The sequence below is a fragment of the Phycodurus eques genome, chromosome 17 (assembly GCF_024500275.1).
Source record: "Phycodurus eques isolate BA_2022a chromosome 17, UOR_Pequ_1.1, whole genome shotgun sequence".
Lineage (NCBI taxonomy): Eukaryota > Metazoa > Chordata > Actinopteri > Syngnathiformes > Syngnathidae > Phycodurus > Phycodurus eques.
Window position 1 is genome coordinate 20,054,609 of NC_084541.1, and position 107,716 is coordinate 20,162,324.

At 45.6% G+C, this 107,716-nt stretch overlaps 8 protein-coding genes across 12 annotated transcripts; 2 read left to right on the forward strand and 6 right to left on the reverse strand.

Moving 5' to 3' along the window:
• Window positions 1-1,484: 1,484 nt before the first annotated feature.
• On the forward strand, window positions 1,485-3,972 carry gltpd2b (glycolipid transfer protein domain containing 2b). Its single transcript, XM_061703270.1, has 4 exons — window positions 1,485-1,650; window positions 2,431-2,489; window positions 2,596-2,777; window positions 2,861-3,972. Exons 1-4 carry the CDS (start codon window positions 1,581-1,583, stop codon window positions 3,474-3,476), a joined length of 927 nt encoding a protein of 308 aa, XP_061559254.1. The 5' UTR covers window positions 1,485-1,580; the 3' UTR covers window positions 3,477-3,972.
• An 859-nt stretch (window positions 3,973-4,831) lies between these two features.
• On the reverse strand, window positions 4,832-13,851 carry atp1b2b (ATPase Na+/K+ transporting subunit beta 2b). Of its 2 annotated transcripts, XM_061703271.1 has the most exons (8): window positions 13,476-13,851; window positions 10,219-10,347; window positions 10,024-10,131; window positions 9,706-9,911; window positions 9,481-9,540; window positions 9,362-9,388; window positions 8,279-8,374; window positions 4,832-8,205 (listed from the first exon to the last, which is right to left on the reverse strand). In XM_061703271.1, the coding sequence occupies exons 1-8, from the start codon at window positions 13,564-13,566 to the stop codon at window positions 8,038-8,040; spliced, it is 885 nt and encodes a 294-aa protein (XP_061559255.1). In that variant the 5' UTR covers window positions 13,567-13,851; the 3' UTR covers window positions 4,832-8,037. The 2 variants fall into 2 exon arrangements, with proteins under 2 accessions (XP_061559255.1, XP_061559256.1); XM_061703272.1 differs by lacking the exon at window positions 9,362-9,388.
• A 2,514-nt stretch (window positions 13,852-16,365) lies between these two features.
• On the reverse strand, window positions 16,366-43,611 carry LOC133416407 (neuronal tyrosine-phosphorylated phosphoinositide-3-kinase adapter 1). Its single transcript, XM_061703262.1, has 7 exons — window positions 43,282-43,611; window positions 28,795-29,044; window positions 23,654-24,021; window positions 21,792-23,579; window positions 20,192-20,434; window positions 19,261-19,367; window positions 16,366-18,452 (listed from the first exon to the last, which is right to left on the reverse strand). Exons 2-7 carry the CDS (start codon window positions 28,980-28,982, stop codon window positions 18,015-18,017), a joined length of 3,132 nt encoding a protein of 1,043 aa, XP_061559246.1. The 5' UTR covers window positions 28,983-29,044; window positions 43,282-43,611; the 3' UTR covers window positions 16,366-18,014.
• On the forward strand, window positions 43,152-52,135 carry mogat3b (monoacylglycerol O-acyltransferase 3b). Its single transcript, XM_061703238.1, has 10 exons — window positions 43,152-43,270; window positions 43,453-43,611; window positions 45,114-45,230; window positions 46,723-46,826; window positions 46,915-47,022; window positions 49,652-49,722; window positions 50,015-50,219; window positions 51,124-51,298; window positions 51,365-51,549; window positions 51,625-52,135. The coding sequence occupies exons 1-10, from the start codon at window positions 43,152-43,154 to the stop codon at window positions 51,777-51,779; spliced, it is 1,398 nt and encodes a 465-aa protein (XP_061559222.1). The 3' UTR covers window positions 51,780-52,135.
• Window positions 52,136-52,230: 95 nt separating this feature from the next.
• On the reverse strand, window positions 52,231-61,190 carry srrt (serrate RNA effector molecule homolog (Arabidopsis)). Of its 4 annotated transcripts, XM_061702992.1 has the most exons (20): window positions 61,084-61,189; window positions 60,522-60,640; window positions 60,213-60,341; window positions 59,996-60,139; window positions 59,244-59,432; window positions 57,811-57,980; window positions 57,539-57,717; window positions 56,817-56,924; window positions 56,569-56,719; window positions 56,313-56,479; window positions 56,133-56,194; window positions 55,651-55,729; window positions 55,322-55,513; window positions 55,055-55,222; window positions 54,830-54,983; window positions 54,038-54,231; window positions 53,256-53,412; window positions 53,047-53,139; window positions 52,871-52,970; window positions 52,231-52,780 (listed from the first exon to the last, which is right to left on the reverse strand). In XM_061702992.1, the coding sequence occupies exons 2-20, from the start codon at window positions 60,638-60,640 to the stop codon at window positions 52,705-52,707; spliced, it is 2,631 nt and encodes an 876-aa protein (XP_061558976.1). In that variant the 5' UTR covers window positions 61,084-61,189; the 3' UTR covers window positions 52,231-52,704. The 4 variants fall into 4 exon arrangements, with proteins under 4 accessions (XP_061558976.1, XP_061558975.1, XP_061558973.1 ...); XM_061702991.1 differs by having other exon boundaries at window positions 52,871-53,139; window positions 56,575-56,719; window positions 61,084-61,190; XM_061702989.1 differs by having other exon boundaries at window positions 52,871-53,139; window positions 61,084-61,190.
• Window positions 61,191-61,648: 458 nt separating this feature from the next.
• Window positions 61,649-66,989, reverse strand: rnf167 (ring finger protein 167). Its single transcript, XM_061703122.1, has 10 exons — window positions 66,585-66,989; window positions 65,850-65,970; window positions 65,657-65,734; window positions 65,317-65,454; window positions 65,150-65,237; window positions 64,978-65,068; window positions 64,739-64,844; window positions 64,355-64,448; window positions 64,193-64,273; window positions 61,649-63,711 (listed from the first exon to the last, which is right to left on the reverse strand). Exons 2-10 carry the CDS (start codon window positions 65,949-65,951, stop codon window positions 63,281-63,283), a joined length of 1,209 nt encoding a protein of 402 aa, XP_061559106.1. The 5' UTR covers window positions 65,952-65,970; window positions 66,585-66,989; the 3' UTR covers window positions 61,649-63,280.
• Window positions 66,990-69,516: 2,527 nt separating this feature from the next.
• LOC133415772 (connector enhancer of kinase suppressor of ras 2-like) lies at window positions 69,517-94,730 on the reverse strand. The gene is given in 23 exon segments (XM_061702147.1): window positions 69,517-70,975; window positions 71,054-71,253; window positions 72,373-72,823; window positions 73,583-73,683; window positions 75,253-75,317; window positions 75,406-75,477; window positions 75,978-76,051; window positions 76,140-76,318; window positions 76,389-76,437; window positions 76,510-76,700; window positions 77,621-77,701; window positions 77,779-77,984; window positions 79,401-79,489; window positions 79,491-79,535; window positions 80,321-80,467; window positions 83,933-84,001; window positions 84,099-84,158; window positions 85,985-86,104; window positions 86,190-86,231; window positions 86,706-86,793; window positions 86,876-87,078; window positions 88,809-88,972; window positions 93,134-94,730. Coding segments are annotated over 23 exon segments (2,808 nt in total). The 5' UTR covers window positions 93,198-94,730; the 3' UTR covers window positions 69,517-70,927.
• A 4,843-nt stretch (window positions 94,731-99,573) lies between these two features.
• LOC133415776 (E3 ubiquitin ligase RNF121-like) lies at window positions 99,574-106,685 on the reverse strand. The gene is given in 10 exon segments (XM_061702151.1): window positions 99,574-100,127; window positions 100,365-100,435; window positions 100,437-100,467; window positions 102,113-102,246; window positions 102,335-102,455; window positions 103,284-103,391; window positions 103,472-103,626; window positions 105,201-105,342; window positions 105,475-105,512; window positions 106,471-106,685. Coding segments are annotated over 10 exon segments (999 nt in total). The 5' UTR covers window positions 106,549-106,685; the 3' UTR covers window positions 99,574-100,006.
• Window positions 106,686-107,716: the final 1,031 nt, after the last annotated feature.

Below are 107,716 nucleotides of genomic sequence, written 5' to 3' on the forward strand. Positions count from 1 at the left end.
GGAGGCGGAGGTTCTCACCACTCCGTCAACATGCCGCCCGCCCAGGATAGAAAGGATTTGAGCAAACGTTCCTCTCTTTTGTCGTGTGTCATTTCCGGCCAGTTGACAGCTTTTTCCGTCCCAAATGGATTGCGCCTCCGGTCGGACATCGGTCACCTCTGACCTCACAGGCGTTCTTCTGGATCCGCGGACGTAAATTCCCACAGACACGCTCGAACATCTTGCGGCGGGTTTTCCCAGAACGGCGCAGAGGAGACCGACTCCGTATCTACTATCACTTTCATATCTAGATTGTAAATAATTATACAGAAACACAACCGTAAGCACTCAACAGGTGACTTCTGCTGCACTGCGGTTAAATGTTTTCCCTCAGCGGAGTAATGGCTGCTGTCAAGTCTGCCGTTGGCCATACGGCGTCTGACTGAACCTCCAGACGTAAACCTATCCCCACATTGTAGCGCTTTTTTTTTAAACCTAGCAGTTATGGCAGACTTCTTTTTAGCCTTGGAATAACGTCCGTTTATTGCTTCTACAGAACGTAAGTCACATCCGTTGCTCTTCTTAGCGGGTCACGCGCCTCCCGCTGGGATTCGGGCTCCCCTCGTCCATTACTGCCAGTTTCAGACGGGGATCGCCGTCCACGGCTCGCATGGGACGAAAGCCGCACGACCGGCCCGTCCCGGCCGTAGAACGAATGCTCTCGCTTCTTTCCCGCCTTTGCCACTCGTGGCTCTGCTTGTTCGATGGATGTCCGCATTCAAAGCCGGTCATAAAGAGAATTTCCTGCCGTTATCACACAGAGGTGATAGCTGTAGGAAAACAAATCATCCCTCCAAATCCACCGTTCGAGGATGACGCAGGTGTTTCAAATGCGACTGGCTTGAGTGGATTTGTTTGGTCTTTTTGCCGTATCCACACGGAGCACATCGATTGACACGCGGACCTGACTTTGATCGACGCATGTGCTCCTCATGGTTCGTGTGTGAATGAGTGAGCGAGGGGGCGAGAGAAAGAGAAGAGCGTTAGAATAAGGAGGCCGTTGGTGGGAGGAGAGCGAGCAAGCGTTGACGCGAGCTGACCAGGAATATAGCACCTACATATTTGAGGAGATGCATGTGGCGGAAGAAGAAGAAGAAGAAGAAGAAGAAGAAGAACGGGGTTACTGGCGGACACGCTGCGTCGGCTCTGCTTTATCAGCCGACCGCTGCTGATCTCTGGACTCTGTCATGTTGTTGAGCAACAGCAGCATGAGGGATCATTTAGACAAAGACACGTGAATGAGAGAAAAAGCAACTGCGGGTGTGATTGGTGCGGCCGCGGAGGGGCGGACGACAAAAGCGCCAGCGGCAATTTCCAGTTCGGTTGTAGAGAGAAGCTCTCTGTGAGGCACAGTGCTGGAAACAACTTTTGATTTCAGGCTTTGGGGAGGAGTATGAAAGGTTTGAGGGCAAAGGGTGGGGCGGTGGGCTTCAGAGGCGAAAGGGGTCATTGTGGTGACTGGCAGCGCAAGGGACGAGGACTCATGTGAGACGGCGAGGAATTCGGCAAGAAAAGCAAAGAAAGCGGACTCGGGCTTCAGCATGGGAGTGAAGAGCAAGGCCGCCTTGGCGATCGGCGTCCTGCTGCTGTTCCTCGGCAGCCTCTGGCTCCGTGAGTCATTTGCTCGCCGTGTGTGCGTCCTACAATCAATCCGTACGATGCTCCCTTGTGGGGCCCGGAACGCGCACCGCATTCCATTCTTCATTAAAAAGACGGATTTGATTGATTGATTTGCCATGCGAATGTTTTTTTTTTGGGGGGGGGGGGTGTTTGTATCAAGCGACCGCTGACTTCTCCCTTTATGGGGCAAGGAACATTTTGGGGAACTTAAGTCAGAATAGACGCCACAAGTCTCAAAATACGTGATTTTCTCCCAGCTGAACTGTGAAGAAACATTTATACTAAATAACAAATGAATTCGTTACATCGTAGTGATAACCTATTATGACACACGGTGTTCATAATGACAATTATTTGTTGAAGTTAATAATGTAACTGTAATGTACTTCAATCAGTCATCTTGGGTGGTTTTCAAACCGCACGACTATTTGATTGTGACATTCTAGCATCAAGGTGAAAATGGCAGATCACGTGAGTTTTTGTTGTTGTTTGTTTCGTTTTAATCGTCTGCTGCGGAGATCGGCCGCAGAATTGCGACTTAATGGCAGCTTTCGTCTTTTTGTGGCTGTGCGTGTGCACCAAAAAAAAAAAGACACACATCACATCGAGCAAACGTAACTCTCCTCGCCTGGACCCTTGGTTCTACATAACTGTGTGTAAACTACTACTGCAGTGTTTTGTTATTTCATCATCAGAATAAAAGTGACTGTTTTTCCTGCCCACCCCCCCCCCAAAAAATAAAACGTCGTTGTTTTACGGTCGCTAATGCAGATGGCGGTTTGGATTCCCACTGGGATGCTTGTGGAAAAGGTTACAATCAAGTCAATGAGGTAAAGTGAAGCAACGAACAGAGCGAACCTTGATTATTTCGGCTCGTAATGTTTCTTGATTTGAATGACTTCTTTGTCCGGAACGTACTTCGCACGCCCACGTCAGCCACCGCGCCAGCGGGCCAACGGCAGCGGCTCCGGAGGCTCCGCCGGCCGCCGGCACCTGGAGGAGTGCCCCGGGCAGACCTTCCAGGTGTCGCTGCTGCTCAGCCACCTGCTGGCGTCACCGGCCGTCACCTCTGACGTGCTGCTCCGGCCTTATCTGTCCAGCTGGGACGAGCTCGTCAAGTAAGAGCGGCGGATAAAGACTCGTCCCGGCGGTGTCGTGAGAGAATGATGGCGATGATTCGGGATTATTTCGTGTCCTCCAGGTTTATGGAGGCTCTGGGCCCCATGGTCGGCCTGATATCTAAAGAAATACAAAGCAAGACCTCAATTATCCGGGAATTGGCCCTTCTAGCTGAGGCCAACCCCGAAGCAGAGGTCGATCCAGATGTCAATCCCGAAAACACCGCGAGCCCGGAGGCCGGAGCGGAAACCCTGCACCCCTCGCGGCGTTCCGGCGCTTACCGCTCGGTGCGTTCCATGATCCGGGCGGAGCTGAGACGAGGCTCGGTGGACTTCGACCGCCAGACGGACTCCGGATGCCGGACTCTTCTCCGATTGCACCGAGCTCTGCTTTGGCTCGAGCTCTTTCTGGACAAGCTGGGCGAGATCCCGGCGGCGGGCCTGCTCAGGAGCCCGTCGGAGCTGTGCCGGGAGGCCTACCGGACCACGCTGGCCAACCACCACACCTGGTTTGTGCGCAGGGCTGCCGAGCTGGCCTTCATCGCCATGCCCGAGAGGGGCTTCTTCTTCAGGCTGCTGTGCGTGCAGAACCAGGAGGAGCTGAGCACAGTTCTGGGGCGGGTGGTCCGGGCCATCGGGGCGGTCTGTGACAGGACGCAGAAAGCGCTGGAGGAGAATGGCATGCTAGATTTGCCATAAAATTTGTTTTTTTGAAAAAGACCTTCAGACAGAAGCCTTCATTGTCACCACGTGGAACACAGCGGATTCGTGGACGTCAATGTGGTGAAAATGGGAATGCGCATACAATATAACCACGGGAACTGCCCTATTTTTTTAGACCAAACACAGGGCGCGTCATTTATTTGCGCTATTACATTCCCGAAATAGAACGCCTCCAAATGTGCCCTTAAGCTTTTTAAGGCAGCTAATGATGCAATTGACCTTTACGGTTGCAAAGAGAAGCCAATGCAGAAGTGCCTTAAATATTGCATTCCTTCGAACGGCCACCAGGTGGCAAACTTCGCTGCCAGCCTTTGAGAAACCTTTTTTTTCCCTCAGCCAGGGCACCGGTTTTTACGTGAGAAAAATCACCAAAGAAACATTTTGCAAAAACTGAATGATGATCTGATCTCAATTGACTCACAAATGTCATCGCTCAATGTGGAATCCGTGCCCATTTAATTGAACACATACGTAGGTGAACAAACATATTTGTAATTCATATCTTTCACATCTATTGAGTTGAATTGGTTAATTTCTCTGGTTGGAATCACTGACTTCACCAATTACTTTTGTTAACATTTTCCTCATGAGTTTAAGGTCCACGTTGTCCGCTTGAAGTTCACGATGATATGTAACTTATTGTCGCTAATAATAAAGGTGCCCATTTCTCAGCGCTCTGCTTTTGTGTGACAAAATGTGATCATAATCTCATACGGATCCTCATTCAGATCTCCTATTGATTCTAAAATAGAAATGATTGAATAGCCGCTGTAACCCGAACGCCGCACTGGTCTCGATGAGACTACCTTCGAGCCGCAAATACCGCTAATGCCAGGTAATCCCGCCCGCCTCCCTTTTCTAAGAAGACGCTGACGACGAGACAAAGGCGATGAGAGATCGCAGGAGAGCTACACTGGGACTCGGAGCCAGAGGACATCTGGGATGTTCTCCGTCGCACATATTTGCTGGCCGTACTCAACCCATAAAATGAAATACAACCGACATATGTCGGTTCTATTGGGGGTCAACCCAAAATCCTTCTGTGAACAAATACGTTGTGTCAAATCTGTTTCCAAAAAAACCAACTAAACTTCCGGCCTTTGACCTGTTTGTTGCTCAGGACGCGTCACCGATCCCTCACTTAACAGCCGGCGCTTATAAGACGTAACCGCTATCGAGTTACCGCAGCGGTTACTCACCGCTATGATCCGAAGGATTATCGTCAGCGAGATGACGTCGGAACGAAGTTTGGCCTTTAGGGATCCGTCTCGCCCGCGGTTACGCTTTGCAACTTGCAAAGGAGATCAGAGGCAGAGGCCACGCTGTTGACGTTTGGTTCCCTTTAAATGACATTTATTCATTCTCTATCTTGTTTTGCAGTAAACATGAGCAAAAATATACATACAGTCAGAGCAAGAAAATAAAACAACGACTCAAAATGCAGAATAGAATTATCATCCATTTGGGCAACAATACTGAGCGGATTCTTCTCTTTGCACCACATTCCTGGATATGATTTCATATGAGGGTTGGAGAAGGAAGGGAAATAAAAAAAAATAAAAATACAAATACATCTTTAGTATACGTCTATCGATAGTTTGGGCTGGAACGCGTTGTGTCTTTCGGTGAAAGGTTTACCCACAACGTTCCTTTTCATTCATTGCAAACCTGAAACCCTTATTCGATGGGTGGGACAAGGGCGGAAATATCATACACACACGCGCGCACACGCACACGCACACACACACACACAAATACAAAAACAAACGAGAGCCTTGCCAGGCAAATAGTTTTTACCATTTGATGAATTCCTGTTGCAATCGCAGCCGATACATTCTCCAAAATTGACAACAAAACCGCAATAAATAAATAAAAAAATAAAAAGAGTGTGTCACAAACAATACTTTGGGATATATTTTCTCGCTTGCTGCCTTTCGACGCTTTTGCTTTTTCGTTACATCCGTTCTCCGCGAATCCATCGGGTGGCCGAGAGAGAAAGAAATATATTGCTTTCTGAGGACATCTCCAAATTGGAGATGGACAATAAACTGGACGCTGGCAGCAACATGTTCTGTCCACCAGGAGGCACTGTTATGTCTTTGAGAACACATTTTGTGCGTATGACTATTATGTGAGAGGAGGTCTTTTTGGAACACACTCTCATGAATCCTGCAGGATCTCTGCAGCGCATATTTGCTCTGATCTTTGCTCCCCGACACCGTGTTGCTAAAATAAAAGCCGAACGTGGAATGAGAATCTTTGGTCGAAGAACTCACGTTCACATGCTGAAGAAACAACGTTTTAGTTTGTGTTGTGTCATTTAAAGGCTGTTAGGTGGATTATGGAGTAATATTCAGGGCCGAACGCAGGCATAAATTGAGGACGTTACTGAATGATCCTTGTCGATTTTGGAGGCGATGACAAGGAGGAGGCGCAACAAAGTAGGGCAAAGAAGTTCAGCATGCAGGCTCTGGATTAGGCCGCCAGATTAAGAGATTAGAGTGAAATTAAGTGTCGCGGCCACGGCAGAGACGCGTGCGTGCGACTGGACTGGAAAAAGAAGGACGCGGGGAAAAAGAGAAAAGAAAAGCCTTCACATTCAATCTAATGTGAAATAAAAGGCTTTCGTTGCGTTTGCCGCATTAAAATGGCCGGATCATATTTGCCGTGACGATAAAAGACTGAGATGATTTCAGATTTTTTTTTTTTTTCGCACCAAACAATTCTGAAATGTTGTGTCTTCAACTTAGTGCAATGACGAAAGCAGAAAACGAAACCCCCCAATTTAAATTTGGCCTGACCAAAACAAAAAACAAAAAAAAGGGCCGCCCTCTACGTCGTAGTGTGTGGCCATTTTGTTTATTTGAAGCCTTTCCAACAGAACTCTAACAAGTCACATATTCGAGACACGAGAAATTGTCAAAAGAAGACGCAAACCGGGATGATTTCCGACGACAAAGGGAACAAACACAAACTGTCGCTATTCTAACCTCCTCCTTCAAAACTGTACACATGAATTCCAGTCAGTGCCACCAAAAAGCAGAGCAATGCAAATAAATACAAAATGCGCATCATCGATTTCAGCGCTCTGACAAATCGGGGGGGGGGGGGAGAAAGAAAAACCTCTGAATATCAATGTGGATATTTCTATAAACAGCGATGTCAATAAACGTGACGGGGCGTGGGCCGCGGCGGCCTTTTCTCTTCACTTGATCGTTTGAACTCATTCTCAACTCCAGCGGGACAAAATATCAGCACTTGACCCAATTTCAAGGATTCCCACGCACTAAAGCTAACACAAGTTCGGCGGAGTGGAGACGGCGTGAGGCTTGCGTTCTTGATATCGACCCATGAAAGCGAAATCGTGGAAGGAAGACCTCGCAAGATGCGCTAAGCCGAGGGACGCTCGCGATACATCCGACTGCCACGCGGAACTACTCGTCCGCTCCAAACGATTGCTCGTAAAAGTATGGATTTCATGACTATCGCACCACGCATGCAATTTCCCGACCCATGTTATGAACGAAGTCAACGCACACGCAAGCAGCATTCACGCCACAAACACACACTTAAAGGTTTGAAACGCTCCGTCGTCAGCTGCTCCGGATGCCAATGTCTGTGTTTACCTTTTCATTCGGTCGGCGGTCTCATCACAGAACCTTAGCAAATAGTGGCGACATTTTGGGCTCTCCGACCCTCATAGTAGACTAAAGACAATACACGCATGCAACATGGCTTCATCTCAGCGTCCGTCCATCAAGATATACATGTGGTCGCGTTCTTCTTTCAATTGCAACAAGTTTGGCTTAGGGATGGGCATAGCGATCGCTGGATACACACGCGGAAGCTATTGGCCGCAAAATAGACCGCACTACTCGGCTGCAACCAGCAGAGGTGCTGTTGAGTCGCTCTTTGGAAGTCGGCGGCCTGAGCGACAACTTGAGGCCGATTTTGGGAGTGCACAGATGCTTTTCGTTCCAAAAGAAGAAGAATAAGGTGTCGGCAATAACAGATTCAATTCATCGAGGGCTATTTTCAATCAAGGAAATGTCGACGTACGCCCATCCCTAGTCCGGCTCGGAGTTGACGTTATTCTAGAAATTGCACATTTTGTACTGGTGTGTCCGACGTACGGAGGAACGCTGGACGCGGAGGCAGCAAGACAGGAGCCGCCTTACACGCATCCTAGCGGTTCCTCGCGAACGTTTCAAAACACGAGTTCGGTGCAGCCTTCACATCCCCTTTTCGTTTGTCATGCAGTATAAATAGAATTTACAGAAGAAATTTGTCCCCAAGCTCACAGACAGAAATAATTACAGGATTACCACCCTTTATTCTCGCACATTGTCATCACACGCCTGGACAAACAATGTCCACCCCTTCTTTTTGTGTTTTTGTTTTGGTTTTGGTTTAGAGGGGGGTTGTCAATAAAACCCGCAATGGGTGGCAATGCTGCAATTGTTTTCGGTGCAGTGCACGTGCAATGTCGCAGCGCGTGGAGATTTGACATTTCAGAGGAGGAAAAAGGCTCGGAAACCTAGTTGACGGTGTTGATCCTCAGCTTGAAAGACACTCGACCGGCAAACTTGTCTCTTTCGCTCCCGCCGGGAATGTTGTTGGAGTTGATCTTGCACTCGATGTTGACGTCTTCGTTGACCGTGATGTTGAGGAACTTGACGGCAACCAAAGGCTGGGAGTAGTTCACCTGGAGCAAAAAACAAGACGAGTCAAAGCGGAGGCGTATTCCGTCGGGTACGTTTGCAACAAAGTTTGATCACCTGAGCTTTCTTGCCGTAGTACGGGTAGTACATAAGGTTGAACGTGCCATTGGAAGGAAAGTACTTCAACTCTCCAATTTTGTCAGTGTCTTCTCTCTGTGGGCGGACAATTTCTTGAGTTATGGCCTCAAAATTCCTCTTTTGCCGCATGCGGGCGAGGGGGAAGGTGAGCCGACTTTTCTTCAAATCTCATTACCCGACACGCCCGCTGTCTCTTTCGGTGCTCGATTCATGTACAGTCTATCTAAAAGAATATACATACTATATATAAATATATATATATATGTAAATAAATAAATGGTATATATTTCTGTTGTTATCTACACTGCAAAAAGGCAAAATCTTACCTGGTGAAGGTCTTATTTGTAGCGAAGACATCTTACTGTATTTATTTCAAGTCTGTTTTGACTCCCCCCCCCCCCCCAAATTTTCAAAGCAAGACAAAATGACTTGTTTTAAAATACAACATTTCATTTTCAGAATCTTATCAAGCCAATTCAAACTAGTTCCATGAGCAGATTCCGCACACACACTTATTTTAGGGACAAAATGTCTTGTTGTAAGTTTGTTTTAGTTTTTCGTGGTTTGTTTTGAATTGTTTTTTTGTCTAAGTAAAATCCCTGAAAGAAGTCAAAACTGTCCTAAAGATGGTATTTTGACCGATTATATTCATTGACACGTATCAAAAGAAGAATGTATTTACATAGCCAACATCACGGCGAGCGATTGTGCAGTAAGATGTTTTGACTCCAAATAAGATTTTGCCGTTTTTCGCAGTTTTGCGTCAGAGCTGTTAGTCAAACTTGCGCTTTTATTCTTACTTGAAGTGCATCGCAGCGACTGTAACGATTTTCTCTACCACTCACTGGTCACGTCATTAGGTACGCCTGCACAGTATGGAACCGACCTCGATTTCAACAATATGCTTCTTATCTTAGAGCGTGACAGCCGGGATGTTTCGCCTGGTGTACCTAATGAAGTATCAGTTTGCTACTAGCGAGGTTTCAATCGCACAACAAGAGAAATCGGCAGCTACGGTCTACGCTATGTGGAAATGGAGTCTCCGCTCTAAAACGTTCTTACCCATTCATTTTTGCCAACTTTGTACCTCTGCGCATTGAGCAGAAAGAGCAAGGCATGTTTGTTTGCGCCGAAACAGAGCAACGTGCAAACGTGCGTGATTTTCAGCTCTTCTCGGTTACCTTGGCGCCACAGGTGATGAACGGAGCCTGTCCGTCCTTTCCTGGCAGCAACCCGATCACCTGCAGGGAAACAAATCCATGCCAGAGCTTTGGATAACCTCGATAGTGATCTGCTTCTGTTCTTGTTTTTGCAACAGGGTGTTTTCTTCCCCTCGTTCCCGACTATCGCAGGCACTCCGTGTCTCCTAGCAACAGCATCCCTTCCCTTCCCCTCCTCTTTCATACCCGATTCATCTTGATAATGATGCACGGCTTGCCCTCCTGGTATCCATAGTAACGGTCAGCGAGTCCCGAGCAGTCCTGCAGAAGGTGCCGACTGAACTGGCAGGAGCGCTTGGGGTTGTTCTTCACGTCGCCGCTGTCCTCCTGCAGGAAGTACTGGTCCGGTGTGCATTCGTCGTTTTTCTGGGCCTGGACGGTGCTGTTGTAAGCTGCGGAGGAAAGCCACCGCGCGGCTTTAAATGGGTTTTGCCGGCAGTCGATAACGCAAACGTGCCTAATTAGGTTAAGGATCGAAGATTGCGGGATAATCCGGAAACGTACGTTCCAGGAACTTGTCCAGGGCCTGAGCGTACAGGTCCCAGCTCTCGGTTTTCTGGATGTTATAGATAATCTCAAAAGTCTCGTCGGATTTGGGTCTAATCACCATGCCTGCGGGCGCCGGAAGAAAAGCAAGAGCAATCACGACGCTGCAATCGCAAACCGTGACCCGCGCTCGTCGCGCCTCTGAAACCGCACCTGGCGTGGTGAGCCGGTCTTGCCAGGTCGGCTTGTGGTCGTCCAAAGTCTGCAGCAAGACGTACATGGTGAGCGCAAACAGGCCGGCCAGGAAGATGTAGAAAACCAAATAGAAGAGGAGGACGAGACCTGCCGGCAGAGAGAGGACAGGGTCCTTTGACCGTGGGCGCACACCTCATGCCGCAAAAAAAATCGAAAAATTGGTTCAATGTGTTGTCGCTTTCACGTGACAGGAGTACAATAAATCGAATGAGAACAATCCCAGAAATAACAATCTGTCGTCGTCGGGCCTCGAATTTCATATACAACAAACCACCGTCCCTGAGGATGAACAGCCACTCAGGGACAGAAGGCGCAGCTGCTGAGGTCTCATTCGTGGAAGGGAAGGGAAGGGAAGGGAAGGGAAGGGACCCACCCCCTGCCCCCCCCCCCCTTTCCCTTATCGGCCCGTTGGAGGTCCGCTCGCAGTCACGTATGAACGTACTTTGCACGCTTCGTCCTCGCGGACTCCAGCAAATCGTTTTTTTTCTTTTGTTGTCTGCGCTCCGCCATGTGGACACTGTCAGCGCGCCGCGTTTAAAGGGAACGGGAGGAGCCGCTTTGATTGGCAGTCGCGCAGACCTCCCTCTTTTAGGTGCGCCGGTCCACGGAATGACCAACGCCGGTCTAACCCGCCTCCGGCGCACAATTGCGCAACGCGCTGCACGGGATTTACACCGTTCACGGAAACCGGGCCCTTCGTGTTCTCGGAAGGCTCCATTACGTACGCCGCTTTACTGGAGTCACAAGGTCACGGGGTCAGTGCGAAGCCGCATGGGGGTTGCAACAAATTATTGACACCTCTTAAGTCACACCTTCTGCTGTCTCTGATTGGTTGTTTTTCCCCAGGCACGATGGTTTCTTGGATATCACATTCGAGGCAGACACGACTGATTGTTTTTGGTTTTTTTCTCCACCAATCATATTGCTCGTGTACTAATGACTGTTTTACCAAGTATGACAAAAAAATGTTTGTTTTTTTTTGTTTAAATGGCAAACTCCCCTTTTAAGTGAGTTAGAAAAAAAAAAAAACATTTCAACTGTCGTATCGCTGTCACGTACCGAATATACGGCAGCTACAGTTTGTGCGAATAACCTTTGACTTGACCGAGCACTGAAGATCGATGCACCCCCGCCCGGACATGAAACTCTTTCTACCTCACTCAGATGAACTGCAGCTGCTTATCATTCCATTGATGTCCTTCAAAAGTTCAATTGGCCAAAAAGCGCCGTTGCTCCCCGACCACTAAAGAGCGCTCATTAAACACGGATGGCGCGGTCGCACGCCGAGCAATTTCATTAGCGCTCCGGCGGCGCACGCCGCCGGCCGAGGGAGGGGCCGTGATTCGCCGGCGATTTTCATCGATTGAACGCCGCAAGCGAGACGCTAGTGATGCTAAAAACAAACAAAACAAAAGTTACCATATAAATATTACCTTCGTAGCACTCGAGCGTGTATATCTGCGTATGCAAGTCATATTTGCAATGTGCATTGTTGTGCTTGTCAACATTTCACTTTGGGTGCAGCGCATTGGAAGCAGCCGCCGGTACGCCGCAGCGCTCGAGCAGAACGAGCGACCCGTCCGTCGTCTTTTCAAGCATCTGCCCGTCACGTTCCTGTGGCCGTTTTCTGCAGTACGACACATGCCCCGGTTTTGGGCGCCCGCGCATGGCGGCGCGCTGCGGCCTTGACCCCGCATCGGCGACGGGTCGACGATTCTTGCTCGTGTGGCTGAGTAAAGGCGCCGGCTGACTCATTAAACAGACATTAAAAACGGAGCAAATATGAACCATTTTGAAGGCTAACGACGGCGCATGTCAGAAAAGACTCGAGTTTTCAAGTGATTCTAGTGAACGATGAGGGCCCCCCCCCCTCCCCCCACGTCCGGGGGATGTCGTCGGCTTTACGGCCGACCCTCTACGACGATGCCAGACGAGGAAGTGTCTACGTTTCAGCCGGCGCTTGAAAGCAAAAGAACAGACGGCCCGCCCCGCGTCCAGCCGAGAAGGCCGCGCTTTCAATGAGCTGAGCAGACCGACGAGATGTGACGCTTTTCATCTTTTCGTTCCGAACAGCTGCGCGATTTTGCTGCTACAAAAGCCGATGTCGCAGCAATGGAATCTTCAAAGATCTGCGACGGTCGATTGAGGGCGATCCCTTGCGAAGTTTCTCCAAATCTCCGAACACTCGAGGTTTTTTTTTTTTTTTTTTGCTCTCGCACGATCAGAAGGATGACCGAGCACATCGTCCTGCAAACGGCAGACGAGAAGCGTCCAATGAAATGTGTGCGTGGTTGGGAAACGGCGGACGGCTAATTGCAGGCGTCCCTGGCGCCTGGTAGTAGCTAAATCCAGAAATAGCCCAATTAGGCGGCCTTAAGCGAGCGCAGCTTAAAAAGGCCGCCGGACCTCGAGGCACCTGGGACACGCTGAGCTGGATTAAGTGTGGCACAGCGCCGGAAGAAGATGCACGTACACTCAATGATGAGTCGCGAATCCTTTGGAGTCCCATTTGTTGATCAGGAAAGATCCTCTTATTCAACCACTTCTAAATTTCGCTGGCATTCTTCTACCCCCCCCCCCCCCCCCCCCCCAAAAAAAAGGACTCCATTCTGAGGTGAGGCCAATGCAGTCATTAGATGAGGCTTAAATCTCTCACGCTGGGCTGGCTCAGAGTGGAGGTGCTACAAATAGCATTTTGTTCTTGGCTTTACGCAGATTAGAATGTGCAAATGGCGCCTTATGCGCCACGCATAATTGCTGAAAGTTCCACGCAGGCTCCTCCAATGCTTTGGTTTTCATCTAGTTTGGACTTCGGTTCAGTGTTCGCGCCGTGAGCATTTTATTTTTATTTTGTATTTTTTGCTGCTAATGACGTCATGTCTCCACGCAAGCCCGCTTTTGATCCAGACGACAAGTGCGGGTCCCCACCCACCCCCGAACGGACGATGACGTGCACTCGCCGCAACATGCCCGAAACCTGTTCCCACATTCGAACATTGTCACCGCGCGCAACCCTACGCCGCCACCTTTATTATGATGCTCGGCGCATTGCGCAATGGAAAGCGGCGCACGCCATCGATTCGGAAAGAAAGAAGCGCCGCATTTTGACGATCGGAGTGAGGTGACGAGCCGCTTGCCACTTTCGCGCATTGCAAGGCGAACAATGGGATCCGGTTCTCCGCGTTTGCAGCATCGCCGGACGGAGCAGGACTCACCCCAGCTGCTGGCTGTCCTGCCCAGAAACTCCCTCGTCCTCGGGTTCCAGATGTACTCCTTCCACTCGCCTTTTTCTCCATCCTTTGCCATTGCGCTACACAAGAAAGATCAGACTCCCTAAAAACAACGACAGCAAAGCAAACCTGCGATCAATGCGTCCGAATGCCACAGGAATCCAATGCGCCAATGAGGAGGGAGTGCGAATCGGTGGGAAATCAAAGCGAAGCCTGTGCAAGGATGGAGCAGGGGACACTCAGAGTGAGAGGTTGCCCGGTCCGAGTGAGTGCCCTCCCCCCAGCTCTCGTCTTCATGCCGCAGAGTTTTGACGAGCGCTGCACAAATCGAGCGATACTGCGGTAAAGCGCGCCCCCGCCCTCCCGCTCGGCCTCCATCGGGCTCCCGCCGAGCCCCGCCCCCCCCCCCCCCCTCCGCTCAACCGCCACGCCGATTGGCCGCGAGGTCTCGTCATCCGTCGTCGGAGGACGACGAGTGCGCGACGGCGCTGCCCTTGAGAAGCGAGATGAATGCGCTCGCAACTCGAAACCCCGCTGATACGAATGGAGACGCCGTTCGTCTGCTCGAGTCTCCCCGCGAACAACTTGTCTCGCGAATGTTAAAAAGGTCATTTCCAAATCGCAAAGTCGTTTGGTTTTTGGAGCGCAACTCCTTCCCGGTGGCAGTCGTGCAGTACCCCACCCGACCGCTCGGTGCCGCTTTTCAATATGCACGCACTTTGGAAATGAAAAGCCCCCAAATTTCTTGAGCTGGAATGGTGACAATGCACTTTTCCCTTTTCAATGCGTCTTGCACATTCGACACAGCGCATCACGAAACTTCCAAAAGACGATTAACCCCGTCTCGTATTTATCATCGTTAATAGTGACTGTATCAGTATAAAATTGCATTTGTATATCCAGCAGTTTTTCATTCTTTCTAATATTGTATATTCGATAGTCCATCAGACAACATCCATCCTCATTGTGCAGATTCTGTGTCAATTTGAAATGCAATTAGCTCCTATTTTGGAATAAAGCTCATTAATTGCCATAAGCATGAAGTGTAAGTCTTTTTTTTTTTTAAATATTATTTCCAATTGATAATCACTGAGGATTATTCAAGGCTGTTGAGGAGGAGGAGCCGAACGAGAGCCCCACATTTGGGGATGAGCCCATGGGATTGGATGACCTTTAACCTCAACATGCTGGTGGAAACAAATAGGCCAATAGTGTTGTTGTTTTTTCCCTCTCATGCGGTGTGGACGTTGTGCCCTCACTCGGAAGATTTGGGTGTTACAACACAATATCCGGAGATGGAGAGGTGGTGGGGGTAAAAAAATAAAAATAATAATAATAAAATCCAGTTTGTTGTGTAAAGTTCATTATATAAAATTTATTTGAATGACAATATCAATGCAAATATAGCACTACAGTGATTTCCAAGGTACACCGTATCTTACCAGATCAATATAGCATGGCACTCGTATAATGGCCACTGTTTAGTAGACACACAAAACCAACAACTTCTGTAAACTAGTTCTGGAAACGGTCCCTAGGTTTGTTAATTAGTCAGTGGAAAAAGCAACCATAGTAAGCTGATTTGTTGGGATTAGAAATCAAATCGGGCACAATATTGACGATCATATCAACATCTTTTGTGTGTGTAAAGAGTCTCTGCATGCATTGCACTTGCCCATTTCCTTTAACCTGGCTTGTGTTTGTTTAAAAATGGATGCCAATTGTCCCCCCCCCCCGCCCCCCCCAAAAAAATAAAAATAATAACATGCGCAGGTGAAACAAAAACAAAAGGCCAAGCAGTGACTCTCCGACACTTAGGTAGGTCTTCTTCTCACGGGGTTACATGTTGGTGCTAACTATCATAAACAACAACCATCAAGACACATTCAAACGCCTTTATACTTTTACACGAGGGCTCGCTTTTCAGAAGTCCAGTTCACGTGGCTTTCCGAGATATAAAAAAAAAAAAAACAACAACTAACAAACAAACAAAACAAAAAACGTGCGACAATAAGCACGCGAATATTAACCGTGTTTTCTGATGGCGACAGCGTGAGCATCGGAATGGACGACATCCGTAGTTGGAGATAGCAGCAAGGAGACGACGAGCTGTTGAGCTCTGTCCACGAGTAAAGACTGGATTTAAAATGAATAAATAAATAAAATCCAAATAAAAAATGAAACTGATCTTAAAGGGAATCTTGCATAAAGAAAGGGTTGGACTGCGCCTTCATTTCCGGGGCGTTTACTGTTTATTACAACTCTAAGTAATGCAAGGCCTGGCTGCAGCAGATAAAAAAAACAAGTCAGCAAAGTTTATACAGTTTATGCTACATAATATGTATTGATTACAAGTATGAAAATGGAAAGAATTGCTACATTTTCAATACACTTGTACATATCTATTTACAGTACGTTAGGGTTCGTTGTGCAGATTGTTCCAGCATTCTGTTTGAGGTGATCGACACTCACAGTCGTGTTCGTTGTATCGTTTGGACAGCGGTCTCATTCAATGAGCCTCAGGGATCATCAACTTTTCGCACCCTTTCTTTTTGTACCGAAAAGAAAAAGAAAAAAACACAACCAAAAACATCTTTACACAAGCACGTGCTCTCAATCGTGACGTTCTGCTGTATGTAAAATTCACACATGATCATCTCTACACAATATTTGTACAGGACCGCATGTCTATTGTGACATGCAGAGGATGACACAGTAAATACGACTCATTCAAGTCTTAAGATATGTACGTTTATAGGCTAGAAGTCAACGCGAGTTATGTCGCCCCCCCCCCCCCCCGCACCGGGAGCATATTGCTATAAAATTGAGGGGGAACCCCCCCCCCCCCAAAAAAAAAACAACATAATGTAGCGAAAGTAACTTGATTTACAAATATTATGCAAACACATAAGAGTAGGTAGCTTTTACACCTCGGCGATCACTTGCATCCACGACGACAATCTACCGATACCAAGACGTATCGTACTCATTGACAATTTTCAAGAAACACTTGAAGGACTTGGCAAAGGAGTCCTACCTGTACTCACCACACAGCATGTGGGACTCATGTTGCTCTTTTATGACTGCTGCCTTCATTTAATTCCTCTCTGTGCATTGGAGGGGGGGGAAGAAAAAAAAAAAAAAAAAAAAAGAAATCTATGCGTCAAGTAGTCAGGAGGAAATTTGGCAATTCGGATCTCGGGCTTTCCTATCGAACCGTCGTCCTCAGCAGTGAGAATAATGGCAGAATCGTTGGCAATTAGAACCGGAGGGATAGTTTAGTACGTAGAAATGAACCGGGCAAGACATTTCCCTTGTTCGATTCGCGTCCCCGTTTGACCTGGTGACGGACAGATTGACAGATGAGCTCGGGCGGGATCTGCGGCGAGAGTAGGGAGCAGGTGGAGGAGAACCTGGAGAGACGAGGAATGAAGGTCAGCTGCGGCAAGATTGAGCGAGTGTGCGAATGAAAGGCGGGCTGGCGGAAGGTGAGCTTCCAAGGAGCGCGAGTGGAGATGGCGCAGGAGCTCAAGGAGTGCGGATCACGGGCTCCGTTTTCGCAGACAGCGCATCCTGCGAACGCTGGAAGATTCTGATCTTTGTGCAAGCCAAAGGCTCGCCGCATGTTTGCCAATCTGGCGCCAAGATGAGCATTCCGCCGCGGCAGATGGACTGCCCTGAGAGTGACAATTTGGTGGCAGAAAGTGCATCTTAACTTGCACCTGCTCAGACCACATCTAAATCCTGGCCTAGGGTAGACCGCCGGTCTAACGGCAATTCGGTGAATTTGATCGGACCGCAGGCGGGCAAATACCGAGGTCCGTGGACATTTTTAGGTCGCCGGCAGTTATCGGCAGCTCGCTTTCTATTTCAAATGGGTACCCGCTCACATTGTCCGTGGCACACTGGCCAGAGGCGCGTACGTCGCGTTACGCATCGTCCTCTTCCGCGCAGGAACGTCGCATGAAGTCAGCTGTAAACACACCCACGGCGGCGCACCCCGCCCGCTCTCGGATCCGCCGTCAGTGAAATGACCGACAGCGGTATAACCCGCCTCGAGCGGGTCGGAAAATGAGGGCCCCGACTGTCGAGAGCAATTTGAAGTGTGAAAGACGGACGAGGACGAGAGTAAGTGGAGGAAAGTGTGAGTGGGTATATCGGTGGAGGGACACGCCAAACGGTAGGGAGGCGACGAGGAAGACCAAAGAGGAGATTTTCGGGCGTGGCGAGGAAGACTTGCAAATATCCGGAGACGTAGCAGACGACGCGGACGACAGGCAAAGATAGGAGAGGAGGATTCGCAGAAGGGGAAGGAGAAGAAGATCGGAACGCCTGCTTATCTTTCATTTCCATTTCGAAACAAGCAGCTCCACCTCGGCATCACCGCTGCTCTCACCTTTGACCTCTATCCGACACCGCCCCGCGGAAGTGGTGCGACCGCAACCGCCGGCGTCAGACAAAAGGCTGACTCCCGTCTCAGTGATACGAGCCCCCTCGCTCATGCGTGTCCTCGCCGGCCTCCTGTCAGATCGCCGTGTCCCACACGACGGCCTGCGGCCTTTGGCAAGGCGGCGTGCCCGTCTTGCGCGGTTCGGGTGTCCGTCTCCAGCTAGGGAGGATGGGCATGCTGTCCTGCTTGCAGAGGCTTTTATCGGGGCGCCTGTGGGCCTTGATCTCCTTGCAGAGGCAGCGTTTGCGCTCGATGACTTCCAGCAACTTGCCGTCTCTCTGGGTCTGCATCGCGGACGAGGCGGCGCCGGAGCCCGCGGCGGGCTGACCCTGCGCCAGCCGAGCGAGCTGCTGGAACTGCAGCTGCAGGTGGTGCTGTTGCTGAAGCTGCTGGAGCTGCTGCTTCAACTGCAACTGCAACTGCTGCTGGTGGAGCTGCAGATGCTGCTGCTGCCGAGACACGCCGGGACTGCCGGGACCGCAGGACGCTCGAGGCTGCGCCGGACCCTGCGGCTAACGACACAATCAGAAGAAAAGAAGTCAGTCGACGTAGTTTTTAAGCATCGAATAGGGACGGACGTTCCCGCTTTTTCCTGAGGGTCACATACAGACAAACAGAAGGAAGAGCTGGGCAACTTCACCCCGTGTTGATGAGACGCGCCAAATCAAATGTTACACACATTCAAAAGAAATCGTCTGTTCCGGAGTGCCGCTTTTATCAAAAGTCGGAGAACAGTGCAAGCTGTTACAGTTGCAGAAGGGTAACAATATATTTTCTTCTGCGGCACTTCCTGTAACGGCCAGGAGTCCCAATACTTTTGTCCTTGCAGCGTGGCAAGCATCCCTTGAGAACATCCTTAAAAAGACTCCGACCGATTGGAAGCTGGCACAGCTGCGGTTCCTACCAAGAACCACCAGGATGTAGCAGCACTTCATCTGCTCGTGCCGAGGGCGAGCCAAGCAGACGCATGCAGACCGTCTCCGCAGCACTGCCCGAGTGCGTCAGCACTTGCTATGCGGCCGGAATCCGGCTAAATGTGCCGCAAGAAAACTGCAGCTCAGCGCATCGAAACAGCGTGTTGTGTCCACCGCGAGTTTCACACATTTGCGTCATCGCATACCTGCTCTTATTGTTTTGTGCCAGGCCAGAACATTATTCTGCTCAGTGGGCATATGTGAGAGCTAAAAATAGACCTGCAGGAGCACTGTCTCCAAAAGGAGGGGAGCCAATAATGAGGACGATATTAATGTGCACTCTGAAATGAGCCCTGAATGAAGTTCATCGAGTCCAGAGTTATAAAGCCGGCCCGCGCATATTCACCTGATTGAGGGCCTCTCGTGCTGGTAGACTGCTCTGGCGCTGGACGTCTCCTCCGCCCACCTGTCTCGCCCCAGCAGCGGAGGAGGAACGGCCCAGCCGCCCCACTTCTGCAAAGACAGCCACGTTACACGCCGCACCTGCTCATGAATCGCTCCTGTTTGTTTGCGTGAACGCGTAAAGTTGTGAATGTTTGGCTCCACTCGTGCGGGCTGTGCAGCATTGTGTTCCCCTCGTATACACTGTGCAGTATGCATCGACGAGAAGAAGGCACGGTTGCGACGTACAAACCCACCCTAACCCTAAACTACAGCGGAACCAATATTTTAGTGTCGGGCCAAAAATCTACGCCTATAAAGTTGCACAACGCTGGAGTTCAAACTGCTTTCTCAACTGTGTTTTTTGTTGTTGTTGTTGTTTCTTTTTTTTTTTTTTTTTTTTTTTTTTTAAATCAGCAGCCTCAACAAGGGTTATCTCCAGTATTATGTACATCCGGTGACTCACAGTGGAAGCCGTATGAAAGTGTTTGACATTAGAGGTTCCACTCGTATTTGGTTTTTTTTCCCTCTTTAGTGTAAAAGCAGGAAAATCCGAGCGGTATGCGAACGTAGGATTGTGAATGGAAACTTTCCCAGTTCCGCGTCAATGAAAGCGTTGCTCTGATTCTCAAGGTAAGCAACATGTCAGTTTGGGGGGGGGGGGGGGGGGAAGCTTTCCTTAAAGATTCCGTGAATTTGGCATTCGCACACTCAAGAGGCTTCAGAGCTGTTCAGACTTTTATGACAGATCAAAGGTTCGCTGCTTGTTCAATTCTCCACGAAGTTACGGCGGTGTCACGTTTCACGTGGGGGCAAATAAAAGCAGAGGAAACAAACAAATCTTCCGTCATTCATGATTAGGTTCCTCCATCTGACGGTTGGAAAACATGACCCACCTCCGTTGCGACAGGCGGGAAACGTCTGGCAGGGAAGCGGCATCCCGATTCTGGGCAGGGCTCTGAATCCCGGGCCGCTGTCCGCACCCACCAGCGACTCACAGTGGCCGAGGGTCCGGCTCGCGCCGCCGCTGTAGTGCACCGGGATGCTCGACGGGCCCCCTCGAAGTCCCGTTCCCAACTCTTCCTTATCCATCCTCAATAAGGCATCGGCACTGCCGTTCCACGTTCGGCCTTCTTCTTCTGACACGGGGAGAGAAAGGGAATATTTAAACAGCGTTTGACTGTTACTCGGCCTGTCGTTCGATACCGCATCTGGCGTGCGGTAGTACCTCGACTTAGCGTATATCAAATAAAGTTCCCATATTAAAGTCCATTTAAATGCCGTCAAACGTCCCAAAAACACACACACGAGGTTTTTGCTACGTGTCGGAAAGAAGACTGGAAACGTAGTCCGGTCACAATTCCAAGTTTCCCTGTTGAAAATGTAATAGTAGTGTAACTATTTCAATGAATTTCTCAAAGTAATCAAACAAATGAGATTGGATTCAACTTTGATGACTTTTCTTAAATTTGAAATGAATGCATCGACAGGAACCTCGGATGTTTCCTCTGAAAAAGTGGATTAAAACCACAGATCATTATTTTGCAATTCGCCACACATTTGTTCTTGACACTAATTCAAAAAAAACATGATCTACATCATATAAAAAAATCATCATATAAAAAAAACCTGTTGCATTATTTGTGTAAAGCATGTGGAAAACCACCGTACCATAGCACGTTGACCTAATTGCAAACGTGCACAATTTAGACAATATCGCTTCATATGACAACCCAGGTAAGTGAATGTTCCATAAAAAAGATAAGATAAGTGAATGTTCCATAAAAAAAAGTAAAAATGATAAAGTTGTCCAAAAGTCAAATGTTCTTTTATGTGTTCAACCTTGTGTTTAACCTTTTCAGAATCTTGGACAAACTAATAGATTGCACCACAAGCTAGCGCGTCGAAGTCATATTTGGAAAAATATATCATGTTTGAGACGACGGCAGAATGGCACACGGCCAGAGAGAGCCAATCACAAGCGTCGCTTTGAGAAGGAGGAAGACATATGCAAAAAATCGGAGCTTTTGCGGCTATTTTTCAAATGTATCTAAAATTGCAATCGTGGAAATTTCCAACAGCAACTGTTGTGTGTTAATTACACCTTCTCCCCCCCCCCCACACTATTGTAATGGCTGACAATTACATAAATGTCGCTTTTAAGTGGTGCGGCTAGTGAGTGTGACATCGGGAGCTCCCGTCAAGTTGTTCTGCCACACGCTCGGTTTGCATTTGTGCGTTTGATTGTTTGTCCGGCTCAATAAAGCGCGAGGCCGAAAGTGCGCTGCCGAGCGTGGCCCTCCTCGCCGGGGCATTGCCGTACCTTAATTGCTCCATTTTACTTTCGCTTCACTCGACACGCTGGTTGTCCGAAGCTCGCTTATAACGCTTATTTTGTCTCGCGACGCAAAGCAACAGAACCACAAAGCGGCGGCTTGTAACTTAAACAGATCCTAAGTTAAGCGCTTGTAATTAACGGTACCTCCTCTGACTTACTTTCGGTTTCTCTGCTCCCATGGCTGAAGGACAATTTCCTCTGCAGGGGCCAAGAGAAGCCTTCGTCGGCTGCAAAGCTAGAGCTGCTGTCCCATGGCACGAAGCCAGCTTTGGACTGGAGCGACGAAAAGCCTTCGCCGCTCTTGGATCCAACCTCGCCGACACCGGTGAGGCTGGAGGGCTGTTGCGAGGACGGCGTCTGGGAGCTTCCTCTCAAGCTCTCGTAAGCCGGCGGTCTGCGGAAGCCTCCGGAGGGGTAAGTCCACAGCAGCGGGCTGTCAGAGGACGGCGGCCTGTAAGCTGGCAGGCCGTGGGGCGTGTGAGAGCGCAAATGAGGACGAGAATGAGGGCGATGGGATGAAGACAGAGGCGTCGGCGTGGAGCTGGTGCTGCCTTGAGATGTTTGACTGTTTGTGGCAGGAAGAAGATCCAGTTGCAAAGAGTGCGGACCGCTATCCCGGTCCCGGTCCCGGTCTCTGTCCTTGTCTCTACCCCTATCCCTATCCCTATCCCTGTCCCTGTCCCTGTCCCGATCCCTGTCTCGATCTCGGTCCCTATCCCTATCCCTATCCCTGTCCCTGTCCCTATCCCTGTCCCTGTCCCGATCCCTATCCTTATCCTTCTCTCCTTTGTCCGTCTTCAAGAGGAAGCTAACAGACTTCCCTTCCTTGCCCGTACCCGAAGTCTGGGTCTGCACGGTGGTCTGGGTGGAAGTCTGAGAGCTGCTCTTGAGCGGAACGGGAGAGTCACCCCTCTCCGGCTTGCGATAGTGATGGTAGTGGGAGGGCCGATGGTGAGGGTGGTGGTGGTGGTGGTGGTGGGAGAAAGGTGAGGTCGATTTCGAGGACGGCGGCAGCGGCGTCGAGTGACTCCTGGCTCTGAGTCCGGGAGCGGGCCCCGACTGGGAATCTCTGCTGTGTTTCTCTTGCGGCGTTACACTTCCTCCCGACGGCTCTTTGGAGCCTGATGACGGAACGTTGGAGCAAGATGAGGAGGAGGAGGTTCCGGCTTGAGTGGTCACGCTGGGCGTTTGAGTCCCCATTTTGGAGGAGGCCGAACCCTTGCTCTGCACCCCCACGCCGCTGGAGGCCGCTGCAGGTTGAGGGAAAGCCAGCAGCGGGGGCCGGTGCTGGAGGAGATTTGGGAAAGGCGCGGGGATCTTTGTGTTGGAGTCTGGTTCACATTTACTCCCTTGCAGCAGGTAGGGAGTAGGCGCTCGTGGAGTGTGAGGGCTGGCGGATAGGACCTGGGGGACGGGGGTGGAGGATGCGGAGGAAGGGAGTGGGGACGAATGAGAGATGGAGACGGTAGCTTTGGGTTTAGAGTAGGAGGGAGAGGAAGAGGAGGGTCGCGGCAGTGACGAGGAGCCGCCGGAGGGCGAGGGGGTGACGTGGTAATGTTTCGAACTTTTCATCTTCTCGTGTTTGGTCGGCAGGTGTCTCTGAGATTCTCGGTTCTCTTGCAGCGGGTATTTCATTTCTTCGTAGATGGCCTCACTCTGGTCCGAGTCCGAATCGGGCGTGGTGGCTACGGGAGTGACGGGATGAGGGGTCGCGGTCTGGCTCTCTCTGGTAAACACTTGACCCACCATCTCGATGTAGACCGGCTCATCATCCCCGTCTCCGGTCTGGACTTGCGAGTCGGCTCCCTGGAAAGGGAGGGATGCGGCAGAATGAGGCACACGTGGAGGAAGTGGGTCAAAGGAGAGCTGGGTGCTGGGACTTCTCTTGGGTTTTAAAGGAGGCAGCTTTTTTGAGCCGAGGTCTCCCGAGTCGGACTTCTTCATGGCTGCAGGGAAACACAACATGTTGAGAAAAGATCACGCTCAGAGAATAGCATGCACTAGGAAGCCCGCTTCTAACCATTCTTCTTGTCGGAGTGCTTGGCCTGCGAGTGGGAGGGCGGCGGAGGCGGCGGCGTCTCCGGAGGTCCTCTGCCGTCGGCAGAGGAGGAGCTGAGGCGAGTGCTCGGGTGGCGCTTGGGTTTGACCGGCGGGCATCGGCCGCCGTGTTGGGATTGGCTGTCGGAGTAATCTCCGTTCTCGAGACTCGCGTCCCCGGCACCGACCGCGTGGCAGGACTGCGAGCGCGGCGCCATGGCTGAGGCACACGAGTGAGGGGAAAGGTCCTGGGAGGCCGGCATGGTCATGAAGCCCATGCGGAAGTGGCGACGGAACGAGGCCAAGTCTCTGACTTTGCCGACGGTCGCCGAGGGGTCATTTTGAGAGGAGCTGCGGTTTAGACAGAAGGGGGGGAAAGCGTGAGAGAATCATAGAAACGTTCATTTACTCCACTTTATTTGATGGACTCCCCCTCTTTGTGCTCCTCAAACGACAGCTTTGCCTGCAGGGCTTTGCAGTCCAAAAAGGAACACCCTAGAGTCACCTCCATCTTTCGCACGTCTTTTTCCATCTCCTCCTCTCCACATTTACTCCGCTCTCAAATGCACTTCATTAGGAAATCAATTCCCCTGTCAAAACAGAGTACTCTTAGTGAATACCGGACCGGTGGAATTCACGCGCTCTTTCTACTCTCAACCCACATCTGTTTTCTGCTCGCAGCTGTTGCTATGGAAACCATTGTTGCGCGTTTGATGGTTTCTCTCTGAAATCGTGGAATCATTACTGCCACAAGCTCCCAAAACAATAAATAAAAGTGAGGGAGATCAGACAAAGTGTGCAATGGCTGCTGTGTTTTGGGTTTTGGACTGACAGCGCTCTCTCGCTTGAACATCAACTTGCACTGTGAATTAGGCCGAGACTACTGCATGCTGTTTTATTCAGTTATGCAAATACATAAAGTGTATGGCTGCGAAGCCTCCAAACTCACCTGAATCCTTCAGCAGAGCTGGAACATGTTTACATTAAGGACTGAAACCTTAGCCCAAGAATCATGAAAAGAATCCGCTCTTTAATCCAGCATGTTACAATTTGCGTCGATCGCATTTCAGCGACGGCAAAGGAGGAACATGTCCACCTCCTGCCGTCGCCGCGTGGCTACAGCGCTGCATGTTTCCCCGGATTCGTGCGCACTTCCACATGCTTGTGGCTCCTTAGATCGGACGCAGATACCACACGGACACATTTTCACCAGAACGGCGGCTGATCCATTCCTTCAGGCACCGTCAAGTACAGCTTTTTTATTTTTTATTTATTTATTTTTTAAACCAGAAGTTTCATTTTGGAACCAAAACTCTCGTTTTTTTCTAGCATTTCATTCTGCACTACTCTAGGCTAATTTACTATATAGTAACAAGAATTCATTACATATATATATATATACATATATATATATATATATATATATATATAAAAAGAAAATCTCCCCCTTCCTCCCAATGAACAGAAAACATACCTGTTAGGGAAATTGAAGACTCCAAATAGTGTCACGAGTTGTGCCCTGCAATTGGCCGGTGACCAGTGGAGGGTGTGCCTCGCCTCTCGCCCAAAGTCAAACGGGATTGGCTCCAGTTAGCCGCGACCGTAACGAGGACAAGCGGACCACAAAATCGATGGGAGGATGAGAATTTTTGGTATTTAATACACGGGACGAGGTTTTCGAAATGGGTTAGGGTGAGTCCATAATAAGCCTTAGAAAGATATTTACCTCTGCCGCTAGATCGTGAGGTAAAGCTTGTTCATTCAGAACACATTTATCACTCAGGAGCTATTTAACAAGCAAGAAATAGCTCACATGATCTCACCGGTGGGCAAATTATATGACGTGTGCTCTTTTTATCACAAAGAGCTCTTCATCCGTAGCCATGAATCATAAACATTTAATGGGCAAATGCTCCATCTGAAGTCTAAATGAATATTTCCCCATAAACGTCCCATTAGACTCAGTGTGCAAATAAAACGCTGAAATGAAATACGGTGGTGTTGTAACCTTTGACCCCAAGCATGTGCGCAGTCAAAACATTATGAGGTCACCAGCCGCTTTATTGAAGCTGTTCGTTAGGACTGCGCTGACGGAGATGTTGCTGGGGAAACATGGCGCCCCTCGCAGCCGGCGGCCTATTTCTCAGCCGCCTTTCCGGGCCACTGTTCACGAGCGCGTGTGCGTTCAAACGAACGTTCTCTTGGAGAGGAGGCGTCAGAGCCATCCGTCGACGTCTTTGCGGAAACTTTTGGGTTAAGGTCGGTCGCCGACATTGAGTGCGCGAGTGTCCTCAGTGCGACAGACCTCGCCGACACGTCTGACACAACACGTGACGCGTTCGTTGACGGTCAGAAGTTATGGCTCGTCTCGAGCGCGGCTGTCCACTTGAGATTTATCTTCTGTCGCCGGGACTGAAACTGCATCACGCTTCTGCTCGAAGTCATATGACGTCTATTTCTTCTTAATGTCGGTGACAACGTCGTTAGTCGTGATTATTGCCAGCACAGCAGCAGCAGCATTTCAGCTGCATTTCACACACACACACACACAAAATAATATCCTGGATTAGTAGGTTAAATTAAATTGGGCTTATTGCTTTTTGACTGCCCCACGTAGATGAATGAAGGCACAGTGACGCCGGCTCGCGATCGGTACTTGTGGAACTTAGCTCGGAAGGTGAAGTAACCGTCCAACGTAAGGTAGAGAGGATTGTCATATTATCGCTGAGTCAAGAACTCAATAAGATAGCAAAGGGGAAAGCAATCATACGCGATAGTAGTAAGTTTGCGTACGACTATTTGCTAAAGCTAGAGTTGACGTTACACATTGCATGTTGCGCAACAAATTCTGCCTCGGGAGTAAAAAAAAATCAATAAATAAATAAAAAAAATCGGAAGGAACTAACACATTTCCATTATACTGCGCAGTATTGATGGAGACTGACGGACACCGGGAATTGTATTTTATACATTGGCTTCCCTTTACAGCGCATGCGTCAATTTATTTGAGGAAGAATGGCGACACTTTGTCCTTGGCTGACATCCTTGAACATGTTTCCGTGGCCCTTTTTCATTTTCTTTATTTCTTATGTTCAAATTCCCTTGAAGATGTTCAATGTACGATCAACGAATTCGTCCGCCCGTCGCGTAGCTGCTTTTTCGACGCAGGGTCATGAGCGAGATTACATAATAAGGCTTTTATGACGTTCGGTAACGACACTCACTCGAGTGTGAGATAAATACTTCTTGGATGTTATGCAATCATTCTAATTCAACATATTACATATGTACACACACATACATACTATATACCCTATTGTATTATTATCATCCATTTGCTCTCCTTGTTCGAATACGACGATTATCACATTTCATTATTTTAAGCGCCATTGAGTTTTGATGTCTAATACAAGTAACATGCATATCAACTGATTCTTAATGCATTATTATACCCCCTATTTACAATATATCAATATGTAATTATACCTTATAGCACTGCCAATATTATACTTTCCACATTGCACTAATTACACAAATATGACCGAAGCATAATTAGCTCATAACACTTTTCATATATTAAGATGCAACATTTTCCTCTTTTGTTTGTTCTTGTTTAGATTGAAATTGATTTGAAGTCGTCCTCAATGCTGCGCTTTGGTTTTGTTTGTACTTTGTTGATTACACTCAATTATTATTTGTCCGTCTGTATCTAAATGCGGTTTCGGACAAATCGCCACTCAGTCACGAGGGCTAAATAGAGAAAAAAATAAAAAGACTCATTGACTTTATGATTTGTCCAAATGGATTTGACGGTTTTGTGAGGATCTACTGCATTGTCCTCAAATCTCAGCAAATCAAGCCTGCTCTCTCAAGAGTGAAAATAAACACTGCCGTCGTCTGTCTGCCACAGGAGAACAAAAAAAAAAAAAAAAAAAAAAAAACATAAACGTTGTTCTAGCTCACCCATTTTCAATTCTTTATCTTCACAGCCGTCTCCGCCTCCTAAATGGGATTCCTCTCCCGAGGCGTTCCAGATCTCAAACCGTCTCCCTTCGCCCTCTTCATATCGCCTCTTTTGTCCAATGTTTCGCTCCCCCCCCGCGCGACTTCATCCCTGACCCGGTCCTGTTCGGACTCATCGGCGGTCGTGACCTCTCCTCGCCGCGCGTGGCTCCGCTTTCGTCTCGCGTCGACGACGCCGGTCGACCGGCTGAATTATGGTTCCGGCGCGCCGCACAAAGTCTCCCGCAGTGAACAGAAAACCCTTGCAAGCAACGTGATCTTCTGCGGTTCTGGGTTCGAATCTCGGCTGCGTGACCTTTGCATGTTCTGTGCGCGTTCCCGTGGGTTTTCCCCAGGTGCTCCGGCTTGATAACTGAAAACTTAAATTGTCTATATGTGCCCAAAGTCAGCTCGGGTGGGCACCAGCCTAATGAGGCAAGCGCTGTAGAAAATGAATAGATATATTTTTTTTTTTTTTTTTTTTTTATCACCATCTTGTTTGACTTTTTGTTGTCCAAAGAGGAGTTGGGGAAAAACACCCTAAATCCCGTGAGGGTCACGGGTGAGCTTCCGCCGGCCAATCACAGGCCACATGTAGGCGGAGAACCCACAGAAAACCCACGCAAGCACGGGAAGAACATTCAAAGTCCACACAGGAAGGCCGGAGCTGTGATTTGAAACTCGGAACCTCGGCCGTGTGAGGCGGACGTGATCGCCACTGGTCCACCGCGCTTGGAATTGTATTTCTCTCGGAATATAACTACGTAAACTCCACTTGGTGTTTTTGAGGCGCGACGGGTGTCGCGATACAGTGGCGGTGACGAGGATTCCAAAGTGGGTGCCGACTGTGACACACAGCATTTTTCTTTTTTTTTTTGAAATTCAGCGCAAATCCACTCTCGTGTCGTTGATATTTGGCTGGCATTATAGAAGTTGATATCATCTTAGCAAAAGAAGTGCCGCTATGCGTTTCCCGCTCAGCAGGCTAACTTCATGAGCTGTGCTCACAATAAAGATGTGGGAATCAGACTGACGGAAGCTGACCAAGAGGCTTACATCCCCCACTGAAGCCAACCCCGATGTAATCCTCCATATTCCGCATATATATGCCGCTCCGCTCACCTTTTCTTGCTTCCATCTTGGTCCCTCTGCCTCCAATCCAAACGGCTCTTGCGATAGAGCAGGTTCATGTCGCTGCGGGGTCGCTCCGCCTCGCAGCCAATCACAGCGCAGTGTAGCCGCTGACTCCGCCTCTCTATGTCACGCAGGAAATGCTCGACTGCCACATCCTGGGCAGAGCCGGAGCTCATGGTACACGAGGAGGACCGAGACGATGGGACGTGTTGTCACGAGGCCACCGAGCTGGGCGCACCTCCAGACAAACAAAACAAACTGTCGGTTAAGCGGCTCGCGCCGAGAACAACATCAACATTCTGTCACATTTCGCTTCAAATAATGGTTAAAAGACGACTGTGAATTTTTTTTCAAGGGGATGTCAAGAAATGTTAAATGAAACGTGGCGAGTGGGCGGGTTAGACCGGATGGTCGTAATATCGCAGACGCGCGCAGATGGTGTATTTGGCAAAAAAACAATCATCATGCGTTCAATCAACTACTTTCTACAACGATTCAGAGGGTTCGATGTGCGACGTGTTGATGAAGGAGGCGGGCTAGACCGGGTTTTGATACTTTGGTGGACCGGTGAACCCTCAGCGCATTTAAAAGGGGACTTCTGCGCTGGTGCGGGCGGCCCCACATCTGGCTTCAATCCTGTCTAATAGAAGCGGGTCACATTGCATCCCCTTCAAAAGCGGTTTGAAAAACCGTTTTGACGGCGCGAGCCGCTTTACAAACGGCACCCTGACAAAATGGCAATACGTGTATTTGATGAGCGTTAGAAATGAAGAGACAGCAATGGGTTTGAAATGTGGCGACACAGTTTAAAAGCCCACACCAAAAGTGCTGCAGTGGAGCCAATACAGACAAAAACGATGCCGCGAAAGTCGCAGAAAACATCAATTTAACTCCCATTATTTCCTCCGGGAAAATCGAACAAATCAAACAGCATCCTGGCTTAAACTGTGTTCAACCTTCGAGGTTCCACTCTGTCACGGTGGGCGAAAAAAAGAGCAACGAGCCATTACGACAACTGGCAGCCCTCAAAAGTCGAGCCACTGGAAAGGAAGAGAAAAGTCGTTGCCGTTTTGTTTACCTCTGCCCGTAGTGTATCACATTGAAAACTCTCTCTACTTTCATTATCCAGTTATGAATATTTGAGTAAGCACGGCAACTCAGCTGCTGCGCGTCTCTGGCTGCGGGCCCTGGGATGGCCTAGCTGAGGCTGTCGGCCAAGCAGACAGTAATGCGGATTGTCACATGTAGCGCATGCACAGCTTCCTCCTCACGCTCGCCCTATGAGTCGCCGGCCTTGTTGTGGGGCAGAAAACGGGAGGGCCCGGAAGTGTTTCCGCGCTGCTGTACGGGAACGCATCATGCAAGTGGCTAAGAAAAGCACAGCTGTCAGCCGACGCGTGTTTGTTTTGTGCTCTCAAATGGAAACGTGAACATTTTCAGTGCCTCGGGATTTGTTTTAGAGCTGCAGCAGACCACTTTGTTCAGAGATTCATCCCATCACTTTCTGTGAGATGGATTGTCGGGAAAATAGATGTTATTCTTTTTTTGGGGGGGGGGGACTTTTGTTTTCCTTTCAGCATCACTGGTTTGCAATTCTTTTGGGGGGGAAAAAAAAACAATAATGAAAGACAATTGGTTCGTAAATCACTTGTGAGCCTTCACAATGTGGCAAGGCTCTCTTGCGTGTGACTGAATGCAAGTTGCATGAAATAAAGCATCAAACATTCATCATCTTTACATTCTGCTGTGTGAAGGATCCATTTGCAAGCAACTTTGTAAGAATTTCTATCTTGGGAAAAGTGAGCTCATGAGGATTTCATAGAAAATTTGACCAAAAATAAAAGGGGGCCATTGGTAATGAAGTGCTTCACAAGCCAACTAGAATCGGGTACAAGAGGGGCATTCAAAGTAAAGTGAATTCGGAGCATTTTGGGGGAAATACATTATATGTGTTAGAAGATAATTACGGAAAAGGTGCAAAAACGGAGCTATAGCGTTAAATAGTTTTGAGCATTTCAATTTTCCTGATTTTTTGGGGGGACGTGGCTGAGGTCCAAAGTGCGAGCAACGCGCTACCTGGGCCAGGAAGCCCACTGACCTTCGTTGCGACGTGTAATTCTTGATGCCAGTGTGTCATGCAGCGGGCCAGCACGACGTCTGCTATTCCTGACCCCCGACCCCCGCCGCCACGCTTGCTGACTCGATGTTAATTAGGTTAGAAAACTGCAAGTGTAGGCTTGGTCTTTTGTTAAAAGGGACTTTTGAGATTCTGGGATCTCGGCAGCCGAGCAGGCGGCCCGGCAATTGTGCCCGTTAAATGCGGCGAGTTGGCGTGCGATTAGCCCGACTAAAGAACCGGGCGAACATCTCCTTAAATGAAATAAAGGGCGTTTGTCTCATCAAAGCATTACAGTGCAGTACGTACGCGAATCCGTACAATAGCTTTGATCGGGACTTTCGGCGGGGCATCTGGAGATGCTTGAATTCCTCTGATTAGAACCACAAGGCAGATGGCACCGTGACTCATGGAAGTGGAGCTTGCCTGCAAGTCTGCAGGCGACTCATTCGTGCACGTAAGCAATCAGATCACACGCGCGCGCAAATCCCAAATATTTGCGGCGCGCAGGCGATGATAACGCTGCCTTGAAAGGGATGGAAGTGCAATCACGGAAGCAAAAAAAGAAAATGCTTTTCACAGTTGCATTGATCAAATATTGGCAACATAACACCGGAAATGGCAAATATTCCAAAAGTCTGGACCACGTAGGCCGAGAAAGCCAATCAGCATGCTCAGACCGGATCCAGCAAGCGCTTTGTTACCTATTGGCCCGGATCGTTACATTGATTGGAAGATTATAAAACAAACTCCAATTGATGCAACTATACAAATATCAACCGACAGTGTATTTATTGTCCCGCACATAATGTCTTTATTGTGATTTACGCCACCGTAGCTGTGAAATAATAAAAGTCATGTGGTTGCTTCAAGCTTCTCACGGCCAATGGAGTGATGGTTACAACCCTGGCAGAGAAACATAAAATTCATGAGGGAAGAATATTTGGAAATGTAAAACATTTACAATGTTATGTCAAACGACGTCAATGAAATCGTTCCTGGTTTGGATTGCTCTCATCATCCCTCCGCCCAGCTTCCATAGCGCTAGTACTCATTAGGGTTGCTGGAGCAATTCCGAGCTGACTTTGGGCAAGGTGCGGAGGGTCCCACCGTGGACTTTACATGGGCCGCAAATGGCCCTCGGGCTGGAGCTTTCACGACTGCGCTTGAGCGCTATATTGTCTTGTTGCTCAAATTCTTTCGTACCCTTGACACTTGATTTCTACAGCATCTCCCTTGCACAGCCCACGAGATGGCGCAAACGATAGTCTCGCCTGCCAATAATTATACAGTACATTATTGAAGTACCTTGAAGGAACAACAACAACGACAACAAAATACTCATACTGTACTTTACTATTTCTGTCAGGCTTCACAGCAGCCTGCACTTTCTCGCTAATGTCTGGAATTGGACACAACGGCAGACGGGAGGCAGCGGCGGTCAGGAGAACTCAGCGGCTTCAAACCCACAGCCAAAATTGAGGAGGCCAGCGAGGAAGGGATGGGACGGGTTGGAAAATGACGGGAAACCAATAAACACCGGGGCTCCGAAACACTAAACGGGCTCGGCAACGCAGATGAGCTTCAAGTTCGGAATATTGAGAGGGGAGGAATAAGCAAATGAGAGGAAAGGATGGAGAATATAGCGAGAGGCGACCAGCCTACGAGAATGGGGGAGGGAGGTGCAATCAAGCCGCTCACACTCGTCGCTGTGTGTGGTCTCTTAGCAACACTGTCAGCCATGCATCTCCTTCCCAGCTACTGAATATGCACAAAGCCGCCCTCGTCATACATTAGGATGCCGGCGTCAAAACTTCACCGCTACCTCATTTGCATCGGCTCATCCTGAGGAAGAAAAAAAGGGGGTGGGGGGGGGGGGGGACACTGCAAGGGAAAACCGAGATACATTTTAATCCGGAGATAGCATCTGTAACCCATAGCAACCACTACCTCACTGTTAGCGACTACTCAGCTGCGCAGTCGACGCGCCACCTGTACATGAGCCATACATTGCAAAGTGACAGCAGAACGTGCTTCTCGTCATTGCCATTGTGCCGATGCAAAACATTTCTGCCGAAAATGTTGGCAGCGTAGTAACATCGGATCACCTTCTTCAGATATATTCTTTTGATGTGAGCAGCGGCTGCGTTATGTCCCCCTGAGCTGGCTCCTCTCAAGAAAAAGGTCTTTTCAAGCGATCTGGCCACAAATATTAAAAGCCCGCATTGCCACGTAAAAAAAGCAATCACAGACAGCCTGTTGTGTTGGAATAAAAAGCGTACAGACGAGACATAAAAGCAGCTGCAAAATATGAATGGGCAGATTTTTCTCCCACTATCGGCGAGCAGGAGCACTGAGAAACACAAAACATGCACGAACATTTACTCACATGGGGAAAAGACCGTCCTGTCCGCGGCAACGCACTCATAAAATCGCACAGCAAGAACCTTACAGGCCACATCATTAGGTACACCTGGACAGTTAAATGACATTCAATTTACAAAAAGCCGCATCAAGAATTCCGCCCTTACGACACTCCGTTTGTATTGCGGTCTTAACTCCACAATAGAGCGTGTTGTTGTTATTGCACTTGCGGTGGTGTCGAACTGCGCTGAATTCAACTGTGCTGGTCGGACAATTTGCAATACTTTATTAGCAGTTTGGAAAAGCAGGATTTTTTTGTTTTTTGTTTCCTCGTTTGTGACAAAAATAAAAGGAGGCTACGAGAATGACTTGCTTCGCAGAAGACACATTTGCACTTGATTTTCTTTTTTCTTCATAGTAGAGTCAGTCTTTGATGATGAAAACATGAACGGCGATACGTCGAGAGACGACCGTATAAACAAAGGGACGTGAAATACCTCAATCAGCACGGAAACCAATTTACAAATGGCAAATCTAACAGGAAGGGGAAGCGCCGGGAAGTGATTGTCAATCGAGCTTCTTAAACTTGGCAAGGGTGAGCGGATCCATGAGCTTCAAGGGTGGGAGAAAACATTTTGCACTTTTGGGAGAAAACATCGATGTCAGCCAACCTGCTTTTGTCCGTACTGTGCTAAAGTCCTGGAAGTTTCGTTGCAGACACGTGGATATGATGAATACTAGCGCGCGGTCACTGTCTGGTGAAAAGCGTGTCACTTTTTTTTCAGAACCAATAAACTGTTTTACAGCAATGTTTTCTTTGAAAATGCATCCCATTGTTACCACACAGGGTATGTTAAGCTTCAATCACAAATCTCTTCTCGTCACAGTCACATAATTTAAGTGTCATTGTAAAAAACTGATAACGAAGCCCTTTAGGTTCCTTTGAGCTTTTAAGCGAGGTTGCCACAAAACTCACATTGGATTGAATTCGTTATTTAAAGCATAGTTCAGCCACCTGATTTTGAACTTCACGCGTCAATCAGACTCGGACTGGTGAAAGTATACTTTAGCGTCAGTCGTGTACAAAACTTTACATTCATAACCCAAGGCTGGAGACACTTCAGCACATTATTGCAAAGTTTCAGAAGAATGTTTCAAAATCCACCGCGACCACACATAGGATTCGGTTTCCAACTTTTCGTCGAGTTGAGTTCAGCTGCATAAAGAATGTCCTAAAATCTCTGCAATTGGGTGGCAACCTGTCCAAAGCGTTCTTCGACTCGCTCGCAAAGTCATCTGAGACCCCAATAAGTACAATCGGTATAGAAAATACAATTTCAAAATCCCCCACAATGTTAAACTTTCCTCAGATCTCGTTATTTCGATGACCGTTGTTCGCTACGCTAATTAAACAAATACGCATTTAGTTCTGTCTGGGGATTCTGCTCATGAAATTGTGCGATCCATCTGTTCAACGTGAGGCGACGCGAACAAAACACTGACGGTATTCTGTCTCCTTTTATCATAACAACTTGGATTCTCCTCCTCGTAATCATACAAACCAAATTGGCAAATATTGTCAATATTTCATGGGCTGCGACAACAAAAGAAGCTTGTTTTCTGCCATAGCCAAAGCCCCCACACGTACCCCTCCCTCGCTTATGCCAGGGCCACTGACGTAAACTTCAAAAAGCGTCCTTATGATTGTATCAACTCGAGCCACGTGAGTGTGATATGAATCAATGGAGTGTTTTAATCTAAACACATACACATTGTTGACAGGAAGTCAGCTGTTCATATGAAGTACAAAATCCTATTCAGAGAGGTGGAAAAAGTAGTCACACTCTCCTACTGAAGTACAAGTACACATGCTTGTGAAAAAATAAGACTGGGAAAAGTAAAGGTGCTGATTCAACTCCTATAAAAAAAAAAAACTGTAAAGAAAATAGTTTTCCTCTTTTAACTTGCATGTTGCTCATATGGAGAAGAAGAAGAAAAGAAAAGAAATCATGTTACGTGTCGCATGCTGTTGTTTAGTGTTGGCTCAACTATGGTAGTAAAAAAAAGCTCTGCTCGTGTTGCGAACTGACGGACAAAAAAAATGCTAAATACACCTGTGATACCTTCAGATTAGTCCAATGACAAAATCAACTTAACCATATCATTGCCATGTTGCTGCTACTGGTTTTCGGCATCTTCTGGCGTAACCAAGGTGACCGCGCTGCACTTAGCGTACAGTATATGACGCCAATCGCAAGCTCTTATACAACACGGGCCGCGTTGTCATGCGCTCCGTGTCGTTTACGTTCTGCATCGCACGCACAAATGTTGTTAAAGTGTCACATCGGCTCACGGAGAGGACAGACCTTGCCATGAGGGGGGGGCTACGTGAAGAAAGCAGGACAATGAATTTCGAAGAAAAGACATTTTTCGGGTCTCCGAAAATGCGGCTGCGGCCTGTGTTGAATTTTGCTGTCAAGCTTTCCCAAATTGACCGCACATTTGTGCGTGTACTGCGAGGAAGAACATAAACAAGAAAAGTCGCACGGCAAGGTCGTGCTGCTGGGGGGAGAGCCAAAAAGCAAGAGGTGCACTCTGCAGCCTCACACATGCTCCACAGATCCAACATCCCTCCCTCCGTTTACTGTATTGTCGCATGTGGGGATTAGCCGGCAACATTACCTGCATTCCCGATGCTTTGCTCACTCTTATTTTCTTATGGGGCCGGACATTCCCATTTTCATCTCGATACTCACAGCTCTCTGAATTTGAGCGTTCTGCCATATGATTTGACTATTTCCTCACACCACCTCGGAACACGCTAGCGAGCGAAAACTCTTGAGCCGCCGTCGAACCTCATCTACTATTCAGACACAATGAAGAAAATCCCAACGGCCCAAAGCAAAACAACGATCAGCTGAGCATCTCCGCAAACTGGTTTTTTCGTTCCTTGTGTTTAGCGTCGGGCTGCGATTTGGGCTACATTCAATACATCACAGGGAAGCAACAAACGTGTGTCAATATGTCATGTTTATCTATGTATGTATGTAAAAATGTATACGCTGTGATTTAAGCACTTGACAGAGAAAACGAAATCACAGCTTTTCAGATGAATCAGCTTCAACTGGGGCTTCTCTGAAAACAAACTTGTCGGCATTATATCTTCGTGGCCTTAAAAAACCATCGACGCAACTCTGAACAGCAACATGAGCGCTAACCCTAGTGGTGGCTTCTCACAGAAGAGGAAGTAGCAAGTAAAATCCAAATGATTATCAAGCTGGAGTCATTTTAGTCCTGATTGAAACGAGCAGCAGAAGCGTTGGCGTGATCAGCTCAACGTTTGAATCATCCCACTGCTCCCAATCCGCCAAATACGCGAGTCGGAGGGTCGGTAGCTCGCACAAACGCAATTCCCGCACGCAGCTCTCCCGCTCATTTGTCCGCTTACACACGGTAGACGTCGGGTCTCTTATGACCGAGATCCTGTCCGAGGCCTGCGGACACGCGGTCATCAATTTTCTGCCACGTTTCCTGTTCGGGGTCGCAGATGAGCTGCAGCGAGAGGCGCCGGACACCCGGGACTGGCCGCCGGTCAATCACAGGCCACAAATAGATCCAAATCCTTTCCATTTATAAAGCACTCTAAATACAAACACAGCGGAAAACGGACGAGAATCCAACTTTAAGAAACACATTCATACCTGATGATTTAGTGCTGTCATCGGGCAATGAACTGACCTCGGAACGTCGGAGGAGGTCGGAGAACAAGCATGAGCCGGAGCCGAGATTCACAGCCACAACTTTTCAACTGCGAACTTCTCACTTTAGAGTCATTTCTTGCCATTGTGCTTGCTCGTGAGGGGTTCATTTGGTTTTCGTGAATGTGCAAGGGGCGTGGTTGTAGACCTGCGCCATATGTAAAGTGCCTGGAGGTCGCTCGTTTCGTCAATTGCCGCTCTATAAGTCAAAGAAGACTTGACGTGCTGGCCCGTTCGCCACCTCAACAGCCGCCGCCTCGTTATTACAACTCTGAGCGCACACATACAGCCGACGTTCAAAGTCTACACAATCCTGTCCAAATGCCTTCTCCTGACAAATACAGTCGATCCCTGTGATGCTGTGGAAGCTCTGCGCAAAATATTCCTCGTGCTCTAAGATGCGACTCCATAAATGTCAGGAAACTGTAACATCGGAACTTTATTCAGGGTGAATCACAGCCACTTTAAATGATAGGTGCGTGCCGACATCCCATTTAAACTGAGTTCGATTGTGATTGGTTCATTCTGAACATAGCCGGAGGGTGTGGACACATTTGCAACCAAATTATCGTATTTGTTTACTTTCACGCCTCCCCATTTAAGGATTTTTATTTATTCCCCCCCCAATTGAGTTGTACAGAATATAGGTCACATTAATGGCAGAAAAAGATTTGCGATGATTTATTTGGGGTTTTTGAACAGGGGTGTGTAGACATTGTATATCCACTTTTCTCTCAAGCCATTTTTCAAAGACCATCGTCACTGCATCCCGCCCGAAGGGTTTTGTACCGCAAGCAGAAAAGCATCTGCGCAAAAGAATGCATGTTTGTTGGACTTGCAGGTGTGATTGGCAGCTTTTCAGCTCAGGGTCTCGCTCGGCCAATCCCGGCTGTCCCCCCGCACGGCCCGTTATGAAATCAAAAGCTTCCAACTGTGACAACTGACTGATGACGACAATACCCTTAAGACTTCCGCTACTGCACTGTGCTCTTGCGCTCGACAAGAACACACGAGCGGAGGAGCGGGGAAAGCAGCTCATTGTTCGAATTCTAATGATGATCATAATAATCGTGATTATAATAATAATCCTTGTGTCGCTGAAATTAGGCAAGGTGGACTATTACTGATCACAAGCCAATTGCAGGGAAATAAATAGAGTCACGACGATGATGATGATGGTGATGATGGTAACTACAATAGGGTCAGCACATTAACGTAGTGGTTAGCACATCTGCCTCAAGAGGTTCTGGGTTCAAATCTCCGCTCACGAATTCCTGCGTTTGTCTTCCAAATGTTGAAAATGAAAAGCATAAAAGCTGAATTTGTAAACCTGTATACATTTCTTCATCCAAATTTGCACCTTGTTCTTGATCGCCATGTGCCATCTCTCATTAAAATTTGACCAAAAATAATAAAGAAAAATGGGTCATGAAATCGTTACAATTAAACCAAGAATAAACTACAGCAATTTCTCTTCGGGAGATCAATAACGTGCTCGCAAATATAATCTTCCTACAACATGAGAAATATAAGCTCGCAGCTCAGCGTTGAGGTCATTGAATGGAAATGTCCAAACAAGACAGAGTGAGACCAACATTGCGAATACCTAAAAATAAGGACGTAGGAATTGATTAAATGCGAGAGTCTCGCTAATGTGTCCTTAAAACACTCGAGCCATAAAGCCTTCAATTGTGCTTATCTTCAAACGGTGACACGATCACAGCTTCACATTTCATTAATAGAAAAAGAAAACACTCCACACATAAAGAACGCTAAGCTAGAGGAGGCAGAGCTGTGGCACCTCAATTGATTTTTATGTGCTACATGGAGATAAATCCAGATGGAGTCAAGAGTCTTTTCTCTTTTCTTTTTTTATCCCATTACCCATTTCCACCGGGTACTTTTTCCGGACACTGGAGAATCCTCCAAATGGCTTTCAAGCCTCCACTGTGGAGGTAAAACCTTCCAAGTCTAGAAGATATTTAGTCCATTCACAGGACAGCGTGGCGCAAAAGCTCGAACGGGGCATCGGCCGCACGTGCTCGGCGGGTCACACGAAGGAAGTCACAAGCCGAACTCCCGTTCGACAAAAATGGACGGACTTTTTACCTGGGACATGCAAAGCCAACGACAAACAGGATAGCCAGGATACGTGTATCGTAATGGTAGATGATTTCCCCCCCCCCCCCATCTCTACCCAGTCCAAATGAAGATTGCGGTGACATTTGCAGCACAATATTCCACAACCACATGGGCATTTCTGTTTTGAAGCATGCACAAGTCAGAGTGTACAATCACCTTCTTCACGCATTTTTGTATAAGCCTGAGTTTTTTTTCCTGCGACCTTTTAGGAAGGCCACACGCACACGCACGCACACCCACAAATGAATTATCACAGTGGGGTGATTGTTCGATAGACCAAGATGTTTCACTTCAGGGACACAACACTGCCCACATTTGAACACATACCAAAAATACCCAAGACCTTTGGCGTTTTTGCAACACTTTTTTTTTTTTTTTTTTGCTTCCATATTTCATGAGCTGAACAAAAAGATCCAATTTTGCTATGTTCATAACAGGCCTATGTCTCCCAACTATCGCTCGAAGATAGTTGACTATCGCAAATCTGTGTTGGTGAGCACTTCTCCTTAGCCGAAACAATCCGTCCCGCTCACGGGCGTGGCATTTCGGCGCGTACGACAGCGTGCTCCGCTTCCAGACGATCAACACAGATTTCGACAGATTGTGAACAATATTTGAGAGACAAATAAAAACGCTGCATTTATATATTTGTTGAGTGTCGAGGAAATGGAACTTGATCGGACACTTAGGCTCAAGTACGCCTCTTTTAAATGCAGCTACAGTGCGGCCCTTTGTAACAATCAAGAGCATGACACTTAATATGCTCGAACAAAGCATGTCTCTTGGTGTTTGTTAGGGAAGCGCACCGTTTATATCTTTCATCGTGCTTCAACTGAGACATCACACACGCCGCCAACACGACTGGAAAAAGGCTTTGCGCCACGATGTCGTTCATTTTGCATGGAACCACGCAAGTGAGTTTGAAAGCCATAATGAGCGCAAAAACAGAGGGGAAATGAACAAAGATGAGTTGCCGGAAGGAAACCGTTAGCACACACCGTTACTCTCGACTCCGGAACGACGGACCGAATTGAGACTCGGATGCTGAAAGGTGCGTACAGGGAAGCGGTTCAAAGAAGCCGCTCGCTTCGACTTGCTTAACTCGTCGGTCGGTGTACAAGTACGTACGACCTTATGATGCGCTCAGCAACCTCGGAGCCAACGTTAGCGTCAGTGGTCATGTGATCGGTGCATGTTTTTTTTTTTGTTTTTTTTGTGCTGAAGCTCAATTCAATGTTGCTCACATTTTGGCCAGTGGTTTCATGAGCTCCTCGTGCTTGTGTGGGCTTTCTCTGGCTCCCTCTCACATTCTCATGATTTTACATGTTAGGTCATTGTCATGGAAAAATGTTGCAAACTCTAAAATGTACTCAGGTCTGAACACAAGTGTGAATGAATACGAATGCTTTTTTGGTGAGCAGTAGAAATGGATTGATGGGCGGATTTCTGCCAGTGAGTAAATTCTTCTTCTAATGGCGTTTCTACAAAAGGAGACGCCATATTCCATTTGAAAGCTGTCTATAAATGTGTCTTGTGTGTCACTTTGTGGTCTTTTATGCATTTGATATTACATTAGTGACATTCATAGCGAGGAAAAACTATTGTAAACAAGCCAAGCGGAAGCCATTTCCCAAATCTCAAAGTGCATCAAAGTGCTTTGCATTTGCGTACGAGAAATCGGACTTTGAGGAGGAGAAAACGCAAGCGAACCCATAAATATACTAACTGGATATATCAGCTGTAGATGCACATGTCAATAGATTACTCAATGGAGACCAGTCACAGATTCTCACGGCGTAATTTATCCCACGAGCAAAACAGTCAAGAGTACGTTTTAAGACTGCGGCTTCTCCACGAACCAAAAACAAGCAATTGCGACGCTGGGAGAAGATGGAAAATCAATCAGATCCAATGCACGAGCATTGAGCATTACAAATACAACCATTTGGACTTTGCCGTAGAAGAAGGAAACAACGGCTGTGCTAAGAAATACACGCTGACCAAATATCGGGGCGCGCTGCAACAGTTGACAACAGAGACATTTTTTGCGAGTTGTAAAGAAAGAGCCCACAACAACTGGGAGTGACATCGGCAACGCATTTCAGAGAACGGGAGCGAAGCGATCACAATCTGTTGTTAGCTAAGTCGTATTGAACCAAAGTACAGAAGCTACACCGGAAAAGAGCCTACACTGGAAATCTTCTCCTTTTCCAGGATTGGACGTGGAAGAAACGGCAGTCAAGGAATTTGGATCAGCAATCTTCACATTTGCTCGTTAGTCGCGAAATGTTCGGCGGTCTGTTTGCAGCCAAGCGAACAATCTGGGATTCAACCGATGTATTCGAAAGCTGCACAATTCTTTGGCATTTGACTCATTGCCATGCGTGACGTCACGATGAGACGTTGGCGTACGGCGGATTTCAAAAGTCGACGCACCCCTTTGAGGTTTTGGTGATTTAAAATGCACCAAGACAAATCATTTCTCGCTACTATTAATGTGACCTATAACCTGTACAACTCGATTTTGTGTGCATCTTTTTGACACGGGAAGTACAAATAAAATGAGATAATGTGCTGTGCTCAGATTTAACCAGTCACATTCAAACTCGTGTTAAATGGGAGCCAGCACACACCTGCTACCGTTTCAAGCGCCTCTGATTTACACCAAAGAAAGTTCAGATGTTCTAGTAGGCTTTTCCCTACATTTTTTTGGGGGGGGGTTTGCTTTCAAGCAAAAATCAACAACCGGTCGCACTCACATTCCCACCTACGTGCAATTGAAAGTCTTCAATCAACCTACCATGCATGTTTTCGGGATGTGGGAGGAAAGCGGAGCGCCCGGAGCAAAGCCAGAGTTGTACATGTTCCAGGTCTTATTCATGGTGGGAAATGATTTTTCTTGGTGTCATTTTTCAAATCCAGGACCTCAGAACCGCGACGGCAGACGTGCTAACAGTTCAAAATGTCGACATTTCCATTGAGCACGGCGGCCGCTCGAGGACGAGAGGCCTTCATCGAGGCGGCTACAAACTCGCCGTGATTTCCCTGTGCCTCGGAGCTCCGAAAGCACACGTGCGAACACGGTGACCACTTACGGAAGAGAGAGGGTCTCTCTCTCTCTCTCTCTCTTCCGGGAAGGCGATGGACGGCACCTGCGCGGACACGCGAACACATCCCCGCTTAGCTGGGCCTAATTATAGTTTTAGTTTCACATTCAGCCTCAAGGTCAAAGTGAGAGTAGTCCCCTACTGTCATGTCCCAGTGTGAATTGCTGATGCACACGTGAAATGTCTATTCAGATTAGGTGCAATTGTTTTTTTTTTTGTCCAATCCTAATGTATCCTACGCCTTTCATCAAGAGCTTGTATTTTTCACAAGGGAGGGGAAGGGGACTGTTATCACGCCTATGGTGAGCTGGTCAACTGTCGCGCCGCTGCGCTGCCAGTCTTTCATTTCAAATTCCGTAATCCTCAACCGCAGCAGCGAGCTTCCAACCATTTTCCCCAATTCAACGCGAGGGGAAGCCCGCTGCAGCAGGAAGTGACTGCTTATCAATCAACCGGTGCGTCCGTCGATGTGCTCGTCCGCACGCGCGCACATGTCGTCTCACCTGGCTGCGCGTGCGGAGCGTCACGTGAGCGACTCTCCGTCCGGGAGCATCCGGCCACGCGTAAACATGCAGATGTTTTCCTTCGCGGGCCTTGCGGAATGAGCCGGGAGCGCGCACGCGGTGCCGCGCGCGCGCGCACGTCCAGGCTGCTCGCGCATCGCCGCTCAGCTGACGGAGGGAGCTTGTTTTGGAGTGAAATATTCAGAGGGGGGGTTTTGTCACGACTCGGCGTCTTTAAAGTGCGCGCCGCTTCACCCGTTTGGTCAAAATAGTAGCGACGATAATAAAGGCCGCCGAGGGTGAAGAACGGACTCGTGTGGTGATGAGAAAGCGAAACATGAAAAAAAGAAAAAGAATGACAAGAGCAAAAGAACCCGAAGCGCGTCAGGCCCCGGCAGCGGCCGCGCACATCCCCGTTTCAATTTCGCTCATTTGCGACGACGACATCGCGCAAATAAGATGCCGCGATCGAAGGTGAGCCCTACCTCGGTGCTGAAACGGCGGCGGCGGCGGCGGGCGCGCGAGCAGACTGGCCGCAAGCCAAGCGGCTGTCGGAGGAGACGACAACAAAACCACGCCGGTTGTTGATGACACAGCTGTCCTGCTGAGGCGCCGCTCACGGAGGGCGTGAAAAATCCGATCCGATCCCTCCCCAGATGTGGCAAGCGAGGCTGCCTGGAAAAAGCGGCCGATTTACACGTTTATCTGCCGATTGACGCCTTTCGCTTGCCGTGGGAGTTCTTCCATTCGGTTAGGATAAATAGCGCGGCGCGGCTGATTGGGAAGCATCGTGCAATTCAATGCGACGTCGGAGGGTGAGGTGGGGGGGGGGGGGGGGGGTAGAAGAGATCCTGTGCGGGGAGGGGGGGGGGTAGTGGGGGGGACGGGGACAAAAACAACAACAACAAAAAACACGCGTCCTTCTCTGTTTGAGGGGGAAACATGCTTTGCGAGATGCTGCTGATGAAGATGATGATGAAGATGAAGAGGAAGAAGGGGAGGTGGAGGATGAGGAGGAGCAGGAAAAACGTCAAAAAAAAATGCGTAGAGATGTCAGTGTTGGTTCACACGTTGGGCATCCTCGCTGTGCTCCATATATTCACACCGTCATCATCATCATCATCATCACTCGCCAGTTTGTTGCGGGTCGAGCAGCAAAATAAGAATAATCTTCATTTGGGGTTAGGGCTTCTCAAACAGGAGTATTATTATCGTGCTTTTGCCAAGGGAAAACGAAGAGCGATTTTGTGACGTGTGAGGTGAGTGTCAAAGTCTGCCTTCAATATAAAGGGTGAAGACATTTGAACTGGAAACACGTGCCGCCGGGAGGACACGCCCCCCGAAGACTACTCGAGAAATACACTAAAGAGTCACGACTGCGCAATCCTGTGAAATCCAATACAAGAGCTCTATTTGAAAAATACACAGTGGGTGGGAACAAGTCTGCACAGGAGGATGGGCGGGGCACGCGGCATCCCCCGCCCCCATTAATGAGCTTTTTTTTTTTGCAGGAAGTGAGTTAGTTCTGAGCACAGCTACATCCCAGTTAAAAAAGGGTGTGCACACTTGTGCAACCACATTATTTCACTTGTTTAGTTGCACTTCCCCTCTCAAAAAGCTGAAAAATAAAACAATTGCGTTGTTGGCCCACGGTGGAAAAGATTTGAAATGATTTATCTTGGTCTCTCTTCTTTTCTATCACGAAAACCTGGCATTTGAACGAGGGTGTGTTGACTTTTTATATCCACTGTACGTCTTGATAAAGATAACATTCAGAGATGTCGTTGCAGTGGCGTCCGACTGCGTTCCATCAACTGTAACGAGGTAACAAACCGTGTCGATATTCAATGTAAAGTTTATTGTGCGCAGGTGTGCCTCACGTTGTGGCCGTCAGGAGAGGGCCGCACGCAAGCAAAGCAGAAATCGACCTCGACTCTTTCTGTATCGCACAAACCTTTGAACCCACTGTGCAAAAGCACAAACGTTCATAAAGGCGACACACTAAAGCAAAAGCAAAATAGAGCGGACGACTCCAAATACATATTGTGTAAGAACACACAGCATTGGGTACACCTGCGCAATCTGAAGAGATCCAATGCAAGAGACGTTCTCAAGATAAAGACAATTCTGCCCGGTTTTGACTGACAGCGCAGAAGATAATATTTATCTCCCACAAGCCACTGCAACGCATTCATCGTGGCTGGTCGATATTTTGTGTTTAACTTCAGGCTAGAAAGCAGCAAAAGAATCCAAAATACTGCGCAAAGATCCGGAGGCGAGAGCTGATCATTTCAAACGTCCGTGATTTTGTCGGCAGATGGCAAATCCGCCCCAGGTTCCTTCACGCCTACCGCTGGTGGTTCTCTCAAATATACTCCCTTCCGCATTCCAACAACACGCACGTTCGGTGCATCGAAGACCGAGTTGCCCGCAGGTGTGACTGTCATTTCTTTTTTTGTCGGTGCGACGACCAGTCCGCTGCGTCCCTCGCCGCCCGCGACCCTAATGAGGACAAGCGCTCCGGAAAAGGAATCAAAATGGGCGCAAATATGAAGTCAGGGTTAAGAGGCAAAATGTTTGCTTCATAAATAAATAAATAAGGCCACGTGCCTGGAGTATTTTGCCCACACTCAGTGTGTACACCACAGAGTGTGCGTGAGTTGGGGGCAAGGGCGACTGTCCACGGTCCTGAAATTGGGCTCCCACATTTGGAAAGCGTGTTCAAACTTGACAGCGTTGCGACACTTTTGTCAATGCATTGCACTTTCCCTGCAGGTTTCTTAGGACGACAGCGCAAACACGTGAACCGCATTTGTCACAGCAGCGCATCGCGTTTTTCCAATCAAGTCGCTTGCACTCTGAATGTCTTGCAGGAACGAAGTGCGACATTTGCCATTTTAAGCGCGTTCCACGGAACCCTGCCTCAAGCGAGACCAACATTACTTCTTCCTGTTTCTGCAGCGCTCACAGACAAACAAGGACCTGTTGTGGTTTTGTAGGTGGGGACGCGCCCCGATAAAGAGTGTGTCTAATTCGATGTAACCTTTGTTGGAATGTGTTCCGAGCCGCTTTGAAGTTGGATAAATCGCCAATGAATGTGGAATTTAGCCACCGTGAAATCCTGTCGTCCGTCTCTCTTTATAATGTGGACGATGTGGACGAAACAGAAACAAAGTGCAATTGGAAAACTTTGCAAGTTCTTATCTCGTCCGCTGATTGCATGAGTGCCAAAGTATCGGGGGAGTGGATTTGTTATCAGGAGCTTGAAGGCAATCCGGTCAAAGTGCATGGCGCGTGACCAGATTTAGCAGCACTGTTCCATAAACATCTTTTCAAAAGCGGTTGTTTGTTTACTTCCTTGATGGTAGTACGTGAGATTCATGGAAAGCCATTTGGATTCGTGCGCTTTGTGTTCTTACAACTGCTGTAAGTTATCAACGCTCTTTTCTGCTTTTTGCCCGTGAGCTTCTCCAGCAGGAAGTCCGTTGATGCTGCTGCTGCCGCCGCCTTTGTCATCTTGAAGATACGGAACACTTCGTAACGCCGACGCAGTCATGTGTCATCACGCTTCTTTTCTCTTTCACGTTTAGCAACTTGTTTTTTGGTCACACATCGCGTTATCGACCGACTGTACTTTTATTGAATGAAAGCCGTTCTGATGGCCCGAGACCTGCTAAATGTGTTGGTTGTCATTTTTAAAAGAAGTAAAGCTTTAGCCTAATTGGTATATTTAAAATCCTTGATCTGCTTCTGTTATTTTAAGTCATTCAGTATCAACGAAGAAGAATCTTTTTTGGTTTTTTGTTTTGAATTGATTTACATACCCTTTTTGTCTGTATTTGCAGTGAACATGTTGGTTAATTACGTATATTTATGAATTGACTTTGATAATGTTTATCATTCCTAGAACTTTAACAACTTTAAAGAGATGCTAATTGGCCACAAGTTGTCAGCATGACAAAAACTCAGAGGAAAGACTTTTTAGAGGCCTCCAGTGTTCTACAATGGATACTGACCTTTCTCTTCTTGGGTATGTTCCCCGCACGTGCACATTAATGCTATCGTTAGACAGCGCACGCCCGCACTGCATGTAAACTTGGGCTCGCATCCGTCTGCAGGGGTGACGTGTATCATCCTGATGGTGGGTCTCATGTTTACATCACTGTGGCTGCTTCCCACTCTGTACTTCATCTGGCTGGTGATTGACTGGCAGACCCCTGAGAAAGGTAAATGGAAATGACAGCGCTGAGTTACGTACGTTGTAGGTCGTGCGCACACATCCAAACACAAAGACTGTTTGATACGCATCATAAGATTCAAATACAACCCCGATTCCAATGAAGGTGGGACGTTGCGTTAAACATCAATAAAAACAGAATACAATGATTTGCAAATCATGTTCAACGTTTATTGAATTGAGTACACTACAAAGACAAGATATTTAATGTTCAAACTGATCAACTTGATTGTTTTGAGCAAATAATCATGAACTAAGAATTTGATGGCTGCAACACGTTCCAAAAAAGCTGGGACAGGCAGGTGGCAGAAAAGGCTGAGAAAGTTGAGGAATGCTCATCCAACACGTGTTTGGAACATCCCCCAGGTGAACAGGCTCATTGGGAACAGGTGGGTGACATGATTGGGTAGAAAAGGAGCTTCCCTGAATTGCTCAGTCATTCACAAGCAAAGATGGGGCGAGGTTCACCTCTTTGTGAACAAGTGCGTGAGAAAATAGTCGAACAATGTTCCTCAACGTACAATTGCAAGGAATTTAGGGATTTCATCATCTACGGTCATCAAAAGGTTCGGAGAATCTGGAGAAATCACTGCATGGAAGCGGCAAGGCCGAAAACCAACATCGAATGGCCGTGACCTTCGATCCCTCAGGCGGCGCCGCATCAAAAACCGACATCGATGTGGAAAGGATATCACCACATGGGCTCAGGAACACTTCCGAAAACCAATGTCAGTCAATACAGTTCGGTGCTACATCTGTAAGTGCAACTTGAAACTCTCCTATGCAAAGCAGAAGCCATTTATCAACGACACCCAGAAACGCCGCCGGCTTCTCTGGGCCCCACCTCATCTAAGCTGGACCGATGAAAATTCGAAAAGTGTTCTGTGGTCCAACGAGCCCACATTTCTAATTGTTTTAGGAAATTGTGGACGTCGTGTCCTCCGGGCCAATGAGGAAAAGAACCATCCGGACTGTTATGGACGCAAAGTTCAAAAGCCAGCATCTGTGATGGTATGGGGCTGTGTTAGTGCCAATGGCATGGGTAACTTACACATCTGTGAAGGCACCATTCATGCTGAAAGGTACATACAGGTTTTGGAGAAACATACGCTGCCATCCAAGCAACGTCTTTTTCAAGGACGCCCCTGCTTATTTCACCAAGACAATGCCAAACCACATTCTGCACGTGTTAACACAGCGTTGTCTTCGTCGTAAAAGAGTGCGTGTCCTAGACTGGCCTGCCTGCAGTCCAGACCTGTCTCCCATTGAAAATGTGTGGCGCATTATGAAGCGTCAAATACGACAACGGAGACGCCGGACTGTTGAACAGCTGAACCTGTACATCGAGCAAGAATGGGAAAGAATTCCACCTACAAAGCTTCAACAATTGGTGTCCTCAGTTCCCAAACGTTTATTGAATGTTGTTAAAAGAAAAGGTGATGTAACACAGCGGTAAACATGACCCTGTCCCAGCTTTTTTGGAACGTGTTGCAGCCATAAAATTCTAAGTTCATGATTATTTGCTCAAAACAATCAAGTTGATCAATTTGAACATTAAATATCATGTCTTTGTAGTGTATTCAATTACACATAGGTCAAACATGATTTGCAAATCATTGTATTCTGTTTTTATTGATGTTAAACACAACATCATTGGAATAGGGGTTGTACATTACAGTGGAAAAAAAAGGGGGTTGTAAGCATAGATACCACAAGATGGCATGCACATAAACATACTCATGCTGCATAAAAAACTATTCAGTAGTTCAATTATTGAACACAAACAAAGCACCTTCACATGAGGCTCATCAATAAATAGTATTAGTCAGCATACGAGCCTAAACAACATGCTTGAAAAAATGGACGTGACATTACATACCGCACGTATGCGCACTACTAGCACCTTACACAAATGGTATTAAGTGTTCAAAATAAGTACTCTTTTGGCATTTACACACAATAATAAATGTTGGAGAATCCAGACGAATGGTAACAGCAAAGTAGACAACACGAGCAGTTAGCTGCATCGAGAGAAAAGCGGAAACATACTTTTCCAATTTCACTTTTGATGTGCGCTGAACTCGACACATTTTTTTAATCCCTGGAAAATGTTTTCTGTTTTGTTTTGTTTTACATTTAAAGTAGATGTGCTCATTTGTAGTGGGTGAATTATTTGATCAGTCCAAATTCTAATATACTGACCTTCAGATTAACCATCCATCATTCCTATGCTAGTTGAGTGCAGCATAGAGCACAGACAGACAATAAACCATTCACACTCACACCTATGGCTCATTTTGAGCGTTTATTAACGTAACGTGCGTGTTTTTGGAATGTAGGAGGATGCCAGACTAGCTGTAGAAACCCCACACAAGCATGGCGTGAACATACAAACTCCACATAGGAGGACCTGAGCAGCAATTCAAACAGAACCTCCCAATTAAGGCTAAATAAAACTCTGGCAAATACATAAGGCTTTTTTAAATCTAAATTAGGTCTTGCATTAACAGTTTACCATTTTGTTCAATTCATTTAAAAACCATGCAAAGAGCATCTATAATATGATAGTTTGCTTTCACCCAACTCGAACACTTCAATAACAAAACATTGTCCATCAGGCGGCAGAAGAAAGCCATCTGTGAGGAAGTGGAAAGTTTGGGAACACTACAGAGATTATTTTCCTATCAAGGTAAAACTCCCTTTACATCTTCCAATACACATTCCACCGCTGAACCTATGACGGACTATTACCTCTACAGGTGAACTTAATTTGACCTCTCAACGTTTGACTGCGTGTCCAACTGTTCAGTGTTAAATGTATTTGTACGCAACTTGCTGTTCTCTCACAAGCATTCACCCGAAAGCCTAACTTTCTGTGAGCAGTGCGCATGTACTCTCCTCTGTGACGAGGTGATATCCAGCACTTTTAAGGAAGACAAACCCACTTAAAAGTGACCACCTGGGTTCACCGTCTTGTTTAGCTGGTGAAGACCGCAGAGCTGAATCCCAACAAAAACTACATCCTCGGCTGTCACCCACACGGTATCATGAGCATAGGAGCCTTTGCCTGCTTCAACATAGAGTGCTGCGGCTTCTCGGAGGCTTTTCCTGGGATGCACGTCTCCTTGGCCATACTGGCCGGACTCTTCCGGATCCCACTCTTCAGGGACTACCTCATGGCCGCAGGTACTTAACATCACAATTGATTGTGTCCGTAGCTCGATAAAGCAGATGATGCAATTTCTGGAGGAATCGCGCGTGAATGCTGAAACAAGGTGGTGTTTTTTGAAAATCTAAGTCAAGTCAAAAAGTGAAAAACTGTGGAAATTAAAGCTAAATAGATTTTTTTTTTTTTTTCAAACATTTGATTTTGGGGGGAACACTGAAGTTGGAACGGTTTGAATCGGTCAAGAAATGTGGAAGTTGGCAATAAATATGTACAAATTTCTTAATTTGAGATTTATGGGAATAGTTCTGTAGCTATCCTGAATGAGGCGAACATGCTGAAGTTGGAATGATTTCACATCGGTTAAATGTTGGAGGAGGAGGGATTATTGTAGAATGTCTCAATTTGGAATTTTGGTGATAAATGTGGAATTTGGGGAATTTTTGGAATGTGAAAAATATTTTGCGTTTTGAATCGATCAAGAAATGTTGAAGGTGGGATTGATGTAGATGTCTTAATGTGGAAAACTTAATGCGGAAAATCTGTTTAAAAAAAAAAAATGGACTTTGCATAATGTGGGATTTTTTTAAATGTGGAAATGTATCTAAAACGTTCTGAAGGAGCATGAACATTTTGAATTCAGATTCAAATTCATTTGTTGAATGTATCATTGGGAATTAATGGGGATGTTTTTTTGGGTGGGTGGGGGTGAAAAATGTGGAATTGTGGAAAATGTTGCAATTTTTGGAATGAGAAAAATAGGAACCCAGATGGCATGGATCTCTGGAATTTGTTGAAGTGGGAATGGTTTGAATCGGTCGTGAAATGTAGAAGTGTAGAAAAAGTAGGGAAAACAATAAAGTTTTCTGGTGTAGAATAGCGCAAGAAAAAAGTAAATGATGCTGATCGTCTTACTTTGAACAGGCCTGTGTCCAGTCAGCAGGCCAAGCCTGGGCCACCTTCTGTCCAAGCATGGCACAGGAAATGCTGTGGTGATTGTGATAGGGGGCGCTGCAGAGTCTCTGGCCTCCCATCCTGAGGTACAAACAGTGATCGTGAAGCAGAGAAAAGGCTTTGTCAGACTAGCGCTGGAATATGGGTGAGAAAGAACACGACACTGGCGATGCCGCTTCGAACATCCTGATTATACACTCAACTTCCTCAGGGCTGACTTGGTGCCAGTTTACTCCTTCGGGGAAACAGAGCTCTTCCACCAGGTCACGTTCTCAGAGGGCTCATTGGGTCGAAGGCTACAGGACCTGTTTAAAAAGGTCACGGGTTTTGCCCCTTGTCTGTTCATTGGCGATCGCTGGGCAGTGTTGCCCTACAGGACTCCCATCACCACAGTGGGTGAGTGTTCCAAGTCCAAAAAGTGGCCCTCATGTGCGGCACCCGCTTTATTCTAACACTTGTCCTCCTTTCTAGTGGGACATCCCATCTCTGTGCCCCAGCGCGTCACACCCACCGAGGAGGAGGTCGACCACTATCATAAATTGTACATGGACGCCCTGTCCAATTTATTCCATGAGCACAAGGTCAGCTGTGGACTATCAGAGAGTCACAAGCTTTTTTTAATGTAGAGGTTTTACCTCCACCTGACCTGCTTCAATGGACTAACCAACCACGTGTGTGTGTTTAAACTGAAATAATGATCAACCCTTTACAGTACCGCTGTGAAACAAACTACCTCAGGGACATTTCTACTAGGAGTTGATAACTTTCACCACCATAAATCAGCTGCTTTTGAAGACACTGGACGCATTATTTAGCCATATTCAACAAATTGATATGGCTAATAAGTATTCAAAGGTGAATACAGGCTGTCCAGTCTCAATTTAAATGTGAAAATGGATGAGTTTCATACGACTAACCGTGCCCAAAGAAATTTATTTAATGAGGGGGGGGGAATGTAGTATCTCATTTTATAATTTCCAGTTTTGTCTAGTCTTTTGCAATGCATTAAGTGTGAAGTGACACCCCATATAAAGCATTTTTGTTGAAGACACACCTCCAAATACTACTAGTTGTTGTTTCTTTATTGAGGACTGCAGTGTGCTTGACACAACCTGTTGCAATCCATTTCACTACATTTAAACATTTGTCATTACTGTACAATGCTGTAGTGCTAGTAGAAACTTTTGCAATTCATCTTTGACCCAGTAGAGGACACCCTTGCTCCCCACTACACAATTTGCCAAAAGCGTCAAGGCGTTCACAAAACATCTCTCGACTGGGTATGAGAAAAGCTACACCATACGCTACAGTATCTTATTAAAAGCAGACGTTTAACAAATCATATTTTGACTCGCAGAACAAATAATTTGCCGAGTTTTGATCTTTTTGGTGCCCCTAATGCAGATAAATTTATGGGAATGAGAGCTTTATTGAAACAAGTGTACATCAGATGTTTGTTATACTTGCACAATCATGAGAAGATGAAATGCTACAAAAACACTACAGTAGATATGGGCAAGAAGTGAGGATTAACGGGGCCTCGGGATCCTTCTAAAAGAAGTCCATATCATCTGGGGCATCCAGGTCCCGATATTCAATGATGTTTCGTGGATCGCCCCGTGACATTCTGAAATCAAGAGGTAACGGTGGTGGGGGGGGGGGTCATCATGAACTCACACAAGTTAATTCTTTAGAAACTGCAGAGTGGCGGTCCTACCTGATGTTGCGTGGCTTTCCGAGGTATCCGCCTTGTCCACGGAAGTTGTCGTAGTTTCCTCGCCCGCCTCCAAAATGGTTGGGAGGGTAAGGAGGTACGCCTGCCATTACGGATGGAATTAGGCATTGCTATTCGCAAATAGGAAAAACAACTAGCCAACCCATTCCATAACATACCACCGTAGCCCATAAGTGGGGGGCGGGGCTGCACAAAGCCCATTGGACTCTGGGGACCTTGAGGAGAAAATGGCATATTTGGGGAAAGCAAACCTGTAGAAGAGAGACAATCCAAAAATGATGTCATATTGCTGGAAGACTTTCGTTCCATCACCCTTTACGAACAACGTCGTCATCGGAAGTGATCAGTCAACTGCTGACGAGCTCACCTTGGCCCGGAGCTGGAAGAGGAGGAAGTTTCATCTCCGGCAGAGATGGCCTCTTGGCATCCATCAGGAAATTGTTGAAAAACACCACCTCCTTTTTCACCTCTTCAATTTTGTCCCCGTGTTTGTTCAGGATGTGTTTCCTCACAAACTCTGGACCCTGAACCAATCAAACGAGTGACAGCTGTGATTACGCACTAAACCAGGGGTGGGCACATTTCTGTGCTCAAGGGCTTCATTTGATTCTGACAACAGACAGATGGGCCGGGTCACTTGTAAATGGTGGTTGAAAAGAGTAGTGGGGGGGGAGGGAAATCAAGATGTGGGAAAGCATCATTTGGCTGGCAACCAGGCCGGGGAGTAACCCGCATCTCGCTCCAAGTCAGCTGGGAACGGCTCCAGCCGAGCAGTATAGAAAATGGACAGGATGGATGGTGTGCGCACAAGATTTTAAATAGATTTGAATGAACAACTCATTCTATTTTTTTATTTTAGGACTTATTCATTTAACTCCAATTAACCAATAATTAATATAAAAATAAAAAGTAGCTGTGTGTTTATTTAATTCATTATTTTATTGTTTAAAATACTGTGGGTCTATTATTTAAATGGGATGTACATCAAATGTTCATATATATATTTCAAAGATCAAAATCAAATGAAATAACGGAGCGGCCACGTTTCCCCACCCATGCACAAAATCAGCGATCTTTGTGCTACGAGTGTGTTTTATATGGTTGTCTGTATATTGTGCATGTCTCTATGAAAACAAATAAAAACATTACCTTAAACTTCTTGCCGCTAAGAGGGCAGAGCCACTTGTCCTTCCCAAGCTCCTGCGTGTTGGCAGAAATAAACTTCTCCACCTCCTCAGCGGGGTCTTTGCGGCCCATCTTTACCGCCTCTTCCTCAGACAAGGTTTCCTTTGTACTATATAAAGCACTCAGCTTCTCCTCCAGCACCTTCTGCCATTGTTGCACTAGTTGAGACATGCGTAAGATTGACTACTTGTCAGTAAACCCAGAGAACTGAGGGAATCCTATTGAAAGCACATAGAGTACTTTGCTTGAAACACAAAGGGCCAAATTACAGTTTAGAACCTTGCTCTGATGACAAAAAAAAGCCATTGGAAATGCGTGGCAATGACCAAAATGCATCCCACAAGACAATCCTATATTTCACTCACACACACCAACATGCAAAGGGATGAGCACAATTACAGTATAGTGTAATTAGTAGGGAAGAAGGTAACTAAATATAGTTTAACTGTTTGATGACAACTAAAAGAAGCCTAGATCCAAAGTGATAGATATAATTGTAACGTTTACATTTCACGAGCTGTAATATACAGGATGTGGCTATGTACTGAAGAAAACACACACAAACACTGCGGATGCAGCAGACAAAGCACTATAAATCTTACGAAACTCACCGGGATGCCATAAGATAAAAAGGTTAGCGAGTTAATGCGTTCAAGCACATAAACCAGGAACGAGAGAAAGAGAGATCGATGCCTGCATCAAATCTATTATTGCCTTCCCAGCACTCGTGATACGCCACACAAGGCACTGACTGACCTTCTCCGTGCGATATACGGTTCGGCGGCACCGGTCCACGGACGTGGATCATGCCGCAGCGGTTGGGCATCTCGTCCTCACTCGGGTATTCACAGGCGTTGTAGTAATCAATGGAATGCACAATGCGCAGATACAGAATCAAATGGTCCAAAACCTGAGCAAGGAAGAAACGTTAGAAAGCATAAAAGAAATAAACAAGGTAAGCCTCAGGTGCTCCAAGCCAACCTTGGCAAGTTTCTCATCCTTCTCCACAGTCATCTCTGTTGAGTGCCCCTCCTTGGCATTCTCTTCTTGATCCATCCCACCAGAGGAGCCCAGGAGCTCCTCCTCCTCAGCGCTCACCTCCTCTATCAGGTAATCAGTGATATTCTTCAAGATGGGATTTTGAGTCTTCTGAATTGACAAACACAGTTCCAGTTCCAAAGAATTTAGAAGGCAATATAAGATCACTGCCTAGAAAGTGGCAAGTAAAAACACAACATTGTCAATTACCTCTGCGCTTTGGCCTTCGTCCTGGGCCGGGTTGCACCACATGACTCCTTTCTCGTCCAGGGAGTGAATGAGCTTGGCGGCCATTTTGATGTCGTTCCGAATCACCTGCTTGTGCTGAGTGATGCCGTTCACGTTGCGCACCCGCCGCGCCAGGTCCCTGTTCACACTGGGTGCCAACTCACAGTCACGCGGCTGTGAAGGGATGCGGTTGAGATGGTTTCAAGTCCAATTTGCATCTCAAAAGAATGCACAACTCTGCCTAAGGCCCAGCTCCGCTGCAGCCTCAGCATAAAACAACTGAAGTGGTGGACAGCATTCAACACACTCACACGAATGTTTTGAAGATTCCAGCAGACCTCTTTGATGTTGACGCTGCGGTCAAAGGTTACCCAGCAGCGTCTGTAAAACCTACAAAAATATTCAGTTGACAACGTACGGGTTTTTGAGCCATGAGCCGTTGCCACATCCCTCAAAGGCAGACAACACTCAAATACTAGTGTGTGGGTGACCTTTGACTGAATTACATTTTATAAAACAAGCTTATTTCTTGTCATTCTCTTTTATACATATATTTTACAATCTAGGGCTATTATTCTATATTCCAATCTTTTTTGGGGGCCGGGGGCTAATGGCCTTTTAAATAATTTAAATGGTGAAAATTGACTTTGATATTATCCACATGTAAACTGAGCTTGGCCACGGTGCAGATTAAACCTGCAAGTCTAGGTAGCGCTGTACAGGACGAGTAAGGGACCTTAAGAATGAAATAAGCATTGGAAAGAGGGCAAAAGTATGCTTTTCTGTAACTAACCTGCGCTCTGGATGGGGGTCAGCCAGGCAGACGCGCAGGAAACCAGGGTAGCGGCGACACAGCTGGAAGTGGGGAAAAGAAAAGTATGCTTAAACGGAATGCACTCAGAGTGAACAGTGACGAGAGATTCGTGAGTGCGGCCTAAAAACAAAACAAAACATAACAAAAAAAAAACCTCACAGCTATAATCTCAGCCTTGGAAATGGTGGGAGCGATGCTCCTCATGAAGAGAGAGCAAGTCTTGTGGAGAGGCCGCGGTTTAGGAGTGTCATCTTTAACCTTTTTCTCCACTTTTTCCTCTTCCTCCTCCTCCTCCTCCTCTTCAGCATTCTGCTTCGGTTGCTCCTCTTAACCGGTAAACGAGACACGGCAAATTCATGTGCGAGTGTGGGGGCAAACACCTTAAAAATGCTTCTCACTGTATCGCATTTCACACCTTCACCTTCCTCCTCCTTGTCTTCCACCACCTCTTTCTTCACAGACTTTTCAGAGCAGACAGAGTTTGAATCTGATTCAGAGTCAGAGTCGCTTTCAGAAGCGCTGGCTTCGTCGTCGCTGTCTCCGCTGCGCTTCCTCTTTCTCCTCGGCTGAGGAGATCGTCGCGAGGTAACGTTAGAACATGTGAGCGGCATGTGGCACATTTCTGTTTTCTGCAAAAGAAAAGTTGGTGAAGGTGACACAAACCTTCTTGGGTTCAGCTTTTTCTTCTTTGGCTGCTTCTTTCTCAGCCTCCTTTTTGACATCATCCCCTCCTGCGGCAATCCTCTCAGTGGAGACGGACTCGTTCTCATCCTATGAGACAGTTCTATAAAGTCAACATGAGGATGGCCATTTGAAATACCATGACATTTTAGACCTCACGAATTCTTTACTTTTGCTTTATTTTTAAATGGCAGGAAAAGACGTTTACTACTAAAAATCTGTTTTCAAAATCCCAAGTTAGGTTTACTGTTTATTTAAACTAACAATTATACATCATTAACAGGACAATAAGACAAGCACAAACGTGTCTTCGTTTGTGAGTTTTAACATTTAAAAGTTGGTATAAATGGAAGAATTCTGATTGGTATTCAGATAGCTCTGCTCAACCATCATATTTGTACGTGTAATATGTGCATTTTATAAACCCCTGCAGCTTATGTGTGAAAATGTTCTGATGTTTGACTCAAAATGGTCCCAGGCCATTGCCGCCTTTGTTTACTTCCAATTCATACGATGACATCAATGGGCTAAATTAACTGAGTCCCTGGCTGCTTGCGTACATGAAGTATAATCAATCATTTCTACCCTTGCAAACAATAGGACTTCTAAAAACGTTAACTCGTTAATTATGAACTAACCGTAGCAATCACTCATCAACACAACAACTATGCTGTCCGACGAACACAACCAAAAAGCAAACACACTTTCTCATTCTTGTCTTTTGCTACTGAGGGCTTGCAGTCTCCATCAGCGTTCTTGTGATGCTCGTTCTTGGGAGGTTCCGCTCCACCAAATGCCGACTTTTCCCTTTCCTCCTCCTCCTCAGAAGGCAATTCCAAGATGCGAAGATCATGGTCCGTCCCTCCTTCCATCTTGATCACAGCTGCCAGCAGGCAAGAGGGGGAATTGTTCAGGTCCTGACACTCAAGTGTTACCCCGAAACAGAGAAATATGACACGTTTGACAGAATCCTTACCCGCATCCAGGACCTTGATGATTGCTGGCGTCTGTTCAATGTCTAAAGAGAGGTTATCGAACCACCCGTTCTCCATCAGAAACATGAAGACATTCAGGCGGTTCTTCAGGGCTCTCAATGCCTCCGACTTAAGACGACTGGCCTCTTCCGGGTGGTACTTGGACCTGAACCTGCGTCCAGAGTTGGGGGTCCACAAAACAGCAGGGAGGGAATGGCGAGGGTCGGGGGGGACGGGATGCAGAAGTTAGACAGCAAAGAATTACACTCCAAAGTAAGGTGCAATTGCAAAGAATCATTTATAATAAACATTTGACATCATTGTACTGGAAATTTTGAAAATGCACAAATTAAATCAGCAGAATGAAATTTAAAAAAAAATACAGATAATTAGAACAATCCTTGTTATTGTTAAACATTAGAAAGGTTGGAGATCAACTCACCACAACAGAATTACAGCAAGAAAAAAACAAAACATTGAAATATCATTGAGTGAACTACAGTTACCTTGTGTTCTGCCACTTTATTAACAAAATAAATACAGAGAGGTCTCCTCTGTAAGAATGGACTCCACTTCACCCCATTGGTGTTTCTGTATACACGTATTGAGTTTAGGGATTCGATATGGTCCAAATAGAAAAAGAAAATGGTGGAGGAAAAAGCCGAAAACAAGAAAACTCCTAGCGCGGGAGACTAGTTGACCTATCTATCTAAAAGCCCTGGTACTGTGTGTCTAAGAGCAACTGCATTGTGCGCAGTGCATGCCCTTGCTGTCTAAGTTGGATTCTTGCAGAGTTCCACTTTTTCTGGAGAAAGACACGCCGTGGCAGTGGGGATGAACGGAGGAAAATTGTTATGTCAAAACAACACATTTGCATGAGGCCTGTGAAATAAGTATAATAAGCATTAACAGGACAACTGGAAAAACTTAAAAATGTTGAAAATCAACCCAAGTATTGTGACGAAAGATTTGATTTGACTTCAATTCAGAACACGGTCTAGCTTACACTTAACTGGTGTTACTGGGAGGGAATTTGTCAGGTTGTATTGAGACCTGTGCAACTCTTATCGAACATGCAGTACTTAAAGAGTACCAACTCCAGCCGGATGTAGCATTTGGGTTGATTTTCCACACACACGTCACAAGTCATGAGTTCAATTATGGGTCTGTTCCTACAGCCTGGGCACAACAGCACATTATTAAGTGATTCATACACATTGATCATGTCAATTTTTCATAAATTATCAACTAATACATTAACTCACAAACACAATGCACCCACTAGAGGACCAGGCCCACACGCTGTTCTATATAAATCATATCTACTATGATCACCATTATCAGACTTAAGGAGATTCTGCCAACATAATATTAATAACAACTCTATCAAGACTGACAATTAAGGCACCGAGAGACAAGAGAATTCAGACCGTACCACTCTTCATCTTTATGAGCCAAAAAGAAGTCCTGCATCTGTTGCCGGCGGAAGTCGATCTTGTAGTCGTTGTAGCGCTTGACCGCTTCAGTCTCATCCACGGAATCATCCAAGGAAATCAGGAACTCCTTAAAGCTCTTCAGGATCGGAGGGGGTGGACCAAAATCAATTTCGTGGATGTTCCCCAGCCTAATGGAAGACAAAAGGAAGAAGGAACCTTTGGGTGGCTTAATGGACAGAACAAATCTAGTACAGTGGCGCCTTGAGACAAGATCCGCATGACCAAGCCCTGAAAACAGGCTGACATGATCGTTTGACCCTGAACTTGCTCAGATGTTGTTCAAACGATCGTGTCAGCAACTGGCAGCATACACAGGGAGTCTGCTCACAACAGGTTTGAAGACTCCCTGCGTATGCTTCCGGGTTTGGTCACGTGATGCAAGTAACCATTGCGGTGGAAGCTCTGATGGTCATTTTGGTCGCCATATTGCCTGAAATGGTGGTGCCCTGAGTTTGCTGGAGGTTGATGAATGATTCCGTTGAGTTCTTCTTCCACAAAATGCAATACAAACCAGAATAATGTCTTCAGATTCATGGTGTTATACAACGTATTCTTGTAAAAAAGGATATGGTAATATGGCTACATAGAAGTATAGCTGTAGCTATAGGAACTAGTGAAAGTAGATGTCCAATAATGCAGACGTGAGAGAACCTAATTTGAAAGTTCTGTCAGCGCGATTCACGTCTCTCACCTTGCTTGAATGGGAATACCGTGATGTGGCTGCATGAGGTGCAAGTCCGGGTGGCCCCACTGCTGCGGGGGACCGTAACTAGGCCCCCCTCCCCCGTAACCCATGTCGTACCCGCCACGGTAGGGATCTCCGCCATGGTCATCCCTGCCAGGTTAGAATAATAAAGCTTAATCAAATACAAATGACTTTCAAGTCATAGAGCTCCGGCTAAACTCACCAATCTCTTCTCATGCGCTTCTGCTGGGGACTCATGTCGTGTCTGGGAGGGGTGAATCTCTCCCTGCGTCCCCTGTCATAGTCCCGGTACTCTCCGCGGCTTCTCCGTTCCCTGCCCCTATCCCACTCTCTGGCAAATGGAATTCAACAACAAGCATAAATGACACAGGGGGGTTATTAAGGAGTCAAATAACTTTAAATCAAGGCTGCAAGGAGACAGCAACTATTGATCATTGTGGAATCCAAGTCAAAATTGAACTAGATCCTTGTCAGTAACCATTTTGAGTGAGTCCGAACACATTTGACTGACCTGTCATTCCACTCATCCCGATGTCGGTCTTCTCTCTCTCTGGAACGATCGTAGTCACTCCTTTCCCGTCTGAATTTGTCCCTTCTTCTGCGATCGTACTCGTCGTCACTGTCTCCCATCTCCCCCACAAAGAGAAACGCCAAATCAAACAAAGTTGAGCACGTTGCCCGTCTACAGCAGATGATACGAAGTGTGCATTGAGGTTCAAGGACAAAGACATCAAGTCGGAAGCAACATCACGTCGTTAGCTAGCATGCTATGCTAACATACAACCCTTTGTCGTTACGGGTTCATTTCCTGTCAGAATTCTGATAAGTAACTTGAGATGATATCAAGTAAAACTACGTAGACGATTATAAAGATATTGCTCAAGTCTGGTTAAAAAACAAACAAGACCTACTTTCTTTGTGACTTGGGAGAATTAACACACGTTACCGAGGCTGATAACGAGCATTGGCTCCATTATTTGGCCACATTCACCAGAAACCAAACAAAGCTTTCTTTTGGAGACGAGCATTCTTAGTTTAACCGCGGATTGTGTGGAAGTAACATAACCTCTTACAATGCAATATTATTTGGTTTGCTTGCTTCTCCTCGAAGTCTTCAAGTTCCTGGTGGTCTTCGTCAGTGGTTTTTATTTTTTTTCTCACCGCATGGTGCGCGTTAGTGCCTCCTGCTGCCTGGAGTGTAAATTGACGTCCTGAAATACACACCGCCAGTTACATATTTCGGCTAACATCGTTTCCTGGGATAGCGGCGCGAGTAAAAACAATATTAGGAATTTACCTTTTTGAAATGATGGTTTGAACATTCATAAATATCATTCATAATAAAGCTTCCAAAAACATTATATAATCATCTGGTATTTCCCAAATTGTTTACAGGCATCGTGACTTAAAAGTACTTTAAATTTGTCCCAAAAAGTCCTTTTTATTATTGTGTGGCATATAGCAAATAGAAATAATTTTGGTAATCCAAATTGACCTATAAAACACGAAAGGTTTAGTCTGACATTATGTCAGTGAGAAAAAAAGTGCATAACTTTTTATATAGTGTAGGTTTACTTCTGGTTTCAACTGTCAGTTTAGAGTGGAGTTATGGCTCAATAAAAAATGCTAACAGGCACATTTGAAGATTTCACTCATTTTCAATTTAATCTTCCATTGATCAGGGATTCAATACCCACTTCCCATTGACTATGACAACCGCATCATCATCACATTTTCGTTATAAACTGTATTTAAACTCAACATTTTAAATGTATAAAGTCTGATAAGCACAAATTCTAAAAGACAGAAAATGTGGGGTTTAGAGATTCCTCTGTTAAAAGCAGCTGTTGTATTGCTAAAGCAGGCGTCACAGGCAAACAAGAACGGTCACTGAAATTGAGTTGGAGATGGTTGAACTGTTGTACATGACGTTTAAATGGACAAAATAGTTATTTTAACATGTGAGTCAATCAAATGGAAAAATCTGAATTTCTTGTTTTATGACTGGGAGAAAACTGACAACGGTAAACTCAACATAATCAAGCATAAAATAGAAATTAAATTGAAACACCACATTTATAACAGATATTCCAACCGTGAATATAATCTCAGATAAAGTGGAAAGTGTATTCACACCAAGCAGCGAACCAGTCTGGAAGTGTGAAGTGTGTTATTACTTTTAAGTTTTGAATAATAAACTGCCTAGAGCTCACACAGACCAATGTAGGGGAACGTGACACAAAATCTCTTTTGTGTGCAAATTAAGTATGACTACCACTGTCCATTACTCACTTTTGGAAGTGAAGGACCTCTACTTCATTTAAAAAAATAAAAACAAAAAATCAGCACAAAGACAAGACACATGACAAAAACTAGGAGTGTCAGCCTTAAGTTTCTGAACATACATAAAGGCAAAAGTAAGGCAATGCGTTTGTCCTTCGCTAACTCCACTAATTTAAAATACGTCTTTACTTAGAGCTTCCGACCACACTGGAATTACAAAAACAGTTTGTGGTGGGATGAAGAAACTGCATAAAGTAACAAGCGGCCGCACCCATGGAAAAATGTTGTCACACCATTACAGCATTATCTATCATGAAGCAGAAGCGCAATCACAAACTTTTTTCTTTGCAAGTGAGCAGTTTTCATTTTTCCTCATAAGTGCAAGTCATAAAATTATGTACTTGATAACGCTCCAAAAATCATCTGAATTTGAACAGAGGCACACTGCACAGAAGCTCACCAGAAACATTGGGGGGGGGGGCATTTGACAAAAAAAACATTGACACTTCTATATTTTTATATATATATATAATAATAATAAGCAATAACAATATATATATTGCAGAACTATGTAAGAGTATATATATCTTAGTGTGTGATTAAGAAAATCTAAAATACGCAATCTAAAGTGTGCAATATAAGACAGATGAAGAGGACGGACTAACACGTATGAAGGAATCATGATGCAGGCGAGATCAGGTGTCCGTGCTTCTCTCAACATGGCTTAACGCGGGTATGAGCTCAGCATTCATTCAACCTGTGATTTTGACGGAGTCATTCTTTCAATTGTTGCAGGTTTAGCTATGCATTCATTTGTAATGAGACAGTTTAGTCAAACCGATCAATTTGTGTGTCGGTAAGATTGACCTGCGTGTGGTTGCAAGAGAACAAAATTACTTTTTCGGACAGTGTGCTAAATATACCAAGAACATCAAGGTTGTGACAGTAAGGCCCTTTTCATGTGAAGTCAAGTTGACGTTCCCGCCCTCAGATGTGCACTGTAGCCCTACCAATGAGCTGAGCGGTGTCATCGTCAACGTGGTGGGTCTCATCTTCTGTGTCATTGCTCTCTGAGTCCGTGTCCTCCTTGGGCGAATAGTAGCCTTCGAAACCGAGGATGGGAGAGTCGCTGTGAGCCGGTGAGGCGACGCACTGAGCGGTGGTCACCGTAGCTGCGGTGGTGGCGGAATACGCCCCCGGAGCCCCAGAAGGGGAGCCCTGGTTCGAAGCGCGGAGCAGAGGCGTGCGCTCCGAATCGGCCTCACCCTCCGTTTCTTCTTCTTCTCCTCGGCCTCCGGTTTCCTCCTCGGACTCGGACTCCGAGTGCTCGGGGTTGCTGCGGGTGACTCGCTGTTTGCACACGGGGCACGTCTTCTTGGTCTGGGTCAGCCACGGGTCCACACACTTGCAATGGTAAGCTAAAGAGAAGTATTTCAGAGAGTTTAGGAAAGCCTTAAGAGAAGGACATGATGGCATCACATTCCATTGTTGGGACGTTACTTCTAGCGATTCTCATTGGAGACCCGTCACAATACTACAGAACATATTTAAGGAAATATTATCATTCGAGAATTACAACCATAATGTGCTACACAAACGTGCAATGTTGATGCACTGATGTCATGGGTGGTAACTTGGAAGCTCACAGCACTTACTAATGACAACGTCAATGCCGATGTCATTCCCTATGTCAACAACTACAATTCCTAATTCCGACTTCTGTTGATCCAGCACTTTATTTAAAATGGGGATTAACCTTTAGAAATTCTATTACGCTCGATCAAATGAAATGCAAATAGGTCGATCACGGTTTATCCAGTCTAAAAAAGAAATCAGTGAGGATACACGCTGCACACCAGAAAAGCTTCATATCGTAAAAAAATGACAAAGAATATTTACCATGCGAACAGGGTAAAACCCGCAGTTTGTCTCCTTCTTCATACTCGTCTAAGCATATGGCACACACATCATAGTCATCCCCTGAAAGAAGGAGGAACAATATTATACCTTATGTTTAGAAAAAATATATTTGCATCATTTCGTTTTATTTATTTTTTTTACCTTTGGTGAATTTGTGAGTAGGGATCCGCTTCAGTTGTTCCTTGGACAAGCGGTTTTTCCTCAACCTCTTTCTGTGCTGTGCACAGCGTATAACCTGGGGGGGGGAAAAAAAAAAAAAAAAAAAAAAAAAAAAAAAAAAAAAAAAAAAAAAAAACTTTTTATAGATTCTGTGTAAAAGCAACCGACAACGGTATGTTTTGTGCTCGCTAGGAGGGTGCTGGACAAAATACGTGTCAGGATTATTGACTTGCATTCATAGGTATGAAGTTTTTTGTTGTTTTTTTTTATCAAGTAAATTATAGTTTTAACAAAGGTATCCTTCAAACTTCACAAAGTGATGTGAACAAATGTCGCTGCTTGCATACTGCTTGTGATGATACTTACCAAGATAATAAACATCACAAGAATGATCATGCCAACCACTCCGGTGAAGGGAATAAGGTAGTACGAGAGTGGGAAAGCAAACTCTGGCTTGAGAATCACATAGGCTCTGCAATTTATAGAAATAAGAAATGAAAACCAAATACTGCATCAAGACCTCATTACCAACTTTGCAGGCTCCAAGTCGTCTCGCATATGCGTGATCCTTGCAACTCTATGGCTATCTATGTTGCAATCCATACCCTTGTTCTGGAATTATGAAATTCTTGAGAACTTGGGAGGCATAGTAGCTGGTGAACACTGAGGGGATGCCAATCTGCTCTGCGATAGTATCTGGAAATACAGACAAAAAGAAGACTGAGCAAAAATAAGCTTCGTTCGTGGGATAAGCCCATTAATCTGTTAACTACTTACAATTGCTGTAGTTCATATTGAGCAAAGAGTCTGAGTACATGTTGTGAACGATTGCAGCACTGTACCCAGCTTGCTGCGCATGCAGGACCTTAAAAAGAGTCCCTCACATTAACTCAACTCGGCGGCAGAACAAATCGGATGCAACTAAGACGGCAACCATTACTGACCTTTCGATCAAAATTGCAATCATAGCGTCTGATGAGCGCTACGAATTTCGTGATGTTGGTATCATAAAATGGTGGCAGTGGAGGAGGAGGGTCAATTGTTGCACAGCCATTAAGAGGACGGGCCACCACTAAGACTCCCTTTAAGAGCACGACAAACATATTACATTAAACCACTGTTTCCCAACACGTATTGAGCAGAAGCATATATTTTACTTTTAAAAAAAAAAAAAAAAAACAGCACACCACCAAACAAAAAAAATATGGCAAAGTGGTTGGGAAACACTGCAATAAACTATGACTGCTGTATTACACAAATAAATTGTTCCTCAAATGGCCTCACCATGATTCCTTCCTTAGGAAGTGGTGATCCAAACAGTGCTGGTAGATCCTCAAACAACATGGTGATATTTCTATAATGCTGCCAAACCATGAACAAAAATATTATTTTTTTTAAATTAGATTACATCTGGGTACTTCTGATGGATCATACTTAGTTAACAGTTTGTGTGCTGATACAGAACAATATTACTTACAGCATAGATATATGCATGTGTGGGCGAGGGAGGTAAGCAGCAGAACATGATGGCAAGGAGAGTCCAGCGCACTCCCATCCACCACCCACCTTGATGAAGCATCCTTGGAAGGTTGGTTGCACTAAAACGAGGAGAATATTCCCCCCCCCCCCCCGCCCCGCAGGGAATAAGTCCAAGCAAAATGGATCAGGGTTCCCGCAGTTTTGTTGTAAGCGTGTATTAAAACACATTCACTGCCATTGACGGCTTTAGCAGTCAAATATCCATGTTAGCTCCGAAGGCTGGCAGTGAATGGTTTTAAATACTTGTGCAGCAAACTAGATTAGAATTTGTGACTAAATGAACATACGTATGTAAATATTCTAAAGGTTAATTTACAAGGACAATATTTACAATTATTTGTAATGGCAAGATATGATCAAACAGACAAAGACAAGACTTTTCTTTTTTGCATTCGTTGTTAGACAATCATAGGGAACTGTTTTTCTTTCAAACTCTTTATTGAAATTACAATACAACTATCCTACATGCTGCGATACACAATTTGGATGCCTACAGAAAGTTAGAACATCTGCGCAGCACAAATCCACTTGAAATCGTTTCAATATACTGTATTGAACTCTCCAGATTGAAGGTTCTGCATCGGAACGGTACACAAATAAATCGTCCAGACAAGAAAGTATGTGCAAGTCCAACACGGGAAGTGGTTAGCATAGTGGCTAGTTAGCTACTTACGCGGATAAGCTGCTAATGTCACAGCACCGTTGAAATGGGTCCCAGCTTTCTCCCCTGGCTCTCTCACATGTCACTGTGTAAAATGAGTGTGACTTGACAATGTAGCGGCCGAGGTCTTGTTCGTGTTCGGGAAAACGCTAGCCACGAAGGATTAGCGCTAGCTGATGCGCGACTTGTTTTGGTAAACGTTAGATAAGAGCTCAATCCTTTACACGACAGAGTGCTCGATGTCTCACATGCAGGACTTACGCACGTTATAGCATAAAGTTGGGGGTATATAGTAGGACGTTTTGTTCATCTGTCGTTGAGAAGATAAAAGATTGCTCTGTTGTCTGGTTTGTTTGTTTGTTATTGCTGGCTGGCTTGCTTCCTCTTTGGCGGCTCTTCTTCGTGTTGCCATTGCAACTTGACTCACCCAAGCATTCACGCACCACAGCGCCACTAGCGGACATGTGTGGAAACAACAATTGTGGTCTTCTTTCTCACTTTTATATCCTTGAACTAATTATATTTAAATGGAATGACAAAGCCAGGTACGTTAACCATGACCCACAATACGTAAATTACTGAGGGAAGTATGGTGATGTAATGGTTATCGAAGGTGCCTCAAACTTCCCGGTTACGGGTTTCACATCTCAGTTCCAGTCTTCTTGAGTTTTCATTCTTTAGCTGCGTGGGATATCTCCAGGTACTCCTGGTTTTTTTTTTGGGGGGGGGGGTGAGTTTGTAAGATTTCAATATTGTTTTAGCAATATTTTGAGACCAAAGTTGAAGTTTTTGGCCCGAATTCCCAAAATGTATTTATGGCACAAACACATCACTGCTCATCAGCAAAAGAACACCATCCCCACAGTGAAGCATGGGGGGAGCAGAATTTTATTTAGGCGCTTTTTTTCTTCAGCTGAGGCTTCTACACGAGAGAAATAAAATGTCAGGAAATGCCTATTGGAACATCTGAAAATGATTTTGGGTTAAACATGTAAAATGTTTGCAGGGGTGTGCTGACTCCCATCAGTTTGTATGTGATTGGTTAATTTTGAACACAGCCACATCCCCAATTATAAGCGGGTGTGCGCACATGTGCAACCACATTTTCTCATCTTTTTTATTTTTATTTCCCCTCTGAATTTTTAATTTATTTACTTGCACAGTTTACAGGTCACATTGATAGTGGAAAACGTTTTGAAATCATTTATCGTCATGTGATTTTTATTGTTGTTTTTTTTGTGTGTGTGTATCACAAAAACCTCCATTTGAACAAGTGTGTGTAGATTTTTTTTTTCTACCACTCTAATCAACCTGCAACTTTTGTTTCTACACATACATACAGGTATCCGCATTCAAATGACATCAGGGAATCGAGTAATTAAATTAAGAGGCCAGCTACATCATTTATTTGCGATATATTCTTCCAAATGATCTGGTTTAATTGTTTTAGTATCGCTGCAGACGCTGCCCGAGAATGTGTTGTTGCTGGCACGGTTTATTATAAACAGTAGTGTGCCTTATATCCACTTCTAATCAAGGCAATGGAAATGGATGCCAACCATTTCTGCACTCAAGTCATAAAAAAACATGATGCGATCCAATACAAGACCATCATCATCTGCTTTTAAAAAGATAATATTTTGGAATTTTGGTTGACACTGGTTTCCTTATTTAGCTCCACAAAAGGGTATTAATAATCACGTCAATATGAAACAGCACCATTTGAAATAACTTTAAAAGTAAAACCCCAATTAAAAAAAAACCACATCATTACATTAACTGTTTGATCAATCAATCACACTGAACATTAATAACTTTTGTGAGAGCGCTTGTATTTGGATCTCATCTTGTTTTTATGGCTGAGTAAATGCTCCAGAGACAACTATGACAACTTTTTTTTTTTTTTTCTGGTAATCCAAAAGAACACAATTCAATCAAGCAGTATATTCAATGTAATAATTTACTCCATGTGAACAGTTTAAGCCATGTTAAGTCACCACAGAAAGCTGCAGCAGTTAATCTGAAGTTCAAAATCACCGTGAAGTTCGTAATGTTAAAGACAAGCAAATCAAAAGAATAATAAACCACACGGCAACGTCTTTGTTACATCTTTTGGGACGCTTGATGTTCTCTTTTTGGACTGCATGGTGAGCACTCATAGAAAATGAGACACGCAGCATCTAGAAGTCAAAAAGAAAAATGACATTTGACCTTTTATTAATAAGCACAGGCCCACATTTGCGCAATTGTGGAGAGCATCACTCACAGGAAGCCTTTGCCACAACCCAGAGGTCCAAAGAACAATTCTGTTGGTAGGCAAACTTTTCGACAAACTCCCTTCAGGCTGGGACATGACCACGGGAAGGACGCAGCCTCATTATCAACAACTGAAATCACACAGATGCTGAATATTTAAGAGAAAATCAGAGTATACGGTTCAAGGGTTCCGAAAGCAAACAAATGGGTAGATGCAAGCGCTTACCATTTAGCAGTAACACAACCAAGAGGGTCCAAATCACCACACGATAACAAGACATTGTGGTTTCCTGTTTCTTTCGCTCCAAAATGAGGATTTGCCAAGGTTTGCTCGTATTTTGGTCTAAGGGGAGGAACAACAGTAATAAGGAAGCAGCAAACTGAACATTTGAGGGAATCATTGGTATCACTTGAGAACATGCTTTCCTTAATTGAATTTAAAGAAACAAGATAATTGCAGCCAACTTGTGATTAAAACATGTCATGAGACAGACATTACCAAGGGGGCACCAATTTATGATTGCATTTTTTTCTGATTTAAAATCTGATAGTCAGTTATCGTCTGATGTTATTTGAGCAAAAAGTTGGGAGGTTTTCAAGACGCATGTGATGTTTGCTGAAGGAACCTGTTTGTAAAAAAAAAACAAAAAAACATACGTGTCTCAGAGCAAAACATTGGACTGTCGTGGTAGTAGCATTTGATGTACCTTCATATCAATGGGGAAACATGATTTGAGATACAAATATTTTGAGTCAAGGAATGAATTAGACTCGTATCTAAAAGCACCATTTCATGTACATTTGAAAATGTCCAATCTTTCAAGAAAAACGAGGTCACACTTTGCGATGGTTGCTTCCCACTATCATAAATTGTGACCACCATATTTTGGACAACACGTTTGAGAATATTTGTGTCCAGATGAGAGATAGGGGATGTCAGAAGGTCAGAATGGCACATTAACATTTTGGGGCTGTTGGTAGGATTAAAAAAAAAAAAAAAAAAAAAGAGTATTATATTAATTTGTTGGACTTAAACAAGTCAAGTTAAACAAGTTCAAGTTCCTTCAGTGCTCACTGCGCTTTATTGTTATCGACTGATGCATCCTATTCTGAGCTCCTGTGTGTGGCCAGGCGTGTCTGCAAATAGCGACTTCAAATACAATTATGACGAGAACATCTTTGGTGTGCCCACGCCATACTTTATTTCCATTTTTAAATAAAAGTATTGCAGCTACGATACGGCAATGTGGCACACGTGCAGTTAAATGGCATGGTCATATGTTTTAGTACAGTATTACAAAACATGCTTGTACATTAAACACTTAATAAATACGGTTACTCCTCATCTCCTTCGTAGTGAAATTAGCTTTTGAAAATAAGTCTTGAGGTCGAGGCAGTTGAGACGAGCAGTATTCTCCAAATTAAACACACTTGGGGGGGGAAAAAAACAAATGTTTTTTTGTTGCCCCATCTTAAAGGAGTGCATGCATACAAAAATAGACAACTATTGTGACCATCCCGTATATTTTACAATATCATTTCCTTATTGCCGAGTGTGATAGTTTCACCCCTATTTGAAGGGAACCTTGCTTGCTATTACATCTTCTCTGGTTATTGTTGGAAAAGTACAATGTACATTCACAATCACTGAGGCACAGCACTTGATTTACGATTTGTATTCCAGCACATATCCTCAAGATGTTGTGTAGCAACGTCACACTCAATATAGATTAATGCTCATACACACAACAAAATGGAGTGTCCATCCAAAATAGTCAATCTGATCTGATCAGCTGCACATAACTCCAGCAAAAGTGACAGGAAACAGCCATGCATGTGAGTCAAAGAAGCCCTCCACATCAAGTCCATGACAGCCACACAAAGTGCTTTTTTCTTTTTTTTTTTTTTTCAAAACAATTCAAACCAGTGCTCAACCTTCGAAAAACGTTCTCATGGTTAAAACTACAGAAAGCGTGTGAGGGGGTAACACTCTGAGCAGTAGAATTGCTTGAAAAGGGAGTGGGAAAAAAGGAGGAAGGAAAATGAAGCCTTTGCATCTCCAGCGACGAGGCGGGGCCTGAGGGGACCGCTTTCGCACATCAGCCTAAAAAGCCCAACGAGCGGTTTGCGCCTTGAAGAGGGACGTTCTGAAAGAAAACGAAACATACAGGCATTACGTCCAGTTAAGCGGTAATGAGTCGTATGACTGAGCGATGTGCCAGTACGTTGAGAGAACTGTGGAGGATGCGCAGCCGGTGCAGCTTGTCGCTGAGCACGGGGTCGTGAACTCTGCGCACAAAGGAGCGCTTGTACTCCAGGCCGCTGGTTGAACGGTGGTCAGCTGAGGCGGCCAGACTGGTGTGCTCCAGGGCTCGGTACAAATCCCCCACCGAGTCCGACTGCAGCCTCGAGTCTCTTCCACGCCCTTCAAAAGATGAATTCAACATTTTGTTCCAGGAGCTGTCTCCAACATTGTTTTGCTCAAAATAACACGAACAGCAAAGGCATTTGACAACACATTAAAAAAAAAAACGCTACAACATGCCACCATGTTCCAGGTGGTACTCCTTTTCTTTTTTCATATATAATCCTATAACCCTAACCCCTCTCTCTCTCTCTCTCTCTCTCTCTCTCTCTCTCTCTCTCTCTGAGAGAAATAAATAAAATAATAAAATGATAATTAATGCTCATTTTTAATGTTATTATTTATAACTTATTTATTAATAGTCATTTAATCAATGATTTAAAAAACAAATGTGTGTTGTATTTTATTTACACAGATATAGTGAATCCTCAACTAAAAAGAATCCCATTGAAGTAATACAATTCTCAAATAAAGACAAATGTTGCACATGACAAGTGAGCATTTGTTGCAAAGGGTCTCAAACTACAGAATCTTTCCAACACTTCCAGCACACACTGCTCTTTTATGCACACTGCCATCTGATGGCGAGACTCTGTTACTACATCTATCTTAGACGCTTTGTAATAAATGCATCGCAGTGTGCTTCGTTTTGTGCTCCTCCGAACCCAAACCCACAAAAAGAAAGTGACCGTAAGAGCAAAAGATGCATGAGGAAAAGGAGAAAGCGCCTTCGAGCAGGTTTCTTTCTTATCGTGTTCACAGTTCAACATTAACATGGCTGAGAGGATTCATGCTGGCGACCGCATCCAGACAGCGCCGGAAGGCGCTGTGACATCTTGATTGAGGCAGAGCAAAAGGGGTTTGAAAACACACACACACACACACACACGCACACACACACACGCACACACGCACACACACACGCACACACACGCACACACACAAAAGAAGCGGAGGGAAAATGGAGTGTGTTTGGGAGGAAGTGGGCTGCCAAGACAAATGTGGATCACGTAAGACACCAAATGTCATCACACTCAGAAAACTGCCCTGGTTGTCAACGTGATTGAAAGAAAATAATGAAGGAGGAAAAAAAAGAACCGGCGCTGTCCGTCCGATTTTTGTAATGCAAATTGTAATGTGTCTCGGCTGATTGGGAAACAGCGTGTCGAGGTATCTAACCTGTCTCTCTGGGCCGCTCCGGCGGGTAGCGTCGAGGCGCTCTCTCGTCGGCCGCCAGCATGGCGTGAAGTCCGCTGTCTCGAGGTAGCGTGAAGCTGCGCGGTTTCCCTCCCGCCTCCGAATCCACGGCGGACCTGACGGGCAGGGGCAAGGCTCGGTACTGTTCCCGCAGCAGGCCGCGCTGCGCGGGCAGCGTGGACTGCCTGCGATATTCCAGCGGCGCCTCTTCCGCGGGGTACGCCCGGACGAAGTGCATCCTGGCGTTGCTCTCCATCTGGTCCTGCCAGGAGTTTCGCGGGTTGCTCGCTTTGTGGCCGGGGGAGATGGCGCGGCCGCCGTCGTCGTTGCCGCCGCCGCCGCCGCCGCCGCCGCCTTCCTGAGGCGAGGAACGTGAGTGGAAGGTGTCGGATGAGGGGAAATGACCGCCTTTGGCTTCCAAGAAGGGGCTCACCTAAATACGATCAAACGTTAAGCAGCCGGCCGGGATGGACGAGAAAAATGGGGCGACACTACTAAATTCTTCGAATGCGCAGTCCATGCTCAAAATGACTATTTTGCCCTCGCACACCTCATATCATATCACATCTGCTTTTTGGTTTACTTTACGGGGTCACCATAGGGGTGGAAATGCCCACCATCATTCATTTGCTCTCTTCTATGTTCTTTGTATGGAATACAGAGCAGTGATCTATTTGAAAAAAATGGATGTCTACGTAAACTCGATTGCAGCACAAATAATTGCTTGTCAATTGAATTTGTCAGGATGGCTAAAATTTGATTTCAGTTCAACATTTTAATGATGCCATCACTGTGCGACACGAATTCTGCCGAGCAACAAGTGAATCGTTATTCATGTTCCTGAGCTTATCAGACAATTGTGAGAATTGTTGAAAGTTGAAGAGTACGAATAAGTACGAAACTTCGGTCAAAATGTGAAAAAGGATGCAAATAGCAATTCTCTTAAAGTTCTCGTAAAGTTTGAAATGTTTTGCCGCTTCCTCGTGTTGTTTCCAGCTCAAAGATACCCATTCAACAAAGAAAAACTCGACCGCAGTACAAATCATTTCTGGCTTTTCCGTTATTAATAGAAGCCCATAAGACACATGACAGTAGTCGTAGTTTAGCTTTCCTGCGATGTTGTTGCTGCCACGTTTGTATATTGTTTGTCTATTATATACATTTGAATACACTTCGCATATATTGTACTTACCGATGCTGTTCTGGGGTACGTGTCGTAAGGCGGCGGCGGACTGTCCTGTTTGTTCACGCACGACACGTCCGTGTCCTCGTGGTCACTTTCACTCCAGTAATCTATTCATGAACAACAAATACAACACAATCCAACCGGGCTGATGAAATGCAACGTGAACATTATGCGCTGAATGAGACCGACAACGCAACATGATATGGCGCTTTCAATGGGAAAAAAAAAACAAAACAAGATGCAGACTTCTGCCTTTTGATGATGATGGACACTTTCCCACCATTTTGCACATGCGTGTCGTGCGATGACTGCATTTCTCCCTGATGTACAGGATTTGATTTTAAAACGCATCTGTTAATAAAATATAAGAGGACAGTGTCTTTCCGCACACCCCGTGCACTAGTTAGCTAGTACTAGAGTGACGCCAACTACCAGCGACAAATTCCTTGTGCGATTTGACTAAGTGGAGATTATTCAGATCTTAAAGGCATTTAGTAGCGCTAACAAATCGCAGACTTGCACAGGTTCCAGTTTGCCTTCTGGATTGCTGTCAGAATGAGCAGCGATGTAGGTGTGATTTTGAGATCTGCTTAAAGCGCAAAGGAAATATTGGAAGATGTAAGAAGAATGCCCTGTGATGTCCTCTGGAGGCGTTATATGAGTCTTCAGCTTACATGACGTAAGAGCGCCGTTCTTCATAAATCAAATGACAAACCCACTCACCAACACACCACCATTGCCAGGTTCCCCGAAACAGATCCGCAATAACGTGCCGGATTTCCGGCCCATTTAAGAAAAAAATGACGACCTCCGCTCCTGAAATGAGCAAGGACCTTTGCATCAATTTTGATTTTGTTTTAAAAATATATATAAATATATTCCAGGTGATTATCCTGCGTGAGTCAGATCCTTCCGACTCCGACAGTGAGATGTGAGTGGGAGACGGTGCTAACACTGCGTTCAGTTCTACAAGCTTAAAAAGCACAATTAGTTGGATACAAATGTGATTTAAGAGACATTCACACCAAACAAAGACCTCTAACCTCCTTTCACATTGATACTATACGAACAAATGTCTTAAGACATGCTTTCTAATAACCAATGAAGCAATCATAGGTTGGAGTAGACACAATAGGTGATGCTGCCGTTCAAATATTGGAAAGGTGAGCATATACAGACATACATTGAGGTTTTGGTTTTGGTTGAGTTTGGCAGGGGTGTCAAAATGTTTTTGTTGTGGGCCACATTGCAGTTACGGTTACCTTCAGAGGGCTGTTAAGACTGTCGAAACATACAAATGCTTAATCGCCTCATCATATTCTTACAAATACACAACAAATTGATGGATAACTACTTTTGAAGTCAGAAGGATAACAGTTTGTTTAGTCGCTGTAAAAAGTGGTCTAGTAATTAAAAAAAAAAAAAAAAAAAAAACGCTTGCTGTATTTTGACATTATTTATTACATATGAAAATTTGAAATTTCGGTACAGATTTGAGCAAGAATCTTGGAGCTTGTCGCACAAGATTCGTCTTGGCGGGCCGGATCTGACCCGCGGGCCTCGGGTTTGAGGCCCGTGATGCCATCCCGGCACGCGGCCTATAATTCAAGCCAATCGCGACGGGTCACGGCCTCGGTTTTTGAGGTTTCCGACGAGAAGGCGCGTACGCGACTCACCTCGGTCCTGGATTTGGTCCCGCTCGCAGTAGCCTGCCACAGCCGTGCTGAGACGACTCAGCCACCTGCGGGACGGAGAAGGGCGGCCGCACCGCCGAGTTATGCGGCGAAACCATTCGCGCGACATCAGACCGTCACACTCGTTCCACGCACCTCGACATGTCATCCACGTTTTCCGCCGCGAAGTAGAAGGTCTTTATCTTGGGATGGCAAGCCCTGAAAGCACTAAAATGAAGCCAAAGGTACATTTTCAAATGCAAGCGCAAAAGAACGGCCACGTACGAAGGCGACATTAGCGTACGAAGGAGACGAGAAAGCCGGCGCCCGATCTCAGATCGAGTTCAGACACAGGTCAGCACAACTGATTTTGTCACATCAAGTGGGTGTCAAAGTGTCCGTGAATATTTTGAGCGCAATTAGCGTCGACGCTGCACTGCAATGCATCCTACTGAGAGCGGTTTGCAATATTTTGTAGTGAAACTGAGTAACCAAAACGGTTTGAAAATATCGCGATACAAACACAGATAGAGGAATGGAAACGGGATGGTCTCATTCCCACTCGAGCACATCGTGCAGCACACAAAATCAACCGGGACTTCGGTTTTTGGGTGGGGATGCACCGATAGCCACAGCTGAAAAAAAAAAGCTCCGATACTACGACACTGGAAGCATTTTAACAGCCTGACGTACGAATAGAATGCAAATCAAGAAAAAATACGACTCACAACTTTCTCCTGCATTCGGTTGCCCGATCGATCTTAAACTCTGGAAGATTGACAAAGCCTTCTGCCTTCTCATCCTGTGGCGAGCAAAATCATTTTGAAAAATTGTCATCAACGCACACAAAGTGACACGTTTCAAACTTGCAGGAAAATCTTTCCATTCACCTCCTCGTTCATGTACCAGTACAGACACGTGCCTTTCAGGATGAACCAGTACTTTTTCCACTTTTGAGAAAAATAGGTTTTGGCGTCCTTCTTCTTCCACAGCCAGCCCTCGCAGTCACCCTGACCCAAGTCCCTGCAGGAGATCCGTCGCTTGCTGATGGAGGCCACGGGGCTTCCGGCTGCGGGAACAGATCAAATCAGATCGGACCAAAACATCGCAACCTGAGTTTTTTTTCTCGCACGACTCGCCTTTGCTCTTCTTCTTTGACTTCGACAGCAGCGAGGATCGCTCGAACACCTGCAAAGTCAAGCAGAGCCGTGACCCCCCTGATTCCACGCTTTGATGAAGTGAGCGTGCGGAGGCACTGACGTGGTAGAGGGAGGCCGAGTCGGAGCTGGACGCGGACAGGGAAACTTCCATCTGGAGGGCCGGGATGAGCGTGTAGCGGGCGGGGCTGCCGCCCCGCTCCATCTTTCTCCGACTGTGACTGAGGCTGCGGCCCAGCGGGAACTCTCCCCCGGCGCCTTTGTCTTCGCTCGTGAAACGCAGCAGTGAATTTTCTGACGGGAGATACAACCGCAATGTAAACCGTACGTGCAAATATGTATCGAGGGCCCGTACGCCGAGGTCTCCGGACGACACGCAAATTGCTTCGTTTCGTACGACTAAATACATAAATATGCTTCCGGGGCAAAACTCACGAGGTTGGGCTGAGCCATTGACCACAGTATATATCTTTCTTTAGGGCATTTAAAGCAGCCTTTCCCCAACGCGGAAATCAAATGCTACAAGCTATTTGAATTATCGTCAAGCATACGCGTTTGAGTCATAATCATCGAATGTACCGTGCTTTGCCTTCTGGGTCATTGATCCATTGAAAATCGTTCAGGGAATGTTGATTGTAAATGAATAGTGTCTGATACCGCCATGATACAACTGTACCTAATGTTATGACCTGTGAGCATACACACATTTGTTTGCGAAGGGAAGCTGTTGCCAGGCAGGAAACCCTGCAGAGTTGCTAGAGAGTGCCTCTTGTAGATAAATATAACTTTTCCCCAGAAGGTAACAAAGGTAACGAGACGTCAGTAGCATCCCCAGAAGAAACAAAGTCTGCCGTTGAGACCAAAATAAAGCACGTCGGTCTCGTGGCGCTCCGATTGTCACCTTGCCGCCGAGAAAAGAGAAAAAAAAAAAAAACATGTGTGGAACTTGAGAGAATATGTGACAGTTGCCGGAGCAACCGCACACTTTTTTTTCCTTCCTTTCCTTCCTTGCGAACAAGCAACACTGCGAGCGAGCACGATGGCGAGGAAGTGCTGCTGGATGGCGAACATACGGAAATGAAAGAGGCGGGACGCGACATCCGGCCCGCTCGTGCTTCCGCCGAGAGACGCGAGAAGATGTGACGAGGATATCAGGCGCCCTCGTCGCCCCCCCCCCCCCCCCGCTCCCCTTTCTTCCTCGCTCGCCCACCCACCTCTCTTCAGCTTGGCCAGGTTCTCGTCATCCTCCGCCGCCCAGTTGTACTCCAGCGGCATGGAGATGGGCCTGAGTCTGCCTGGGATCACGAGGCAAAGGGAATTTCAGGAAGTCGCCAAAGACACCCCCGAAACGTACATTCGCTCAAAGTCTTACTGTAGGTGGGCGTGCTGCCCCTGCGAACGGATGACACTTCCTGGTCGTGGTCGTACTCGTAGCAGCACAGTATGGAGTCATCCTCCACCAGAGGGAAATGCCGCCGACACTCCTGGTCCAGGTAAGAATTTGGCGAGTCGGAGCGCTTGCCGGGATGGACGGGGTCGGACGGAGAGTCGTCGCGCTGAAGGCTCAATTTGTCATCTCTACGGCGAGGGGTTGCAAGAAAGAATTGAAAGGGGCATGTTGCCATTTCATTGCTCATTTCTCATATCTTTGATGATTTAGTTTAACTCCATCCATCCGTCCATCTACAGTAGCGTTTTCTAACCTTCACTCAGCCAAGCCACATTTTTTAACAAAAGAAAGAAAAATCTCACGGAACACCACCAAACAAAAGTGGATTCCCGGATTTACTGAGTGGAAGAGCATTTCATTGTTCTGCTTGTCACAAAACGTCACTGGCATAGAGAGGTGAACATATATAGATTATTTCAAGTAAATACATATTTTCGGGGACCATTTAAACAATCTTGCAATCTCTCCAGGCACGCTGGTTATCCTGTTTGGGGTCAAAGGTGAGCTGGAGCTTTCCGCAGCTGACTTTGGAGGAGAGGCACAGTACACCTTGGACACCTTGGACAGCTTTGACCTCTTGACCTCAGTGACCTCAGTTCATCCCGGCGTCGGAACAAAAAAAGAGAGCAATTCCTTCACCGCAGATCATCAACATGTCAAGAGGCATACGCCGTGCTTTGTTCGTGACTGAAAACGCCCGCCCATCTGGACACGTGTGTCGACACGCACACGCATATGCACACGCAACACACCTCTCAGTGTTCACGAAGGAACGTGTCACCCAGCGAAAATACCTGACGTCTTGTTGATTTGATTTGCTTGCATTAACATGCGCTCACGGCCATCACAAACACAATCTGGAAATTCGGCCTTTACAAAGATAATGATTGTTATTTTGACAGAGAGTTCATTCATTTACAAATATACAGTGGATATCAAAAGTCGACACACCTGCGTTGAAAGGCCGGATTTGTTTGTAAAACGAGCTCGAGGGAAATAATTTCAGAATTGTGCAATTGTTTGAAAAAAAAAAAACCCTTTCGAGAGGGGAAGATAAAACAAACAGCTGAACTAATGTGGTTGCATAAGTGTGCACACCCTCTTCCAACTGGGGGCGTGGCTGTGTACAGAATTAACCGATCAAATTCAAACACATGTTAAATGGCAGTCAGCACACACCTGCCGCAATTGAAAAGGACAAACCCCAGATAAAGTTCAGGTGTTCTAGTAGCCTTTTCGTGACATTTCTTTTTTCTTTTTTTCTTTTTCTCGCAGAAGCCTGAAAGTTTTGTGCTCACACTGACTGGTAATTCAAACAGTTCACAATTTCCTCCGCCGTGATTAAGACCCGATTTCCAGCTGAAGAAAAGCAACCCCAAAGCGGCATTGTGGCAGCACCACGCTTCACTTTAGACCGACGGATGTTTTTCTTGTGGCGACGGGCAGTGTCGTGTTTGCGCCAAACAAACCTTTTGGAATTACGGCCCAAAAGTTCTACGTCGGTTTCATCGTGTTTGGAAGATTTTGTGTGTGCGTAACCTTACCTGGGAGCGTAAGGTTCGGCCGGAGGAGGCGGGATGTAGAGGTCCTGCAGGGCGCAGCTGCCCCTCCTGGATGGAGTGCTTAAAGTGCTAGGTCGGTGTGGTGACGCTGCTGCTGGGGCTCTGAGGGAACAGCGGCTGCGCGGGAGCGAAGGTGTGCAAGTGAGCGCGTGCACGTGTGCGTACGGAAGGCAGGAAGACAAAAAGAAGAGAAAGTTAGTTGCATGGAGTGAGTGAGTCAGCGAGCAGTTGACAGCATCATTTGAAGGAGTTCGTCAAATGATCAGCACTCCATATCTTAGATGCTTCACTTCTTTCTAACTGGTTCGCACAAGTTGGCTTGGGTTGATCATCCCTATGAATAAAAATCAGCACGAAGCAACAAGCAATTTGTAAGTGGCGCTTGAAACCTGATTGGGAATCCAATCCAAATCCGCGGAATTATGACAATAAACAGCTACGTGTCTTTTGAAACGCCAGCCGGGATAGGAGGGGAAGTGGCATGTGATGCCGTGACGGCGGCGGAGGCCGCGAAACGTTCTGTGGCTCTTTTGGGCCTCGGGGAGGAGAAGCATTTGCTTTGCTGTGCGCTTCAAAGAATGACTCGACTTCACGAACACACATTGCTCTCATTTGCACTCTTGATGGCATTGGCACAGATTCCGAATAAAGCAAATGTGTTTCGACAAAGTAGGACAACAGATGATTCGGTGTAAAACGCTATCGCTTGAACCTGCAACCAATTAGAAGCCAGTTGCGCTCCAAGCAGGGAGTGGCTTCTTGAGCTTCCTCAGCGTTATTCATTTTGCTTGATCTGACATGTTTTTGAAATCTTATTTTTAACATAAAACACTCATAGTGAAAGCCAGAGTGAGACGCGAGCCAATATGTTCGCGAGGGTCGAAAGTAGCTCGCAGTCATACTTGCAGAGCCAAAGGTTTCCAGCGCATGTTCTTGAGCAGAGCAGGAGTGGAGGTGAGCGTGCTCTGCGGGCGTTTCTTCAACGTCAGGCTGACGCCCGCCGGGTCCCCGCGCAGGAGGTTCACCAAGTTCTTCAGTTGCCAGCCCACCTAGCAGACAGCAATAGCACAATACAATACACAGGTGTTCATGTTTGGAAAGTCTCATGAAGTATTCATTCATAAGGAATTACGCAGTACGGGGAAAAGGTCTTAAGCCACCACTACTGTGTTTTTGTCAGCCATTTTCACAGTAGTCAATATGACTTGTAAAACATGAAATAAGAGGACAAAACTTTGTGGCGAGACAAGCGATTACATTTCAACAGCCAATTAGATTTTTCATTGCATCCCATTTGTTAATGTAATGATCTGTGTAATGTTTTTTTTTGTTTTTTTTTACCATGTGAATAAATATAATACCATTGGAACTGTGCAACTTCGGAATCACGTCGGCACCTTCCGTCTGTTCTGCAAATTCACCGGGACATACTCTACTAACTAACAAACAGATGGGCAAACAAACCCAAATGCAAAACGCTATGAACATTTTTCACATTTATTAATACTTATTAATACCAGTTCTTATGATCATGATCGTGATCGCGTTGCTAAAACAGCACATGTAAAGTGGCCTAAGAATGTGGCGCAGTGCTTTTTTCTGCTCACCTGTTGCTAGGCAGAATTTGGGGTGTGCAATCACTGGTGGCCCCAAATCCGACATTTAATTAAACGACACAAAGTCAAACATGTCGAGGTTCTATTACCTCATAGTGTGTGGTATCCATTTGGAAACACCCGGGTATGTTACAAAATACAGATACGTTATTTGTTATGTGGTAATTATTATAATGTGAAAAGTGTGTCTTGATGCGGATGCATTGCAGCGAAGCCGGCATCGTCAGCTGTTCGTGTTGGTGAGGATCTCCGCGTTAAATGCAACTGGAGGCCACGGAGCAGCTTACGCGCCTCCCGTGTCGGCATTCGGAAGCTTCTGTCAAGTCGTGCTAAGCCTCCAGGTTACAAACAGATACACGCCTTGGAAATAGAATTCAACCCAGTTTGGCGAGGTTCGTGGTCAAAAAATAAAAAATACATCGATAAATAAATCCTTCTCGGTGAAGTATTGTTTCCCGGTGTTCCAAATATGCCAGCCAAAATGTTCTTGTGGAAACGGTGCACTTCGCAAGCAATTAATTTTGTCACACATTTTTCATCTTGGCAGTCATTGCAGAGAAGCGCTTACACACAGAACGAGTGCACAGGAGACAATTAAAGAACACAAAGCTTGCCTTTAATCACTATTTTGCCGGGGCGGTCAATAACGGCAATTGTTTGACGCAATAATATGAGGAATTTGCCGTTGTTTTCTGTCCAATTTCATGCAGAAAACATGACGCGTATAAAATAGTGTCACGTTATTCCCATTGTGGTTGAATTTACAGCGTGTTCATCCATTGTGATTCTTTGAGGTATTCCATCCTGACACAATGGCCTCATTTTGCTAAACAATGACAAATATGTGACGGTTTTATAGTGTGCGATCACAATTTTGAAAGCTTATCACCCGGCGGCATTGTTCTTTTTTGGATTGATTCAACCTTTCGACTCTGGTTTACATGAAAAAAAAAAGACTCTTAAATCTTGTTTTTGCGCCTCACTGCTGCTTGTCTTTGTTATAGAATGTCTTTCCTTTCCTTCATATCCATCGATCAATCCTTTTTCTTCACCGCTTCTCGCCACGCGGGTCGCGGGCGTGCTGGAGCCCATCCCAGCGAGCTTCGGGCGAGAGGCGGGGTGCACCCTGAACCGGTCGCCGGCCAATCGCAGGGCACATACAAACAAACAAGCATTCGCACTCACATCCGCACCGACGGGCAATTCGGAGTCTTCAAACAAGTTTTTGGGATGTGGGAGGAAACCGGAGCACCCGGAGAAAAGCCACACAGGCACGGGGAGAACGCGCAAACGCCGCACAGGCGGGGCCCGGGATTTGAACCCCGGTCCCCAGAACTGTGAGGCAAATGATATTGATATATTAGGATTTCTTTTTGTACTTGTGAGACATTGCTGGGAGATATTGCGTGATAAAAAATACATTTAAGTGCGCGACGTCACACGGTAGATGTTGTCATGATTTTGGCTCCTTTAATGAGCTCCATGAGGGGATCAAAACAACAGCAAGTGCCTGCGCCCACGACGACAAACTATCCCACAGTGTCTGTCAAAACTTTGCGTCGTTACGCGACAATTTGACACAACAAAAGAGAAGAAACCCATTTTCAAAATGTGGATGAAGGATGTGTATGAAACCACACTGAAATCATTTCCACTTTGGTGGCATTTCACAGGAAGCAAGTGCCTGAGACAGCACTTAGTTATAATCATGGAACGAATGGCTGAGGAGACAGACAATAGCTATTTTCGAGCCTTTTAAAATGTTCAGCACAAAGCTTCGGCTTCACCACTATTTCTCTTGTTTGTTTTTTTTGAGAACCTTCCAAACCGTCACACAAATACAAACAAACACTTTGGCAAAGCCAATCCCAAATCCCAAATCCTGGCCTCGAGTCAGGCTGCATGGCTGAAGGAATCGCGGCATTTATTAATTACGCCACTAACTGCCACGAATAGGCTGGTTGCTATGAGATTGTATTTTTTGTCGTTTTCCCAGAGGAGGAGCGAGCACCTCTCATCCTTTTCTGACACATGAAAAGAGTCTTGATAACAAAGGATCTGGATTTGGAAAAACATGAAAGAAATAAACATGCTGCATTGTGTGCGTGAGGTGACTCGCCTCAGGTGCATAATTACACGACATTTTGTAGCAATTATTTTCCAATATTTTTGGGTTTGTCGTAGTCGCTGCACACTTCCACTTCCGGTCGTAGTGTAATGTAACTCATAATGAGCAGGCAGCAAACAGATTCCGTGGATAATAATAATTAGAAAATGAAATGGACTCTGACAGTAAAAAAGTTAACCACTCCAGATTAGAGCATAAATAGTACAAACGGAATACATTGATTGCCTGTCACCATGACGGTGCAGTGCTTTTTTGCATTTTGCTATTTCTTCATGATTTCCCATAATTTATACATGTCTCCCCATATATATATATATATATATATATATATAGATATATTATATAGTGTGTATGCATTGTGAGTACACTGAGTGATCAATGAGACTGATTCTAATGAGGTTTAATACGGGCGGAATCAAAAATGTCTGCCGTAAAAAAAAAAAAAAGAAAAAAAAAAGAAGAAGCTCTCTACCTTCACAACAACAACAACAATGAAAACATTTGATTTGACTGAAACCAGAGCTATTCATTTAGCAGTATGTTTGTTGGTGTGACTGCAGTTTGCGCCGCATCCGAGCGACAACGTGACCTTCTCTTGTAGCTAATGACGCGTTGAAAATAGCTGAAAATGCCCTCATTGTTTCCACAAACGAATAAAGCGCACCGGCCAGTTGCCCAGCTTGGATGACAAGTCGCAAAGCGTGCATGGTGTTCAAAAAAGGCTTTTATTGTTGCAAGGCGGAAAAGATGCATAAAAAGCAAGGCCTTACCACTGTCTGATGATTGACCTGAATGACTTCATCTCCAGCATGGATTTTCTTACAGCGGTCCGCCGGAGACTAAAAGACGAAGAGCGATAATTAGAGCGACAACGCGAGCGCGCGTCTCCCCGCATATTACACCCAAAAAAAAGCAACAGAACGGGATTGCACTTACTCCCTCTGTTGTCCCGGTGATGACATGCAAACCGTCATATGTTGACTTGATATACATGCCCTGTGGTAAAAAGTCCCCAAAAAATGCAAAGTGTATTACACCAGCTGGCTTTTGCACAAGACTCGGGTCAGAGTTATTGCTTACATTCTGGCAAATTTGGAAACATGTCAGCATGGCAAATCACGTTTGGGACCTTTTTCAAGACGGCCATTCTCCAAATGTGTCAGGCAGATCTCAAATTCATTTCACATTGGGTTGGGACACCAACATCAAACACGGCGGATTATTTATCTTGTTGTAGAAAGAGATCAAACTGAAAGCTTTCACTAAAAGGGGTCAGAAGTGCATGACAAACACCCAAACACACACATTTCACGCAGAGCTGCAGGAGCGCATGTGAACACTCACGCATATAAACCGTAGCAGCATGCCGGTCTTGAAGATGACTGTAAAACTGTAAGAGGTTTATTTTTAGGCCACTGGGTCCAGTGTTCTGTGAACGGATGAGAGAACTTGCATTGGCTCTCGTTGCTCGCATTTGTGTGCGCGTGGAGGGGGGGTTGGGGGGCTTCGGCTTTGGTCGTGGCCCCGAGCTGAGACGCTGGCGCTGCAGTGTGGGTCTCAGTGCCAAGATGCTCTGCCGCTAACCGTTGACGGCTCTAGTGTGTGTTCTTTGCTCCATAACCCAATTTCGAGATCCACTTACAAATATGTGTTGAAGCATAACATCCCCCCCTCCCCAATATGAACATGAGCGAGCCATTCTTTGAATTGCATTAGCTGACTCACATGCCCACGAGCTCAGCAAAACCCAGTTTTTGGACAGCTGGGAGGTCAGCAGTGGCAGTGTTCTTCGCAGTGAGAAGTCATGCCGCATCTGACATTGAACGTATGGATTTTAAAATGTAGCAGCAACTCATATTTCCGGAAACGACGTCCCGATGACTCATGGCTTCGGGTGGGATTTGGCTCGTTCAACGGTATTTGGCAAATCCCGGCAACCCGAGTAAATGCAAGTTCAAAGAGCTTTACGGGCCACTGCCAAGTGTGCTCATCGGCAAATGTATCGTTTACTCTCCCGATATGGACGACAGTATTGAGAGCAGTTAGTTGATCACTCAGCGATGAGACAAGCGCACCTACGTCCCCCTTTTTTCATTTTGGAATATGACATGCTTCCCATCTTGGTGGCAGGTGGCCAATAGAGGGCACTCGGGTGCCGCCCCACCACTCGCCACGTTAGCTTGAATAAGACATTAACAAAATGAAACAAGAAAATAAAAACGTTTTGAAATACAGCTACCGTGTGGCTATTTTTAGATACAAAGGATAAATATGATATAGTGAACGATGAGTTAAGCAAATGACAACGAATTTTGCCCACAGACTCGAGTTCAAAGTTGTACATGCGCACTAGCTCCTCTTCAATAAAAGATAGAAGACCGTGTCGGGGCGCACCTCTCCTGCGCCCAGAGCTGACTGCAGCTGGAATCGACAGACCACAACCCTCCCGCCGTGCAGAAGTGTATCCGCCAGTGTCGAAGGTATGTCAAGCGCTAAACAAGTAGCGCTACAAGAAAGAAATCAAGCAAAGTTCCGACTGAGCGTTTTTGGCCAGTGAGCGAGTCGCGTGCTTGGAAGCTCATTTCTACGAGCTGTATTTAAATCAAGAGCCACGCTGTGGCATTGAGTGTCATTAGTATGCTTTGCCATCACCCGGGATTACTCAGAGATTTGTACTTTACTTCTTTGGTTGCTCACTTTCATCAAACTCGTTGAACGTCTCGACGTTGCACGGAAATTAAACCACAGTCACCCGTGCGCGCAAGGAACAGAGTTTCTCCGAAGGCACAAACACAAGTTCCGAATAAATAGCGAGGACTTACCAAGCCCTCGGTGGATTTGATGTCGGGCAGCTGCACCACCTCCAGATGCGCAGCCTGCGACACCATGGGATCCGAGGAGAGCGAGATAATGTGGTCGCACGCGTCGGATAGAGTTTTACACTGCGGCGGAGAAAGTGGGGTCAAAAGTCATACGTGGGACGCTTTTATTTACATCTGAATTTGCGGAATTAACTCTGCGACTCACCACGTGAAGGATTTTGTTCTCCGTTTCATACACGGAGCAATCCTGGGGGAACATTAAGAGAGAGAGAGAGAGAGAGAGAGCGAGCGGATGTTACCACGAGAGAATTTATCCAAATGGGTTATTATTGGCATTTTGGCTGTAGGAGGATAGAAGCAGAAAAGCAAGCAGCTTGGCACCTCTAACCTCCAACGCTCCCGCACAGAAAATCACCAACACAAAACAAATGAATCACCAGCAGTGCGGAGGCATTTCTCGAACCAGTCTCTCGCTTATTTCGATGACGGTTCTCTAACTGCCGTTAATCAGCAAACTATTAGGAAGGATTTCGGTGCAACGCGAGTTGATAGGCGCCGTTCTGTGGCCCTTGCACTCATTACGGTGCAGTTGAGACTCCAGCGTCCGCCGGAGCACATCCCAGCTGACTTTGGGCAAGACTGGTTGTCAGTCAAAAAAAAAAAAAAAAAAAAACCCTTTGCGCTCAAAAGATTAGACATTAGATTAGAACATGACCTATACCTGCTGGACAATTGTAGTCAGCTCGAGACAGAGCTGGATCACGTTGTTCCTGGTGACGCCGTAATCAGCCACAGAAGCAAACGGTGACCTGGACAAGAAGGAGCGCCTGGAATTAACCACGACAAGCTTCCGACTTTGAGAGGACCTTGGCGATTTCGATGCGAGCTCACCTGTCCAGCCACGCCAGAAGGCTTTTGGCAGCGGCGATGAGGTCCACCACGGAGGTGAGGAAGTCGTTGGGTAGCTTCCGAGTGGCTCGGCCGTCGTAATGGCCGCTGCGCCGCCTCCCCGCGATGAAGTTCTGCAGGTTCTTGGCTGATGCGTTGAGCTTATGAGAGAGACTCTTGAGATTCTCTGTCTCCAGTCCATAATTCTGGAGGTGAGCAGATGGAGTTTGCGTGAGCCGCCGAAGCATTTGGATCACGTCCGAGATGTGGTTTTGCGCTGCACGTGAGGGCAACCCCTTCGCCAAAGTGCACCGGCGGGCCTCGGAGGGTCTGTCGCACCCTCCTGAACGAGGAGAGCGCGGCAGGAGGGCCACTAATCATATCTAATACGGCAGTGCCTGAGAGACTTAAAAGTAAATCCCAGTTACGTAAGAAGCTTTGCAGCTGAAGCAAGGCCCCTGTGCAGGGATGCAGGATGAGCGGATTTTACATTCCGATCGCTATCCGCGACCTCGGGCCATGAAATCTCCATTCAGTCTCTCCGTGTATCTCTCGGAGGGAACACGCAGCCATCTTCATCACTCTTCCGCTTTCCACTCTGTCTAAGCTTCTCACCAGTCTATTGACCACCTTCGCTTTCCAAGGGCTCGTGGGGCAAGGTTTTGTTTTTCCTTACAATGTGAACACGACTATAACGAAAGATCCTAATCAGGGAAAGGACCCTCACCGTCGGGCAACCGATTTAAGATTCAAAAGGAAACATAACTTAACGTTAACGCAACACCTCACATAATATGAGGTGTCCAGGTTGCGCCGCCGCTATTCTTACAGACTGACTGCCACGGCAGGTGATCCTCACTTGCCATGGCAACAGCAGACTCTGTTCTCCTTATCGAAATGGGACGCACTGCGGAAAATGTCTTCTTAAATTGTTCCTGTACAAATAGTTGCGTCTTTGGAATTCCTGCCCACCGCATCAAAAGTGCGATGGCGCAGCCGGGCAACTCTTTAGTTAGCTGTCTGTTTTTGTAGTCGTGTCTATGAGCAAGATGTTGGGCAAATAAATACAGTAAACTAAGTTATATTTATGTTATAATTGCCTATATTAATACCGTAAAAATGACAGAAACTATGGTCGCAAAGTACTTAATTTTATTATTTGAAAGTCATTTTACAACATTACTGTTAAAAAAAAAAAAAAAAAAGAGTAATTCTCGAGTAATAATGAGACGTTTGTTAGCTTGAGCTATTTTAATAGCCACTCAGAAGAGCAAAAGAATGCACATGCGACGAACAGACTCTGTAACTTCTCCTAACAACCCAGGCTAAACTTCTGCTCCTTCCCAACATACGGAAACAGTTGAGATTCATCACTTCAACATAAAGTGGATTTAACAGATTGTTGGATTTAACGGACCCCAATTTAACAGACGGCGGATTTGACAAAATAAAGAAAATAGTGTCCAGTTGGAGCTCAAAATCATCCCTCCCATTCACCAGCAAAGGTACGTTTGGATAAGCTTCAAAACTTTTTAAACATTTGAAAGCTGTTTTATTGTTATTTACAATAACTTTCTACTATACTGGTGTTTTCAGTCCACACGAAAAAAAGTGCTTCGATTTAATGGATAATCGGATTTAACGGACGACCCTTCCCCCCATTAATCTGTTGAAGTGAGTTTCCACCGAACTTGCTTGACACTATTTACTACTTTCATAACTTACACTTTCCCTTTTGATCGGTCTGAATGTCCAACTTGGACTAAAGTAACATGAGTTGACTTCATCGATGAAATGTGGCAAGTAAATTCTCCTCCGGGCTTGACGGCATACTGAGGTTTGCCCATGAAATGTGTCAGTCTTATCGAGACAGCGACGGCTCTGTGACTTGTGGTTTTCGAGTGACAAAACCCGAGTGTGGGAACTTTGGACTCACCAGCGCACACAGCAAGTCCACCGCCTCCAGTATGAGCTCCTGATGGCCGATCCTGGACACTCCCAAGTCCTCCAGCTCCTGGTGAGTGATACGCAGCAGCTGGTCCCCCCCGACTTTCTCCCTCTCGAACGTCTTGATGTACTGCTGCAGGCAGTCGTCCAGTCCTGAGGGAAGCGAACAACACTTGCCAACCGTTTGTTGCCTGGCAATGGCACATTTTTGCATCGATAAGTCAGTCAAACATTCTTGCATTGAGGCTTCTTATTGCGTCCCTGCGCAGAATATTTGCACACGTTCTGTTTAGGTTCTTTTTGGGAAGGCAACAGATTCCCATTAGTCAACAGACCTGAGGAGCATTTTTCAGCATGACACTAAAAAAAGCACAGAACTAAAGCCAGCCGAGCGTCTGTGCTCTGCTTTTCTTTTTTTTCTTTACATCTTCCACTGAGGCAGCAGGTGTTGCAGTTGTTGTTCAAATGCACCGTCTGTCTGCCTCCATGCTTATAAAAGAGCATTATGCAAGATATGGACATAAAACACCCTGAAAGTTAAACATTCTTTTTGACTCATAAAGACTCTCTAATCAGTGTTTTTTTTTATTTTTAACAAAAAAAAGGTGATGTTAACCAGTTGTATCGTTAATTCATAAATAGGAATTTGAATAAGATGCAATAGGTGAAGTCAATGTTCAAATTCCTGTTCAAAATGTTCATCTTTTTTTTCAGAAATCCTGTCTTCTATGGAACAAATGTTATTTAAATTCATTACATTTCCCTGGAGCTTTTATTGGGATTCTGGCTTTCATATTAAACAAGCAGCAGAAAAGTATTTCTCATTCACCCAGAAAAATGTCTTATTGAATTAACTAACACCTGAACAAAATTGCTCATAAAGATGACAGTCAAATGTCACCGGATGTTAACGAGAGAACCAAATAACTTGATAGGACTTTTTATTCTCGTCTCACACTGAGAGAAAGTCTGTTATTGGGGCCCACATCGCGTCAGATCAATCAAATACATGCAATTTAGTCGCGGGCCGATCAAGCATTCAGATCGAGTTGAACTGGCAGCAAAACACTGGAGAGGAAACAAAAAAGAAGGTTCATGCTTGGCACAAAACCGAAAGGCTTAACTAATCAGCCCTTTAACCAAACCAATTGAGACTCATTCTATCAATGCCGTATTCCCCCACGTTGCCATAGAAACTATGCAGTGGGATATTGGCAATGATTCCCACGATAGCCAAACGAAATATATGCTACAAGTAGAGAACAGGTTTACAATATAATCTCTGGGAAAATCGTTTTCAGCTCCATCGGACATCAACGAGGGTCCCAGAACGGATTGCGTTCAACTCGATCTGTTCTACTGTACTGCGGTTGCCGACGGCGACGAATGTATTAGCGACACGCGTAGTACATTATACTATATTATATGAACATACTTTACGGTATATCGATCCGTTTTCTATACGCGTCCACGTTAGGGCCGCGATGATCCGGAACCTTCCGGGCAACTTCGGGCGAGAGGCGGGACGGACCCTGGGCCGGTCGCCAGCCAATCGCGGGGCACGTACAGACAAATATCAATTCACACTCACGTTCATGCCGATAGACAATTTAGAGGATAGGATTCATAGGATTTGATGTATACTGTATTATTGCATCGTACGAAACAATTGATCGGGTGAACATTTGAAAAATATTGCAAACGTATGCCGAAGGATAGCGCGCTGGCGATTACACGAAATAATCTCGGCCGTCGGTTTTCTTGTCCGTTTCATAAACCCGTGAGATTATCAATCACGAGTAGAAGAAATGAAAGATGCGGCCCACTAGGAGGGGAATTTATAACATGCTAAATTATGGATTTGGGCCATCATTGATCACTGGTGATTTGTGAGAAAGCGAGGGAGTTGGCGAGAAATGTAAATGTCATAAACTGTGAACATTGCAAACAAGCAAATGGAAAAATGCACGTGACACCCTTTCATCAACGTACTTGCACTTTTCCCGAGAAGGAGTCAAAGATGGAATTCTTTTCTCTCCTCCTAATGAGAATCTCTCCTTTAAAGCGGCTTTGTCGCCGCTGGGAAGAAAGCGTCTTGCGCACACAAAGCACGATGGTTGGGGGTGGAGAGCGGGATTGTGGGAAGGTCACAGGGCGCCCCTGTTTGGCCTCCAGTGACATCACGGGCCCTTATGCTTAGAATGGAGGCGCTGCATGGTAACGGCAAAACGCAGCCAGGTCTCAGAAGCCGGGACAAGACTGAAGGCGCCTTCCCACCTCCACCCGCAGCCGCGCCACCCCCTCCCTCTTTTACATCACCACTACTGGGCCCCGGGCACTGGAACTGTCACTTCTCCACTTGTCACATGTGGGAAACTAAACATTTGGCCCCCCGCCCCCTTCATTTCTTCACACATCTTCTTGGTTTGAACTGCGCTAGTCTCTGCATAATCTCACCCCGTTTCTCATCAACGGACTACACGCGGGACATATTTGAAGACGAGCCACCGCACGAGCAAGCACGAGTTTGTAGCGTTAATATTGTGTGGTCCCTGTAGCCGTAACACACCCGAGCCAGTAAAAAAAGATAAAAACAAAAATAAAAAAATCCCTCATCTTTCGAGTTATGACTACGGGTGTGTGTGTGTGTGTGTGTGTGTGTGTGTGTGTGCCAGCAAAGGCACATATCATCTGTAGCATCCCGGAGGCCGCGTGGCCCAGCAAAACAACACAACTCGCGACACGGAACACGGAATCCGCTGGTAACGTTCTCGCACAAGCACGCAAAAAGACCAAAGTCGAGTCTATCTCGCGGTCACGTGTCCTCTGTGCTCTGCATAAATAAACTATATTGAACCAAAACGGTCATTTGCAAGGCAGCACCACGTCAAGGCTTCATCAACTTTTGGAGCAAAGTTTTTCAATGTGACGATGCGACTGGTCCATCGGTTTCTGATCTTTGGTTTATCACCGCACCTACGCGTGAAGGTGTGTGTATACACCAGGGATGCGCGTTGGAGTCAAAATCCCTGATTGGAAAGAAGAGCAATTGCTCCAATGTTGTTGTTTTTTAACACCACTTTGAACTGAACTGTTTTCACGCAGCCAGCAGAAGTTGCCGTCACACGGATGCAGCTTCACTTCCCACAGCCGATCTTCTTCTCCTTCTTTTCCAACAAACTCGTTGAGATTGAAGCAACAGTGCCTCTACTGGTTGCAATCGAGCAGTGCGTTCCATTTTGACTCAATAGCCTCAAGACACGATTAATCAACGGAATCCTTAATCATCCATGAATTGATCCCTATTAATATAAATTCAAAAAAGCCACAGGAAAAGTGCTAAATACTTTTTGGGGTGATGAACTGGGAGGAGCCTTAGCGATGGAACTTTTTTTTTTTTTTTTTTTTCTGTTTTTTTTGCATCTTGGCCCATTTGTGTTTGGTTTCCGGGCTCCTGTACTTGGAGAAAACTCCACGTGAGCAATATCCAAACGGATTCCAAAGCGGGTCTCCACAAACCACTCAAGGACCACGCTGTCAAGCTTTAAAATACTATTTTCACACACACCAAAAAAAAAAAAAAGTGACCTAACAGATCAGTATCAGCAATCTGAAGCTTTAAAAGTGTTTCAAAAGCCTCCAGCAAATTGTATATCATTAATGTCGAGGTTTCATTTGGAGTGGCGCGCAAGTGCAATATGGCGAGAGCTGTTTATCACCTTATCTACTGTCAAAATATTAGAGACATCCTTGTCGTATGATGCACCGCCACACATTCTAGAATCAAGCGCATGCTTCACGAATACTTCTCTGGCGGTGTCAAAGAAAGTATATATATATATATATATATATATATATTTTTTTTTTTTGTATCTTTGTCACGGCAATCGTCGCATTGTGCAGGTGTACCTAATGAAGTGGCCTGTCGTCAGTGTGACTTCTTACATCATCTGCGCTGCACAACATTTCATATAAAAGCCGTAATGGCGGGTTGGATAGTACTGTACACGTGTTGTCTATTTTCAAGTGAAGGTTAATATAAAACTAAATGGACCCCCCCCCCAGCCGGGTCTCCTCCTCTGAGAACTGCCAACAAAAGGACACAATAGAGGTTTGTTTACATCGTTTGGAGACACTTCTATAGGATGTGTAAGGCTGACAACAAGCTGCCGGAAAGGACTATTGCTTTACATTGTGTGGGGGGAAAATCGATAGAAGATGAAATGGTGTCATTAAAGGCTGAGGCTCATCAGGTGTTTTGTGTCTTTTGTGCACATTCAATCAATGGTGGCCCTGTTGATCTTCAAGTCTTACCTTTCATCCAGTCCACCACTTGACTGGAGCTCCACTTGCTGACGGGCTCCATGACCAGAGCCATGCACAAGTTTGTCTTGTCCGCGCGTGACAGAAGCAAAGAAAACAACCGCCGCCAAGCTGCAAATCACCAAAGCCGCTAGCAAAAGAAATATGTATGACACACGGTAAGACTCACATAAGCTGTGCTTTGCTCTTAGCGTGTGGGTGATTGTTGGTTAAGAAAAAAAAAAAAGAAAAAAAGAGAGGTAGCTCCTCGGTCCTCGGTGGGGCTTGAAGACCACACTTGGCCGCCGTCAAAGAGCTCCTTTAGTTGTCATGCGTGTCAGGCTCCGTGGACGGTGTGGGGTGATGCTGATGCTGATGCTGATGCTGCTGCTGCTGCACGACCTCGCTTCTTCCACGAGGAGGAGGAGGAGGAGGAGGAGGAGGAGGAGGAGGAGCTACTGGCTACTGTGCGGAGCACTCCTGAAGCAAAAGAAGAAAGCCTCGGGCGAGCATCGTCCCTCACATCGCAGACATGCAGGAGGCACAGCCCACAGCCCACAACGCGCCGAGCGCGATGAGATGACTGAGGGCTGATTGGTGCCACCGAGCTGTGCGAAGGGGGCAGGACGAGGAAGGGCTTCCGCGAGGAATTTCAGCCAGCTGACAAGAACATTTTCAAAGGGAAAAGACATGATGAGGTCTACGAACAATGGAAGGCGTGAACTGGAGTTTTGGGGCAGACCTCATTGCTGTTAATAACAGCAGATTTCGGGGGGAAAGACAGAAATTCACATTTCATATTTGGAAAAACTACAACGCTATTTCTTATCATGACAAATACAATTATGACGATTTGAAAAGGATACATTGTATGGAAAATGGACATTTCGGATTACATTTTTGTACGCAAATAGTTTGGTGTCCGGCAAGCGGCGTGCGGAGGGGTGGGCCGACGGGGCAGTGGCCCCCTAACCTTACCGAGTGTGAAATGAAAGAACCGTAACATGACATCATTTACTGAATAACCACCCCACACCAAATCTCTCCACCCACGATATGATCAGCTAGGCTGGCTGAAGATCCCGAGCCACCTTCAAGTGACTCCGGTTGCCCTAGTCCACTGTTTGAAAAACGATCATGCAGAAACTGCCACATTCTCCACGGGTGCTACGCCTACGCCATCGTGTCCAAGCCAAAGGTTAAGCAGAGCTGCAATTCGATTGGTCGGATGCAGATATCGGCATGAGCTAACATTAGCTTCTGGTAGCCAGGACATACTTTTGATTGCGCTGCGAAATTTTTCAACACTGTGGCAATGTTCAGTATTTGCGTCCGTCTGCCACATACACACAGCGTAGGGTATGAACTGCTCCTTCCGCGAGTGAAAATGTTTTTGACTTTACCCGTGCTCGCTTCTCCCCTCCCCCGCACACACTCTGAGCTCTGCGCTTCCCTCAAGTGGAAGCAAATGGCTTCCCCCGAGCTCCACCCTGGTCGTCATGGTAACAAAATCTGTACTCACCATCGGCCCGGCAGTACGTGGGGTGAAGTGTCCGGTCGCTCACTTGAATGAGACACCTGGGAACTGTTTGAAGTATTGAAGAAAAGGCATAATGTCTCATTTAACACGCCATCCAAAAGTTATGTTTCTTTTTAAAAACAGTTTCTGTAATCAGCAGAGTGGCTCTCACAAGAATGAGGCAGTAGACGTAGGTTGAAGAAAGACACCGAGTCCTGTCAATAAAACACACCCTAAGTCAACATTAATGACAAACATAGCTCAGAAACACAAATCCTAACGTGTGTACAATGGAGGATGAGATGAGATGAGGAGACTGAACCATTTTGGAGGGTGGGGGCTTAATGAATAGAAGGCCGGGATTCTGCCATTCGCATTCCAGGGTCGAAGGGGGGGGCTCCATTGTCAAACAGCAAAAGAAAAAGAAATCAAATCTGATTTGCACCAAAATCAAGTCTTGCTCAGCCTTTATACAATAACTACCATCACGTAGTTCCTCCATCCAACCTCGTTCCATCATAAAACATCATTTACTGCAAAGGCTAGATTTTTTTAATTGGTAGGACAATATAACCACAGGGCAGAAAAAAAAAACAAACAAACACAATCATCATCAGAGGTGACCCTGCTTGAGCAAAAAATGAATCTCTAACAGGAACATTTGAAGACTAAGCTGCGGATCACCTGTAAACTGGCCAGTCGATATTGTTACACTTGACATTGTGTGCGTAGCTTTGCACGAATAAGCCCCCATAAACACAACGTTTGCTGGGGCCTCCTTTGTGGCATCGTACAAAGGGCAGCGTCACGGAAAGCATCTGAGACGAGGATGCTGCTTTTCCGACCGCCGGACTGGAAACGCGTTCAGGCTGGCCGGGCCTCGCGATTCTGCACGGGCAAGACAACAAACAACAACAAGAAGATGCAAATTTTAAAAAGAAAATGTTCAAGTAAGTCATTTCACTGTGTTAGTTGTTTTAAAGTAACACATATTTTATTATTTTCACCATGGCCATTGTTATTTTGGTAGTTGCCATATTTATTACTTATAAGGCAATGTACGACTGTCTGTCTATGTGTAACAAAGAACAAAAATGACACTAAAGCTCAAGATGTTTTTTTTTTTTTTTTTTTTTTTAAAAACGAAGCACTTTGAAGGTCCAGTATTCCAGAAGTGTCATCTGACCTCAAAGAGGCAAAGTTGACTAACTTGGCCGAATGTTTTCCACACTTTGGGCCTCGAAAGTGAGTCAGATTTGTATTGTTATGCGATTACAGGACTGAACAAGAAGACACAATGGCGATTCCTAAAAATATGTTCCCGTAATGGTTCACACACACTCATTTGCAGATCTTAAGCCTTAAGCCTCTTAAATGATATTTCTAAGCCAATATATTTCAAATTTTGTGTTTTGCAAACATTTCTTGTTTTAACTATCCATCCATCCATCCATTTTCTGAGCCGCTAGGGTCAGAAAATGGGCGTGCTGGAGCCTATCCCAGCTGTCATCGGGCAGGAGGCGGGGTACACCCTGAACTGGTTGCCAGCCAATCGCAGGGCACATACAAACAGACAACCATTCGCACTCACATGCACACCTACGGGCAATTTAGAGTCTCCAATTTATGCATGTTTTTTGGGATGTGGGAGGAAACCGGAGTGCCCGGAGAAAACCCACGCAGGCACGGGGAGAACATGCAAACTCCACACAGGCGGGGACGGGGATTGAACCCGGGTCCTCGGAACTGTGAGGCTGACGCTCTAACCAGTCGACCACCGTGCCGCCTTGTTTCAACTAAAATAACAAAATGTGATCATATCGGACTGGCATTGAAAACGTTTTCATTAAAGCACTTTATGATGCCGGATGGTCTTCATATGAACTCGCGCAGAACTTTCCAGGATATACAAGCTCTTCGGCTACTTTCAGTGCTTAGTAGCAAGTAACATGATATATAAATCATAAAATCTTTACAATGCAGTATTCTAAATTGGGATGCTGCACAGTTTAATGATGTACATAATGTCATTGGAAATCATTCCACATACTCCAACACATTGCAATCCCAATTTCCTGAAAAGCCAAAGTGATGATCTTGTTTGTCTCTGTGATCTAATAACGCTGATATTGTGTTTACGAAGCCTTGAATATCGGTGACCTAAAAGTCGTGTCGGGGTACTGCTGGTGTGTTGTTTCTCTGCAGTTGCAGACTGGTTACAATCTAGAATCCAGCCTAAAAAAAGAAAATGTCACGTTGAGTGGTGCAGCTTGATTGACAAGTGTAAAAAGAGCCGCCGAGACCGGGGCTTCACTTGGGGATGCACTGTCTGCTGGAGGTCGGAGTGCATCGAATAAAGATGACAGCTAGCGCGACAGCATCCGGCTACACATAGCTACATCTGACCGGCACAGTCCAATGGACACGAGCCTCTTCTACTGCAAGGCTTTTACAAACCGGTCCCACTGCTGCCTCAAACAATAAGTGCAAACAAACAAACAAACAAACAAAACAAAGCTTTTCAAAGTAAATATGTAATTGTTACTGGATTCGATTGCACATTTCATCGCAGCCATTCCACAGATGGGAAACTATGGCGACGCCCTCATTCAGTTCAATGACGAGCGAGGACAGCTCGAGCAAAACAGACGAAAATGATTTCGTCCCCACAAAGTACAAGTGAGACAAGAAGTCCGAGTCAATTACTGTCACACTGAGGAAGTAAGGCAGCTCTTTGGTTCTTCAAATTGTGCATACAGTACTACTGCCATCAGCAAACAGAGGAAGCTTGTATTATCTACCTTGAAGCATTATGCAGCTTGTTAGTTTGTAGCATGTCAAATGTGTCCGTAACGTTTCCTATAAAACTTCATTGGGGGGGGCTGAGATAAAGTGGTTGCACAAGTGCACACACCCGCTTATAACTGGGGGCATGGCTGTGTTGAGAATGAACCAATCACATTCAAATTCAAGCTAAATAGGAGTCAGCACACACCTGACACCATTTTAAGAGCCTTTGATGAACCCCAAATTCCACACGTTCTAGAAGTGGTCACAATTAAGAGGGTATGCACACTTGTGTAACCACATTTCTTTTAGTTTTTTCCCCCCTTACACTTGAGTTGTATATTGAGGTAATGCCACATTAATAGGCTATCAATTATTTATCTTGGTCACATTTCTTCAAATCACACACACACACACAAAAAAACTGGCATTTGAAAAGGGGTGTGTAGACCTTTTATATCCACTGTAGTTTCACAAATGACGGTAACTTGTGTCACGCAGCTCCCGGTATTTTCTTTTTTTTCCACGCATAACAGTCAGTAGCTGTAGCTGTGAGTGTCACATTCTTATGAGCCATTCCAACACCATTGTTCACCACGCAGGTGAACGAAGCGTCGAGGTCCTCTAAGGTGACGTTCTTCAGAAGCAAACTCCCCACTTGAATTGTACCATCCTCCAACGTGGATCTGAAACATACATACAAGCTACAACAAGACCTAAAACAAGCATAAAACGTACCAACGTGGGGAACAATTTGGTCCAACACTCACGTGTCTAACTCAGTTATTCTGTCACTGGTGTAAATGTCTTCAGGGAACGAGCCATTGACGAGCCAGTAGAGGAGTGTCACATCATGGCCGCAGTTGGCCAGAGCTGCACAATGGAGAACTAACGGCTGCCCTGAAACAAAAAACACACATTTTATATACATGCACTGAAGACCAACATGATTCAAAGCATGTCTACATTGTAAATTAAACACAATTATTATTTTATTCGCCCGAAGATAGCTGGGATAGGCTCCAGCAGCCCACGATCCTCGTGAGGATAAGCTTGTGTCATTTCCAACTATTATTTGTAGTTGGAAATGACACAAGTGGCAAAACACTAAGGTGTGTGTTAGGAAAATTAATATTAGCTTTTTTTTTTTTTTTTAGGGGGTGGGGGAGGGGGGGGGGGGGAATAAACATTTTGAACAAAATGATTGGTACTTTCTCAATCCAAGCATATCCCAATGTTATTCATATACAGTACAGTTGATGAGAAGGTTAAAAAAAAACAGGTTGGAGTAAAAAAAAAAAAAAAAAAAAATATTAAGTTACCAGAATCCTTCAAAATGGAGCAAAATAATGCATTTCTTATTCAGAGATATGATTAAAAAGATAACTCGTATCAATATCTAAATGAACTGTATATGAGCCCCTCAATGTACATCCAATGGCTTGGAATCACTTTTATTTCACTTACCAAGTTGAGCCTTTATTTGAAGGTGGTCAGGTCCAATGATGACTGGTAATGCATATTCAGACACTGCTGGACAAATATTTAAAAACGAATGAGTAAATAATCAAAGCCGATTTGGACACCAATCCACAAAAGAGAGCATACCTGGAGAAGCATCCGCTAGCAACAAACTTAAAGAGCCCAGAGCTGTGGTGAGAAACGGCTTCTTTACAAGCACGATACACTGAATGAAACGGGCTGGCGTTAGGAAATCAGGTTACCTTTGATGACGGACGACAGCGTCATGTTGACGCTTGCAGTGTTTCTTCTTGAATGCTCACTCTAAACACGCTTGCCATTTCTTTATATATAGCACAGAGGACCAACTTCCTCGATGTGTTATCAAAGACTGTGCTAAAGGTCAGCTCCAAGGGGAAATCCTTACAGGCTACTGTATTACTTCGCTTATGTGGAGGCGTTCAAATATAATCAATATTTATGTAGTCAACCCTGACTACACCGATATGTCATGTATTATATTCTCATCCTATTAAATAGGACTTTGATTTAGTTTACAATATACAAGAGATTTAGCATTTAACTGATTTTAATTATTTACTTTATATATCATTTGTTTTGTCCGTGGCTAAAACTGCACCCAGTCATGCACTTGGGGGGGCTAACACGAGAACTTGAGTCACTCTCACACTTACCAATTTTTTTAATTATTCAAATTCAGCAGGGTTGTTAACAACACTTCTCTGTGGCGCGTCAAATTTACATTTTTAGTTTACAGGGTCTTAGAACTCCCCGATGACTGAAATGCCCATTACATACAGTCACAAAAAAAGTGTGTTCATAAACATTTAAGACGCAAGTAAAAAAGCAGCCAGCTCATGATTATGAACATATTTACTGGGGCATAGGCTGAAGAAAATTCAGAGAATTGACAGGATACTGCGATTACTAATCAATTGAAACATTAGTACTGGTAATGTGCGCCTAAAAATATATACAAAAAGTACAGAGAATTTGTAATCGATGTTTCAGTTCATTGCCAGGCTTCCCGTTATTTGAATCGGAGCATTTTCTTCTCCGTGTGGTACGCGTGCGTGTCCGTTTGCGACACGAGCTGCTCACTCCAGACCGAGGACGTAGTTGATGCCCTGCACGAAGCCGATGATAACGGGTTGCCAGGCCACCAAGTAGCGAAGCCAGTCTAAAAGTTGCCCATACATGACGTGCGGCCTTTCCCAGCTACAAAATCTTAGATTAAGGGGAAAACAAAGAACAAAAGATTGCCACTATTCAAGCTTTGTCAATTCAGATTCAATTCTCTGCAGTAAGCACAGCGATGGGTTGGTTAGATGATTTGTTCCTATTATGTCAGAAAAGGCCCCATTTATGCTTTAATCTCGAAGAAGCTTTGCACCATATCACGTCATAATTAAATTACCATCATCTAACACTTCACAGATATTTGCCAAAGGATACGGGTTACTGAACATCCGCTTCAGATCCACCTTCTCTTTGCAATATGGACACATCTGCTTCTTTCCCACGACTGCACCAACCTCTTATGCAGAACTCATGGAACCTGGATGAGAAGTTAAGGCAGACCAAAACCTGACAGGGGTCAGCTCATCAGACGGAGCTGTTCTAACATTTTGCAAACAGCTCTTGTATCAGAACCAAGGTTTTGACCTGTTAAGAGTAGGTACTTCCCAAGACGCCATTAACTGCGATGACGTGATGAAAGGAATACCAGAGCGCTTTCCTGATTGCGCAATTCCTGACACTCAGTCCAGTAAATTCACCGTGTAAATAACTTGATACAACCCCATGGGGAACACGCGGTTTCGAAAGGCACTAACAAGGAACACACAGCAACTTTTATGTCAGCTGTGGTTGCCTGTTTTTTTTGTTTTTTGCGATCCTGGCAGTAAGTTATAGGGGAAGTGAGTGGTTTAAAATAAAACGAACCAACTTACATCACACAAAAGGTCAACCAGAACGTGGAGTGTTTCCACTTCATAACATTGACAATGCTTTTCAAAGAAATTAGTCTCCAATGAACTCCCATTTATTGCAGGGGATACATTCTAGGGCCACCTGCAATAGGTCAAAATCTGGGCCTTATAAAGTTTTTAAATAGTTTCACCCCTCCCACACACTTTAAACTTATTAAAACACACAAACATTGAACCCATTGTAATCCTATTCGAATACACACACCCCAAAAAACTGCAAGAATAAAATGTAGTGTAGAAAATACCTTATTTATTGGAAAGTCTGTGTGTTAGATATGTAGGATGGCATTTGACATGGGCAAGTCCGCATCTCTTGGCATTAGCTGTGGCTGACAGGAGCTCCTGCGTGAGTGTGCCCACTGTGTTTTACTTTTCTCCCTCCACTCAAGAAACGGCTGAAAAGTGTATTGGCAACTGTGCCTCTCCTTTCCCACATGCCAGGGCTCACATCTAAATGGCTCAATATTTGTAATGGAGTTCTTCATGGGTCCATTACTATTTTCCAATCTATAAATATGAAAAACTTTGGTTACAGTGATGCAATTTTCATTTTTATGCAGCTAATGCAGTGATTGATCGTGCTGGTCCCGCCAAATCAGAAGCACTTGCCAACTTGAAGGATGTTTTTACCATTTTCCATAACCAGCAATAAAAGCTAAAGGTGACTATAAATGCTAACAAAACAAAGGTGATCCTTTTCTCTCACAGTAAGAAGAGATGCAAATCCCTTAGAGATTCTTACTGTCCAGTCTCTTTTAAACCTCATGTAAATAAACATCTTTAAAAAATGAGGTTGAAATTGGGATTTTATTTCAGAAATAAGTCTTGCTTCTTCTTTGAAGCCAGATGAAGTCTGGCTACTGCTACTTTTTATCTGGACTTGATAATGGTGACCTTTTGTACGTGAATGAAATGCCATTCTGCTATCTTGACTAGGTCTCTTTCGCAAAAGAGATCTCAATGAGACCACATGGCGAACTAAAACCCAAATTTAAAAAAAGAAAAAATACAGTAAAAATTATCACTTAGGAAAAAAAATATATATATAGAGAGAGAGAGAGAGAGAGAGAGAGAGAGAGAGAGAGAGAGAGAGAGAGAGAGAGAGAGAGAGAGGCACATATGATGCATCACAATATAGCATGGGAACACTAGTTCACTTTCAGTACTAAAAACAGCATTCAATTTCTCATGCAGATGCTGAGTGAAGGATACACATGGTTGCAGGATAATCTGTACGTGTTCTCTATGATGCCCTCCTCACTGACGTCAACAAGGATGGCTTGTCCACATACGGCACAGATGTCATCAGACAAATGCTTGGTTGGCATTCCAGATGCATTGTAATACTACAAACGAGAGGGATGAAGGCGTGACCGTTAATATTTGAGCAGCGGCCGTCACATCCCCGATGAGCAAAGCCTGCCCGTTTCTTACACCGACTGTTGACGCCATGAAGTCGGCACACATCTCAGCAAAGTCCCTTCCGAGGACACCGTAGTACAGTCCGTAAAATAGCAGGGACACACCGAAGTCCATCGCATCTTCTGGCTTTATCCTGCAAAGGGACCGCTGTGTGATTAGCAGTCTGACTAACCTACACCACCAAACTGTTATTTTCCAGGGTCAAACATAAACAGATATAAATCTAATCTACAGTATGATACTTAGATGGTCCCCATGTTAATCATGTAAATATTATTCAGTTTGAATGGACACTAATACTAGGCATTTATTTAGTAATATTTTTAGCATTGAGCATTATTCAATGGTGTAGAACAGCCCTGCATCATACTGAGCTGTTTTTAAATTGATACAGTCAACAAATTCATCCACGTAAGTAATCTAGATCATGGGTGGGCAAGGTCTGGCCTGCGGGCCACAAACGAGAATTTACATTATCAAGAGTACTGTGATTAGTTGTTGCATTAATATGGTAATTTTTTTTTAAAAAATTTTTTATCTGTTATTTGGTTATTCACCACATTAAATAACTTGTTAGTTCATTTACTGTGAATGGTAAAATAAAAAATTGTAATAGACAAATTGACAATTGATAGACATGCAACAATTTGTATGTATATCATAAAAAAAATTAGGTATCGGTAAGTATAATAAAATTTAGAAAATGAGCATTAAATGTTTTATTATTTAAATTAAGTATTTTCTTAACCTGATCTACAAATGTCCTCGGCTTTTTAAAAACACTATTCAGTATTAGGACATTCAAGTGCTTGGTAGGGCAGGATTTAGAGGCCCAAGAAAATGGTGGCAAACAGCACCATCTACTGGCCAGTCCGTTGCAAAACATTGGGCTGCGCCAGAAACGTCATTTTTAATGTTTTGGTTACAAACTGTAAAACATCGAAAAAGTCCCACGACTTACCTGAATATGAGATTGATACCAAAGAGGGTAAACATGACAACAGTGTAGCCGACTATCCCGGTCGCATAGCTGATCTTGTAGAGGAGGAGGAACCACTTGTACACCAATCTGCAGCGGGCGGCAAAAACGACTCTCTTTCAAGACAGACATCGTCATTTAAAGAGACACGCCGTGCAGTTGCATTTTACCTCGGTGTCGTGCAGGCCAGAGGCTTGCGAGTGGCACGGTAGGTAATATATGCTGTGATGACAGAGAAGATAAACCACGTGGTCAGGAACCTCCACCAGTGGAGTTTGGTAGTAAAGTAGAGAGGAACTACCCACATCTGGAACAGAGTCACCAGCTACAAGACAGCAGCATGTTGACACACGTAAACCAGGGAGAAAAAGTTACCAATCGACAAGCCGATTACTTGAAATGACGACAGTTGATTCTGGGAGAATTGTACAACTAAAGCAAATTCATTGGAAAAAGTACACTCTTAAAAATATTCTTTCTAGTCTTTAGGAGAAAATTAAAAAGCATTCAATAGTTTGCTTATTTGGAAAAGTAATGCATGTTAAGCACGTGTGCTATTTGGCTTTTCTGCGACATATTCCAGAAGGATCAACTTCAACAGGTGGAACGCGAAGAGAAAACAATTTACAGTATTCCCTCGTTTATCGCGGGGGGGGGGGGGGGGGGTTCCGGACCACCCCTGCAATATGTTAAATCCCAAGTAGTGACCACATATTTTTGGATTATTTATACATATTCTAAAGCTCGATGACCCTCCCCAAATTCTGTTACCATTCTCTTATAAACACTTTCTATACTCTTAAACACCTTTTAAACTCTTGAACGTAGTACTGTACGCAATGTATATTTAATTCCTTGTAATATGTCTTTTAATGAATTTTTCTTTTGTTTTATTTTCAGATTTAATGTTTTAAGCGCACGGTGACCGACTGGTTAGCACGTCTGCCTCACAGTTCTGGGGACCGGGGTTCAAATCCCGGACCCGCCTATGTGGAGTTTGCATGTTCTCCCTGTGCCTGCGTGTGTTTTCTCCGGGCGCTCCGGTTTCCTCCCACAACCCAAAAACATGTGCGCTAGGTCGACTGACGACTTTAAATTGCCCCTAGGTGTGGAGGTGAGTGCGATTGGCTGGCGACCGGTTCAGGGTCTGCCCCGCCTCTGCGATAGGCTCCAGAAGCCCGCCACCCGAGTGAGGATAAGCGGTAAAGAAAATGGAGAACAATGTTTTAGGCTAGGTAGCGTTAATTTTACCATTTAAAAAATAATAATAATAATTACGCAATAGTCCAAATCCCGCCATATAGGCAATTATTCGCAATACGAATATGAAAAATCCACAAACACGGCACTGAATCCGCCATCAGCGAACCACGATATAGCGAGGGAACACTGCACACCGACCGGGAGAATGCGGCGATCCACAATTAACATGGGAAGACTCCAAACACACACATTGTTACTTATCAAAGTAACTTTTTGCATACAGCGTGAGGCACATCCATGACAAGACTCAAACTTAAAAGTTTCCACTGTAGTAGTGCCCAGAAAAATGCAAGTCATTCATACAAAGCTCTTAGCAACAATTTCACATTTTGCAGAAGTACTGAGTATTACGTTTCCTTGTCAACTTTCCACCAGCCACCAAACAGGTTGGGCCTAAATGCATTTATTGTGCCCCCAAGCAGCTTGCTGCCACAGAGTAAGATATTCAAAGTCAACATTGGCGAACTACACTACATAACTTGTGCATGCATTACTTACAATAATCAAATTCCAAATGACAGCAAACACTCTTAACAATTGATCCATAAATGACACCCAGTCATGGGGGGGGGGGGGGGGGGAACACGCAGACAGTTATTGTTTGTTCTTGAACGACGGGGTAGTGCGGTTTCTTACGTTGTAAGACTTGGGGTGTCTCTGTTTCCACTGCACCAGGACAAGCTGGGCGATGACGAGCGTGACAATGAGGATCAGCACCATCTCGGCGTGCATGGCCTCATGGCCTTTGTGTTTGGCATGCATCTTGGCGTGCTCCACCCTGTTGGACAAACACGCAAAACGTGTCTTTCATCGGGAGCCTCCTGCTGGCTATACGACATTGTCATACAGTGAACCAATTCATTACAGCTCTTATTTGGATTGAAGGAATTCGAGCTGAAAGGACACTAACCTCCACTTCTCTTCCGGTGAGAGCTTGGACACGTCAAACTGTAAACAAGGAGCGACAAAATTATTATTCTGGATACTTGATAGATGCAACAGAGTATTGGGGCCACCTCGAAACAAAAAAAAATAATTACACTTTGACAACAGAGTCACTTTACGAGAACAAAGGTTGAAGTGATCATTCTAACCAGACTCTGCATTTTGACAAACTGTCATTTTCTGGAAAACTTGTCACATTGCTAATGTGACGCGCCGAAAGCTGTCAATGCGGCCATGAATTGCAATATCGTGCAATTTCAATTCCAGATGCAGATGCCATAACGTTGGGTCCCACAGCGACCACATGACGAACGAAGGGATTGTAGGGGAATCTTTGCACACCTCGGTAAAAAGGAATGTGTCTTTCCATGCGGTCCTGACTGACTTCAAAACACAAAAAGGTGGCTGTGACAGCTGTCTGATTGCGACTACGCATGATATTCGTCAGACGGATATGGGACCCGACCGAATTGACATTTGGCCATTTTGGATAGGAGACTAACGGCCACACCTTTTTAATACAGGCATCAACTTTGACCCCCACCAAACACGTCAGCTGTATAGCAAAAAGGTCATCGTTTTACTCTGCACTGAACACGCAATGGCGTGGCAACCGTTTGGGAGTAAAAATGACCGACTTGAGTCAACCGTCAGCTGACCGCAAGGATATGAACGTTAGCAAGCTAGCCGACAAGCGTTACATTCCGACTTGTGCTGTTGGTCGTTTGGCTACATTTGTTCTGTCGACTGAAACCTTATCGGTGAAGGCGCGGAAGACAATACGGGACATGAGCTGTGTCGAAGAAGAGAGCTTAACAGAGACAACAAGTGCTGACGTTGGGCGAAACCTGTGAGCGCGAGCTAACGCGGCGTTTTACCTGTTAGCCGCTAGCTCTCAGAAAATAAATGCCCTCGTCCTGCTTCAAGTGTCGCGACGAAGCGTCTGACGCCTTACACGCACCTGGATGGGTTCGTCGTGATGCTCCAGTCCATGGTCGTGCTCTACTCCGTCCACCTCCACCTCAAACAACCCGGCCATCTTCGGACTCGGAGTGCCGCTTTATCCTTCGGGAGCCATGAGCACCGTCACACGGGCACTTCCGGTCTTGTCTTTCCTGCTTTGGCCTTCAAAATAAAGTTTGATGACTATGTTGGAGCTCTCCAAATCTCAGGACATTTCCGTAGTCATAGTCAGTGACGTGCGGTGAGGTTCCGGATTGGTGAGGCACACTCACGTGACGTCCGGAGCGCCATGAATCTCAACTCAACACTGCCACATGCTGGTTGTGGCACCGTACATACCAGACTCCACTGTTCGCTTTTAGTGGCTTTTCTGGTCGATAAGAAAGACCAAATGTCACACACTTCCATTACATATATTAGACAGTCTGTTGAATGTCAGCAAGTGCAGTACATGTGTGATAAAACGTATATTATTGGCGATGTAATGCGGAAACACCAATGTCTCTTGTGCGAAGCCACGGACCAATCAAGCCTGCCTGAATAGATGTGTGCGTGGTCCCTTGAAGCATCATGCGACCACGTGACTCGTAACAGCGCTTCCTTTGCATTTGAACGGGAAATATGAAGATTCAGCTATTTTAGCGATGAAATTATTGGATTGAAAAAGAAAATCAATGTAAAGCACGGACCATAGAACTAAAATGGAACAATTTCATGTAATCATAAGTTTTTTTTTACTATTCACTTGCAGTGGAAAGGAAAGACCACCAGGGGACAGTGCGGCCCTGCCTCACTTGCCTACCCTCAGCGCACGTAACTGATCATAATGTGGGGAAAACTGTGAAGTACCCCATGACATCTCATACATGGATTTAAGTGTGACTTAACTCATGTTGTACTTACTATTGTTCGTCGGATTCTTTTATATTAAGTGTTTTTCACACAAATAGTTACTGTAATTCTAACTTTACTACAGTGTTAGTGGAGTTTAGAGATCGTCTACGGCACACGGCCAATTTGTATACAAATTCCAAAGTCCAAGCGGAAGCAGGAAAGGGCAGCAATGGAGGACAGCGATTGGTTGAAAGGACAACTGGAGTCTCATCTGATTGGTCGAGCGGCCGACGCGATGCGGTCTTATTGGTGCGCGTCTGGTTGGCGCTCAAATTGAAGCCTCCTTGAAGCTAAAGGACGTTGTTTAATCTGAACTTTAAAACAAACAAAAATGTTAATGATGCGATGCG

Excerpts from the sequence above, each read along its gene's own strand:
- gltpd2b (XM_061703270.1), top strand. The coding sequence starts at position 1,581 with ATGGGAGTGAAGAGCAAGGCCGCCTTGGCGATCGGCGTCCTGCTGCTG. Across the intron at positions 1,651-2,430 it reads CCTCGGCAGCCTCTGGCTCC|ATGGCGGTTTGGATTCCCAC; the intron begins GTGAGTCATTTG and ends TCGCTAATGCAG. Across the intron at positions 2,778-2,860 it reads AGCTGGGACGAGCTCGTCAA|GTTTATGGAGGCTCTGGGCC; the intron begins GTAAGAGCGGCG and ends CGTGTCCTCCAG.
- atp1b2b (XM_061703271.1), bottom strand. The coding sequence starts at position 13,566 with ATGGCAAAGGATGGAGAAAAAGGCGAGTGGAAGGAGTACATCTGGAAC. Across the intron at positions 10,132-10,218 it reads AGACCGGCTCACCACGCCAG|GCATGGTGATTAGACCCAAA; the intron begins GTGCGGTTTCAG and ends CGGCGCCCGCAG. Across the intron at positions 8,375-9,361 it reads AAGTTGGCAAAAATGAATGG|AGAGAAGACACTGACAAAAT; the intron begins GTAAGAACGTTT and ends GTCCGCCCACAG.
- LOC133416407 (XM_061703262.1), bottom strand. The coding sequence starts at position 28,982 with ATGAGCTCCGGCTCTGCCCAGGATGTGGCAGTCGAGCATTTCCTGCGT. Across the intron at positions 23,580-23,653 it reads GCACTCCGACAAGAAGAATG|CCATGAAGAAGTCCGACTCG; the intron begins GTTAGAAGCGGG and ends GTTTCCCTGCAG. Across the intron at positions 18,453-19,260 it reads CACGAGAGGCCCTCAATCAG|CCGCAGGGTCCGGCGCAGCC; the intron begins GTGAATATGCGC and ends TTGTGTCGTTAG.
- mogat3b (XM_061703238.1), top strand. The coding sequence starts at position 43,152 with ATGACAAGAGCAAAAGAACCCGAAGCGCGTCAGGCCCCGGCAGCGGCC. Across the intron at positions 47,023-49,651 it reads CTGGCAGACCCCTGAGAAAG|GCGGCAGAAGAAAGCCATCT; the intron begins GTAAATGGAAAT and ends ATTGTCCATCAG. Across the intron at positions 51,299-51,364 it reads AGACTAGCGCTGGAATATGG|GGCTGACTTGGTGCCAGTTT; the intron begins GTGAGAAAGAAC and ends CAACTTCCTCAG.
- srrt (XM_061702989.1), bottom strand. The coding sequence starts at position 60,640 with ATGGGAGACAGTGACGACGAGTACGATCGCAGAAGAAGGGACAAATTC. Across the intron at positions 60,140-60,212 it reads AAGCGCATGAGAAGAGATTG|GGATGACCATGGCGGAGATC; the intron begins GTGAGTTTAGCC and ends CTAACCTGGCAG. Across the intron at positions 54,984-55,054 it reads AGGATGAGAAACTTGCCAAG|GTTTTGGACCATTTGATTCT; the intron begins GTTGGCTTGGAG and ends TTCCTTGCTCAG.
- rnf167 (XM_061703122.1), bottom strand. The coding sequence starts at position 65,951 with ATGCTTCATCAAGGTGGGTGGTGGATGGGAGTGCGCTGGACTCTCCTT. Across the intron at positions 65,735-65,849 it reads CACATGCATATATCTATGCT|CATTATAGAAATATCACCAT; the intron begins GTAAGTAATATT and ends ATGGTTTGGCAG. Across the intron at positions 64,274-64,354 it reads TACTCACAAATTCACCAAAG|GGGATGACTATGATGTGTGT; the intron begins GTAAAAAAAATA and ends TCCTTCTTTCAG.